The 144,179-nt window shown below is 46.6% G+C and overlaps 1 long non-coding RNA gene across 1 annotated transcript; it reads right to left on the bottom strand.

Moving 5' to 3' along the window:
- Nucleotides 1-84,196: 84,196 nt before the first annotated feature.
- On the bottom strand, nt 84,197-137,036 carry LOC138453722 (uncharacterized). Its single transcript, XR_011260506.1, has 3 exons — nt 136,876-137,036; nt 93,202-93,431; nt 84,197-87,155 (listed from the first exon to the last, which is right to left on the bottom strand). It is a non-coding gene; the product is annotated as an uncharacterized lncRNA (long non-coding RNA).
- Between the last annotated feature and the right edge of the window lie 7,143 nt (nt 137,037-144,179).

Raw genomic sequence — 144,179 nt, 5'->3', positions numbered from 1 at the left:
ACCACACGTATTCATGGAATCGAATAGGGCAAAGCCACGCACAGCGAAAGACACGCACAAGCCCAAACACGTCCGCCACACGAAGGCAGATGGTAGCGTCCCTGCGCATTACAAAAGTGGCAACATACAGCAATAGTGCCTGTGCGAGCGGGGCACGTGTATTTCGGGGTTGTGCGGGAAGTTACACACGCGATCGGGCCTGGGGGAGCGGGCTACGTGTATTTCAGGGGTTCGCGTGAAGTTTCTCACGTGATCGGGCCTGGGGGAGCGGGCTACGTGTATTTCAGGGGTTCGCGTGAAGTTTCTCACGCGATCGGGCCTGGGGGAGCGTGCTACGTGTATTTCAGGGGTTCGCGTGACGTTTCTCACGCGATCGGGCCTGGGGGAGCGTGCTACGTGTATTTCAGGGGTTCGCGTGAACTTTTTCATGCGATCGGGCCTGGGGGAGCGTGCTACGTGTATTTCAGGGGTTCGCGTGAAGTTTCTCACGCGATCGGGCCTGGGGGAGCGTGCTACGTGTATTTCAGGGGTTCGCGTGAAGTTTGTCACGCGATCGGGCCTGGGGGAGCGGGCTACGTGTATTTCAGGGGTTCACTTGAAGTTTCTCACGCGATCGGGCCTGGGGGAGCGGGGTACCACTCACCGTCTGCCTTGCGTGTAGAAGAACGCGTAGCCAACACCCGCTGTGAAGTAATAGCGTGTGAACCCCAACGGATGGAAAACACACGCACCGCACGAAAAGCACGTACAGAACATAAAGGCACGCGGGATCTCCAAGCCCTGCCAGGGCAACGCCCGTGCGCAAAACGTCACAGACGCGCTTACGCTGTAAGGGCCTTTGGTCCAATGAAATCGCGTACGCGTGCTGACGCGCTTATGCGCTAAGGGCCTTTCCTCGATTTTCACGCTGACATGCAGGATTTTCACGTGCCAAATCACTCCGTATCAAGCTGGCCACGCGAAAACACACGGAAGACCACACTCCTGCCCAGAAGGCCGAATTACTGCCCCCCAGTGCCCCGAGCAGCCTCCCACATGCCATCTGTTGCTGCCTGCCTGCCTGCCTGCTGCCACCATGCCCTGCCATTTGGTGCCTGCACATCAGCCATCTGCATGTGTCCAGTTGCTGTGTCCACCCCTGCTGGAACAGAAGACTCCCGACTCAGATAACATCGCTCCACAGCCCAGCCCCAGGACCCAGTTGCCCACCCACTCCTGCCCCTGGGGTTGCCATGTCGGGCACATCAACATCTGGCACCAGTGGCAACCCCCGGCCAGAGGGGCAGAGGGGCACCAGCTTCACTGCCACCGAAGTTGGTGTCCTGGTGGAGCAAGTCCTGGGGCAGTATGATGCCCTCTTCGGATCGTCCCGCGCCAACCGGGAAGGATGGGAGAGGATCTGGGCCGACTGTGTGGTTGCCATCAACGCGGAGGGGGTGGCAACCCGCACCATCCAGAAGGTCAAGAAGCGCTGGGAGGACTTGAGGTCCAGGACCCTCATGAAGGCCCGGCGCCTCGTGGAGGGGGGCCGGGGCCGCATGAGTTCCATCCAGTTGAGGGTCCTGGAACGCGCACACCCAGCGCTCCACGCCCAGGTCCTTGAGAGGGAGACCCGTCTGGAGCTGAGCGATAAGTGGCCAAGCATTGCTGTGTGAGACAGGGCATGTTGCAGTGTGCTGGTTGTCTGATACTTGCCTGCATGTGTGACATAGGCCATGTACGCATGTATGTGTGCAGGGACATCATGGGAATGCATGTGCGACCTGTAATGTGTGAACCGCACGGTTGTTGCATGTGTTTGAATGCGACATGGGGAGCCCTGTGGAGATTGCACACATGAGAGCATGGCAGTCTCTGTTCCTGGACATGGGTGGGGGCGAGGGATGGGTGCTGATGCCAGATACATATGTGGTATCCATGTCTGTGTGCCTGACCTGCGTGTCTGTGACTTGTGAGTGCCATGGATGCATGACACATGTCTGTGACAATGTACAGATTCACTGATGCAGCCTAGTCATCCTTGTATGCACTGTGATTGGGGTGTACAGGGCCAGATGGATGTGACTGAGGTGAAGTGTGTGCATGTGATAGGCATGACCCATGATGCATGTGAGTCCCATTACATTGTGTGATTCGAGAGTCCATTGGACATGCATTGAAATGTCCATGGCACGCACCATGACTGTCACTGTGTGTGTTTTGCCTGGACTGACACATGTGTTGTGGTGTGACATGATGGAAGTGTACTTTGACAGTGGCACTCATCTGCTATTGCTTCCTGTCTCGGGGACCATTGTACAGTACCCTGATGCTTGTGTTCTATGTCTCCCTCTATGCAGCGGCTAGTGAAGGAGAGGGCGGAGACGGCGCTGTGGAGCAAGGCGGCGGGGATGCCCCCACGGCTGCAGTGGAAGGGGTGGGTGAGCCCCCACAGGGGCCTGCTACGGTGGTAGACGGCGAGAAGCCATCCAGGTTGGTGGTTTCCACAGAGGAGGAGGAGGCCGCCACTGAGGCGCACATGGGGCCTGGTGGGGGCATCCCTACTGGTGCAAGCGGTGCAGTCCAGGGGCAGGGGCAGGAGGCAGCACAGGTCACCGTGGAGGGGCCTGTGCATGTCGCTGTCCCTGAACCTGTGGGTGCACCACCTTGCACCAGCAGGGATGCCCCGTCCCAGGCCCGTCCGCAGGTAGAGGGGATGTCCATGTCATCTGACTTCCCTCCACCTGCGGACGAGGGGACCCCTGGCCGTGTGGAGAAGGTCCTGATTGGGATCGCGATCCGCACGGCTGTGATTCGTGATGCCGTGCGTGCTTCCCAGGAGGAGCACGCACGTCATCACGAAGAGCACCGTGCCGACGTGGCCCAATTGGGATCGGCCATGTTCGGGGGTTTCCTGCATGTGTCGGCCAATCTGGCGGCCCTCTCCTCCTCTGTGGAGACTATACGCCAGTCGTTCTCCTTGCCGTCTTCCGGCCCAGATGCCACCAGGGCCCCCTGTGGACCTGCCCTGACCAATGCAGCCAGCTCGGTGGGGATCCCTGCCACAGTCGGGAGTCAGAGGTCCAGCAGGGGTGGACAACACAGCAACTGGACCCCAGCAGATGATGGATGTGACGGCATCATCGGGCAGGGCACGTGCACGACGGCGTCGGTGGTTTCCATCATCCTGGATGCCGTCGTGCTGGCAGAGGCAGTGGCGTCGGAGGCAGCAGCAGGCTCGACGTGGGAGGCATCATGGCTCGGGGCCATCAAGATCAGAGGGGCAGGCATCGGCCGGAGGGCAGGAGAACCCTGGGATGGTAGTGTCTTCCGTGTGGGAGCAGTTGGTCCAGCGGATAGGTGCGGAGCGGCAGTGGGCGGAAGAGGAGTGGCTCACCATGGTCAGGGCGGAGTTCTCCATGCGTCGGGCGTTGAGGCGGGCTGAGTGCCTCGAGGAAGCTCGCAGGGAGTTTGAGGTGAACATGGGGTTATCCCTGTGAGACCTCGGGGCCAGGACAGAGTCCCGCCTCCAGGACATCGACATGGAGTTCGATGATGCCCTGGCCGGCAACATCACAGAGTGAGCCGCAGGACTTGCCCGCTGCCATTGTATATAGTTTTTAGTTAGTTAGTGTTAGGTTTCCTTTATTTTTTGAGATTTTTTTGGACCGCTCGGACAATGGCCACTTTTCTGTATATAGCTTTTTTATAAGTTGTAGTAGGTTTCATTTATAGTGTTGGGCTCATGGACCCTGGAATATTCTTGTGTATAGTTGGATTTTTTAAAATACATTTTTTTGATTCATATTTGTGTTCACCATGAGGCAATGGTTTTTCCTTATTTTTTTTCACCATGATTTTCCTTTGGACAACATTAGTTTTTGGATTCCTTTGTTTTTTGGATTTTTACATTACTTATCGGACATGGACAATTTATTTTGTTATCCCCATTGTTGTATGTTTGATTAGTTTACTTCATTTTCTTCGAGAATACATGTTTTTATAACTTTCTTTTGTGGTATTTTCTCATTGGTTTCATGCATGTCATGATATGGGTTTTGACATTCACTTGCACCCATTGTGTATGTGTGTGTGACGGACATGTGTTCATTTACATACTTGCCATTGGGGTTGTATCTGCTATGTGGGTGGATGCAATCCTTGGCTGGGTGTTTGTGCTGGGTATGCTGCCCATTACTGCCATGATTGTGTATCGTCAGGACCTGGGGGCAGGGGGACATGGTTGGGGGCCTGCTGGCAGGTGCCCCACAGTGCTGGGGTGTGGGGGTGCAAGGGGACATGAGTGGGACATGAGTGGCGGCCTGCTGGCAGGTGCCCCACAGTGCTGGGGGTGGGGGTGCAAGGGGACATGAGTTGGTGATCATTGGTGCAAGGAGACATGTGCCTTTGCTGGGGGGCATGCCCATGTTGGGTGGGCTGCCTGCGGGACATGACCAGGGATGCAGGGTAGTCCCCTGTGGTGTGGGCTGCCTGCAGGGGCCGTGGAGGGTGTACAGGGAACACCTGGGAGGACCCACACTGGCAAATCACATGTAGGACTCCCCGGCACCCCTGAAATACATGTACCCTGCTGAAATCGCGTGTAAAACTTCATGCGCACCCCTGAAATACCCGTACGCAGCCCAATCGCGTGTAAAACTTTGCGCGCACCCCTTTAATACCCGCACGCAGCCCAATCGCGTGTAAAACTTCGCGCGCACCCCTAATACCCGCACACAGCCCAATCGCCTGTACAACTTTGCGCGCACCCCTAATACCCGCACGCAGCCCAATCGCGTGTGAAACTTTGCGCGCACCCCTAATACCCGCACGCAGCCCAATCGCGTGTGGAACTTCCCGCGCACCCCTGGAATACACGCGCCCAGGCCAATCGCGTGTGGAACTTCCCGCGCACCCCTGAAATACACGCGCCCAGGCCAATCGCGTGTGGAATTTCCCGCGCACCCCTGAAATACACGCGCCCAGGACAATCGCGTGTGAAACTTCTCACGCACCCCTGAAATACACGTAGCCCGCTCCCCCAGGCCCGATCGCATGAGAAACTTCACGCGAACCCCTGAAATACACGTAGCCCGCTCCCCCAGGCCCGATCGCGTGAAAAAGTTCACGCAAACCCCTGAAATACACGTAGCACGCTCCCCCAGGCCCGATCGCGTGAAAAGTTCACGCGAACCCCTGAAATACACGTAGCACGCACCCCCAGGCCCGATCGCGTGAGAAACTTCACGCGTGAAAAAGTTCACGCGAACCCCTGAAATACACGTAGCACGCTCCCCCAGGCCCGATTGCGTGAGAAACTTCACGCGAACCCCTGAAATACACGTAGCCCGCTTGCTGTGCTGGTACAGGGTTAGCGCAGCCCTTTGCGCTGGATTGGGGATTTTGATGGCTTTTCCCTGCGCGGACGGCGTTCTTGGGGGCGTAACTGGCGCTGCTGCAAGGTCGCTGCGCCACTGTGCGCCACGGCTGGTTTTGGTGGCTGGAATCCATGAATACGCTGTGCGCGGAAATGGGTTTTGGCGCAGGGATTCGCACGCGCACACTGTGCGCCAGCCGCGTGCGCCACATGTGCGCTGAATTCTATGAATTACCCCCTAAATTCCAAAGATGCCCCTTTGGTCTAATGTATTTTCATGGCTTTCTAAGTCCGGTCCTCGAGAGCTCCAACCACATCCATTTTTTACAGCTCACAACTTTATAGGCATATCTTTGCCAGTTGGGTTTACAGCAGTAACATGTATTTTGTGTGGACATCTTGAAAACATGGACTGGATTGTTGTACTCAAGGACTGGACTTGCAGTGCCCTGCATTTGAGATTGTGCTGTGAAAATGTTAAAAGTCCAAGCTCTAATCAAGCTCAATTACACTCCCAACCTTTTTACATTTCTAAAATGTCTATTTTTATAACGCCATAAACATGGCCATCAACGCACTGAAGTGTTTGCCACGATTCCACTCGGTGAATTGTTTCAAATAGTTAAAAACAATTAGCTTTTCTGAATGCTATAGAGCTATACAGTATTTGAATAACAGTTTTGTAATGTTAAATAAAAATGTTTTGTTACCTGCCGTTACTCCTCTTTGCTACAAACATGCAAAGTAAGACAGAAAGACTGTCTCGTGGCTTTCAAATCCATCGGCCCAATTCTCACCAAAAGGGCTTCTAAAATAGTCTTTCTTTTAGATACTCAATTTTTGGAAATCCGTGTCACCTTATACACAAAATTAACCTGCGCGTTTTCAAAGGGCTGTTCTGCAAAGCAAATGATGTGCTGAACAGCCCACTTGAATACATTTGTGTCATGGGCATGCTCCTCATACTAATGTATAACAGGCACCCAGCACCCACATGAATTCTTGCAATGCATTTCAGAGTGATGAGCGCTTAAAGGGACTATAATTGTGAAATGCTAAAAATAGGAATAAAATCTTCAATCCTGGTTTGAGGGATGGAACTGCAACTGGGGTACGAACATTTGATACTGCTTCTGTTCCACTTTAGAAAGAAATGCAGAAAAAGGTTAGAAAATACCCGGAATGCATCGAGCATGTCCCCATCCTTGTTCTAAACAGTCACAGGGGAATGTGTTTGTTTTCTGTGCATTTTGAAGCGCCTTCCATTTGTTAAAAGGTAAAATGTGGTTCACCACTTTCAGACTGAAGATTACAGCTTCTGGAACCACAGGTACTTGGGGCTCCATTTTCAATTTCTGATCCAACAGCACCCCTAAGTTCCACACCTGAGACTGCATCTGGCATGTGCCTAACCTCTTCGGTCAGGTCTCCATCGGTGATAACTCATCTTTATTTCCCACTATTAGAATCTGTGGGGTTTAAATTCAGCCCTAAGATAAAAAGGAAACAGTGTCTGGCTGACTGAGGCCTAAAAGTGCAGAACATTTAAGGCACACTGTTGGCTGGCAGACAAAAAAGGCAGCATTTCACTCGCAACTGCTAAATATCAAAATGTTGTTTTCAAAGAAAGAAAAACACAAACACTAAATGGGCCCTGTATTCGAGTGCCTAGGAAAAAGGCCTGAAACTACTTTCCATTATATTTTACTTATACCTAAAGTGTAACTTTCCAAAAACAGAAACCGTTTCCATGGAGAAGTCGATGCATTTTGCATTGGAAAAAAAAACATGAATATTTAGAAATGACACTCCATTGCCAGAGTAATGCAAATATATATGAAATTTCAGGTTGAACATTGATGACATGGTGCAGGAGGAAACTGCGTATGATATGAGGTCAAATATTAAAGCAGGCCTCGTGTAAAGGAATTTCAAATATCAAAAAAACTAGTTTGCTGTGCATGCAGAAAAGCTGTGCTTAGTCCAAATGACCTTTCCCCCATGAGATCCGAAGTCAAAGATCTGTTCATCTTCCCCCATCAGATGCGAGAGTCAAGCTCTGCCTCCCCCTTCTATCTGGAAATCTGTTTGAAGCTCACAGAGCCAGGAAAGGAATGGAGCTTGTCCTTGATCAAAGTGTTATGGTGGCGATTTGATCCACACTGTGAAAACAAAAGACCCAGCAAATGGGTGTGAACTCTCAAAAATAGACAGAGTTTAAATTCAGTTCATGGTCCCTCCATGGTCTGACTGACAGATTACATACAACAGAAGACCACCAATTGATGCCAGGAGGTGGAGATATCCCATCTGCATTAGGAGATAAGGAGAGCCATGGTCCGGCCATTAACTTTGAAATAATGCTAAGTGTTTTCTTTTTATTGCAGGCCAAACCAACAAAGAAATAGATGGCTGAATCTACATCTAAGTGGAGAAAATAAATGTGCTGTTCATGGAACTCAAAATGTCTATATAATTCGATATGCTTATAGGGTTATATGGGGAATCATACTTTGGCCATTATCTCGTGGACCGTGACACCTACCAAAATGGTTCAAATAGTTTAGAAACACTTGTGAAAAGGCCTATCCAATGATTAGAAGCTAAAATGTGATTCTATCATCCCAAGAAATGTCAGAGAGCTGAGAGTTGGGAAGGTGGTAGCTTATTCAATTAGATACATGTACCTACAATCTTGTGATGATAATTGTCATACTTGTTGAATGAATCATCAAAATCTGCCATTCGACCTTCAACCACATGTCAACATATGAGTGTGCTACATCCGGCATGATCAGACCAATTCATTAATGTATAGTTTGTGACTCTTATTTGTAAATTGGAAAATGTTGTCCTGCTGCAGATTTGTTAAGTTCATAAATGAAATGTTCAGAAATGCTAATGCAGATGGGTTAAATAATACCTCCCAGACATGAAGCCAGGAAACCTCAGGACCGATTGGGGGAAGAGGCAAATCTTTGTTTAAGGCAAAGGGCAAATAGATGTCCAATCCAAATCATGAGCCAATAAACTAGCACCTAATAACTTAGATATTTTGGGGTGTGATTAGGGGTTTAAAAAGTGATGCACAGTTGGAAAAAGGGGTCTCTTGCAATGGTCCCTCTAAGCAGTGCGTATGTGCCCTTGCCCAGCTTCCTTCTGGGTGCTGCTCAGAGGAGTATTAGCAGTGCACAGAGACAATTCCCACCCTTTGAAGAATTGATAAATAAAGCACAAACCACAGCATTTACCTGCCATTTGCTTTCTCTCTTAATGAAGCTAAATGATACTAACTAGTGTTGCTATTCTGGTCGAGTCTTTTTGCATTACCCCACTATGTGTGTAAGACTCCTAGCTGTTAGGCTGGTTTTGAATAAGTGTTGTCATATCTTTGTTCACAGGACAATGCAATTTGGATGGAGAGGCACAGGATTCTAAATGTTTTATTCTCTGTTGGAGTTATTCAGATGCTATTATCAATCTAACAAAAATTATGAGAGGCATGTTCTTCTGGCCCCTGAATTCCTTCATTAAAGGGGCACATGAGCTGACATATCTTCTGGCACATTCCTTTTATTGCCATTATTCCATCTGATAATAATGGAACCTGTCTGAAGTATATGCCAGACCCATCAATTATGATACACAATACTTTTTATTTTGTAATATAAAGGGGTATTTTTTCCAATGGCATGAAAACATTTCTGCATTTTCTCTGAGCAGTGTAGACAAATGATTAGCTACAACTAAACCTGTTGTTTATATTGAGGATACAATCCTTTTTTGTGCATACACATTTATTTCTGTACAGGAGTAATTTTGTTGGGTACTGTGGCAGATCTTGAAGTCTTGGACTGGTTAATGAGCTCTCTTTATAATCATATATAAAATATTTCATTGTTTAGCCTATGTTTTATGAAAATGTTTTGTATGATGTACCTTTTACTCTGATTTGTAAAGAATTGCAGTGAATGGGAAGGGGAAATTCCCTTCCAACCTCTATAGCTCACTAAATAGGCATGCTCAGAAAGTGGTTTACCTTGTTAGTCAGTTGCGCACATGGAAATTAATGGGCGCACAAACATCAACCATTTACCCACTTTGTGAAAAATAATTTGAAGGAACATTGGTCTCTTGCCAAAATGAGGATTGTCTGTCCCGAATGAAGAGCTGACTATAAAGGGGTCTGTCCAAAATGATGAGCTGTCTGATATGATCAGAGCTGTCTAAGCTGAATGGAGCTCTATAATATAATTGCAAGAAGGACAGAAGGAGGTGAATTAGACTAGGAGAAAGACTAAAATCTGGAGGGAACCTCAAAAGGCAAATAAGGGGATTGATTCTGGAGGCATACATGAATAAACCTAAGATGATTCAGGAGAGAAATGTTAAGTGTAACTTGTCCAACAGAACAAAGTATTGGTGGGGGTCTATTTGAATGAATGTCTTCCCCTAAATAGATATTCAGCAGGTGGGTATTCAGGAGTAGATCCCTAGATCTTTCGGATTAACTAATAATTCAAAGAATTCCCACATAGTCAAACAATGCGGTGTGAGCTTTGGGAAGTCGTTGATCACTCTGCCAGCGCTGATAAAGATATATGGGTCTCATTACAATTTTGGTGGTATCCGCCGCTAAATCCGGCGGTATAGCACCAAATGGTATTAAAGTTACTGGCACTTGGTCTGCCGGAATTACTGGCAGATTACAAGTGTCGGTAAGGTTAGTTACTCCCCATTCAGCCCTGTAGGAGTCCAAGAGGTGATTTGCCAGGATTACGGGTGCCGGTAATACCAGCAGTCTGTGCCGGCAAGGGGCTTGACGTACCTCCAGCTCGTAGATGCAGGTATATCTGGCCCCTTACCGGCAAACTACAGAGTTGGAATTACTGGCATTTTAACACCTCACCGGCCAACTCCTAATGATTCCCTATCATTTTAAGTAATTGGATAGCCCTACATTATTTTTGCCATCCGCAAACATTCCCTAAAATGGAGGGGCACATTTAAAAAAACGAAATTCTCAACGGTATAACATTCCCCAGACCAAGCATTAAAGCAGAAGGGTTCTGAATGATAAACAGAATCACTGGGTTTGTGCGGGGCAGAAAAGTGTCTTCCAGGTTAAACAAAGGGAAACGGCTGTTTGAAAAGGCACACCTTCTGCTGACAGTATGAAAGAGACTGCACATTGAATGGAGATTTTTCACTGAAGGGTGGTAAAGGAAAAAGGTTCATTACATTTTAAGAAAAATAATTTCGTCAGAAGTTGGTTGTGCTAGAACCTTGCTAGAAATAGAACACTCAAATGGATGTCAAAGTTGAATGGCACTGCGATTGAAAAGTGTTTTGCCAATTGAAAGTGCTACTTGTTAGTTAAAGTAAACCCCATGCAAAATACATAATGAAGCTAAATTGTCTGTCCTGTCCCGGGTGCTGCTTAATTCTGTACGTTAGGTGTATTGAGATTGACCCCATTATTTGAAGTCTTTATTCGACCTGTGTGTTGAGTATGGATATTTTGTGAATTTCTATTATTAAAAGTGAATAGTGTTTGTATTGAAGATTGTGCCACAGAGTAAGGTGGCGTGTCTAGAGATCATTCATGTGCGATACTGATTTGGTCTGCTAAATAATAAATATATATATTCTTTCTGCACACCAGCCTGATTCTTGGCTTATCTATTGCACCGGGGTGAGGGCTGATAGTGGTGTGAAATGAGTTAGAAGCAAGGCTAGTAAATAACCAGATCAATTTAGTTATTGGTGTGGTGCTGGCTTTCTGTTTTTAATATGTGACAATTTGCATTGTTACCACGCTATTCATTTCAGTGCAACATCAGATATTTACATGCCATATTTTGATGCGGTTGTTAAAAGCACTACTATTTGATGGACCCCTGAGTTACAGGGAGGTGTACAGGAGAACACAATGGTGTAGAGTTAATACAAAAATATTTTTGTATGATTTTATATTTTTTTATTTCAATGATTTATGGTTTATATACATCTTTATCATACATCCAAACAATTCCATGAAAGAAAAGATAAACAGAAAGAAGGTTTTTTTAGCCTAACTATTCAATTAATGCGATCAAAGCCCTCCTTTAAAAAACTAAGCAGGGTAATCCTTGCTGCAAAGTTCTTTCCTGTCAAAAGGAAAGCCCAAATTTCCATCACAATCACGCGTCTTACGGGCTTCAATAAACTTGATCATATGTCTAGTTTGTAGATCAGTCAGCCCCTGACAGAGGAGTGTAATATGCTTTAGTGACTCAGTCTTCTTTTTCTTGACAGAATCTACATGTCTCATCAGGGATTTTCCATACATTTTTAACAGTTGATTCGTGGCGTATAGGTCCAATCTGAAGCAAAGAAATTGCTCTCTATACCAGCCATTGGGGGCTTTGGCAAGGTATTTTGGAACAGTAAAGAGCTTTAGTTTCAGTCCTTAAGGTATACATGAGGCAATGTGGATTTCTTTCCTCTTTGATCTGGCATTGATTGCTGAAATCTAGCTGGAATAAAATGCAAGATTTTTGCTCCTGGGTAGAGAAAGTTTATAAGGTGGCAAAAAGTGGGGAAGGAGAAGTGGATGAACTGCCATGATCTAGTTAAAGTAATACTCCTAATTCTTCTAACTCGTTCCTAGTCTTGAGGCCCTCTACCATCCTGTTTGTGGCCTTAGGCATGTTGTCTCAGTGTCTGGACGTGCTAGGAAAATGGCAGGTACACCACCTAATTGGGCCTTGAATGAATGACCATTGTTTTGTCACGTTAGGAGGGACGACTGTGCTAAAATCACTTTTGACCATTTATTGAGATTTTCCTACTGTTCTACTTGAGTGTGCTTTCATTCAATAGCCATTTGGGGCGCTGTGTATTAATTTGTTGTGGGATTAATTGGCACAGAAGCTACCTGCACCTGATATTCAAGAATGTGTGTATTTTCCACTGCTTCCAATTGAAACTGATTAACCTTGCAATTGTATGGGGGGGCGCTGTTGCGCAACGTTATGTGGTAGACAGGCTCTCGCCTTACTCCACTCCAGAAGGCCCTTGACGGGGCCATAAGGTACCTTCAAACCTTGTTCCACTGCCCCAAATGGGGGAAAGGGTGCCAGAATACCGGGGGACCCAGCAAATCTCGCAGCGGATGCCAATGGCTGCTGTGGCACAGCACAGGCAGGAGATTTTCCGCACCAGCCACGAAAGCCAAGATGGTGGAATGAGACGCCATCTGAAGAGAAATGGTGGTGTGGGCAGCCACTAGGGCGTAAGCCCAGAGGAGGACTGTGACAATTCAGGGGGCCTGAGACTGAGGTGTGGAGCCCCCGAACAGACGGGCAGAGGCAAAGTGTCCTGCTGAGCTGGGCAGCGCGGCACAGACAGAAGGTAGGCCATTGCCGTGGCCTAACCGGGACAGGAGGGGGAGCCTGGCATACTGCGAGAACCCAGCTTGATGCAGGAGCGTGGCCCAGGGGCACCACAAGCCTCCAGCCTCCCGGCACACAGGACTCTGCCTGGAGAGGTAGGTGAAAACTGCAGAAAGCTACAAGAGTGGGAGAGGCAGGGGGAGCCCTGCCGAAGGCCTCACTTCTAAGGCTCCTGTCTGTGCCTATCTGGGCTGAGGAGGGCCTGGATGGGCCCCCACCATGTTGCACTCCCACAAACAATGCAGCAACCTCTTGCCGCATCATATGCCTGAACTTTGACCATGGCCTCTGTCTCTCTGCTAAAAAACGTACGCTGAACTCTCCGATTGCCTCCTCCTGCTATCCCTTGCACCGTATCTGTGCCATTCCTGACTTCTACTCCTTGAACCATCTCCTCATGACATTGCTCCCTGTGTGCCACTCAGTAAATACATCTCTCGTTGTGTTCTCAGCCCTACCTTTAGCATCCCTATGTACACTTGTCTTCACGTGTTGCATCTACTTGTGAAGCTTTGCATTGTACTCCTAATTTTTAAAATCAAACCTAGGTATGTGCTTTCAAATATTGCATCCACTTGTGCTGCGTTGCATTGTACTCCTATTGTAAGAAAACATGATTTTTGCACCCCACCTACTGCTGTACAATTTATGGTGCCCTCCTTCACTACTAGGCTGCCTGTGAGTTAGGGCCAGGTCTGTGCATTGCAGCCCCCCTTCAACCGTCCCATTTTGTATTGTTCTCTTCCATTCTTGCATCTATCCTCTGCCACTGATGGCATTCTCCATCTCCCCAATTTTCTCTAACTGCTACACTATCACATGTCCTTCTTCTCTCATATAATCTGGATGTAAAAAACACAAAAAAGACATCCTTGGTGAAAATCCTGGCCTCCCCATCGCAGACACCTATGTCAGAGTTTCCTCCAGAGAAATCTTCACTGACATCCTCTTCTCTGTCCCCTCTCCAGACCTTTGAACTTCTCATCTCATCTCTACTCTCTCCCCTTTCTCATCCTCTCCCATTGATGGTGGCACCAAGTAGGAAATCCTCTTGGCAGGCTTCTTCTCATCACGCTGCTGCATTAATGTCTACCGCACTGGAAACATTCTGGTTCAGGGTCCTCAGGCCAACCTCCTTCTCTTTAACCGGATCCTGCTGTCTCTCATTAACTTCCTTCCTTCTCTTGCCTCTCCCCCACCATTCTCTCTGTTTCTCCACTTCTGACTGAAGTACCACGCCCTCGTACTACACCTCAGAAAACCTTCAAAGGTGGAGATCGTCTCCACCTGGCGACCCTCAACACCTGCTCAGCCAACAAACACTCTGCTGACATCTTGAATGCACTGGCCTTGACATTCTCACACTCACTGAGACCTGGTTTAATGCCAGCTCAGTCACTGCCTTTGACTCCCTTCTACCTGAAGACTTTAAGATAATTTCCAAGCCTCAACCTCACTGTGCTGGCAGTGGGGTTGTCCTAATCTTCCCTGAGTGGGTTCCTTCTTTGATCTTACCCACCCAGCTCTACTCGTCCTTTCAGAGCCTGGTATGCAAATTGGTGATCTCTCCCTCCTCCACCTAACGATTGCTACCATTTACTGGCCTCCAGGCGCTGCCACCCTGTTCCTCTCTAAATTGGCTTATTTCTGTTCCTCCTTACTCTCAACCACCTCCAACCTGCTGCTCCTGGGTGACTTTAACATCCAATTGGACTACCCAGGCACAGCATCCACTCTCTTCATTGACTTCTGAACCTCTCTATCCCTCTCCATTCTCCCTTCTGGTCCAACCCACTCTGCTGGAAACACTCTGGACGCCTTCATCCACTCCGACCTCCCTCTCTCATCTCCCCTGGTCACCCCTCTCTCTTGGTCTGACAAAGCTCTTCTCTTCTCCCACCTGGGTACCTATGGCCTTGTGACCACTTCTTCAAAAGCCCTGCCAACCTCGTTCATGAACATCCGTCCGATGAAACAAGTATTTGCAGCTGCCTTCATCTCCACTTTTATCCCCCCTTGCCCTTCCAACTCAGATGTTACCACTGACTCTGCTCTCAGAAACTTCCACCTATCCATCACCAACACCCTTGACATTTTTGCTTCAGTCATGAGGATCCGCTTGAAACCCACCTGTGAGCGTAACTCCTGGTACGACTCCGAACTCGCAGACCTGAAACGAAAGTGCAGAGCTGCAGAACGGAAGTGGCAAACCCCAGGCTCAACCTCTGACAAACTGGCCTGCCGCCTGCTCCAAAGGCAATACAGACTCGCTGTCCATGCCAAGATAAGGGCCCACATATAGGGAAAGCTTATCTGGTGCAGCGAACAACACAGTTGAACTTTCTAAAATCTGCAGAGAACTTGCCAACCCTTCCACAGAATCCTCCTCCCCTATTCCTTCTCAGGCCCTCTGCAACGCACTCGCCACTCACTTCACCACCAAAACACAGGACATCATGAACAGCCTTGTCACACCCTGTCCCAACCCACCCCTAACCCCTTTGCTACCCTTGGACTCTCGCCCTCCTCCGTCCTCCTTCTCCTCCTTCGCCCTGTCTCTCCGGAAGAAGTCACCGGAGTTGTCCCCTCCATGAAGATTCTCTTCTAAACAGGTTTCCCCTTGCTCATCCAGAGCCATCAAGGACAGCATTCGCTCTCTTACCTCTGCACTCACTGATCTCTGTAACCACTCCTTTGCTACGGGTTCTTTTCCCTCCTCCCTCAAGCACTCCCTTGTGAGCCCCCTCCTTAAAAGACCATCAGCAGACCATTCCTGTCCAGCCAACTACCACCCCATCTCCATCACCCCCTTCCCTGGGGAAACTGCTGAAGAAGTTGGCCATGTCCCAACCCAACTCTCACACTGAACTTGTTGGCGGTCTCAACGACAATCAATCTGGATTCTGAGCATCCAGAGGCACAGAAACTGCTCTTCTGAACACATGTAAAGAACTGTTTGCATCCCTGGATTCCAGCTCCCCCAGAGATGTCATGTGTAAGTCGCCAGGGGTCGGAATTGCGACCCCTGAGCTCTCCCTTGCTACTCCTGCGGTCTCCCTTGAGAAAAAGAAAACACTTTTTTAATGTTTTTATTTAAATGGAAGGTCCTGGGCTGTGGCAAGCACCATGTGGCTCTTTGTTTCTGGAGTGGCTGGATTTCTTGTTCGAAAATAGAGAGTTCCACAAGTGTAACACTTTGAGCAGTGACCCTAAATAAGAAAGAATATGAATAACAAATAGTCTTTCTTGAATTCTTTACAATCATTGCTAGACTCATTAAATGTTTATTTTAGGCAAACTTCTGTGGGTGAGTCAGTGTTTTAGTCTGTTTTTAAACACCTCAAAATCACAATGCAGACAAAAACGAATTGTATTTTGCTTTTCACAAGTTGGAGTTATAGCATGTTTTTTTCTGCCGCTGTCTCTGTTGCGATCATCACAAGACATTCCATCTCGGTGTCCTCGCCCACTTGACAAAATTCTTGTGCCTAAAAGCTTGTGTACAGTGTAGAAATGTTTGACCATAGTTCATCAAGTGGCCCTTGATTTCATTGTGCCACAATTAATGCTTTATTGCAATGTGTCTACCTTTCCTAACTCCCTGGTATGCTGTTCAGGATGTTTGTTTGCATGGATGAGGTAACGAGTGCCCAGAGTACGGGATGCTGTGTGAGTGCTCTGCTTTCCCTGCGCTACTATAAATTCTTTAATACAAGGTTATGAACCCTCCTAATGGTATGTATTTTGCCAACCTCTGAAGCATGAAAAGTAGATCCACACAGGCTTGCCATGTGGTCAATTTTGCACCAGACCTGCAGATGAACTGGCCTGCTGTTAAATCTCGGTTACCAGTTTATTGGTATCCACTACAGAGTGTAATTTGCTTTCTGACTTGGAGAACATTCAGACATGTAATTGCTCATATAACTATAACGGGTAAGATAGCTATAGCTGGTAAGATAGCTCAGTGGGTTGAGTGCTCGTTGCTGCGATGTGTGTGTGATCTGCAGGTTGCAGGCTTGATTCTCAGCAAGGCCAACTCGACCTTTCATCATCCTGAGGTCTATAAATGAGTACCAACACAGGTTGGGGGATATTGTAGGTATATTTGTTCTATATAAAGCGCTTAAGCGTAAGTGCTATATAATAACACATTATTATCATTTGGCCTTGGACGTTTGCTTACATTTACAGTAATTTGGTAATGTGGCCTATACTCATTGATATTACCGATACATATGATGATTCATTCTTGTATGAAATGAAAATCACATTACAGTGATATCGTAACCATATTTATCGTAGTGTACTTAGGATAAATGCTACGCGATGCCACTTCCTGTTTTGTTAAGGGGTGAAAGGTTGTGTTCCATCGCTTCCGGTGATGTCACTTTGGGTGGGGTCAACTGACATCACTTCCTCTGATGTCATCAGAGTCAAGGGTCATGTGATGTCACTTCCTCTACCCCAGGCATTTTGGTGAAATGACATCCCTGAATCCTCATCCTTCTTGATCTCTACTCTGTATTTGGATGAGTCAACCACTCCAGCCTGAATTAAAGACTCCATGACACCCTTGGTATCTCGTAGTGGGCACTGGACTGGCGGACCTCCTTCCTAACTTACTGCTCCTCCCAAGTCATCCTGGGCACTTTCCCCTCTCCTACTTCCTTCTCTACCTGTTGTGTCCTTCAGGGCTCTATTTTCTCGCCTTCCCGTTTTAACATCTACCTTACTATGATGGCATGTCTCATCACCTCCTTCTCCCCCAACTTCCAGTGTTATGCTGACGACACACAACTCTTCTTCAAACTTCCTGCTGACCCCCCTGTACCTTCTATCATCTCTGACTGCCTTTCTGCCATCCAGTCCTGGTGCACTTCCAATGATCTCTGCCTCAATGCCAGCAAAACAGAGATCCTTCCTATTGGGACCCCTGCACCCGACTTCTTCCCCTCACTCTGGCCTTCTTCCATGGGCTCCCCCCTGCTCCCTCTTGGGAAGTCAGAAACCTCAGAGCCATCTTCAACTCTTCTCTCTCCTTCCTCCCTCACACTCAGGCCATTGCCAAGAAGTCCCACTTTTAGCTCTTCCTTCTCAAATGAATTCTACCTTTTCTTACCTTCCCCCCTCAGAGGCTCAATGTTACCCAGGCCCTGGTTCTCTTTAAAGGTGTCTATTGCAATTGCCTCCTCCTGAATCTACCTTCTTCCACCCTGCGACCCCTCCACCTAATCCAGAATATGGAATCAAACTTATCTTTGGCCTCAAGCCCAGAGACTGCATGTCTTCAGCCCTACAAAGTCTTCATTGGCTCACGGTTGCTTCACAGATTTATTTCAAATCCCTCTGTATCATCCAGAAGGCTGTCTGGGGCCGAGGACCACATTATCTGCAAATCTTTCTTACTAAACATTCCCCCTCCAGACCTCTGTGCTCCTCTGGCACCAACTCCTTATGTGTAAGCATTTAACTAAATAGAGGGCAAGCGGTCAATCGTTTTCCTCAGCTGGCTCCCTTCTTTGGATCAGCCTTCCCCTCGCTCTTCAGCTTGAGCAGGACTTTCTTAAATTCCAGAAGAGCCTCAAGACCTTCCTCTTTACCTCTTCCTTGCCTCCCTCTCTCCTCTGCTAATCTCGCAGTCACTTGATTGGTGTTCAGGGCCCTCATGCATCCTCGTGGCCCTGACTTCCCACACCGATTCACCCAGCTTCTGTCTATCCTCAGCAATTGCCTCAGCTCACCCTCCATCCTCAGAGGCTCAGACTTACCTTACATTGCACTTCACCTGAAATAACTGTTGCTCACCCATGAGCACCCCAGCACCTATCCCATTCCCTCTCCCTCTGCATTTGCACGTTCTGAACACTCACAAGGCATAGAGGGTTCATCTTTCCCTCCCCACTGCATGTATATTCATAATTTCTTCTGTATTGTAATTGTTTCTCATCCCTTGTCCCCTCCCTGTTGCCCTGTGTGCGCTTTGAAACAGTATTTACTTCCTGTATAAGTGTCTAACAAGTGAACAATAAATAAATAAAATAAAGAAATACAGCGCAATATTTGAAGTACGTGGAAGGTCTCCCCTGCGGTAAAGATTGGCACAGGTTTCATCCCTTGGCAGGGTGCAGTGGGGCCAAGCTGTCAAAGGAAGCACTTTTGGGCACATATATTGGCAGGCGGCTGGACCACACTTCCAAAACCCCCTCACCCCCCTGATTGGGGTGCCCCCGCAACTGGCATCCACCAGAGCTAACACCCAGCCCAAACACAGAGGAAGAGGAGGATTGTCCCCGCCTGATCAGCAGATCTCACCAGAGAGGGCACTAGCACACAGCATGAGGTGCCTGCAGGGAGCAGGGTAATACAGTGACTGGAGGCACGGACGGCCTACTCACACACAGCAGAGGAGGATCCAATGAACACCTGCACACCGGACAGGCAGACAGAGGCCACCACAATGAGGGTCAGTGATTGAGGCTCAAGAGACAATCCAGACGAACAAGCCAAGGGCACCGGAGGTGGTCACGGAGGCCCGGTTGGAAAGGAGGAGAAACTATGTAGACGCACGGTGCAGGGCTCAAGACAGGCACACCAGTGGTGCCTTCGGACAATAAGAGGCCAGCTTGGCAGTGGGTGCCCTAACCATGGCCAAAGAGAAGGCTAGGAAAGCAAAGCCTAGAAGTGAAGACACATTCACGGTTTCTCCCTTGGGGGCCGTGACAGATGGGGGGAAACAAAGCGACTGCTCAGGAAGAGCGGCAATCGATCCCGTCTGCCCAGGACAAATCTTATGGGAGATCCGTGAATCAAAAACAGCGCTGGAGCGGAAAATTGACAGGGAAGATGTGACCCTGCTGAGGCAAGACTTTTGTAATATATTAGTGCGAATGGGGTAATGGGGAAAGCAGAGGAAAGGATATCTGATATGGAGGATGCAATGGGCCCGTGCAAGAAAAATATTGCAAAGACATTGCAAAGCTCAAGAGCATCACAATGAGCCTGGAAGCAAGGGTTGAGGAGGCACAGGAGCGAACCTGCAGAAATAATATCTGCATTGTGGGCCTCTCCATGAAGAGTGAGGGTACCCTCGCTGGCTAAAGGAGTGCATGGAACCGCAGTTGCCTTTCACGTTTTTTCTCAGTGGAACGAGCCCACAGGATCCCTAGCATAGGCCCCTTCGGGGCCCAACCCAGGCAGGTAATTGCCAAGCTCCTCAATTATAGGGACCGGGACGCTATGCTGCAGGCGGTACCAAAGATGGGTCATTCAGAAAGCAAGGAAATCATTTGACGCAGTGAACAGATGGTTGCGATAAGCACAGTACAAGTATGCCATGCTTTCCCAGTGACCCTGAGGGTAGTGGGCCCCATGGGGGCGCTGTTCTTCATGGACCCGACGGTCTGGCTAGCTGGAGAGGGCCAACCCATCGAAGGGCATCGCCGCAAAGGAAAAGAGACTCCCATGGGATGAGACCGCCCCAGTCGGAAAAGATGGCAAACAAACAGGGGACATGAAGCAGTGGAGGGCCGCGCGATTTAGTCTCGGCAACGTTGACATATGTGTTGACTCCTGGAGGAGTGGAGCTGCATCTTGCGCCGTGGTCATAGACTCTGCTAGTGACTGGGAATTGTATTTGCGTGTTAAGTGGCTGGTTAACACATCATCCTGGTCATGAGCTAACTCACGAACCTTGGGTCCACCGGTTTCGAAGGCCCCTAGCAGATTCTATGACCACAAGGCGTCCCATACTTCAGGGGTATTGAAGTAACTTTTTTATTTAATCCACCGCATGTTATGTTGTGAGGGACGCTTCTTCCACATTGGTGAATAAAATTCAGAGTGAAATTCCTTTAAGAAGCATCCTCCACCACAACCATTTGAGAAACACCTATAAAGAGATAGTATCTAATGTGAATAATCTCTATCAAGACTGACACTGGAGTTTTATTTTATTTGTTGTTCATTGAGAGCACAGTTTTTAGACCAGGGAAAGATCTCTTGCTATCCCTATTAGACAGGCGGAACACCACTGTATCCCTAGGGAGAGCTCACTCATACAGGTTGTTGAGGGACAGTATTTGAGGTATTTTTTTATAACAACCTTTTGAGCCAATTCTAATTTCAGATTTGTACTCCGATATCCGTTCTTTTGTGCTATCACTTTCTGTATTTAATGGATGGAATGTAATAGTAGTATTGCACGCTACAAGAGTTGTCGCCCTAGGTGTTTTTGGAGGTAGTTGAGAGGCAGGTATTGGAGTTGGAACCCTCTGAGGAGAAAATTCAGGTAGCAATTGGGCAGCTGCAAACAGGGAAGACCCCAGCACCTAATGGTTTGCAAAGGTGCTGGCCAATCAGCTCCTAGGGGTCTTGGGCGGATTGATCTAAATAGATCAATGAGGCTTTCTGCCGGGAAGGTCTACATGTATGAACTTGCGCAGGGTGCAGAACACACTGGGCTTGGCGGCCAACCTGGAGGGGCCTCATGCACTGGCGGCTCTAGACTTCAATTCAGTCTGGTGGGGTTTTCTATGGGCAGTGCTGAACAAAAATGGGTTCTGGCCCTAATTTTCAGAGCTGGGTTACTTTGCTATGCGCGGGAACCACGGCGAGAGTCAGAGTGAATGCGCATTTTCCAGGGAATTTCCATTACAGAGGTGCACAAGAGAGGGGTGCCGCTCTCCCCACTACTGTTTGTTATGGTGGTGGAACCTCTTGCCACCAAGATTTGGGGAGACCCCAGGATCAAGTGGGCCATGGGGGGGGAGAACCAGGTATCCCTTTACGCAGATGACATACTAATATACCTGGGCAAACCCAGGTCTCCGGCCGTGTGGTGATGGAGTTGATCAGGGAATTCGGGGATCACAGCGGCCTGCGGGTTAACTGGGGGAAGTCGGAGTTGCTGCCGGTAAAGGGAGGGATGCCAGCCTACTATTGGGGTGCCCCCTGGTGGTGGCGCAGGGGATGATTAAATATTTGGGGATCACTATAGGCACGAATGACCAGTCTTTCCCCTGGAACAACCTAGACACGGTACTGTGAGGGCCAAGGTGGACGTCCAGCACTGGTACACCCTCCCGTTGTTGTTGCTGGGGTGCGCTAACATTTATAAGATGCTGACACTCACTGGGTTGCTCTATGTCCTCCAGAACACGCTGGTGAAGATCCCAGTTAGGATCTTCTGAATTATCAAGGGGTTACAGAGGGAAGCAATTGGGGCAAAAAGACTCTGAGAGTAGCGCTGTCTACGCTGGTTAGGCCGGTGTGGGAGGGGGGGGCTCGGTCTCTTGGACATTAGGAAATATTATTGGGCCTCACAGCTGGTGGGCATGAACGAATGGGTGTATGACAACCAAAGGGCCTCACACATCCAGCTAGAAAAATACATGATGTGGAGCTACCCACTGGTGCAATTGCTATATGGGCACCCGCGGAAGGATGCTTTGCCGCCTCTGGGCTGCCATATAATTGAGGCATGGTTGGCAAACCCTGGGTGGGATGGGATGGGATTGGGTGGGTGGTTACTTTGGAGGCATATATTTGGGGGAATAGAGACCTCTCTGAAGTGGGGAAGATAGGCTACAAAGTTGGATGGGCCACAGCGCGAGTACAACAAATTAAACACATCATAGAACACAAACGCCTGGCCCCCTTCTGTCACCTTCAGGCATCAAATGGGTTGGGCAAAAATGACTGCTTTACTTACATATGGCTGCAACATGACATGGGCCACAAGTGTAGGGATGAGTGGGACCTCCTTGATTGCTCACCGCTGGAGGCCAACTTGCTAGATGGGAGGCTATCAGGAAGGTGGTCCTAACGCTCTAACAGGTGATTAATAATTTATCTACTGCCCCCTAATCAAGCTGAAGGATCATTGGGAGGGAGACCAGGGGGACAACGAGGAGGAAGACTGGGTAGGGGTGCTGGGATCGACAAGGGAGGCCAAGGTTTCTAGCAAACTACATGTGCAGTGACCATGGGGATTTCCATATGGATAGAGGGAATGGACCACTCCTGTGATCTGGAACAGCAGGTGTACAGAGACATGGGCTGCCCCCAGAAGCATGAGCGTATTAGGGGAAAATGGCAGGAGATGAACTGTAGATGGGGGTAGGGGGGTGGGGCCGGTGCAATGGGGGTGGACTGTCGGGGTATCTCTGGAAGTTATTTTGTCCCTCTTTTGTTGGAAAACTCATTTAAAATGGTTTATGAAAAAACCTTGCCGTTGTATGCTCTGTAACGTTATCTAGTGTGGTTTCAGCTCCTGAAGCAAACCTCTCTTCGGCCACTGTCCTTGCTGTTGTGCTATTGTCTGTGCTTCATGAGACCTGGAAAACTGTGTGCTAAGAAATTTTATGTCAGGATGACGTATTTCAGAATGAAGGCCTTGCTAGTTTTGGTCAGAGTAATGGCTGCGCTTCAGTTTTCTCTCTGCTATTTTTTGTGTTCTTCATGTCTGGTGTATGTTCTTCATGTCTATTGCATGTCTACCGTACCTATGTGTTCTGAAACCTGCTACTTCTACAAGTGTACACTATCTCGTGCCCTACCTGTGTCGCACCACATCTCAACTCTTAATTGTGGCTATGTGATTCTCTTTGTTTCACTGACAGTTCACTGAACATTTCTTAGTTTGTATCTTCGTTGATAATTGGGAGCAGGTGGGGTTGGGGCCTGGCTTGGTGCAACTCTCATCTCCATTACCACACTATGGGCCTCATTACGACTCAGGCGGTAAGGGGTTTACGGCAGCGTAAACAGCGCCGACCCTTACCGCCTGATTCCGAGGTCCCTTAGCGCCATGGCGGATTTAACACCTGCTTTTAGCAGGTGTTAAAATCCATGGCGCTAAGGGACCATGTTATTAATTACGCCACCGTAATTTACGGTGGCGTAATTAACGCCTTCCCCACTCCCATTATGCCCTATGGGGCAAAAATGGGAATGGGGAAGGGTAAATGGGGTTTGGGGGCTTACCGCCCCGCCGACCTCGGAATGGGGCGGTAAGTCCGCCAACCACCATGGCGTAAACGTAGTTTACGCCATGGTGGTAAAGGTACGACCCAGGCGGTAACTTACCGCCTGGGTCGTAATGAGGCCCAATGTGTTGGTATTGTGAATTGTTGGGGGAAATATGCATAGCTTGTATTTTAATATTTAGTCCTGCTGGGACTAGTCCTGTGGGTTGGTGGATGTCATGTGTGGGGTACTGCATTACCCGAGCCTTGACAGGGCATGCATCGATCTGTGCTTGATCTGTGCTAGTGATGTACCATCTCTGACCCTCCCCATCACATAGAATGCCACTTGTGCTGCAAGACTGCATTCTGTGACATTTGTACTCACCTGTAGTCTATGTGCATTGGCATCTGTACCTCTCCGTGAACGCTGACAGGGTGAGTTTGCTGAGCATCATGAAGTCGTGGGTGGATCTAGGAAAGCGTGTGCAGCAATGTGTGATGGTCATGTGTGGGCCTAATGTACTCCTCCTGACTGGATTGGGTGCACCTGTGGCTTGATTTCTTTCACCTTTTAGATAAAGGTAACTGCACTGTATTTTGGCAGTATTTCAAGTTGTAATATGGCAGAAATACCGTTTAGAATCTCAGGTGCAGGCACTAATTCCTCCGGATGTTGGCAGTAATAACGCTAGTGGTTATTCCACTTGAGCTAATTTGCCGGGGAAATTAGTGCCAACTCCTAATTCGTAAAAAGTAATTCTGTTACAGCCACGTTCACCATATACCGTTAAACTCGTAATGAGGCCCATCAGGAGCATGCTGCATGGGATCAATAAATAAATAAACAAATGAAGAAAATAATAAACGAACAGTTTCCAACTCACCCATGCTTAATTTTCTTCTGAAGACATACAAAATCCAATGGGCCTCATTACATGGTAGCCGGTAAACCATGGCGCTATCAGCGCCATAGTTCATGCTGGTAATTTACCGGTACCGCCTTGGAGGAAAGGGGAATTACCGCCCTATTCCAAGGTTAGGAAGGCGGTAATTCCTCCTTCCTCCATTGCCCTTCCCCATTCCCATTTTTGCCCCATAGGGCAAAATGGGAATGGGGAAGGCGCTAATTACGGTACTGCAAATTGCGGTACTGTAATTAGCTCCCTGGTCCCTTTGCGGGTTGGATTTTTAACACCAGCAAAAAGCAGGCGTTAAATTCCCCAACCCGCAAAGGGACCTCGTAGTAAGGCGGTAAGGATTTACCGTAAACCCTTACCGCCTACCGTGTAATGAGGCCCAATGTCTGCTGAACCTTTATATATAGTTTTTGTGATAATAGCAGGCAAATGTTTTTTATTGTTAATGATAAAAGCCGCTTGGTTCAGCGCAAATGAATTTGATACAGAGGAGTGCTAAAACAGCACTCCAAAACTAAACACCAGCATTCGTTCTCTTTAATATCCAGACATTCCAAAAACCTTTCGGCCCAAATTTAAGCTCAATAAAATGGTGTTGGTGTACCTTAAAGTTATATAACTTATCTCTGGAAGCAGAGTATTTCTATTTCTATTTAATGTATTCAACACTCTATCGCCATTTCCAGCATTCTGGCACTTCTTAAGAAAAGGATAGGCAATTACTGATTGAGAAAAGTACCCAGGATAGAGGAAAAATCAAGAGTGATTGAATACCTAGGTTTTTATTTTCCTACTGAAAGAAAGAAGATCAGAAAGAGAACGTAAAGAGGTTGGCAGAGAATGCCACAGAGAACTGGATTGAACTGAGAAACATTGTCAGCCAATCCTAGAATAGCAGAAATACTGGACCACACGTAGGTTTGGGGCAGAGGAATGGAGAAGGTGACAATGGGATAAGCAATTTGGAGGCCAAAGAAGGGAACAATTTGAATTAAGAGTTTTGAAAATCTGACAAAGTGCCTTACATTTTATTCTCTTACACCCAGGAAATCAGCGTGGGGGTATATGTTCGAAATGTATTAGGCCCATTAGGAGTTGTATAACCTAAAGTCAAGCTATGGAGCTGTTGGAGGGGCTGTGCAAAACAGAGATGCAATTGTCAAGCCTACAGGATACAAGCTATTGACTGTAGTGACATGAGCAGGGAAGGTAAAGAAAGATGATGGCCTAATGAAAGGTATTAAACCTTTGGAGATCTTATATAGCGTGTCATGTAAAAGATCCAACGCGCTTCAAGCATCTCCAGCATCCGCACACAGGTTGGAGCATGGACATGATTGTCAAATGACCATTTATGCTCCCACAGGGAATACTGTTTTCTTTTGGCTTTTCTGCATGCTCACTGTATCTTGGAGCTGAGGTCTGCATGTCAGTAATATATAAAAATGTATATCAAAAACCTAAATAATAAAAGAAAAATAAGCTAACTGCAGCCAAATAAAGCTTGCTATTGAAACATTGAGTGTCCAGCATCTTCCCCAGGTAATGGCGGCTATAGGCAATGGCCATCATTAACCTTCACCACGGTGAGACATCTTCTTAAAATCATTGAATAATAGATCTGGAATAGCGGGATTAACCATGACCGGGCAAAGGCTAGGATGCTCTTTCTTGTGCCCAGACAAGATAAGATCAAGCAGCAAATCGAGTGATTGCTTATTGATGATGCTACTGTCCCACACCCAGCAAGGTCCAAATACTCAGAACATCATTTTGATGCTGAGCGAGAATCTGCGATAAGAGCGTCAGTATGACCACGTACACAGTGCAAGCTCTTTCAGAGGGACTCTTGATATTCACTGTATGGTGCTCTTTTAGGGACATCTACCCAGGTGTCTGAGTGGTTCCTTTGTCTGACACTGCACACTGGCATTGCGTTCATCTTCGCCTGCCAGCAAGATGGAGGTCAGTAATGGCGGCTAGCATGAACAACATGGCGGCCGTTTAACAGAGGATCTTTATGGCCTTTGTCTGCACTTTGCACATCAAAAATGTAATCCGTGTCCATAGGGATTCCTAAATATCTACTGGCATCAAAATAGTGGCGTGGGCTGACACATGTAGAAGGGGACGCCTGGGGGGGGGGGGTTACACTCCATCCAGAGAACCCAATGGAAAATGCACAGATGCATTGGAACCCACGAAACGCTTGTTTCTGCATGTTTTTTCACAGGTATGTGCCATTTTCCTAATTTATCAGTGAGGCGTTTGTCTGGGCACTGTCCATGGACTCACATGTATGTAACATCCTTAGTTCCCCCAACTACTACTTGAGTTGTTGTGACAGCACAAACCTTTTCTTTCTGAAAACATGTTGTCATGATTGTATGCAGTATGATATAGCCTTATAGAACGAGGCCGGGGTCATTATTGCGGGATAATGACCCTCCACCAAGGTCAATAAGACTATTAGCACACCATGGTAGTTGCAATACATGTTTTGGAGCGGTGGTGCTGAAGTAAAGAACGATAGTTTAATCATGAGAAAGTAAATCGACAAAGTTAGTTTGTAAATTAGTGTGGCTTTATTTTGTAGTATTTAAATAATAAACCTGTTTTTATACATTAAACATTTCATTTGCAAATGTGGTTAAACTGTTGCAGGTTTACCATGACTGAGCACGCATTAGGGGTAGTATAAAAAGTAAAACGTTTCTCTATAGAAAAGGGAAAGCATTTTCCCATGTTTCAGCTTTCTCGGTGGTCTGCTAAAGAGGTTCTCTTAGGGAGAAGGCGTGTTGGTTAAGCACGCCATGGCTAGAAACTGCATTATTGTTTCCCTGTCTGCTTTTGAAGTCAGAATGCAGCCAATACCAGTAGTTATTCACTCCATTCGGGACATTTTGATTGGCTGAAAGGATTTTCCATGTGCTATTACAGGCTAAAATCTGTTACCTCCAGGTCCCACTGGTTGGGACACCTCAAAGGCCCTGCAGAGTCTGCAAGTCATTATCATCTGTGCAGCAAGAGCTATTTATTACCAGTGCTCCTAGACATTAGCACAGAACACCTGTTTTGCCAAGAGTTCCTTGGCTTCCTATTAGGGCCAGAGCTACCTTTAAGACCCCTACAGCGCCTTGACTCTCAAACCCTTCGAACTCCCAGTGCCATTACATCTCCGGGAGATGCCTGATTGAGATGCTACATTTTGGGTTCTTCGGTCTTGTAAGAAAGAGCCTGGTGCCATTCCATGCTTGAAATTGGCCAAAACGCTAGGGAGCTCATTTCAAGTTCAGGGGTTCATGTGACTACATTTTGAAATGCTCCGCCAGAAGGAATATGCAAAAACACAAAGCTGTTTATGTTTAAATACACAATCAAAACTCAATTAATCATTCAAGATTTGTTTTGAATACATTCAGAAAATCATGATACAGAAATAACACATTATAGATAAATGGCCCCATTTACACAACATAAATCAGATTGAATAATCACATCCAAATAAAATCTTACTGATTACTATAATAATCACATCCAAATAAAATCTTACTGATTACTTTAATAATCACATCCAAATAAAATCTTACTGATTACTATAATAATCACATCCAAATAAAATCTTACTGATTACTTTAATAATTACATCCAAATAAAATCTTACTGATTACTATAATAATCACATCCAAATAAAATCTTACTGATTACTATAATAATCACATCCAAATAAAATCTTACTGATTACTATAATAATCACATCCAAATAAAATCTTACTGATTACTATAATAATCTTCTAGATTCTTATTGTCTAATTAATCATGAATCATATTTTTACCAATAGCTAACAGACATAAAATGAAAATTGTATATTAATTTTGAATTCATGATTAACAAAAGAATAACAGGTTTTATTGGAATCTAAGTGAATTAGTAGCAAGGTCATTCTTCTCTCTCATGCTCAATGCAGCTAGTAGAAAATGCTCCTCAAGACACAAGCACCGCTTTAGATCATGCGATAACATAACATCACATGAAGCAGCGTGACATTGATTGAAATGAAGCCCTCTTCAGGATGAGAGGATGCAACACTTCCTCACTTGTTTACACCACTCACAAATGAATAGGGTATGCATATTAGTCTCCAGTGATCATCCATCATAGTTACTCATTTGATCTTTGTTCCGATGCTAAGTAACCCAATTCTTAGCTAGAAGAAGCTGGTTAAACCATAGGAGAGTTATCAATGAAAAACAGTCAGAAGGCAATTATCGACAAGCAACAAGATATTCATGACAGGCAGATATACGTTTAGTCTTAGATTGTCCTCTCAGTGTCAGCTTCCTTTGTTGGCTGTTCAGAAAATCTCCCTTGATAATGTTTTTGGTAGAATTATTTAGAGAAATATATTTCCATAAAAATGTGAACGCCCCAAGTTATATTGTATTGATTTTGCAGTAGCAAACTTGTGACATTTAGTAACCTTGCCCATAGAAAAGATATCTGACAAGATTAATCTCTTGATGACAGCCTTATCGTTATGCCAAATTGCTTCCCAAAAGAGGGCTAGAGCTAGGTGCAGTTTTGGTTCCAAGGGAGATGTCTGTGTTTCACACTAGAACAATTCAGATGCAGTTGCAATGCTAACTTCCAACAGTGAGTTTCATGATCTTTGTTCAATTGTATCTATGCGAGGTAATACTGTGGGCAACCAAACAACGGAAGCTTAGTGTGTCATTCCACATGATTTTTCATCAAATAATTTTAGTACCAGAAAAACTCTTTCCCCTAGATGAAAACAAAATACCACTAAAGCCTGATGCATAAGAATAGTAACCAAATCTGCTAGCTGTTTCTACAGGGGCGTCAGGAAATACTTCACCCCAATTCAGAGAAAGTTGTTCACCTTAAATGTGAGGGAGCTATCCACATACAATCCTGGGATCTTTTCCACCCCACTCTAGAATACCATTACTTTATTTACTGTTCGTTTAATCAATACACAGTTTTCATGTTCATGTTCTGAGTGCAAGGCGGGTACCTAGCCATTACCACATCATCAAAATGAAATAAGGAATCAATGGACCTCCTCCTAGCTGACGGGACATCAGATGTTATGTTTGTTGAGCATCCCTCTAGGCCATTATATTATAAATGAAAGAGTAAGGGAACTAAAATGCTGACCTATCGGATTCCGTGGCTAATGAAGAACATGTCAGTGGTTTCTTCCTTACTCCCATAAATTATAAAGACCTTAGTTTCCATGCACAACTGGACTAAGATGCTGGGAAGCAGATCCTCTGCACCCAAATCATTTAAAGACATTGGCCCTCATTACGACCCTGGCGGAAAGGGTTTACGCCAGCGTAAATCATGGCGTACCCTTCCACCTTACTACGAGTTCCCGTAGCGCCATGGAGCTTTTTTCGCCTGCTTTTTCCGGGCGGAAAAATCCATGGCGCTACGGGACCTTGATGTTAATTACGCCACCGTAATTTACGGTGGCGTAATTAACGCCTTCCCCACTCCCATTATGCCCTATGGGGCAAAAATGGGAATGGGGAAGGGTAAAATGGGGATTGGGGACTTACCGCCCCGCCAAGGTCGGAATGGGGCGGTAAGTCCGCCAACCCCCATGGCGGAGTTGGCAGCTTTGCGTCATGGACCATGGTGCAAATTGCACCATGGTTCTCCGCCAGGGTCGGAATGAGGGCCATTCTCACAATAATGAGTCATCTATTTGACTAAAATCCATTGATTGAGCGGTGAAGCCTCCACATAAATTACCTTGCAATATTAACTTGTAATGCCACATAATGATCAGTGATACCTTCAGACACTATTCAGTTTGCCAAGTGCTAATGAAGTCCCAGTCGGTGACCTGAGAGAATATTGTTCTGTTAAACCCATTTCAGCAGCTTCTTGCAAATAAACTTTCCTAGTATTATCCTTCACATGCATGCAAAATGGAACTGATTGATCACACAGAAAATAATATCCTACTGAGCAACTCAGATCACAAAAGGTTTACTAACCTATTAACTGGCCCCAGAGATCCCCATGGAATGATTTGTAGAGATCCCCAGGAATCCCATCGGGACCAGGAGCCTTCATTGTACCCCATCCTCTATACGCTTCTTTGCAATAGCTATCATCAATTCTTCGCCAAAGTGGTCAAAGTAGTAAAATATTTTTTTTGTTTAAACAAATCTTTATTTGCACATTAGCAAACATGCACTTCAAAAGCTTCTTTGTATAGAAAAGTCATCAATAACAGTAGTAGGGGCGGGCAATGTTCTACTATGTCGACTATCCATTCAGTTACAATTTGGTTATCTTGCCCCTCTCCAGGAACAGATTTAAAAAAAACATCCAGGATACGGTTCCTCTCCTTGGGGATCATATATATTCTTAACCTGTGAAACCATTCACAGATGATATGGTGCTCATGGTTGCCCTACTGTTTGGGTTTCCACTACTATCACCGCCTACAAATTACCAGACCTCTCTAGATTTCTGGGGAGTGCTCTACAAGTGAATTTCATGCCAGGTTCTAAATGTTGCTTGTTGGTTAGCTGCACATATCTCAAAGTTATATTTCCTCATAGATGAATTATCATTACATGTGTAGCTTCCCCATATAGACGTACCCTCAGGAGTTCTAATTTGGCAATCCGACTGATTTCATCATTGTATAGCATCTTAAATCTATCTACAGAAACAGCCTTATCTGTCATGCTCAGATGATTACTAGTGCAATTTAGCAGATCACAAGCTTTAAGTTTACTAGCTGCGTCAATGTCCAGGGGTAAGCATGCTGTCAAAGGTACCATGTCCTAAACAGTTTCTGTGCAATCAGGCTCATATCTTAATATATAGTGCCTATTATCAGTTGTGACATTTACATTAGTTCAAATATCACTATTTGTAGGTGCAGACAACACTTTTAGTTTAAAGGAATGAGAGAAGTAATCACTTTCTGCACAAATCAGAATTTCAAAATCAACTATTTTCCACCAACCACAACTGGAAATGATCAAATAATCAGTACAGGCTGGCCCAATGGATTACGGACAAATGCTATTTGCACTAAGAGTCTGGAACTGTGTGCCCATCAAGCATAGACAAACCAGAACGATAGCATAGTGATATTATTTGCCTCCCTTGTTCCCTTTTAGATTTTAATGACAATAATGGCACCCCAAGTCCAAAGACCCCGTGACTCCAAATGTGAGACCAAAGTTCCTGTACTTATAAGTGCATTAAAGTTACCTGAGGGTTGTGGTTTGCGCTATATCAAACAAACAAACAAACAAACAAACAAACAAACAAACAAACAAACAAACAAACAAAGTCCTCACTAATAATGAGTCAAAAATCTGTAATGCTTCTCTGTGTTTCAGTTTCCAAGAGATGTTTGCATATGGCATCAAATTCATCCAGGCAAAACTGTTTTCTCACTCCATTTGTACAACTACTATATACATTAAATACAAATCTGAAACAGGGGGCATAACTAATTACTTGCATATTATAAGGGGTGAAGGATTCCAAACTAAAAGTAGCTGGAAGAGAGGTTGTTATAAAGCAAGCAACCCCCATACAGCACAACCTCTACAACATGCTACAGCTGGGCTGGATAAAGAGATAAAGCCAGGAATGAAAATGTGCATGTGTGCCCAAGGTTTCGCCAGGAATGAAAATGTGCATGTGTGCCCAAGGTTTCGCAGCAGCAGATTGTCATGCCATTCTGGGTCCAGCAGCCAAGCACTCACTCCTGCAACATTCCATGGCAGAATCAAACATCATTCATGAGATGATCCTTTGACCAGTTGACAGCCACATCATTTGCTAGCACATGATTAATAGCATTAACATTGCAGATAAAAGTCGAATCAAATTAAGGGGAGGCATAATTGAAATATCCCCCAGCTAAAAGTGGGCCAAGACAGAAACAGAATGCCAGTATAGGTGTCTTGAGAGGATAGCTCATGGGCAAGGTGCATACCTTGGACTCACAACGATTCAGACCATCACAGGTTCGACCCCGGGTCCGCCCTTAGAAACCTTATTAACCAATTACAATGAGATTCATTTTTTCAGAAAATGTTGTTTGTACCAATCCTGGTGTAGCTCCGGGCCTTTCATCTATGTGCTGGAGTATAGAGCGAAGGAGTTCTTTTAACTATAGCAGACATTTTAAAGAATCATTTTCTTTTCAAAAGAGTGAAGATTTCTCAATTGACTTGTTGGTCCTCTAGGGGAGCATGATCTAAATTAATTCCAAAGCAAGTCTATTGCTACATGGTCTTGTGAGAAGGTCGGTTTAGTGCAGTCCAATTTAGTAGAATCCAAAGCATGCAAATTATTTAATTTGTCACTGCGAATAATAGACAAGTCTTAACCACTATGTGCATGTGTTAATTAGTGCGTCCACGATTTCACTAAATGATTAGGGATGCATACACACAATATCCGGAGCACAAGATACAGCCTGATGGTCAAAACAACTTGCACGTGCCGTCGTACCACCTTGGTTGTAGAGACTATAATTACCCCTATTAGACATTTTTTCTATCCAAGACTGACAGTTAGAAGGGGTCTCTCGGCCAAATAATTGTAGGTAACATCAGAAATAAAGTGGATTTCTTCTTGCCCTTGCTTGCTGGCAGAAACCTCATCTTGCATTTGGTTTATTGTGAGTTGCACCTTAACAGGAAACAGTCTAGTTACAGGCTCATTAATTCCCATGGTCTGTACTACACCATTTCCTATTTGGCTTATCCAGAATGGGTAGAGTGTCAGCACCTCCTCACATATTATGATGGAGCCGTCGCCGGAAATAACTACATTTGATTGGTTGCAAACCGAGGACCACTATGCATCCTTCTTCTTTGCGTACGGAAGCAGTGCTGTATAAGAGAAATTTGTTTAGATTGAGGTGTTAAAAAGTCTTCAGACTTGGAGGAAATGTGTTGGGTGGGGACTTAGAAGTCTCTGGCTGTAGACACTCTACCTCTGTTTTCCATATTCTCTGGCCCTCAATCCCTACTGGACTTTCCTTTTCTCTCAGGGAGAAGTCACTTATTCACAACCTCCGATCCTGCCAATGTCTGCAGCAATCGCTCACTGTCCATTTTATTTTTACACGCATTGTCCATCTGGCTTCTCATGTCTAGGTCTTGCTTGAACGGATGAGCTGTTGTGTTTTGCTGGGCTCATGTAACATTGTTTATTGGCTAATGCCTTTGTGCTGAAACTGCCATGTCATTTGATGCATGCTTACTGCATTAGAATACGAGTGTGTAGGATTGTGTTCTGGTGATCCTGCTATGCAGTTGATTGGCGATTTGGCGCTGTCATATAACATCTTGAGTGTGTCCCTTTAATACGATTGCCTATAATATAAACCAGGGTTATCCAAATCCATGCCTCGATGCATGTCAGATTTTCATGATACCCCACATTAATATTCATAAGATAAATTTGCATACAATGATTCTAAATGTATGCAAATATTACCTCATGAATATTAATGTGGGATATCATGAAAACCCATCAGGTTTCCAGCCCTTCTGGAGTTGGACAACCCTGGTCTAAACCCTGTCGGTTTCCGTTTGGTGTACTGGGAGTGGTAGTTGTGCTACCAAGCTTTTTACTTCGTTTCAGACATTGGATAGATATGAGGCTAATGGAACAACTCTCTGCAGTTGCTTCTTGTCGTCATGTAGGAGGACAGGAAATGATAACATGTGGCCCGTATGCTAGTCTTTCATGTTGCTTCTGGCGGGTGGATGTTGGAAGTGCTGGGTATATATTGATGCCTTTTCAGAGCATGTGTTTATGCCCATAATGGTAGAGAGCTTGTTCTTGACAGATGGTGTATACCTCCCTGAGAACTGTCATTTGTGTGCTATGGATCTGGTTGTGTGCAGAGTGGAGCATGGAGTTGCCCTCGCATTAGTGACTTGGCGGTGCATGGTCCCGGCTGATTGGTTAATTTGTGACGCTCAGATAAATCTGCCAATATTGAGTTATGCACAACTTCGGAGATGAGGTGATGTGCTGGTTAAATTTGAAAGGTTGAAGCTGGCCAAGTGCTGTGTTACTCAGTGTTTCTAGCCTAGTGGGTGTGTTTTGATAGGCCAGGTTCTGGTGTCTTTGTAAGGATTCCACGGTGCTCTTTCTTAGGGTGTCTTCTAAGATACGTTTACTTGCAGTATGTAATACCTGTAGGGTGCTGCGTACACATTTTAAATGTTTATTATATTTTCCCTTTTTTTCTTTCCTGTTTCTTGCAGTGTTGCATTTCTTTTTGGTGGTTCATCCACGTGTGATTGCTAACAGGTTTTTCCTGTTTACCCGTTGCCTTATTTGGGCTGGGGTTCGTTCTCTTGATTTTTGTTCAGCTTGTCGTCTCGACACATTTCGTAAACATGTCATCTTTGAAAACAACGTCAATGGATCACTTAAATTTAATATCATGGAATGTTGATGGTATGAATAGCCCTGTAAAACGTGCCAACGTATTATCCTGTCTGGAATCTATGTCTTGTGATGTTGCAATGCTTCAAGAAATCCATCTCAATGACTCTGAAGCTGGTAAATGTAGGCAGAGATGGGTGGGACAGACTTATTATTCAACATTCACCTCAAGTAACATGGGAGTGTCCATATTGTTCAGGACAAATCCGAATTTAAAAGTCCTCTTCAGTAACTCAGATTCAAATGGTAGGATTGTCTCTGTAAAGGTTAAGATTTGAGACACTGTGATTTTACTGTGCTGTTTGTATGCCCCTAATTTCTGATAATCGATTTATTTTTATGAACTGGCTCAATATATCCAAGATATCCAGGTGGACTCTTTCATCCTGGGGAAGGGGGTGGAATTTAATCTTGTGATGGACACGATGCTTGACCGCTTCAATGGTGCCAAATTCAAAATGCCAATCAGGAATAAACAATCACTCGACAACTTGATTGATGAGGTTCACCTGCAAGGCATATGGCGCCTGGAGCACCCTACGGAAAGGGATTACAGCTTTCATTCTGCAAGCCATGATGTCTACTCACAAATTGATTTTTTTTTTTTTACATATGGGCTCGTGACTCCAGTTTGCTATGACTGGGACATTGGTCTATTGGGATTACAGTCCGCGCACCAGTGGCAATGTGCCCCTCATGGTTTGGGGGTGTTTGATCGTCTCATAATTGATTGCGGCAAACTGTCCAAAACAAAACTGCCTGCATGCAATCAATTATCAGAGGATCAAACCACAAACCAAATGTGTTCACCCCAATCCCCAGCCGCCTCGCCTACTTACCTGTTTTCCCCCTGCCAGGTCCCCTTCACCCCCTTCAGCGTCAGATCCGTCCCTCTAACGCGGGTCTAATCCGACGCTGCAGGGTCCCTTTTTCTTTATTTTATTTTCAGTCCCCTGCCACCTCTGCAACCCCCAAGGCTAATACATAAGATCATGGGGAGCGGTGGACACACCTGCAACCCCCACTCCACATGTCTGGTATGTATTAGCCTAATTGTTTGTTTTTGATCGATCAAATGGTACTGGCCGAATTTGGTAAAATGTACTATATATCAATTAAAAACAAACAAGAATGCTAATACCCTCTGCATTATACGCTGACTAAGACTTTCTTATGGCCTCTGTCTTGCAGAACGAGTAGGTAAAGGATGAGGTTCTGAATAAATTCCAGTCTTTCAGCACGATAAACAGAAATGATGAAGACTCAATGTTTTAGTCTGGAGGTCGTTGAAGTGCTATATGAGGGGGTTTCTAATGTCAAAGACTGGCCATTTCTGGAAGGAGAAAGAGAAGGAGACAGTCTCTTGAACAGACGTATACCGCTAGCAAGGACCAGGAGTTACGATCTGAGCTCAGGAAGAAGAAGCATGAAGTAAATATTATCATTGCTGACAGGGCGGATTATGCATTGTTCAGGTGTAAAATTAATTATTTTGAAAATGGTGAAAAAGTTGGGAGGCTGCTTGCACATAGGTTGAAAGTGGCAGCGAGTGAGCATCTTATTACGGCAGTGTGAGACTCCACTGATAACCTACTGCTAGCTCAAAAGCACATTGTTTGTTTGTTTGTTTGTTTTATTATTTATACTGCGCAATTATACCCAAGGGTATCAGGGCGCAGCATTTACAAGAATATGCGAAGCTTGGTTACAAAGTGTACAAAGTTCAAATAGCATAGGGGAATGTACAGAGCAATAGATGAGAGCACACAATATATACAGTATATACAAATTAAAAAGTGGCATACAAGGTTACAAAGTGTGCGGATCGCATGAAGGATGGCCTTAGCACTTATCTATCTTGGCTGTCCTTCAGTTTAAGCCATGAAATTACCTTAGAGCGGAAATTCAGGTAGGGCATGTCTTCTCTGAGGTTGGGGGGCAAAGAGTTCCATAGTTTGGCTGCCTTTACCGGGAAACTGTTACCTCCTATGGAGTCAAGTTTGTAGTTTGGGACAGAAAGGCAATCTTTGTAAGCAGTTCTGAGGGGTCTTGCGGAGGCTTGTCTATGGAATCTGTTAGTCAAGTAGATCGGGGCAGCGTTGTTAAGGGATTTGTAGGTAAGTGAAGCCGTTTTTAGGAGAATTTTATCTCTAGTAGAGAGCCAGTTGATCTGTTGTCTGAAACCTGATATGTGCTCTCTTCTGGGGATACCCAAGGCTGCTCTCAGGGCGTTATTCTGGAGGGTTTGTAGCTTGCTGGTAGTAGCCTTGCAAGATTCCCAGGTAGAGGGCGTTACAGTAGTCAAGGCGGGATAGAATGAGGGCTCTAGCGAGTGTAAGGCAGCTAGTGTCTGACAGAAATGGTTTAGCTGAGCGGATTAATTTGCATGTATATGCAGATGAGGATGCCAGTGAGCTCAGTTGTCTTTTGAAGGAGAGGTTAGAATCCAGGTAGAAGCCCAGTGTTTTGACCTCCTGTCCAACTTTGATGTTGTTCCCATCTATCATGAAAGAGTTGTAGGCCGGGCTGAGTTTCCTTAGACTATGCGTTGTTCCCAGGATGATAAGCTCGGTTTTCTCATCATTCAGGCATAGTCCATGAGTGGCCATCCATGCCTGGATGATGATGTACACCCTATTCAGCAAGGCCAAATCCTTTCCATAATCTCCAGAAAGCGGAAGGAGGATCTGAGTATCATCTGCATAGTTAGTGTAGGTGATACCGAGATGATCCAAATTATCGAAAAGGGGCTTGGTGAATATGTTGTACAATGTGGGGGAGACGCAGGAGCCCTGTGGTACACCACAGGTGATAGGTATAGGGTCTGCTGCAGCTGTAGGCGAAAATACCCTCATATTTCTTCCGTTAAGGAATGAGGTGATCCATGAGATGGCCTCGGGAGAGAAGTGTGCTGCTGTGTGGAGGTGTGAACATAGGACAGAGTGGTCGACCAAATCAAAAGCTGCAGAGAGGTCAAGGAGGAGGAGCAAAGCAACTTGTCCTTTGTCCCTAAGTGTATCAATCTGAGCTTTCAGGTCGATGAGAGCAGTCTCAGTCCCGTGTTGAGGGCGGAACCCAGATTGTCTAGATCCTAAGAGGTGGTGTTCTTCCAGGTGCTTCTGTGTTTGAACGTAAGCTACCTTATCTAGGATTTTTAGTAGGAAGGGAACAGTTGTTATGGGTCGGTAATTGGTGGGTATGGCTGGGTCCAGGGTAGGTTTTTTTAGTAAGGTCAGTACCCAAGATTGTTTTAGATTGCTGGGGATGGAGCCGGTGGAGAAAGAGGCATTGATCAATTTCGTGATGAAGGGTGAAAGATCGCGAGCAGCGTCTTTGATGAGCTGTGCTGGGAAAAGGTCTCCCTGGCAGTTAGATGGTTTCAGGGACAAGATGATTTTTTCCACATCGAGTGTATTGACTTTAATAAACTTGAAGCGCGTGGGGTCTGTGGTTGTGCACTTGTCCGGTTTTCTGGAAGGGGGCATGTCTTTTAAGGTCTCTTTTTTGCTGGAGATTTTGGTTTGAAGGGTCTTGATCTTATTGACCAAGGCATTCTGAATTTCTGAGCACCAGTTTTTATCTTTGGTGCAGGTATCAAGGGGTAGTATGGGAGTTTCAACTTCTTTGAGAATGGAAAAGAGTTCTTTCATGTTGGATTTGGCTGACGATATGCGAGAGTCATAGGACGTTCGTTTGGCCACATATATTTCTTTTTTGTAGAGTGCAGTTATTTTAGATAGATTAAGTTTGTTAGCAGCTGAGGGACATTTTTTCCAAGTAGCTTCGCAATTTCTCTTTTGTTGCCTCAGGTTTTTGAGCACTGGTGTGTACCATTTGTTAAGGTGTGATTTCTGTTTGCTCGGTTTGAGTTTGAGAGGGGCGATGAGGTCCAGTGCTGAGGCCATGGCTTTATTATATTCCTCAACTAGGATCTCTGGGTCCGCATTGTCCGAGAGTGTGTCAAGTTTAGGGAGTAGGTTCGGGATGAGTCTTTCTGCTGTAATGTTTTTCTTGTTTCTGGTGAGAATAGGTGGGGCTGTTGTGATAGGCGGAGGTGTAGGTCTGTCGGTGGTTAACCAGAACGAGACTAGGTGGTGGTCGGTCCAGATTAGAGGTGAGATATTGGTAATGTTTGCTACGCAGTTGTGATCAGCCACCCAATCAAGTATTCTTCCTTTTGAGTGAGTAGGGGCATTGCTTCTTTGTGCAAACCCTAGTTCAGCAAGGGTGGTGCCTATAGAGCTAGATATTGGGTCTGCTGGGTCATTGTAGCCTAGGTTAAAGTCCCCCAAGGTAAGGACTTGAGCTGAGGTTTTAAGGTTGCTAGTTAGGATAGCGTTAAGGTCTTCATCAAAGGTACCGATAGGTCCTGGTGGGCGGTAAATCAAGTGGATGGTGAGGGTTTGGGTATTAGTGAGAGGGACTTTGACTGATAAGTTTTCACAGGATTGGACATTGGAAGGTGTAGCGAGTCTCATGGGTAGGCTAAGTTTATGTATAATGGCGACACCCCCTCCTCTGGACTTGGGGCGATCTTGCTTCAGGATGGTGTACTTGTCTGGGACTGCTAGCATAATCATGGGGCCTGCTGCTGGGTGTAACCAGGTCTCGGTGATGGCGAGGAGGTCTAGGTCGTCTTTGAGGATCAGATCTGCTATTTCTGTAGCATGTGCTACTAAGGATCTAGCGTTGATTAGGGCTCCCTTGATTTTAGGGCTGGCTGTCTTTATGGTGGTAGTTGTGTTTTCAGTAGCGCTAGAATGGCGTTTATCTTGAGTTTGTCCAGGTGTACTCTGTCTAGGGTGGAAGAGTATGGGGCTAGAGGTGAGGTTGTGATGTGAGTTAGAGGTTTTAATGTTAGGGTTAAGTTGAGGTAGCTGTTTTAAGGATTTTTGTGGGGTATGCAGCGAGCGGGCCAATGGCTCGTAGATTTTGGCTAATCTAGCTCTGAGTCCTAGGTTCCTGTCTATGGTGGTGCGAGGGAGACTAGGTGGTAGCTGAGGGTTGGCTAGGTCTGTATAGGGTGGAATCTTGTCGGTGGGCATGGAAGAAATGGGCATATTGGGCATTTGAGGTGCCATTTTACAATAAGTGTGTAAAATAATGTTCAGGAAGATGAGGACAGAGGCGTGTAAACTTGTGATAGGTAGATGCATTCTGAATAGAATTGAGGTAATGTCTTGACTAAGTAGGCCCTAGTTGTCTGAGGACATCTAGAAGCGAATTTGAACAGTGTGGCTAAATAAGACTGGGTTTGCGAACAGGCAGCATGTCTAGATACAACTAAAATCAGGATCAAGCGGCATTTATATTCGAGATTGAGCAGTATAGCTAGGTATGACTAGAGTACAGGCAGCATGTCTAGATACATATGGATTTGAGCGTGTTAGAGGCTGGATAAGCAGTACAACAATAGGTGTAGATCTGGCAGGAGATCAAGGTGCAACTCTGAGAGAGAATTAATAGTAGGGAAGAGATAAGATTAACAGACGAGTCAGATCTAATACATGTCAAGCACGTGATATATAAGCTGTAGATAATGTACGTTAATTATAACATGAGTAGACAGAGTCTGAATAATTATTGACAAAGAAGTTCCCCAAGAGTGAGAGAGTAACCACCGATCAAGTTACCTTATGAGATGTAGTGCCTTGCACTAGTGTGTCCGCAAGTTAATATAGTGTTCAAAGAGTTTTTTGAACATCTGTATGAATCGGAATCAAGATGTGGGTCCAACAGAATTGCACCTTTTCTAACGTTTCTAAAAAACTCTTTGAACACATTAATATAGTGTTCAAAGAGTTTTTTGAACATCTGTATGAATCGGAATCAAGATGTGGGTCCAACAGAATTGCACCTTTTCTAAATTAAATCCAAGTTCCTCGGATGTTGGAAGATCTTGCCACTCTGTTAGAAGCCCCAATCTCAGTGGAAGACATCCATTCTGCAATCTCAAACCTAAGGGGCAACAAGACTCCTGGCATGGATGGACTCCTGGCTGAGTTCTATCGGATTCTGCCCGAATGTGCACTTCAACTGCTGTTTGATGTGTACTCTGCATCATTCGAGAGAGGGATATTACCAATCTCTATGAGACATACTCTGGTGACAGTCTTGTTAAGTCTCCGACCCGGTATACGAGTTACAGACCAATTAGCCTGATAAATACTGAATGTCAATAGTTGGCGAAAATATTGCTAAAAAGGTTGGAGACAGTTATTCCTTCACTGGTGCATGCAAATCAAGTTGGTTTTGTAACAGGAGGACCTGTGGCAGATAACATGCACAAATTACTTTTGACTATAGATGAAGGGAGTAAAATGGAGGAACCTGTGGCAGTGTTCTCTCTCGAGGCAGAGAAGGCTTTCGATAGTATTGAGTGGACTTACCTTTCGAGAGCCTGAAGGCGATGGGATTTGGACCGACTTTTCTGCGTTTAGTGGGCCTACTGTATGCAAGTCCCACTGCCAGTGTGCTTACTAATGGCCTTGTATCTGAGTCATTTCAAATGAAGAGGGGGACAAAACAAAGATGCCCGCTTTCCTCTTTGTTGTTTTTTCTAGCGATGGAACCTCTGGCTATAATGCTGCGGACTAATGGAAACATTTGTGAACATGAGAGAGGGGAGTATTCTGGCAAGGTCTCGCTTTATGTGTATGACCTATTGGTGGTTGTACGTGACCCTGATTCGAGTATGGCATACCTGATGGATGACATCTGGGTCTTCGCTTAAGTATTTGGGTATGAGATCAACTAGGGCAAGTCCAATGTGCTTTCAATCGCTGGGTCATGCATACGACACATGTTTGGAAACCTGGATTTTACGTGGGGTCCAGAGAGGCTGAAATACTTGGGAGTGTTGATTGGTCCTGAGGTGAAGTTGTTACCGAAGATCAATGTTGATTGCCTAATAACTAAACTCAGGACTGACATAGATTGGTGGTCGCTTCTGAAAATGTCTCTGTGGGGTAAGGTAAATTGCATCAAAATGAACATGGCTCCAAGGGTCAACTATGTCCGTTCAATGCTTCTGCTAAAAACACATAAATGGATATTCAAAAAACTTGATGCACTTAGACAGAAATGTATATGGGATGGAAAGCACCCTAGGCTGGCTCTGTGGACGATGCAACTACCATTGAAACAAAGTGGATTTAATTTGCCAAATTTCTTCGTGTATCATCTTGCTTTCACTGTGAGGCATTTATGCTGTATGGTGGAAGCTTCTCCAGACCAGTGGATTGAATTCAAATCCAACCATGTGTTTCAACTGGAACCCAGGGCCTTGTTGTCAACAACCTTAAAGGGCTCTAAGTCATTGAGTCCTCTTACTCTCTTCTGCCGTGAGTGCTTCTGCTCTTTATCAAGACATCAGAACAGCAACCCATTCATTTCTCCTGAAGTGATGCATCCATTTGGCTGAATCCATCGCTGACCATACAGAGAAAGGCCTTGTTTTGGCCATCCTGGTATTTGTGAGAAATCTGGTATATCCGAGACCTTTTTGAGGATGAATCTTGGATTCCTTTTGCGTGTTTGTGCAGAGATTTTAATTTGAAAGACTGCAGTTATGCCAAATATAGACAACTGTGGGAGCTTGTATCTGCTAAACTTGAGCTCGCACCTCAGATGACTGCACAGAGTGCTGCTTGGTCAGCGTTGGAACTTTGCGACCGGGTAGCCCATCCGGCAGCCACCTTATACAATGTCCTTCTATCCAATTGCCAAGGGGATTATGAACTTGCTAATGTCTGGGCTGGTGAACAGGGTGAGGTGATTAGCCCTGAATGTTGGCAGAGATGCTGTAACAATGTACGCTTGATAAGCATGGATTGGGGCCTGAGGGCCTCTCAAACTAAATTGCTTTTTATGGCATATTGGACACCAGAACGAATGTTTAAGAGGCACCGTTCAGAGAGTGACCAATACTGGAAATGTAATCAATCAAGGGTTAGTCTGAACCGCTTATTATGGTTTTGTAAGAGAACCTGGAACTTCTGGCAGAGGGTATGTGAAAGGATGGGCCTAGTGCTGGAGTGTTCTGTTCCTAGAAGGGCTTCCCTTTTGGTTCTTGGGGATGTCTCTCAACTAGCAGATCGTACTTAGAAGTAGCATGATAGCTAAAAAAAGAACCTTCAGCATCAATGATTGGGTGGAGGAATTGCTGACCTTGTCCACATACACGAGGGCCATTTTCAAATATGGAGGGGAGTCTGACAAATTCAATGATCTTTTGGGGTTGTTCCTGGATGCCTGTGGATGATGTGCTCATGGAAGATGTTCCTTGAGATGTTTAATGGAAATGTTTTTGGTTACATTGCTGAGAGGGAGAGAGGGATAGTTATCTGGCAGAAGGATTTATGAAGTCGGTGATGCGTGAGTCTGGGAACTAGTGTGTGTTATTCATCCTCTCTTCCAAGAGATTCCTACCATACTGTAAAAGAAGATGGGATTGCACGTGGCCTGCTGCTCTCAGCAAGTGGAACAGACTGAGTGCCTGATTTACAAAAGTGTTATACACTGGCGTAATTCCATGGCAAAACGCTTTGGAAATCAGGCCCTGTGAGTCCTAAAGCTGTTAGGATCAGGCATTACACTCTGTGCTGACCTCTATACTGATGGCCTTTTATAATGGCTCAATCCCATTGGAAAATGCTCTGTGAAGCAGGCCCAAGGCATTTTATTATTTCACTTAGTTCCACTAGCCTCCTTCTCCCACTCCCTCCTTTGCGACTTGAAGCAGGTTCTGTACCTCATATGAGGGCACAGTTTCAAATTACCAAGGCAATGCACACATTAAAATTAAAAAGTTTATTGCTGACGTAATCCACTTAGAGTGTCAACATTCAGAATGATGGGGCGTGGGCCACTTAATAAATGTGTTGATGGAATTGGAGACTTCATTTTAGCACATGTGAGCATCGTCGCAGTATCTGACCGCCTCATATTCAGTGTAAAAACTCTTTTTCCTTTCACTATGATTTTAAATTTGAATGCAAAATGCGGGACAGCAAACTCGTCTTTTAGTAAAAGTTAAAAAAAAAAATGATTTTGATTTTGCATTTTAGCATTATCAGGTTTTATTTCATATCATTTTTGATTATGTAATAATGTGTGTTTACTCACTACTGGTACGTTATCAACATAAACATTACCAGGCTAATCTTACAAACATGTACACTGGCATCCTTCCACAAAAAAGTCATAGAGGTATCGGAAGTGACATCACCCTCAGTTTCACACCCACCCTCTCCTAATGGCGTCACAGGATGTGACATCACATGACCTTTTACTGGGCCTAGTAAAAGATGGCGTCTATCGTGGTACAAGATGGAGTCTTAGGGCAAGTCTTTTGGTTGTGTTGTGTGTGCATGTGTCTATGTTACATCACGCTGCAGGGCACTTTTACATGGTATATTAGCTCGGGAATGATGAGGGGGTGGAAATGGACCACCCCCTTCCCAACACATCACACATTCTTTGGTGCTGATGAAAGTCTCCAGAAGTGACTTTAAATATAATAAATAACTATAGAGAAACAGTTCAAAATAATGCAGTGGAGTCCCAAGGTTGAGGCTGGGGCCACACATTCAACCCATGAAAACTGCACTCTTCACCTGATGTACACCACAATCACCTGCATTTCCTGAAAAAATACTAAATGTATTTATAAATCTATTCTGCACCCAAATGTATTAATGTACAACGTGTAAATGCATTTCCCAGCTGTACCTCCCCTGTAACTAAGCTCCCAACAAGTAACAGTGCCTCGATGCCCAAGGGCTGTCTGTGCGCTATACAAATGTAAAAAATAAATAAATAAACCCCTGCTGATGCCAGCATTCTGACATGCTGTACAACAGCATCTCCTCACCTTTGAAGTTTCACATGCACTGGCTTGCCCCATTACCCCTCCTCCTCTAACCTGACAAATCTGCATGTATAAAGCAACGTCCTCCTGTGCTACTATGCACACATTGGATAAAAGTGAATTTGTGTCACTCCCCAATGACATACCTATTCTTTCTAATGCGAATAACTACTTATAGACAGTGTTACTAGTGCACAATGGTGATAGCGCTGTCTGTTTTGTCCCCAATACAAGTTCCATTGTGACTCCCCATCAACTGGACCACCATTTACAATGAACAAACAAATGTAAAACGCTGTATAAAGGGACTTTTCTGACCAGGTCATGCCTTTTATGGATAAAGTACAGATCTTTAAATGATGCTGCTGCATCAATGGCATTGACTCATAGAATCCCTGCTCATCATTTCCTTCCTGGTCCCTTCAGAGCAACGGAAATTCACAACAGAGCCAGAATATGTGCTCCTGGGAGTGCTCGGGCCTCGAGAGATGTCCCATTTGAAACATTACAGTTTTGGGAGCATGGGAGTTGCTAGGGAAATCATATGGATTCCAGCAGTGATGCCGTGCTTACCCCTTTAAGGACATCCACGAACATGGAGGTTGGATTGCAACTAAAGGACAACTATACATTAGTGGCAATGGTAAGTGCAAGGCAAGGGTCACCTGTGCTGTGGGACATTGCCTTGTGCTTATGGGGGACTTTCAGCCCCTGCTCGCCACCATCACTGACAGAACTGTGATCAGGAGGAAGCCGGTGATAGACAGTGTACCATACACCGTTCTCTCAGAATATGACATTGGGGTTTCACAAATACTTGTTTAAGCCATCTTTTTGTTATCAGCAACACATTTAAATTGGACGCTCTTAATGAGTGCTGAACTGCAGCTGAAACAGCAGTGTATATTCACCGGAATTGACATTGTCTGCTGCAACTTGCTCTAATAAGTGTGAATGTTTGTAGGATAGGAACTGATGGACATCTTCTTAAAGGCACAAAATTGGGTAGCTAACTGCAGCTGTCAGGACTATTAAACGGAGTCACAAATTCTGCAATGAAGTCGCTGGTTAACCACACGCCATGCTGTGTTCTCGCATTCTCTGCAAACCTATCAAAAGTGCAAATTCCCTGACTGGGCAAGTGAACTGGTTCAAGGCAGGCCGGCCATTGTGCCAGAATATGAAGTAGTCTTTCTAATAACCTTCCGGAGCTGGACTTGGGCCCAGATCTCCTATATTCATTGGCCGTCCCGGGCCCCGAGGAGTGGGGGGACGGCGGCGGCTTCCTGGAGCCAGCAGACATAGCATCCATTTATCAGTCATGGAGTCTCCCAGATCTGCGGATCGGACATAAAGACCGGGAACTAATGGACAACCTGCAGAAGGAGGGAGGTGGCGGGGGGGGGGGGGAGCTGGGGAGGTCGCAGGTTGGGCTGCCTGTCTGTGGGTGCTGGGACACTCAAAGGACCCTCACCACACAGTGCAGGTAACCCCATTCCGTACTGTCATGCTCCTGCTGAAAGAGCCTACACTTTTGATTTGAACTGATGTTTTGACATTTATTGTGACATCTCAGGTGTACACAATACTATTTTTGAAGTTGTACTCATGCTGGACGCAACAAGAGCTTTAGAATAGAACATACAAATGACACAGGGTCCAGAATGTTCTCCTTGGTAATGTGCGCATTGTTCACTTGCGGGTACTTGGCAGTCCCGGAAGTGAGCAGAGGGGGGGTGGGTGTGCATTCGTGACACACAATTTAGCACATTAACATTCGGAATTAATTCGCGGGGACTTGTAAGAAGTGGTCAGTGTTTGTTCAGGGGTGGACTCGCCTATAGGGAACTCTGGAGATTTGTGTCATATGGGGCCACTTTGAAAAAATATTTCCAGGGCCTCTTTTGGTCCCCAGTAATTATTTCCAGGGCCTCTTTTAGTTCCCAGTAATTATTTCCAGGGCCTCTTTTGGTCCCCAGTAATTATTTCCAGGGCCTCTTTTAGTTCCCAGTAATTATTTCCAGGGCCTCTTTTAGTTCCCAGTAATTATTTCCAGGGCCTCTTTTAGTTCCCAGTAATTATTTCCAGGGCCTCTTTTGGTCCCCAGTAATTATTTCCAGGGCCTCTTTTAGTTCCCAGTAATTATTTCCAGGGCCTCTTTTGGTCCCCAGTAATTATTTCCAGGGCCTCTTTTGGTCCCCAGTAATTATTTCCAGGGCCTCTTTTAGTTCCCAGTCCACCCCTGTGTTTGTTGCTTATGGCCAAAGGGCCCACTTCTAGGGGTGGGCCAGACGGGCGGATGCTTGGAGCAGGAGGGGTGGGCGGGGAACACAGGAGGCAAGTGAGAATCAGCCCCAGTGTGCCATGCAGAAGTGCGCGGGCTGCATGCAGGGGAGTTAGAGTGCATTGTGCCAACTTTGGCATGGACCAAATCCTGATCCAAAGAAGCAGGGGTATTGATTTGCACATGGTTTCAATCCTGGGCATGTTTATTTCTAGGAAGACAGGCATGCTGGGAGCACAATGACGCACGCCTAAAATGTTCTTGAAAGACTTGTTTTCTGAAACTGCTAGTTTCATACAATCACAAAGACCTTATGCCCATAATAGCCTCACATGTGAGGTCTGTTCAGCCTTGTGGGCCCAGGTACTGCCAACACTTACCAAGTGAGGGCTCAACATTCTTCATACTGCCACCTTATTCCATCGTTAACCTAGTGGTCCAGACATAGCCATTTCAAGCAAGGTACAGGAATCGTACGAAAATGTCGCCCTCACAATTATGACGGCCGAAAATGCTGAGTCCCCCCTCCCTTATACCACATATATATATGTGGGGGGTATATAATATGATATTAATATGGGGGGGTAAGGGGGTCTCCCCCGCATATATCTGTGGTGTAAAGGGGTTTAAAAAAAAAAGTTGGCATTTTCGGCCGTCGCAATAATCACATAGATCCCAAGGTACATACACCGTTACGTGGCCTGGTGCTTTATAAAGGCAGGAGCAGCCTCAAGTGCCCGAGTAATAGCTGCTTATGGCTGGCAATGACTCCTTAGCTAAGTATAGCCATCTTGTGCACCATACATTACATATTTACAGGTTATGGGGCAGGGATCATATGCCACCTGCATCCTCAAATGCCCATATTCTCCTATGCCCCCCCAACAATGTCAGGTAGTGCCACCATGTGCAAACATATCCTCACCCCACCACATGCCAATCAGTGCTCTGACCTGTAACACTTCATCCAAATTGAGCATTCAGGCACTAATATAGATAAACAACCAAAGATGCACATTGGAATATATTATAATTTCATAAACAGTGCAGCCAATGTATTTTAATAATTGTTCAATTTCTTTAAACGCTCAAAAAACATGCACGCCACTGTACTAATTCTTGTCTGTTTATTGGTCAGCAGAGCAATCCTTCTTATGCTAACGTACGCATGTGTGGCTTTCTAGAATACATAAGGTCGTGCAAAACACTCACAAACGCAAGAAAGGGGATTCTAGATCGATTGAAATCTACAGATCCTTGTTATTTGGTAATGAAGACCTGGGCAGAGCCTAGAGGTGAACTCTTCTGGAGTGTGTAATGGGGTGGGCCTTCTGCTCCGGGCACTTCCACCAAGGCATGGGTAGCAGAGGAAGGGCAGGGGCTGCCAGGGGTCGCAGGTGCGACCCCTGGTGACTCCCAAGAGATGCCCGTGATCTAGGTCAGCAAGAGATGTAGCCTTCAGGGTTTACGCCCCCTCTGTAGCTATGCGCTTGCACCCATGCAGATTTATTCCGCAGTGGACATCTGAAGGCAACCGGATTTTCCATTCGAAAACCCAACACTACTCTGTTATCCCCATCAACTTTAAATATATAGGTCATTCCACTACCGGTCTGTAATGCCTGGTATGAATAGTAGATATTTCCGCCATTTTGTAAAGTGAGCGTTCGATTTCCGCTGCTGATATTAAGGCCACGTTTCCTTGCAGTTTAACGCAGAAGGCTTTATTAGCACTCTGAGTGCTACTGCTACTGCCACTTGTTACCACTACCGCCACACTCCGAAGGAGTCTGGATGTTTTCTTATAATGCACCGTTGTTTTTTCTTTAACGATCAGGAAGAAGGTGTATCACAAATATGGACAATGGCACTGCACAGTTATGCACATTGTTCCCAGTTCCTGCCTGCAATGACAGGCTATAAGGGAGGGCAAAGTGAGAGTCAAGGTGGCAAGCGCACCCTCTCTCAGTATAAAGTAGGCAACCCATCCTGCTCCGCTGCGTAACATAACAAGCGTCTCCTTGTGTGCCCTTAGCACATATGGGTATAGATTTTTTATTTTTTTTCTAGTGTCCCTATTTTCCCTTTGGACAAATATATGCATCTTAATTTACATATGGGAACACTGAAAGCCTGCTATTCTTGTCCCCATGTACGGGGGAAAGAAATGGTTTTGGTAGACCAGGAATCACCTATTATTCAATACCCACTAGGCGTGTGCACACCTGGAAGTGGTTTAACAAGTCTAGTTATCCAGGTGAAGCAGAGTTTCACTTCTGTAATAGCAGGAGAGCATGCCTGTTTGGATGTTCTCCCTACTCATCCCAGCTCATCTCCTACACCCACACCCTACTTCCCCACCACGTGCACAGTGCCCCACTGCTTTCCAGCTAGGTTTATGCTTTATAAATCCCATGCGTAAATAGAAGACAGAACAAAACGTGCAATCTGCTCAGCGTTGCAACTTAAACGAACAATTGGATGCCGGTGGAATGCAAATACAGGCTTTTTGTTTGTTGACTGAAGAATGATGGCACTTGACCAAAAACTGTGCACACGTACACCGGTCAACTAAATAGACCGCCTTTCAAATACTTCATGCTGACTCCTCTCCGGCCTTCCTTTCTGCAGTGCGCGTGTACACTGGAAATGGCAAGTGTGATGGGAACATCTAGATATTTAAAAAACATGGGACCACATCACAACTTTTGCCCTTCACATAGATGACAAAATGTAAAGAATCCACAGGTCACCTTATTCACAAGGGTCAGTAGTGCATTTGGAGAGCGGTGGGTGGGATGCTGTCATGATTCCCTGCAGCACCGGGTTGATAGGAGACAGTTACGCGGTCTGGCATCGGAGAGTAGCCGTCTAGTCTTTTGACAGGCAGTGACTACATGCCCCCATCATGACGTATATCAGACAGGCTCGAGCAACGGCAACTCACATCGCAACGCCTCTGGGCCATGCCAAATATGCTCTGTTCCCGGCCCTGTCTGTGAGTACTCTGCTCTTTCTTCTGTTCCTTAAAATCCTATGGCCTTTTATTGCCAACACTTGACAGCTGTGTGGTCTAACCTTTCTCTGGGGAGGGAAAGGGTTCGGCTATGCACGCCAACCATCATGAAAAGCACCAATGTAAGTTGCATGCATATGGGTCCAGCAGTTATGTTCCTGTCCTCTGACTCTTTCTTGCAATCCTGCTGTCTTTACTACTCCCTCTGGGCCTCTTTGTTCCAGAACCAAGGATTTCCGGTGAACTGCACCCCCTGTAACCCCCAGACGTGGCTTCATCTCTTTTTCTGGACTCCTCGTCTCAGTACTCAGTTCTTCTGATCCTCCCAGGTCTGGCATCTCATGAGTTCCTTTTCTCCGGCCCCCGGGAGCCTCCTGTTACTAGACATTGGGGGGTTTCTTCCCCAGTTGGTATCCCCAACTGGACTGAACCTTGTGGGGGGCCTACCTGACGGTCTGTGACATTGGGTAGCAGGCTGATTGATTGATTGATTGATTGATATTTTATTTCTATCGCGCTCATACACAAGTGTTTCAAAGCGTGACAAGGCAAGGGAGGGGAACAGGGGAGAACAAAACAGCGATCTTACTAGGTCCAGTGACATTGAGAACGCACAAGTGCATGGGAGAGGGGGGAGGGGAAAAGTGCATGGAAGGGGGAGAGGTGGAAAGTGCGAAGCAGAGGAGAAACAGATAAATAACAAAAAATAAATAATAAAGGCAACAAACAGTGGTAATGCAGCCAGCAATTTGCAAGTGCTGGGTTTAAGGCAGCAGACAGGGTAGGTCTTATAAGTGCAGGAAGAAAAAGGGGTGTCTGTATCTGTACCCATACATGTGGCCCAGAGGCAGTGCGGGGGGTGGCAGGATGAGCAGGTACCTGGGCCCAAAGGACAGAGGGTGGCCAGGTGCATGGTGCCAAGAGAGAACAGATCAGCAGGGGAGAGGGGGAGCGAAGGCAGAAGAAAAGAGGAAGGTGTTGAGGTGCTTCCGGAACCGGAGATGGTTCTCCTCAAGTTTTAGAGTGGCAGGGAGGCTGTTCCAGAGGGAGGCCCCAGCCGAAGACAGAGATCTACCCCCAGCGTGTTTTCTAGAAACACGACGGACCCTGAGGGAGTTGGAGGTAGAGGAGCAAAGAGCTCGAGAGGGGAGGTATTTGCGGAGGGATAGCTGAAGGTATTTTGGACCCAGGCCCCAGAAAGCCTTGTGGACAATGCAGAGGGTTTTGAATTGAATCCTTGCATCCACTGGGAGCCAGTGGAGAGATTTCAGAGCTGGAGCGATACGATCCCAGGGCTTGAGGCCAAGGACAAGTCTCGCAGTCCTGTTCTGGATTAGTTGCAGAGGGCGGAGAGTAGAGGCAGGTAGATTTAGAAAGAGGCTGTTACAATAGTCCAAGCGAGAGAGAGACAGATCTTGGGATACCATGAGCTTCTGAGGGAAGGAGAGGAAAGGCAGAGTACCTCTGAGGAGGTGCAGTCGGAAATTTGACTTTTTAGAGACCTCAGATATGTGGGCGGAGAAGGAAAGGGAGGAGTCAAAGATGACCCTGAGGTTCTTAGCCTCGCAGGTGGGGGTAGGAGGAGGGCCAAGGGAGGCCGGCCAGAGAGTGAGGGGAAAGGATGGTGAAAGGAGATAGTGCCTGCACATATAAGTTGCCTCCTATATGTACAGGCACTATCTCCTCGAGTGCAGACGTTGCACCAAACAACCTATAAGAGCACAAACTACTCGCACTACTAACCGTGGTGGCGGTTACTGTGACATTTTGTGACACACACCCTTTATTTCAGACATGAAGCCAATGCAGAATTTGGTGGATTCAGTGAAAATACTGACCGCCGAAGCGCATGAACTCTGCCTAGAAAGTTATACACTGTGGCAAGTCGTAGCAGCTCAAGAATGCCTTCCTACAGATCTAGCTGGAAATGGGCAGTGCAGGACAAAAATATGATGGTTCCCCAAAAAACCTTAAGGAATTCCTCGACCACTGTGTGATACAGTTCAGCCACACCAATTCCTGTCAGATCGAGCCACGGTGGACTACATGGTGACAAGCATAGTCAGAAATGCTTTGGCTTGGGTGACACCCCTGGTCACCTCCAATATCGGTATACTAAATCACTATGCTACTTCTTTGACATTCGGGGACTATGTTGAGTGTCCAGAGACTGTTTTTACAGCACAAAAACAACTATTAGACTTTTCACAATGTAATTTGGATACCTTGAGCTACGTGACCAAATGTAAACAACTTGTGGATGAGATAGGATAGCCTAATGAGACCGGGTTCAACCTCTATCGCGGGGGACTAGCAGAGGAAATGACAGATGAGCTGGCAAGAGCTGCAAGACCCGCCTCCTTCATGAATCTGATAACCCTGGTCCTCCAGTTGGATTACCGTCTCCAAGAGCATAAGCAGGAAAAGCCGATCAGTCAAAACATGCTTCGATCCACAACTAGCACAAGCAGAAGGGATTGGAGCTATCCCAGAACCTATCCAGATAGATACTGCTCATGGGCCCTTAACGGAAGAAGAGAAGCAACACAGAAGGAACTTAGGGCTATGCATGTACTAGGGTGCCGAGTGACACCTAGTTAGGGAATGTCCCATAGCCGCAGGACGGTGCCCGGCTAAAAACAGATCCCATTCCAGAATGGGGCCCAGGCATGAGAGTTGAAAGAAGGTTCCGACAAAATTGAACAAGAAGCAGCTCTCATGTCAGACAACAAACTGCTGATTCTCCAAGCAGGCTACACTTCACAGAAGGAACTACCGAAGATTCACCCACATAACTGGACTGTGGAGCAGCAGAGCTCTTCATAGATCATGAATGGGCACAACTACAGGGACTAGCTATCCGGTCCACAACTAATGTATAGGCTATAGAGGGAGTGGACGGGCAACCACTAAACTCTGGTCTGGTACAAGAAGAAACCCCATGCAGTTTCACCATGTACTTTTACTGTAAAGCCCCTGTAGCCTACTGTAAATGTGTGCAATCTATGCACACATACCCTGTACTTACTCTTGTATCTGCCTGTATTATTGTATACCTGTAAATTGCATCCTGCACACAGGGAGGCTCTGGCCACCTGCACTATTTGCACTATTTGCTCAGCATGTACTTTAAGAAATGCACCCAGATGCCTTTGGGCCAGGTGCGCAACAAAAATAAAATGAATACAAATACAAATACATGCCTAACACTTCAAATAGGACACAACCTGGAACATCTACAATTCAACCTCATCAGAACAGTGCACTATTCAGTGAAACAGGGAATACCTTGGATCAGGACACACAGTCCATTTATAAACTGTGAAGCTGGGACCGTCTCCTTCAGCTCTGCATACTGTAAAAGACATCTGCTTCAAAACCAGAGTACATTGGTGTGAAAAGAGGAAAGTAATATGAGGCTGGGAAACCCAAAGGAAACACACCAAACACCGGAACATACAAAGTACTTTATTTTAAGGTCAAGCAATGACAAAGTCAATGACAGGTCAGATAGCTATCGGCCCTCAGTACAACACAACGAACTTCAACGGGGTTCGATGTATTCAGTGAGAGACTGTGCATTGGGACATTCAGGCTGTTATACATTTCTCCAGCCTGTTGTCCAACCCCTTCGCGGGTTAACCATTCCATGAATGTATTACTGGTCTAGGGTCTCTGGCAGGTCAATTCTAATGTATTCATTAGTATGTGCATAGATCAGTTCCGTTGATACAGGTAATCCATTTACATGCAGGTCAACAGAAAGACAAGGTCTCAGTTCACGACCCTAACAAGTGGCTTGCAGGCAAGTTATACATTAGCTATACGGAGGTCATGTCGACCAGATTCTGTTCGGAATGGCATCGTCCACCATTTTGATGTACAGGGTGACTTTTACACACAAGAGAACCTAAAATGGCGGTTTGATTCAAGATGGCGGCTTACATCGATTTCTAAGGTCAAGACTTGCCGTAGAGAGTTACTCGCGTACACTACCTGGAACATCTACAATTCGACCTCATCAGAACAGTGCACTATTCAGTGAAACAGGGAATACCTTGGATCAGGACACACAGTCCATTTATAAACTGTGAAGCTGGGACCGTCTCCTTCAGCTCTGCATACTGTAAAAGACATCTGCTTCAAAACCAGAGTAGATTGGGATTGTCAACACTGGAAATAAACTGGGGTTTTTGAAACTGGGACTGTACAGGAAATATGTAGTTGCAAACTAGAAGTACACTAGAATCCTGAAAACTGGACTTATGATTGGTTGTGAAAATGAGCGCATACTGAGAATGTCAAACTAGCAATGCACTAGGTTTATAAAAGCTGGAATTATTATTATTATGAAGTATTTTTTGTAATGTGCAACCTGCCCAGAGGCCTCAGTGCACACGAGTAAGAGAAAAGACCAAAAGGAAAAAGAGAGACAAAGTTGGGGACGAGTGATAGGATTAAAAGGATAGTGCGCTCAAAAATGTGATTGTCTTAAAAGATGGGCAATAATCAAAAACATATATTAAACATCTTTTTAAAGAACGTTCCTATGTAATATTTTGAGCACATAAGGCTCAAACCCAATAATTTCAAGCACTAGGAGGCATCCATTTTGTGAAATGGATGAGCCTCTTGTGCTTGTGTTAATTTCTGCCCTCGCAGCACTAATGAAACAAAAGCCACCTGCTGGTAGTTCTTAATACAGCGACTTTTGCTTCATTATTGCCAGAGAGCAGAGAATCTTTCTTTAAAAAGATGTTTAATATATGTTTTTGATTATTGCCCATCTTTTAAGACAGTAACAATTTTGAGCGCACTATCCCTTTAAAGACAGAAATCACGATCACAAATACAGAGCATCAAGGATATCTAGTCATCAGAATTAAAAAGAAAGGTCTTGACGGGTTTTTTTAAAACCAAGGAGAGAGGGATTATTTCTCAATTACAGTGGGACAGAATTCCAAAGACCAGGGGCACAGACATCAAAACTTCTGCCACCAAAGTGCTTAAGTTTGTGTCTAGGAATATGTAGAAGGTCAAGATCGCTAGAGTGTAACAAGCTTGTGGCAGTGGCCTTCTTCAGCCTCTTTGCTAAGTAAGATGGAGCTTTTCCTGCCAAACATGTGCATGTTAGTGTAAAGATTTTGTAGTTGATGTGGTGCTTCACTGGTAAACAAGGGAGAAACCTCCAGTCCTGAGTGACATGAGCAGTTCTTGTCAAACAGACCGCTCTAACGGCACTATTTTATGCCACCTGTAAGGTTTTCAGGTAGTTTCTGGATGTTCCTACAAGCAGACAGTTGCAGTAATCTATTCTTGAATTGAAGAGAGCCGTGGCCAACATGGCAACATTTTTATGAGACAAGTAGGGTTTAATCTGTCTAATAAGCTTTGACGTGTAAGCGCAGACGGCTTTAGTCTGTATAACATGTTTATTCATGTTCAAATTATGATCCAGATATACCTTCAAGCGTTTTCACCCATGGGCTCACAGGAATAGCACAACCCGCTACTGTGAATTGACCCTATCTAGTCTCTGGCTTACTCAACCGTTGACTTGAACCCACCAACAAGAATTCTGTCTTGCTGTTGTTTAGGGCCAAGAAGTTAGCATCCATCCATTCCTGGATGATGTTGTATATCTGGTTGATCAACTGGGAATCCCTCTCGTAAACACCTGACAGCTCGAAGACCACCTGAGCGTTGTCCGCGTAGTTGATATATACAATGCCCGTGGCATCCAGGAGGTCGAAGAGCGGCAGGGTATAAAGATTAAAGAATGTTGGGAAGAGACAGGCACCCTGCGGTACTCCACAGGTCAGCAACTCTGGGGGTGACTGAAATCCCTCAACAGCCACACATGCCATCCTTTGGCCAAGAAAAGATGCCATCTATTGTAATGTGAATTGTGAGCAATTAGCAATTTTTCCCAGCCTCTCGAGTAGCAGAGTGTGATCAATAAGATCAAAAACGGCCGAGAGGTCAAGACTCATCAGCAGAGCCACCTTCCCGGAATCCACAATACTAGCCAAATTTCTTTTCAGGTCAAGCATGGCAGTTTCAGTACCATACATAGCACGGAAACCAGACTCTTAATCACCTAGTAAGTCATGCTTGACCATTTGGTTCTGAAACTGCAGATAGGCTGCCTTGTCCAAAATCTTTAATAGGAAATGGACGTTGGTAATGGGATGATAATTTACCATCTATCAAGGATCCAGGGTTTCCTTCTTTAGAAGAGGAGTAATCCACACTTCCTTAAGAGTCGGTGGTATAATACATAATGCAAAAGAGGAGTTAACAATATAAGTGATGTGAGGGAGAGTGGGAGCAATGGCCTCCTGAATCATACTGGCTGGACAATTGTCCCCAATAAAGGTAGAAGGTTTCAGACTATTTACATTGTCTAGGACCTCCACCTCAGTAATTTGACTAAGGCAGAACTCAGGAGGAAAATTTAAGTTTTTAGTGGGGAGTTCCACTGTGCTCATCTTATTGCAGTGAACGAGAGTTGAGGCAACTTGATGTGCCTCAATAGTGGCTTGGTTGGCATTCATTTTTGTGGCAAAACCCTGTTGAATTTTAGTACACCATGCATCACTCATGACAATGGTGGGAGAGTTACTTGTTTTACCCACCATTTCCCCAACAATAGTGAATAGTTAGCAGAATTAATCCGATTTTCAAAGTGATATTTTTTTGCTGTAATGATCGCATTTTTATATATCGCTGTCACACCAAGATATTGAGTGGGATTCTCCTGAGAGAGAGCTTTTTGCCATGTCCTTTCCCAAAGTCTTTTCATCCTTCTGTCGTGGAGTATGTCCTCGGAGAACCACGCTTTGCCAAAAGTTTCTTTTTTTATGGTAATGGGTGCCAGAATGTTTATAACAATGGAAGTTATCTTGGCAAATTGTTCTACGAGCACCTGCGGATCATTAGATGGAGCAAGACCTTCAAAAAGAGGTATAGCCAATTCCCCAAATGTTTCGGAAGTAACCCTGCGGGTATTCCTCACTTTAGATTCTATACTTGTATGGTTATTAGTTTTTTCCAATTTAGTGAGAAGAAAAGTGAGAAGGTGATCAAATGATGACCTCACCAAGAGCACGACGTAATCGTCATGAGAGTGGAAATTAGTTTATGGGTAAGCACCCAATCTAAGATATGTCCCTCTTTTTGCGTCACATTCTTAACTAGCTGGGAAATCCCCAGTGCCTGAAGTGTGGTAAGCAGTGAGTCTGCCTCTGGGTCATCCTTGTAGATTGCCCAGAGGTTGAGGTCGCCCAGGATAAATGCGATCTGAGTAGTCTTGAGAACAACTCCTAGTAATGTAACATGTTGTTCTTCAAAAAGCTCAGTATGTGAAGGTGTCTGATACAGAACAAAAAGGCTAATAGTGGTGTGTTAATGTATGCCCAGTTTGAGTAAGGTATATTCACACAACTGTCCAGATTGGATAATATACAGGAATTAGTGTACTTGGAGTATACTGGTATTCCCATACTGGTAATATAAAGGGACTGTGCAAGTTTAGATTACACCGGGGTTGACAAACTGTAAGTATACTGGATTAGTCACACTGGAAATATACTGCGATTATAAAACTGGGACTGAAAGAATGTGTATATAGGGGGTGTGTAAACCCTTGAATATAATGGGATTGTTCAAAATGGAACAGACAGGGGTTTTCACATTGGAAGCATAACAGGGCTGTCAAACATGGAATATTCTGGGATGGTCGAACTGGGAATATGCCATGATTGCAAAAACCTTAAACATTAATCTTGGAGTATACTGGGATTGCCATTCCAAGAACATGTTGAAAGTGTGGTAACTGAACACATACAGTAATTGCGCAAACTGGCAATATTATGGAGTATACAAACATGATGCCACAGTAAAATGGCAGAATGCCAGAATTATGGAAACTAGAGATTATAGGCCTGATTCATAGAAGTGTTTTACAGTGGCGCAATCCCACTGAAAAATGCTCTGTGAATCAGGGCTATATATATTGGAAGAATATTTCTATTGTGAATTCTGGTATTGTAACGCTCACCTGATTCCCGTAGAGGCGCCGGTCTTGACTGGGCGTATACCATATCTTCAAAGGTGATGTGTAACACACGGCTGGCTCTTTGGGCTGGACCTCTGTGCACTGTATGTCTGACTCGAAGGGTAAGATGTCTGCAGATAGAAAATATGGGATTAAAGAACTGGGTTATTGAATGTCTCTCTCTTCTTCCCTTTCTCTTCTCCTGTAGAACCCCAAAGGTTAACGCTCTCACCTTAGGTAAGTGAACGCTGTGCTCTCCATCTGCCTCGGGGCAGGGTGCTGTAACCAGTTTCTTCACTGGATAAGGGGAGCAGGCCTCTTGACTTCAGAGGACTGCTGTCCGTCGTTTACTGCACGAACGGTAAGTTTCGAGTAATTCTAATGTCTTTAAAGTCTTTAGTAATGATGTCTCTTGTTTTGCAGGGTTCCGGCGATGGCGGATGACGGGCTGAAGTGAGTTGAAGATGGAGCCCGTGTGATGAATAGAAGCGCCTGGAAGCACGTAAGTAAGCGCTTGTTGCCTGCTTCACGATGCGCTCTAACTGTCTTTTTATTTTGCAGGTACAAGTTCGGAGCGGCTGCAGGGTGCCGGAATACCCACTGGGTTAGATGTGGAAAGGAGTAATGGCACGTGAGTATTAAAGTTCCCCAATGTCTTTAAACGCACCTTTTGTCTTTCAGATGCGGGATGCAGCGCCGAAGGCCTCCGGAGCGTGCGAAGAGTTGGTAAGCTTTTGTCTTTCAGATGCCGGAATGCAGTGTGAAGACCTCCGGAGCGCACGAAGAGTAGGTAAGCCTTTGTCTTTCAGATGCCGGAATGCAGCGCGAGGCGTTGGTGACAGCCGATGGACCAGGTAAGTGAAGAGCTGTCACTGAAGACCGTAATGCTAACCTGTTCTTTCTTGTCTTTATAGGTGTTGCTGAAGACTGGATTCAGGATGGTAAGCCTTTTTCCTTAGGCCCAGGATCAGATGCAGAAGACACGATGAGCGTTCTGCTGCAGAGGATGCAGAATAACGCAAAGCAAGATTCATCCATCGGGTGTGGTTTAAATAGCCTCCTGTAGTGCTTAGGTGTCTCCTTCCACAGCCACGCCTAGGTAAGAAAAGAGTTCCTGCTTTCCAGAAGAGTTCCAGTGTTCTGAATCTAGGGAGTGGCTCCTGCCCCACCCAACAGGAAAAGTAGTTCCAAACAGAAGAGGATCAGAGGCTCAACTGGCAGGCAAGTAAGCAGCATGGTCTGCTGCAGGTAAGTCCACCCAAGCATTATGAGCCCGGTGCTTCCAGTGCTGGGACTGGGCATATTTATGAGCCTGGTGCCACTGGCGCCAGGACTGGGTCCAAAAGGTCCCAATTGGGACTGGTTGGCACTCGGAACCTGGGTTATGGATCTGCTTCCAAGGGAGTTGGGAAAACCCTGACCTTTTGGAAGCAGAGATCATGACAGTACCCCCCCTCAAGGCCCCTCCCAAACCGGGCTTCTCCAGGGGTTTTGGCTTGTCAGGAAATGTTCGGTGAAATCTTTTGATTAGGCGAGGAGCGTGGACATATTCAGCAGGTTCCCAGGATCTCTCTTGGGGGCCGTAGCCTTTCCAGTCAATTAGGTAAAATAGTTTAGATTTGGAGATCTTGGAGTCCAGAATGCTTTTGACTTCAAACTCGAGTTCTCCATCAACTAGGATAGGTTTTGGAGATTTAGTTAGTCGGGTTTGAGGTTGCACGGGTTTTAATAGAGATACGTGGAAGACCGGATGTATCTTCATGTGCGGGGGCAAGTCCAACTTGACAGCTACTGGGTTTACTATGGTAGTGATGGAATAGGGACCAAGGTATCTTGGGTTGAATGTGCGTGGCCCTTTTAGAGGTAGATATTTGGTGGATAACCAGACTTGATCCCCTACTTGATATTGAGGGGCTTCCTTCCGATGTTGATCTGCTCCTTTCTTGTATTGTTCTTTAGCCCTTTGAAGGTGAGAAACAGCTTCCTTCAAAGGCTTGGGTGATTGTAGAATGCAGGTAGTCTACTGCTGGTGTTTCAAGATCTTGGAGGGGATCCAACTCCGAGGTTCGAGGGTGACTGCCGTACAAAAGAAAAAACGGGGTTTTCCCAGTTCCCGAATGGACAGAGTTATTGTAGGCATATTCGGCTATCCAAAGGATGTCTTTCCAAGTTTTTTCAGTTTGTTGCAGCATGCAGCGTAAATACTGTTCCAGAGTTTGATTGGTCCTCTCGGTTTGTCCGTCGGTCTGAGGGTGGTGACTGGTCGATAGTCTCACATCAATTTGAGCCGACCGACAGCAACTTCGCCAAAAATGAGAAATAAATTGACTACCTCGATCCGAAATTAGAACCGAAGGAAAACCGTGCAGTCGGACGATGTTTTCGAGAAATTCTCGGGCCAGAGTTGCTGCTGTTGGCAAGCCTTTGAGCGGAATGAAATGGGCCATCTTGGAGAATAAGTCTACGATTACTAGAATCGTATTGTATCCGGAGCATGGAGGTAGATCGGTGATGAAGTCCATAGAAAGCGTATGCAAGGGCGAGGTGGGATGTCAATAGGGCGTAAGAGGCCTGCTGGTCTTTCCTTTTGACTCTTGTTTTGGGCGCATACTCCACAGGACATTATAAAGTCTCTGATAATTTTTTTCCAAGACGGTCACCAGAAGTAGCGCTTGATCTTTTCTGAGGTCTTGGCCATACCGGGATGTCCTTCCATTAAAGAATCGTGATAACAAGAGATTACTTTTTTCTGTAAATCTGTGCTGGGTAGGTATAATCGTTCTTGGAAATACAATAAGTTGTCCTTTACTGCAAAGTCCTTTCCCTGCAGATGCCAATTCTGTATGTCTGCTGGAGTTACAAGTTGCCTGGCTTTATCCTTAACTTCCTCTATGGATTCTGTGGCGATTACACCCAGAATTCTTTGTTCGGGAATGATTGGTACAGGTTTAGGGTTGATCAAGTGTTCTTCCACTCCCCTCCGAGAAAGGGCATCAGCTTTACCGTTCTTTGCACCAGGTCGATAGGTAATTATGAAGTCAAACTCGGCAAAGAATAATGCCCAACGGAGTTGTCTAGAGGATTGGGCTTTTGCGGTTTTCAAATATTGCAGGTTTCGGTGATCCGTAATCACAGTAACGGTGTGTCGGGCCCCCAGCAGATAATGCCGCCAAGCCTTAAAGGCAGACTTGATAGCCAGAAGTTCCTTGTCAGTAATCGTGTAATTGATTTCAGGAGGCGAGAATTTGCGGGACCAAAATGCCACGGGATGCAACTGATTGGTTACCGGGTCCTTTTGTGATAGAACTGCCCCCATGGCAAGGCTTGAAGCATCAGTTTCCACGATGTAGGGGAGTTCGGGGCGAGGGTGTTTTAAGATTGGTGCAGAGATAAATTTAGTCTTCAAATCCTGGAAAGCTTGTTCCGCCTCGGTAGACCATTCAAAACGTTTCTTTTTCTTTAACAACGCAGTGATGGGCTGGACTATTCGAGAGAATTCGGGGATAAACCTGCGGTAAAAGTTAGCGAAGCCTAACATGCTTTGCACACCTTTTACGGAGGATGGTGATGGCCATTTGAGAACTGCATCGACCTTCTTTGAATCCATACGCACTCCGCCAGGTGATAATATGAATCCCAAGAATTCAACTTCAGTCACGTTGAAAACACATTTTTCCAACTTACTGAAAAGTTTGTGTTGACGCAATCTTTCGAGGACCATTTTCACGTGTTTCCGATGTTCAGATTCCGATGAAGAATAAACGAGGATGTCGTCAATGTAAACAACAACACACACATCTATGAGCTCTCTGAGGACATCGTTCATAAAATATTGAAAGGCGGCCGGGGCATTGCAAAGTCCGAAGGGCATGACCTGATATTCAAATAGCCCATACTTGGTGCGGAAGGCCGTCTTCCATTCATCGCCCTCTTTTACTCGTACCAAGTGGTAAGCTCCTCTAAGATCCAGCTTTGTATATATGCATGCTTTTCTGACTTGGTCCAGGAGTTCAGGGATCAAAGGTAACGGATATCTATTCTTAACGGTGATCTGGTTCAGGGAGCGATAATCTATACAAGTTCTAAGGTCTCCTTCCTTTTTTGGAACGAAGAACAAAGCTGAAGAAGCAGGGGACTTGGAAGGACGAATAAACCCATTTGCCAGGTATTGATCCAGGTATTGTCGAAGGTGAAGGTTCTCAGGCTCGGTGAGGGCATAAATTCTACTACAAGGAGGAGTAGATCCAGGTATCAGGTCTATCTGGCAGTCATAAGACCTATGAGGAGGTAGAGAGTTAGCCTGATCCTTCCAGAAAACATCTTGGTATTCTAGGTATTCGGGAGGTAACTGGGGAGTCTCTGAAGAAATTGCTGCCAGTGCAACACCAGGTGGAGGGTGACAAGTAGAGACACATTCTGGAAACTGGACCGTTCTTGCTCGCCAATCGATCAGAGGATTGTGTTTCTCTAACCAAGGTATTCCTAGAATAATCTGAAACTGAGGGGCCTTGATCACATCGAACACTATCTTCTCATGGTGTCCATCTTGACTTACTAGCGTCACCTCTTGAGTGGTATGCGTTACTGGCCCGGAGGCTATCTCCGTACCATCCACCGTAGTAATGACGTCCTTTACAGCCTTGGGACAAAGAGTTAGATTCATCCTCAAAACCATTTCATGATCCACATAATTGCCGATGGCACCGCTGTCGACGTAAGCTTCAATTGCATGTAATCGATCCGGATTATCAGGGCTAATGAGGACCATAGGTATCACGAAATGCGAGGTCACGGAACTGGTTTTCACGCTCGGCAAGAGGACCTCTATTCTTGTCGGGCGAGGTCGTTTCCCTGCTCAGAGTTTGTAACTTTGGTAACTGCAGCTCCTACTGCCTTCTTGGCAGGTTTCACCGGACAGTCTCGAAGAAAGTGCCCTGAGTTTCCGCAATAGAGGCATAATTGCAACTGTTTTCTCCTTTCCCGCTCCTTTTGTGTTAGAGGACCTTTCAGACCCCCTATTTGCATGGGTTCCCCGGAGTCTACTCCTTTGGAAGGAGTTGGCGGTTTGGAAAATACTCGAGCATCAAACTTGGAACGATCGGCCTTCCTGTTCTGCAGTCTGTGATCTATTTGAACGACTAAGTCTATATAGTCCGAACAATCTTGTGGGGGATTCACTACTTGGACTAACACATCTTTGAGCTCTCCACGTAGACCTCTATAAAACAGCGTAATCCTTTTGTCCACAGGCCATTGAGTTTCCACTATCAGTCTGTTGAAAGACGCAATATAAGCCAAAAGGTCTTGATTACCTTGTCGCAACGAAAGAAGCTCATTGTCCAAGGCCTGCCCCTGTGAATGTCTTGCGAACAGTTTTTCCATACTGAGCTGAAAAGCTTGAAAATCATGGAGGACCGGATCATCTTGATTTACTAGAGGGATCGACCAGTCTGCCGCATTGCCACTAAGGTACGAAAGCACGAAAGCTACTTTAGCTTGATCAGTTGGAAAGGCTGCTGGCCGGCATAAGAAATGCAACCGGCACTGATTGATAAATACTGCAAACCTCTTTGGGTCACCAGAAAATCGTTCGGGCGGAGCCAGAGGTACATTCCCAGGTAGGTTGATCTGCACTGGATTCATGGAGGATGTAGAAGGAAGATTTCCCCCAGATGTGGGTAACGGGGTCTGTCCGGCTTGTGACTGTAGCAATTGTCTAGCGAGATCATCTGTTCGCTCCTTGGAAATAATCAGTTCCCTTCTTAGAGCGTTCGTTTCCTGACGGGCTGCATGCACTTCTGCCCTTAGTTCCCCAAGTAACTGGGCTAGCTGGTCGGTATCTGAGGTTTCCATAGCGCCTGGACGGGAGTTTTGTGGTAGGCTTTGCGTTCTGTAACGCTCACCTGATTCCCTTAGAGGCGCCGGTCTTGACTTGGCGTATACCGTATCTTCAAAGGTGATGTGTAACACACGGCTGGCTCTTTGGGCTGGACCTCTGTGCACTGTATGTCTGACTCGAAAATGTCTGCAGATAGAAAATATGGGATTAAGGAACTGGGTTATTGAATGTCTCTCTCTTCTTCCCTTTCTCTTCTCCTGTAGAACCCCAAAGGTTAACGCTCTCACCTTAGGTAAGTGAACGCTGTGCTCTCCATCTGCCTCGGGGCAGGGTGCTGTAACCAGTTTCTTCACTGGATAAGGGGAGCAGGCCTCTTGACTTCAGAGGACTGCTGTCCGTCGTTTACTGCACGAACGGTAAGTTTCGAGTAATTCTAATGTCTTTAAAGTCTTTAGTAATGATGTCTCTTGTTTTGCAGGGTTCCGGCGATGGCGGATGACGGGCTGAAGTGAGTTGAAGATGGAGCCCGTGTGATGAATAGAAGCGCCTGGAAGCACGTAAGTAAGCGCTTGTTGCCTGCTTCACGATGCGCTCTAACTGTCTTTTTATTTTGCAGGTACAAGTTCGGAGCGGCTGCAGGGTGCCGGAATACCCACTGGGTTAGATGTGGAAAGGAGTAATGGCACGTGAGTATTAAAGTTCCCCAATGTCTTTAAATGCACCTTGTTTTGTCTTTCAGATGCGGGATGCAGCGCCGAAGGCCTCCGGAGCGTGCAAAGAGTTGGTAAGCTTTTGTCTTTCAGATGCCGGAATGCAGTGTGAAGACCTCCGGAGCGCACGAAGAGTAGGTAAGCCTTTGTCTTTCAGATGCCGGAATGCAGCGCGAGGCGTTGGTGACAGCCGATGGACCAGGTAAGTGAAGAGCTGTCACTGAAGACCGTAATGCTAACCTGTTCTTTCTTGTCTTTATAGGTGTTGCTGAAGACTGGATTCAGGATGGTAAGCCTTTTTCCTTAGGCCCAGGATCAGATGCAGAAGACACGATGAGCATTCTGCTGCAGAGGATGCAGAATAACGCAAAGCAAGATTCATCCATCGGGTGTGGTTTAAATAGCCTCCTGTAGTGCTTAGGTGTCTCCTTCCACAGCCACGCCTAGGTAAGAAAAGAGTTCCTGCTTTCCAGAAGAGTTCCAGTGTTCTGAATCTAGGGAGTGGCTCCTGCCCCACCCAACAGGAAAAGTAGTTCCAAACAGAAGAGGATCAGAGGCTCAACTGGCAGGCAAGTAAGCAGCATGGTCTGCTGCAGGTAAGTCCACCCAAGCATTATGAGCCCGGTGCTTCCAGTCCTGGGACTGGGCATATTTATGAGCCTGGTGCCACTGGCGCCAGGACTGGGTCCAAAAGGTCCCAATTGGGACTGGTTGGCACTCGGAACCTGGGTTATGGATCTGCTTCCAAGGGAGTTGGGAAAACCCTGACCTTTTGGAAGCAGAGATCATGACAGGTATAAAGTACAAAATGTAAAAATGCTGGGATTGTCAAATTGGTCATATTTAAGGATTCATATGTCAAATGATGAGTATACCGATTTTGCCAAACTAGTTCCTGAGATTGTCAAACCTGGAATATTTTAGAGGTGGATATGCTGTGAATATGCTAAAATAGTAAAATGATAAGTACACTGAAGTGTGTAAACTGGACATGACAAACTGGACATATTCCGAACTGGTAGTACACTAGGGTTGTCAAACTGGGAAAATACCTGGGCTGTGGAAAGTGGTCTCCGAAGCAGCAACATACCCAGGTTGTTCTACGGGAGCACACGGCGGGTGTTAAAATGAGAATAAATTTTGCTAACCTCGGAATATAATGGTATATGCACAGTGGCAATATACTTTGAACCGTGCTCACATTAGAGTATGCTGAGGCTGTCACACTGGGAGGATGCTGGGTTTGTGAATCAGGCAACATATTTGGAATTTCAAAGTGGTAATTGGCAATACGGACTGGATGAGCTGAAAATATATCATGATGGTCAAACTGGTACAAAGTTCACATTGTGCAAAATGAGAATGTGAAAAACAGGCTAAATCACAGGGATGTTCTGGAATGGAACTTTTCAAGAAATATGACCTGAGTATAAAGGAGTCATGTGATAGCACATGGGAAATGCTGCAAACCTATGCAGTAGTCAGCTGGGAGTATTCCTGAACTGTGTAAATTGAGTATATACTGGTATTGTGACAGTGAGGGTATTCCTGGATTGTGTATACTGGATAATGTGCACAATGGAAAAATTCGAGGATTTCCCCACTGCTAATTGTAAAACTGGGATTATACTAGCATGGTGGATACTGACAATGTTCTGAGTTTATCACATTGAGTACTTTTGGGCTTGCAAACTGTCATTATACTGGGATGCCCAACGTTGGATTATAAAGGAATTGTCACTCTAAGAGCATAATGAGATTGTCAAAGTGAGAATATATTCGGGTCTCATTTTCCATGAGCTGTACTGAAAGGAAAGTGCGTAAAAGGCTTGCGCAAGCTTTTCACGCATTTTATTTACAGTATGACGAATTGTTATTCATTTGTATGGCGGAGAGGAGGGGCGGAAGGCAAGTTGCATTTCCACCACTTCCCTTCCTCTCTGCCAATAAAATGCTCCAGAATATGTGCCGGCGTGCATGCATTGGAGCCTGCCGGCTTAATGCGCCAGCATAAAGCATGCAAATTCCATAAGGATCCATTGTACACAGGGCCTACCATGCTCACATGACAGGCAGCGTGTACAATTAAACAAGCATTGGCAGGTAGTGTTTACAGTTACAATTAAATGGTGCCTACCATGCATTTACTTATTTTCACGCTGCTGTGCAAATGACCAAGATTTAGCGACGGGGAGCCGCCTACGTGTCGTCTACACGTACTGTCTTTCCGTCGCCAAATTACTCTTTAGAGCAAAATGAGCTCCATTGTAGTTGGACAAGGTAGGACTATATCAGGATTGTCAAACCTGGAGTTTAAGTCAAGGTAGGAGTTTAAAAGGGGTTTTCAACTAGGAATATGCTGAGATCTTCAACATGGATGTATGCTGGAGTTGCATAAACTGGAACACACTGCAAGGGTGAAAGTACAAATATACTGGGATTGTGCAAACTGGGTTTTTCAAACTATGAAAATTGAGTGTATGGTAGGATTGTAAAATTGTGAATAAGTATTATTATCATTGTATTTACAGATGTATACAACAATACAGATACATAACAGAGCGCTTTACAGAGGTATTCAACATTACAGATGCATAATGAAGCGCTTTCCAGAGGTAACAACAGAACAGATATACAGCAGGGATGGGATACAGAAGGGCACGCAGAAGGGGTGCAGCTGTACCAGTTGGCGGGATTAGAGGGGCAGGCAGAATCTAGCCAGTCAGGTGGTGCGAGAGGCGATGTGATGGCCTAGCTGTTGGGGTGAAGAGATTCTGTGAAGAGGTGGGTCTTGAGTTCTTTGCTGAATTGAAGGAATGTGGGGTGAGTCTGATGCTGACGGAGAGGAGCTTCCATTGCCTTGTTTTCTGGTCTTTTCATTTTTGCAATGATGGATTTCAAGTCTGCACATGTTCTGGCTTCTCGTGGTGCTCTGTCTGCCAGAGATGCTGAGTTTCTTTGCAAGGTAGCTGGATGACTTGATGGCGACTGCCTCATAGATGATGCAGCAAGACTTGAAGGTGATTTGTGCATGCAGTGGGAGCCAGTAAAGGTCGATGATGGCCGGGGTGATGTTGTCCTATCTGCGTAGACCCTTGATGAGGCGTGCAGCCACCTGTAGGACACATCTGAGGGGCACACGGGATGCCTTCGAGGAGTGCCCCCTTCCAGGTCAGATAGGACCAGTGTTTGAATGGTGAATCTAAAGTGGTCCATAGGGAGGAAGGGCTTGACTTGAAGGTGATTTGTCTGTGCAGTGGGAGCCAGTGAAGGTTGACGATGGCTGGGGTGATGTGGTCCTATCTGCGTAGAGCCTTGATGAGGCGTGTGGTTGCCTGTAGGACACTTCTCAGGGGCAAATGGGAGGCCTTGGAGGAGTGTGCTGGTCCAGGTCAGATAGGACCAGTGTGTGGGGGGGAAATTCTGCCGGGGTCGGCCGGGCCGTCCGCAGACCTCTGGGCAGGGAGGCCCCAACTCCTCCCGTATATCCCAGATGAGATAGAGTATGAGACACACGCAAGAAGCAAGGTGACTCTGCTGTTTATTAGACAAAATGGCAGGGATGGGTCAAGGAGCGTACGCGTCCGTCCTGACACACACACAATCGTAGGGCTCGCAGGCCCTTTTTACCTTGGTATGATGCGCTACTTGCGTCACATTGGAAAGTTAGCAAAAAACCTATTGCCACTCTTAATTGGTTACTCGAGTGGTAGGGTTAGTATAGCACACGTATAGAGAACAATGTTAGTGGTCGAGGGTTAGTCAGGTGATATATCTGGGTTGTCCCTACGATTAGATACATGAGAATTGTTACATGAAGACCCCTGATGATTGGTTAAAGTTAATGGCGTCAGTGATAGGAGCCCCATGTTCTGATTGGTGCGCCCGCGAGCTTCCCAGCCTGGGACCATCGCTGTTCCCAGCTCTCGGTGTACCTGTCATTTGCAACAATGTTTCACTATGGGTACGTGCAGACAATGTGAGGACTTATTCATAGCTGGAAGGCCGACTACTCCCACTGTCGCAGATGTCCATTGAGCCTTTTAATTGTATCTGCTTATGTCTTGTAACGAGAGATCCAGACGCTTTCTTTCTCCTGGGCTTGGCATCCTGTCAGGTTCGGCTTGGTCACGTGAGGTGGGACCGTGTTTGAGGCATAATTCTGCACAATTAATATTGTTTTTCCACTGTGTGCCTGGTTTAATTTGCAGGTGTGACTTTAACGTTGGTGTGCGGCGTGCGAGGTTGCAACATCGTGCCCTTGATGATTTGCTCTCGGAATGTGGGTTTGCAACATTGCGACCTTGGCTGGTTGCTTCGCCGGGCTCATTCTGCAGGATCAGCAATCTGACTCTTGTTCTTTTAACGTCCATGGAAGCTCTTGCTTGCGGCCTACTTAGGCCTGGTGTATAAGTGGATCCGTCTGGTGCACAGGCGCTTTAGGTTACAGTACCATATAGTTTTATGACCAGTATCGTGTCTTCATTATATTTCTCATTGTGGCAACTGGTTTTAGGAGAAGCGTGAGCAAGCTTTTTTAGATGAGTTCATGACGCGTCTTGCGTTTCTGCATTTTGAAAGCCTATGTAAAGATGCACGTCCGTGAGTATGTCTGTCGCCTACGTCATAGCACTGAGTATATTCTTCGTGTAGATTGGTGCGGGAGTGTCCAGTGTGTATATTTGTACAGGTGTGCTGACCGTTGGCTAGGTCGTCATGGCATCTCTAACGACGTGTAGGTTTTAGTCTAGTTGGTCCGTGCCGCAGGTGTCGGCATGGCTAGTGCGGGCTGCTGGGCAGGCAGATGGACACATCCGTATGTTCCTGTACCAGGGTATTTGGTCGTCTGGTAGATGGGCAAACTCTTCTCGTGGCGGGTGTCTGGGTCGTGACCCTTTAGGCCAAGCGCGAGAGGTGAAGGACGGGAGCCTGGTCTTCCATTCTCCCACTTCAGTCCCCCCTCTGGTCGACTTGTCGACCACAAACATATCCTTTTCGTTGTCTCCTCTTACTCTCCATATCTTAGTTATTCCTCCTAAATGTCCATAGTGGTTCACATGATCTTCAAATGACCAATACATATATTCACAGGTTCCTCCAGGAGTACAGTATACCCATTTCCCTATGTAGCTCCTGGGGTTTCTTGGGTTCTCGATCTTCACCGATGGTGGGTCCAGATGGTTGGTGATGATCTGGTTGCGGAACTTCTCCCTCTCTTGTATTATTACGCCTGTGTGTTGGCCGTCATCTGCTGGCATCAAGGGGTGCATACCGACCATTTCAAGCAACTCGTCAGTGGTGCGTGCCTTCCGGGCCTTCCAAAATCTTATTATGATCAGTGTAGCTCCAGCCAAAATAGTACAACCAACTATAATTTTCAGTCCATCTGACAGCCAAGATGGCATCCATGACCATAATAGTGAAAACCAGCTCTTATCCTTGTTTACACCGTTACTTTCATCCATCATTTTGGAGTGCATCTGGGCCAATTGTGAAACTGCTTCTGTCAGTGTACCATTGTCAGCATCGTTGGCAGGAATGAACGTGCAGCATGATTGTCCTATCTTTGCACAAACTCCTCCTTCCATGGCTGTGAGAAGGTCCAATACATATCTGTTCTGGAGTGCTACCATCCTTATAGCTCGCAGCTCCTCTTTTATTGCGTTGAATCCATTTACTGTAGAATTGATGGTCATCATTAGTTCCCATCTAGTTATCTGGAGCCATTTTGCGTTTGCGTAGGCCTGCAGTCCCGGATGTATGATTGAGGAGAAAAACATTGCTGCTCTGCTGAATAGTCTGTGTTCTGGCGGGATTGAAGTGAGTGCCGTTTCCGACCTTCCCCACAGGTAATTTCCTGTCAGAGGTTCTCCTTGTCTTTTCCTTCTGTTTAGGACGGTATCATTGCTGTTGGTCCTATTCCCTTGCTCCTCCTGAGGTGGTGCAGATCTCTTCCTTCTTTTGTCCCCTTCATCCATTTTGGGAAAGTTTGCCACATTCACATGCTTCCTTGGTACCACTAGTGATGGTACATTGACGTGCACCATTGTGCACACACCATTCCACAGGGGAGGCAGTGTATGGTATGCCTTTTCTCCACAAGCCCAATAATGGTCCATTATTACTGCTGTTCCTGCTCCCCCCTCAGGTAACTCCATCACGCTTGCACAGTTGGTGTTATATCCTACGTCCACCTCTCCTTTATGCTGGTAGCATACCTTGGGCGCAGTCAGTGGCAGTATTGTTATTGGGTCTTCATCCGTCTCCACCCACGTGAGCATGGGTACGTACTTGATCCACGTCGTCCAACATCTGTGGTTGTGTGCCTCGATAGTTGAGATAGTTACTTTTGTTACCATGTTGCTGCCAATCACTCCTATCTCCCAATTGTTGTCCAGGTACACCTTCCCTGTTATCGTCACCAGTGGCCTTTCCCAACATCCTGGTTTACCAGGAACTTCAGTGGCGTACCAATCACATGGTAGATACTGCAGTGTTACTTTCTTTGTTTCCCCTTTTGCAGGACCACTTGTTATGTATTTGAATGCTTCAGCATGTAAACTGCTCTTGTGGTAACTCAAATAGGTCTTGAGGAAGTTGTTTTCATATGGGTATGAGTCTCGTGTTTTCCATACCATATGCACCACTGTCCCTTGGAATCTTCCTTTCGTTTGGAACAGTGCCAAGTATATTATGCATCGTGCTGTCTTTTCATCTATTTCTGTGGCAACAAATGTTCGAGAAGCGCTCATGGCGTATGGTATTAATGAGCAAACGTAGCAGCTGTCCTCTGTTGTCTGCTTACCAATGCGGGTCATGTGTTGGTACCATATGTTGTTTGAGACGTGTGCTGAATCTTGTATATAATTATCAATACCTTTATTATCTGAGTATGTGCTGCGTTTAACTCTATTTTGCTTGTGTGCAATTTTACTAGTATCACCTGACGTAACACCTGTTGCAGCAGGGGATGGGGGTGTATTAGGTTTGGGTGCAGCAATAAGATCAATAGCATAGCTGTACTGCCATACAGAGGCAGCCAAGAACCCGGTGATCATCAAAATCCCTATTAGTTTTATTACATATGCTAATTTCACCGGCATTTTGCTCTTACCTTGCTGCAGTCCTGGCAGCGTATTCTTGCGACGTTAAAGTTGCCCGCCTGAAAATTCTCAAAATGCTGGTTATTAAATGTTAGTTATTGTTTTTCTTTAAGCTCTCCCTATCAAATAGTCATTCAGTGCCCAGGCGAAGAGCTGTTCCCACGCTATTCTAAGTGATCTATCTCTTAGGACAGGCAAGTATGGGTGGAGGTGGGGCATTGAATATTCTATGGCCAAGAGGAATGCTGTGTAGTAGACATGTACCCTTCTCCTTTTCAGGTACGTTGGCCTTTTTATTTCATATACAAATTGGTGTGACAATTCTTCCGGGTAGTTATCGTCTGGGAGTACCATCTACTCCTGGGCAGTGAATTTGTTAGTTATCTATTTTCTTAACAATACAATAATACGCAGTTCCTGCATGTGCGAGAGAAGAGAAAAGAGAGCATTCACGTGTCTACATGTGTACTTGTGCAGGCAATGTCCTTCAGTTTGGTTATTACTATATTGGGGGTAGGGGTCAATGGGCAGGGGGTTTGGGCTCAGCTGGCGGAAGTATTTTTACTCTTTGAGCGTGTGACCATGGGGTGGGCAGTATGGGGATCACCCCTTTCTTCGTCAGTTATTGTCTCCGGGGAATCTGGGGAGTGACAGGGTATGGGAACAATTGGGTCGTTGGCTGTGGTAGAACTCTCTTCCTCCGTTGGTGATGTTGTTGTTGTTCTCCCAATGGACCTGTCGGTGGCGCTGGGGCGGGTCTGCAGTTTGTAGATCTTTACATCATGTAGGTGGTTCCAGGCACGCTTGTCCTGTAGCTTTACTGCTCTTGTTGATACTTCCTCTACCAGATGGGGGCCAGTAAATCGTTCATTAATCCATTTCCTGTTGAAATTGCGAAGTAGCACGTGGTCACCTTTAGCAAGTTTACACAGGTTTTCCTTTTCCAATTCTTTATCCGCGTCTTCTTGTTGATTGCTGTTAGACCCGCCCCATGTGCGCTCGAGCTGTTGAGACACAAACACTACACTAGTAATCAAAGAAGACACATATTGGTACATTTCATCACCTAGAACACTCGCTGTATTTTCATGGTCGGTAAATGCTCTTGATGTTGGCGTTAGGGGAAGGCGCATTTGACGTCCGGTAACCACCTCGTGTGGGGTGAGGTGGTGGTCGGACCCTGGTCTATTCCTTAGTTCAAATAGGGCTAATGGTAGGCAATATAACCAGCTTTTCTTTGTTGTTTGTTGTATCTTTGCAATTGCCTCCTTTAATAGGCCATTCAGGCGTTCACATACACCGTTGGCCTGTGGGTGGTAGGCACATGCTAATTTATGTTTTATGTTCAGCAAGGATGTGATATGCTGGAACATTTCGTTTGCGAAATGTGGGCCATTGTCTGACCTTAACACCTCTCACACTCCCCACCTGGGGAAGACCTCCCTCACTAGGAATTTAGCTGCTCTAAATGCATCTGGGTGTGAACAAGGCCCTGCTTCAATCCACCTAGAGAATGGGCATACTACTACAATCATATACCTATTACCTTGACATATGTTGATCATATCAACATAGTCAATATGGAGATGCCGAAAAGGTCCCTCTGGCCGGGGTATAGTACCTCTTATTACTTTTAGGGTATGGCCGGCCGTAAACTGTTGACATGTGAGACAATTGCTGATAAAATTCGACACATGAGAATTTAACTCGGGGCAGAACCAATCTTCTCTAAATCGTGCTGCAATTACTTCCTTGCCTGTGTGGGCTGGGTGATGTAGTTGGCTCAGGGCGGTGTTCAAAAGTGCCAATGGTATTACAACCTTTCCAGTGCCACCCTGGCGCCATAGTGCGTCGGTTGGTGACATGATGCATCCTCTTTTTACCCATATTTCTTTTTCGGCCATTGGTGCAGCCGCTTGTAGCTCCATAATCTGCGTGGCTGGGAGATGGGTGTACCCTTCTCTTATCAACATCTCCTTAGCCATTCCCCTCCCTCACCCTCTCTGTGATTCTGGGGGGTCACATATCTCACCAAAGTATGCAGCATATTTCGCATGTGCGTCTGCTGCTGCATTCCCCTTTGAGACGTGGTCTTCACCATTGGTGTGTGCGGTGCATTTTACTAGGGCTAATTCTTGGGGGTCATTTATTACTTCAATTAGTTCAGCCAATAAGACGGCATGTTGCACTGGAGTGCCATCAGCTCTCCTAAACCCTCTTCTTCTCCATTTCGACAGCCCTGAGTGGACAGTGGATGTAACATATGCACTGTCGGAGTATATGGTTACTCGTTTGTCAAAGCTTTCCTTCAATGCCAATATTAGTGCAACCAGTTCCGCGGCTTCAGCGGAGTAATGCTGTGGTAATTGTACACATTTCATAGCCACACACACCGGTACCTCCATCATTTTTACCACTGCTGCCCCAGTCCTCCTTATCCCATCTCTTTAATCAATAGTTGATGACCCATCAACAAACAAAAGCTCACCTCCCTCTAGTGCGTTTTCTTCAACCTTTCTAGTACATGAGTACATTTCAGTTATTTGCGTACAGTCATGGGCATAATCTCCCTCCTCAATTACTTCTGCTAGGAACCTTGCAGGGTTAACCGTGCTACATCTAACAATTGCTAGTTCAGCTCTAGACAGAATGATCTCATAACCTGATGCCCTCTGCGTGGTTAGGGTGGACTTAGGTTTATTCAATATTGCAAATAGTGCATGTTCCACAAACAGTGTAGTTGGGCACCCCATGGTTATTGCTGATGCTTTTTCCACTGCAAAAGCAGCTGCAGCGAGACCTTGTTCGCAAGGGAAGTGACCTAACATCACAGGATCCAAGTGACCGCTGTAAAATGCTACTGGTTTGTAGCCCATGCTTGTTTTTTGGGCCAACACTGCTTTCATTACTGCTGAGTCGCAATGTGAAAATATAAAAAATTGTCGCTCATAGTCTGGGGATGCCAGTACTGGAGCAGTTGATATCGCATCTTTCAATTCATCAAAGGCCTCTTTCATTTCCATAGTCCACCCCAACTTTTTCTCCCCTTTATTAGCTTCCCTTAAAGCCTCAACCAGGGGTCCTATGTACGAGCTGTAATCAAATACCCATGCTCTACAGTAGTTGCACAGCCCCAGGAATTGCTGCAGTTCCCTCACAGTTTGTGGCATTGGAGTGCTTGAAATGGCCTATGCTCTTTGTGGTGCAATCTTTCTTCCATGTTGGGATATAAGTTGACCAATGTAAAGTACCTGTTCTTGACAGTATTGTATCTTTTCCATGTCTACCATGTACCCTTTTTCAGCCAATATTGTCAACATCTTTAAGGAGTCCTCTCTGCATTTACTTTCGTTTGTACTGCAAATTATTATGTCATCCACATACTGCAACACTGTGCTTTCCACTTCAATGTTACCCAAATCCATCTGTATTACTCTATTGAAAATTGAGGGTGATTCGCAATACCCCTGTGGCAATCTGGTATGTTTCCACTTTGTATTTCGGTAAGTGAAGCTTGTCAGATCTTGTGAGTCTGGGTGCAATGGTATTGAGAAAAAAGCATTTTTAAGGTCGATCACTGTAAATCGTGATGCTTCTGCTGGAATGCCACACAATATTGTGGCCGGGTTTGCTGTTACGGGATATTCTGCTTCTACTATGTTGTTCAAGGGCCTGAGATCCTGTATGAAGCGCCAAGACCCCCCTTTAGCCTTGCGCACTGGGTACACAGCCGTGTTGCATGGTGATTCTGAGGGGACCAATATGCCATTGTTTATAAGGGTCGTTATGGTTTCATATATGCCCTCATCTGCCTCTTTTGACAGTGGGTACTGTTTCACTCTGGGGAGTATTGTACCTTTTTTCAATTTTATCCTTACTCCCCCTATGCTTTTTATGCACCCCACGTCATAAGGGCTAGTAGTCCACAATGATTTGGGTACCTTTGACATATCCTCCTTAAAGAAGGGGACTGGGGTGCATGCGGGTGCCTCAAGTGCCATCGCAATTTTCTGTGCTACTTGTTTGTGAGCCACTCTTAGCCATATTTCTACACTCATCATGAACACCATTTCACCTTCCTCCTTTTCGTCTGAGAACAGCTCCTCATCTGACACCTGGGTTAGCCTACATCCTTCTGCTAGTGCTATCACTGCCCTCCATGCTCTTCCTTCTTTGTCTTGGGCGTGCACAGCAATATAATCAGCTGTTGCAATAATGCTCTCAATGTCCATTAGAACCACCTTTCCTTCTGGTTCATTAACAGGTGTTTCTGGTCGGAACAGATAGGCTGCTGGACTCCTCCATATTTTCCCTTCTATCCCTGGCATCCATGCAAATGCCATATCTGTTCCATACTGGAATAGCTCGCCATCTACTGGCTCCGCCCTAATCGCTGTCTGTCCGCAGTATGCTTGCATAATCTGTCGTGCTGTGAGCATGTTAATCCCTGGAGTAGAGCAAATTATGCCGTCCTCTGTAAAGGAGATCGTCATATTCAACCTGTTCATTATGTCTCTCCCCAGTATATTTACTGGTGAGGCACTATAATATAAAAGTGGAACTGACAGATCATAATCTCCAATAGATAAGGGAATGTTATCAGTAAAGGGAACCAACCCTCTAGCCCCAGAGAATCCTTGGGTGTTCATGGCTTCGCCTGACATCTTAAATTTACCTTCCCTTATGCAAGACCGGGTCGCCCCGGTGTCAACAAGGAATGATAAATTTTTGTCACCTATCGTTACCTCTATGCGTGGCTCCTCCGCACTATTAGGTGTTACTGACAGGATGGGACACACCAAGGCCGTCTGTGGGCTGTCCTATTGAGGGTACAATGATTGGCCATTTCCTGTGTAAGGGTTGTGTCCCAAGACCGTCACCCTACTCAATTGTGTTTGTTGTGTTTGGGGTTGTTGTGTTATCGCTACCTGTTGTTGTGGCAGTGAATATGTCTGCGGCTGTTGTTGTGTTATTTGTTGTTGTTGTTCACTTCCCTGTTGCAACGTCTGCTGTTGTTGTATGCCCTGCTGTTCTTGTGAGGGCCTTGGTTGTCCCTGTTCACTCCATGATGTTGTTCCTGGCCTAACTCTACACGTGCGTGACATGTGTCCTAATAATCCACAACTCCAACACACTGGTGGTTCCCTACTATGCCATGGGAAGCTCCCTGTGTTGTCCTGGTATACTGGTTGCCCTGTGGGGTAGGAATTTCTAAGTCCTCCCACCTGCTGTTGGGTGTTATATCCGTATCCTCTCCCTCTCATAAATCCTCCTCTCCCCCTGTTATAATTATAATACCCAGCTCCTTGCATTGGGTACCCTCCTCCCATGTTGGTTGTGTATGATTGCAGTGGCGGCGCCTGTTGTGTTATAGTCTGTGAAGGTGGTATTTGGGCGGGATCTTGTGCAGCCACTACTTGTGTGGGGCTTTGGGCCATTGTTGTGGGCGTAGTTATTAGTGCCCCTTCCATTGTGTATTTAGTAAGTTTTTTCTGTACTAGTTTAGCCTCTTCTGTTTTCCTGTCCTCTTCCTTTTGTTTCATTTTTCCTTGCCATGTCCTGCAGTGATGTACTATAGTCAGTTGTATTTCTGGCCATGGTTTTGCTTCCATTCCCACTACTTTCTTTAGTTGTTTCTGAACTCCTTCTGGGAGCCCTTGTACTAGTATATGATAGAATATTGCTGGTGTTTTATCCCATTGCTCTCTAGTTTCCATGTGCCACTTCTCTTGGATCTCCTGGATATAATCAACAGGATCCTCATTCTCACGCATCTTACGGGAAGTAATTGCTCCTATGTCTGATGTGTCTGGGTACTGTACCCTCAGTGCCTGCCATAGTGCATGTCTGCAGTTTGCGAATGGTGCCCCATCATGCGATGTGTTTGTTATTGTTACCCCATGAAATCCCGCTCTCTTCCAAATGTCATCCGCTTTATCCCCTAATATTGATATTAAAAGGCCCTTTACATCTCCTACTGCCAGTTTCTGTCCTGCGGTGTGTTTTTCCATTTCATATATCCACTTACCCGCACCTCCACTTAATGATGGAAGCCTGCATTTTATATTTTCTTTATCTGTATGCTTCCAAGGGACATACTGTGGTCTAACCCCTCCTCTCTCCAAAAGTGGCATTAAGTTGTGTCTCGTTTCACCCTTTATGTTCCATAATATCGAGTCCTCACACCCTTCCTCCTCTTCCCTTTCTTCTACATCTTCAATTTCATCCTTATTACCCCTGCTCGTAACTCTTTCTTCTCCATCTTTTCCCCTCGTTCCATCATTTCCTGTATTTAATGTGGGCATGTGTATTCGTCTGTCCTGCCTGCGACTAGGGAGGTCTCTAAGCCGACATGCATAGGGTGTCAGTTCGTCTGTGAAGGGGGCGAGTTTTATTTTGCGCAACGAGCGTGAGGTGGTTGAGCATGTAGGGTGCGATGGGGGAGGGCGTGATGGGGATGGGGATGGTGTGGCTTCATGTGTTTGTCTTTCCGCTAGTCCTTGCTCTCCCTCCTCACTTCTCTCCAGCTCATCCTTTCTCCTACTGATCCATGGCGAGTCTATGTTGGTTCGGGTGAGGTATAGTTTATCTAAGCTTTCCCTTTCACTTTTTCTTCCTTCCCTCTCCACTCCTTCTTCTTCCTCACTACAAAAGTCAGTCATAAACGGCACCCCCCACTCAGTCTTTTTCCCTTTTATTGTTACTGTTTGTAAGTCTATTAGGTCCAATTCTCCTTTTTCTCCTTTACCAACTGCTCCCCCTTGTGCTGATGTTGTCGCTACTTCTGTGCTTCTGTATACATCCCCCCATCTTTCACTCTCCCTACTCCTATCTTCTCTTTCTCCTACACTTCTCTCCTCCATCTCCCTACTATTTTCCTCCCTTTTCCTTTTTAATTCCTCCATCACTTCACTGCTCATCTGTTCCAATATTCTTTCATCCTCTTTCTTCCTTTCTCATTTCACCCTTTCTCTTTCTACTATACTCTCTATTACCTTCCCTTCTTCATATTTCTTAGTTGTTTCTGATAGTAACCTCATCTTCCACATTGCCATTTCTTTTTCTTTTTCTTCTTCTTCCCTCTTCTTCTCTCGCAGCACTACTCTTGATACCCTTTCTGCTGCCTCTTTTACCCTTTCAGCTTCTCTCCTTTGCTCCTCATTCCGTTCCCTTATTTTTTCCAATTCGTTCTTACCTTCTTTCCTTTCCCTCGCTCTCTCTCTCTCCTCCCTCTCGAGCTGTTTGATCAATTCATTCTGCTCATCCCTTAGCTTTGCTAGTCGTTCCTCCAAAATCTCTTCCTTTTGCCGTAATAGCTCTTCCCCCCTCATTTCACTCTCCCTGGCACTATCCTCGTCTGTTTTCTTTACTACCTCCTTCTCTTCTCCAGTTAGCGAACCTCGTAATTTTAATAGTATCTGTGCAGCTACCCACTCATCATTTCCTATCTCCACAGTCTGCTCTTCTCCAGTCCTCCCCTCCCCCACTGGCATCTTCCTATGAGCCACATATGGTGGAGGGCTGTATGCCGGGTTCGAGTATCCCTCAGCCGCCCTTAACTGTCCTCTTTCTATTTCACCTAATTCTCTTAAAGGGTACAGCCCCCCTCCCTCTGTTTTCACTTCCTGTGTTATGGGTATCTCGTTGCTCGGTTCCTTTTTTATGTCATCTAATTTATTATTCTTTTCTCCTCCTTCTCCCCCGTTCCCTGTGTTCTTTCTTCTTTCACTCCCCTTTTTCCCATCCTCTCCTTCCTCCTTAATCTCCTTTTCTTCCTGTTTTTCCCCCATAGTGAACATTCCATTTGGTCCTGGTCGGGACCCCTGGAACATCCTCCATAAGTTAAACACCTCCACATGGTTTGCCAACTTCTTCCCCTTGTATGTATTGTGCAGATGGTTTAGCAGTGAATGTTGGGCATATGGATCGAAGCTACCATTAGGCGGCCACGGTGTTAGCATTTTGTTATCCGTCCCCTGGGTCCATTCTATGCTGTACTTGATTAGTTTCTCCCTATGGGGTGGCAGAGTTGTGCATATGTGTTGTAGTGGGGTAGTGAGGGTGTTCCCCCACCCTCCCGACCCTGTCCCGTATGACATAGTAGCGCTCCACTTGTTACCCTTCCCCTATCTGGTAGCAGTTTGTATCACTAGCAGTTTACAATATACAACCTTATATTGTTTACCTGGCCCCGTAAGTTTGGGGACTTACGACAATCCGCTAATGAATAGTTATAAAAAATATGGTATTTTACGTTTGTATATTTCCTTCTGTCTTTCTTTCTTTATACAACACCCTTACGGCCCCCTGCGGCCGAGGCGCACGTAGCCCCCTGCGGCTGCGTACCCCTTATGACGCTCTTATACAGTTGTCCTATTTTTACGTGCTCCTCCCCCTTTTACACTTGCCGTGGCCGGCGTTCTCCGTACGCAGCCACACCCCCCTTTCTCCTTTCCCCGATCAACTCATTTACCGTTTATCTCCGTTTCCACTCCCTTACTATATTTCTCTTCCCCCCCCCACTTCTAGAATTAATATGTCTTGTGCTCGCGATATCCTATGAAAGCCTTACTGGTGACGTCACCGATCTCTTCGAGCTACTGGTAAGCTCTTCGTATATTCTTTAAGTTCAAAATACACTTGCAATCTACCCCCGTTAACCCTACAGCTGTCTTCCTGTCACTCCTGGAACAAGGTAATCAAATCAATAATATAATCGGACTGCGCACACTGCGTCGCCTCGCGTGTGATACGCCGCTCAACAGGAGGGCTTAACCAGCCAATTATCTTCCGTATTGGGCAACTAGCTAGCTACCGCCTACAGGGAAACGTCATCTACCTATCGAGTTTCTTGCTCGAACAATAGGGATCCTCATCTACTCATTGATCAATAAATGCCAAATCGTAGGAAACCACACACACCCACCCTTACACGTAGTCGCGACCTAGGCCAATCAGTGTCTACGAGCGGCCGCACGTGATGTTTTCGTGCTCCGCCCCCCTCTTTCGCGTGACGTAGCCGACTGCTCTCGCACTCGTTTCACTACCATTCATTCCATTGCCAACACTAGATTGTTAAACCTTCGCCGCACACCTGTGCAACACCTCCCTCCTCCCTTATTTAATTCCTCCCCCCTCCCTCACAATTTCGCATTGCTTGTTGTGCGTGTCATGCTCACCAAGTTCTCTTGATGCGGGGCCGCTCGACTGCGTGCACCCCTCCAAGCGGCTCGTCACCTCCCCTCGTCTGGACCATGTCTGGACACTCGCCAACTGTGGGCGGGATACTTCTCAACCGGCTCCCGAGGGCCTATATCCGGATTGCGCTGTCCGGTCTTCTCGCAGCTCCGCGATGGTCCTGTAGTCCTCAGAAGGGGGCAACGGCAGAGGGGGCCGCGCCGCCGGGCCTCCTCACAGCGGGAGTGCCTGGAAAAAGTAAAAATAAAAAAGGCGGATCTTAAACAGATCTCAGCAGTGCCTCCAACTTGTCGGGGGGAAATTCTGCCGGGGTCGGCCGGGCCGTCCGCAGACCTCCGGGCAGGGAGGCCCCAACTCCTCCCGTATATCCCAGATGAGATAGAGTATGAGACACACGCAAGAAGCAAGGTGACTCTGCTGTTTATTAGACAAAACGGCAGGGATGGGTCAAGGAGCGTACGCGTCCGTCCTGACACACACACACAATCGTAGGGCTTGCAGGCCCTTTTTACCTTGGTATGACGCGCTACTTGCGTCACATTGGAAAGTTAGCAAAAAACCTATCGCCACTCTTAATTGGTTACTCGAGTGGTAGGGTTAGTATAGCACACGTATAGAGAACAATGTTAGTGGTTGAGGGTTAGTCAGGTGATATATCTGGGTTGTCCCTACGATTAGATACATGAGAATTGTTACATGAAGACCCCTGATGATTGGTTAAAGTTAATGGCGTCAGTGATAGGAGCCCCATGTTCTGATTGGTGCGCCCGCGAGCTTCCCAGCCTGGGACCATCGCTGTTCCCAGCTCTCGGTGTACCTGTCATTTGCAACAATGTTTCACTATGGGTACGTGCAGACAATGTGAGGACTTATTCATAGCTGGAAGGCCGACTACTCCCACTGTCGCAGATGTCCATTGAGCCTTTTAATTGTATCTGCTTATGTCTTGTAACGAGAGATCCAGACGCTTTCTTTCTCCTGGGCTTGGCATCCTGTCAGGTTCGGCTTGGTCGCGTGAGGTGGGACCGTGTTTGAGGCATAATTCTGCACAATTAATATTGTATTTCCACTGTGTGCCTGGTTTAATTTGCAGGTGTGACTTTAACGTTGGTGGTTGGTGTGCGGCGTGCGAGGTTGCAACATCGTGCCCTTGATGATTTGCTCTCGGAATGTGGGTTTGCAACATTGCGACCTTGGCTGGTTGCTTCGCCGGGCTCATTCTGCAGGATCAGCAATCTGACTCTTGTTCTTTTAACGTCCATGGAAGCTCTTGCTTGCGGCCTACTTAGGCCTGGTGTATGAGTGGATCCGTCTGGTGCACAGGCGCTTTAGGTTACAGTACCATATAGTTTTATGACCAGTATCGTGTCTTCATTATATTTCTCATTGTGGCAACTGCTTTTAGGAGAAGCGTGAGCAAGCTTTTTTAGATGAGTTCATGACGCGTCTTGCGTTTCTGCATTTTGAAAGCCTATGTAGAAAATAATAAAGATGCACGTCCGTGAGTATGTCTGTCGCCTACGTCATAGCACTGAGTATATTCTTCGTGTAGATTGGTGCGGGAGTGTCCAGTGTGTATATTTGTACAGGTGTGCTGACCGTTGGCTAGGTCGTCATGGCATCTCTAACGACGTGTAGGTTTTAGTCTAGTTGGTCCGTGCCGCAGGTGTCGGCATGGCTAGTGCGGGCTGCTGGGCAGGCAGATGGACACATCCGTATGTTCCTGTACCAGGGTATTTGGTCATCTGGTAGATGGGCAAACTCTTCTCGTGGCGGTTGTCTGGGTCATGACCCTTTAGGCCAAGCGCGAGAGGTGAAGGACGGGAGCCTGGTCTTCCATTCTCCCACTTCAAGTGCTTGAATGGTGGATCTAAAGGGGTCCAAGGGAGGAAGGGCTTGACTTTACACAGGAGAGAGAGAGCTGATACCAAGTTTTCTTAGCTATGTGTGTCTTGGAGGAAAGGTGTTTGTCGATGTGGAACCCAAGGAATAGGCGGAGGTATAGCAATTATTGCAAAATCCACCCTAAACATCAGAGAAGTAACCAGCACAACCCTACCTTCTACCGAACTTCTATCCGTCAAACTCCCATTATCTGACACACAAACCATACTGCTCCATATTATATACAGACCCCCAGGAGCCCCCTCCACCTTTGAAGAGGATATCTCTCTCCTACTCACCACCAATTTGAAACCAAAATCCCAAATCATCATTCTGGGAGATTTCAACTTGGGATTCAATGACCCCAATGATAACCAAGCCACTTCCCTTAATGACACGATTACTCATCTAGGTTTCACCCAACACATTAATCAACCTACACATACTAAAGGAAGATCCCTGGATTGGCTTGCAGATGCCAATTGCAACCTCTCACTGACTGACATCACTCCCTGTGCTTGGACTGACCATCATCTCATTACCTTCTCTTTACCTAGATCCTTACCATCTACCACACGACCCACAAAGTTACCTCAAATAATTTCCAGAAACAACCGTAACATCACTATAGAGAACCTCAAACCTTTTCTCGCGCCTATCAGTAAAGCTAATGTACCCACGCAAAAAAACAACCCAGCAGCCATAGTAGACCTATATAACAATACTTTAGAACTAGCCCTCAACCAGATAGCTCCTCTCAAACAACAAAAAGCCAAACCTATTGCCCACTCCAACAAATGGTTCTCAGCAGAATTAAAAGCTCTCCGTAATATTAAAAGAACTGCAGAAACTAGCTGGAGAAAATCCCCTTCTCTCTCCACTAAAGACAAATTTGCTTCAGCTGCCTCCACCTACAAATCCGCCATCTTAAATGCTAAGAAAGAGACCTACAACTTGAGAATACAAAATGCCAAATCTGGCACTAAAGAACCCTTCGCTATACTGTGGAAACATAGAAATTGACATGAGGCCGGGAAGCCCAAAAGGAAACACACCAACACAGGTTACAAAGGACATACAAAGCGCTTTATTTCAAAGTTACAAAGTTACCAAAGTCAATTGACATGCGAATAGCTATTCGGCTCTCTGACTAACACACGAACCTTCAACGTTAGGTTCGCACTGAAAGTGGGAGAGACCGACCATCGGGATGCTTGGGTTTTTATACATTTAGTACTGCATTGGCCAGCCCTCTTACAAGTTAACCATTTCTGGAACCATGGCTAGGGTTCGTAGCCAGGTCGAACACACAATTTCCATACATTAGATCAGTTCCGCTGATACGGTTACATATTTACACATAGGTTAAACAGAGGACAGGGTCTTAGTTCATGACCCTAACAAGTAGCCTACAGACATATTATTCATTCACGTGTGCGGAGGTCACCATGGCCGAAGTCTTACTCGAAATGTCATTCGGCCTCCATTTTGTGATTCAGGGTGACTTCCACACTGCAAGAGTACCTAAAATGGCGGCTAGATTCAAGATGGCGGCTTACACGATACATTAAGGTCAAGACCTTGCCGCGGAACCTATGTACATAGTATCCTTTAGACAGCTTGGCGTAGGCCAACATACATTTAAACGATGCGATTGGGGTCATAATATTATATCGATTTCCACAGACCCTCCTTTTGGCCTATGCCAAGTGCTAAAACATTATTTCCTAATACTTTTGAAAATACTTGAAGGCATCAGCATCCATAGGTTCCGCGTCATTGTCTGAAATGTCAATAGCCATAAAGTTGTTCATAAGAACTTCTTGCAACATGAATTCTTTAGATGCTGTCTTCGGGGTATATATTCTACGCCCTATTGCGCTCATAACTTGGGCACAACATCCCCCTATCATTCCGCATATACTCGGGAGGCATTGAAAACAGCAGCAAAGGAATAACAGAGTCCCTAAAATACCTAAAATAACAGAAAGCACCTTCCACCCCCAAGATCGTAGAGAATCCCAAAACCAAGTACTAAGGCTCCAATCTCCTACGGGGATATGGACTTCAGAACTAAGAGTGTGTAAATTCTGAATTGCTTTGAATATTGTTGCTGAAGAATCTGGTACAAAAACACAGCAAGCGGACCCCACTAATTTACATACTCCACCTCGTTCAGCTAAAATGACATCTAATGCCATTCGATTTTGAAGTGCTACCAATCTTATCGCCTTTTGCTCTAAGGTCATATTGTAAAGTATGTCCGTGGTCCGGTTGATTGTTTTCTCCAACACCCTCGCTAATCCCCTGATGTTTTCTGAATTTGCTATTTGTCCCCAGAAGGGAACTACTGATTTGGCTATATCCCCGAACACTTGTCCAGGGGTATCTCCATCTTTATCCCGTCGCGGGCGAGCCTTAGATACCTCTAAGGTACTGGCTATAAATACACCTGGTAACAATATCCCTAAATAACAAGTCCCCTGCCAATCCTTGGGCAACCAGGGAAAAGCTAAACTACCACACACAAAATAAACCGGTCCCCCTACATACAAAGGCCTATTTTCCCCAGTCAAATTTACAATATTTATACAAGGCTCGAAATCTCCCATTGGCCTAATGCCGTTTCTTTGTACACAGAAAGGGACAGAATCAGGACTGTGATTTACAGAAGAAGGAGGCATGGCATCCTTATTGCCTATCGGAGCCATCTTGAAAGAAACTAGATTTTGAAAAGGAAAAGAAAGTTTATCAGACGGCCTAATAGAAGCAATATTAGGTCTACTCCTATTTGCGAAAAGCGAGCATCCCAGGGAGTCAATTCACGTTTTTCAAATTCATTCAAATTAGTCCCATCGAAGTTCCCTGAGATGCTATCATTCCATCGGCCAAAAAAGAGTGCTCTAAGAGAGGCATAGCAAGAGGTTGTTAGAGGTAAGGGATGTATATACCATCCCAGTCCCTTGTTCCCATGTTGTGGTAAGTGAGTGCAGACCCAACAATTACTCCTATTAAAAATTGCATGCGTAGCATTCATCACTATCATCAAAGTGTTATTATAATATTTCTGTCTATGCCGAGAGTCCCTAGGGGACAGAGTGTAAAGGTGTACAGAGGGAGTCAAAACAGTTGGTACAATTTTGGTCGGTAACAGAGGCTTCAAGGGATAAATTTCTTCAAAGTACCAAAGTCCCACGGCAGCAGTTGCAAAACTAACAATAATCAAAACGAGAACACAACAGTACGTTTTCGGGGCCCAGGCACATTGTCCATTGTTCGAATTGGTCACCTCCTTATCTAATAGTTCAATACGAGGAGCAGCGGTGAAGGCGGCAGGCATCATAGTTATCCCGATCGACGGCCCCAATGTTCGTTGCTGGCGGCACTTCGGCCGCGCCTCTTCTTAGTCCTTCCCAACCCTAGCCAACAGAACCCTCCTTTTCTGTGTTCCAAAAAAGGGAAAGACAATAGTATTTCAATCACTCCTTTTTCTCCCAGATGCACGATACTCGTGCGGCGAGTCTATTTTCGTGGTCGAAGGTTGTACCTGATGGTACCCAAGTTTGTTGAATCCAAAAGCAAAGTATCGTCGCTCCCTGAGGGGAGCGTCGTATCAGTAGCGACGGAAGTCGCAGAGCTCGAAACAAGGTTTTCCAGAAGTGATTGATCAAGGGAGTGCGGAGACAAAATGGACGGCGCCCCGAGCTCCTCAGGCTCAGAGAACTTCTCTGACGCACTCACAACGCTGCCTGCTACTCCGAGATCAGAGAGTGTAGCACCAGCGAGGGGTTCTGTTTCTTCTGTAACGTGTGGCGTCGGGTGAGGGATCTTCTTGATATGTGTTGCATGTATCCAGTTCTTCTTTCCTTCCACCCGCACTGCCGTCCTGGTGACCAATAAAACCTGGTAGGGTCCCCGCCAGCGAGGCGCGAGACAGGAAGACCTTTCGTAGGCCTTCACCAGGACCCAGCTGCCGGGCAATATATCGTGTCCTGGGCCCGTAAACCGAACAGGTAAGGCGGCATTCACCTGGTGGTAAATGAAATACAGATTTTTAGTCAATTGATTACAATAATCTATGAGCAATACATTCTCCACATCCCTTAGGGCTTTAGGTTTAGGGAGACCCCAAATATTAGCAGGCCTTCCCATTACTACCTCGAATGGAGAGAGCCCAGTTCTAGTCTGGGGTGTGGTGCGCATAGCTAACAATACAATAGGTAAAGCATCTGGCCATTTTAATTTAGTGTCGGCACATGTTTTTGCAAGTTTGTTTTTCAAAATACCATTGTGTCTTTCTACCAACCCCGCACTTTGAGGGTGCCTAGCTGAATGAAAACGTTTCTCTATCCCTAAGGCAACACATATTTGCAACATTACGGCTGCGATGAAGTGGGGGCCGTTGTCCGACCAAATTATCCTCGGGAGCCCAAATCGAGGAAAATAGTCTTTTACCAAGATCTTTGCGGTGGTCATGGCGGTAGCATCTTTGACGGGGAAAGCCTCGACCCATTTGCTAAAAGCACAAATGATAACAAGAACATATTTCAAGTTATTACATCGCTCCATTTCAATAAAATCAAGGTGAATGGTTTCAAAGGGGACAGAGGGGGGCCCGAAACTTCCCCTTGGAGTCACTGTCCCTTTACCCACATTGTGCTGCAGGCAAATCATACAGTTCTGAATGTATTTTTTTGCAGTTTCCAAAATTTTATCATTCACCCAAACCTGCTGTAATATCTTCGCAATTTGCTGGGCACACACATGTGTTGGACCGTGTGCCATCGTGACCATTGCTAATACATAAGAATCAGGAAGCAACCATTTCCCGTCAGATGCATCCACCCAACACCCTTCGTCATCCAATTTCCCCATGCCTTCAGCCCATTTCCTAGATTCTTCAACAGAGGCATCAGTCTGAATATCTCGCACAGACCCAATGCCTTCATCTATTATACAACCATCTCTCACTTCCCTCGAGGTGTACATGTCTATGCTAAGGTCTGTAGCTGTTTGTCTAGCTATCAAATCTGCAAAAGCATTTCCTCTTCCCACATTGTCTATGACCTTGCGATGTGCTGCACATTTCATGATTGCTAATTGTTCAGGGAGTGAGAGCGCAAAAAGTAGTTGTACTATTAAGGGACCATGCTGAATCTTGGTCCCGTGTGAGGTCAGAAACCCTCTTTCCGACCACAGTTTTCCGAAATTGTGAGCCACCCCAAAGGCGTACTGACTATCCGTATAAATGTTAACTCTATGCCCTTGGGAGAGCTCACAAGCGCGGGTCAACGCTATAATCTCTGCGGCCTGCGCGGAGTTATGCGGAATCCTTTTAGTTTCTACGATCTTGTTCAAGGTAGTAACTGCATAAGCAGCTGTAGACGTGCCATTCGGAAGTTTAAAACAGGAGCCATCACAAAACAGCTCCCCTTCCGCATTCTCCAAAGGAGTATCTGAGAGGTCTATTCTGCCCTTTGTTTCTTGTTCGGTGGCATACAGGCAGTCATGTGATCCGTCATCGCCGCAAGCAGTAGTTTGCGGGAGAGGCAAAAGTTCAGCCGGATTGAGAACACAACACCTTTTAATTTGGATATGAGGAGCAAATGGAATTAATTCGTACCTGGTCAACCGGGCAGAAGTAAGGTGTTGTGTTTGAGTTTTATTCAATAGAATATCGACAGAGTGAGGTACCATCAAAATTAAATCGTGGCCTAGGACCATCCCCTCACTCTGTTTTACAGATGCAGCGGCAGCAGCAACAGCGCGCAGACATCGCGGCAAAGCGCATGCAACAGGATCGAGGGCGGAGGAATAATAGCCGCACGGCCTATTCTTCCCTCCATGTTCCTGTGTTAACACAGACAAAGCACATCCATTACATTCATGCACAAACAACACAAAGGCCTTATCGTAATTTGGTGTACCCAGAACCGGTGCTGAACACAGCGCGGCTTTGAGAAGCTCAAATGATCGTTGATGTTCCGATTCCCATGGCAATGGCAGAGAAATGCCCTTCTTCGTCAAAGCCAACATCGGTTTTACCACTAGGGCAAAGTTCGGGATCCACAGTCTACAGTAGGACGCCATCCCTATCAGGGCTCTGACTTCCTTCTGTGTTTTTGGGACAGACATGCCAGAAATGTGTTTTATTCGTTCAGGTGTCAATCTTCTCCCCTCCTTTGACAGGAGGTAGCCTAGATAGGCAACCTCCTGACAACAATATTGAAATTTCTTAAGTGAAGCTTTGTGACCATTTTCAGCTAAATGAACAAGCAACAATATAGTGCCTTCTTTACAAGCTTTCTCAGAGTCTGCAGCCAGGAGCAAATCGTCTACATATTGTAGCAGCGTGCAAGTAGATGGTAATTCAAGGGTGTCGAGCTGCTCTTTTAAGGCTCTACTATAGATACTAGGACTTTCAGTATACCCTTGAGGTGCCCTTGTGAATGTAAACGAGCGTCCCCCCAAGGTGAACGCAAACAAATACCTGCTCTCCTCATGTATCGGAATACTAAAGAAGGCGTTTTTTAAATCTACAACACTAAAGTGTGTAGCCGTAGCAGGGATCATTGTTAAGATCGTTGTTACATCAGGCACGATTGGAAATTGTGGGGCTACCACCCGGTTAATAGCACGAAGATCTATTATAAACCGGTACGGAATTGCATTGTCGCCTTTCTTATATACTGGCAAGATCGGGCTATTACATAGGCTACCTGTAATCTCTTCGATCACTCCACGATGTACAAAATCGGAGACAATGCATTTCAGAGCGCGCTCTCCTTCAATTGAAATTTTATATTGCGGAATGCGCGGTAGCTTAACCCCATGTTTCAATATTATCTTAACAGGATCGATGTGCAATATCCCGACATCATTATCGTCTATTGCCCACAAACATTCTGGGACAATGTCAAATTCGAGAGGTAGAGGTCGGGTCAAGTATTGGGAGTAAAAGGGTTGCTGTGGTGAAACTGTTAATCTTATTCCGTCAGGGGAACAATGAATCACTGCATTCAGTTTCTTCAACAAATTCAACCCCAGCAAATTTTCTCCACAGTTTGAAGTAAGAAGAAAAGGGCACTGGTCTGTAAAAGGACCCAAAGAAACGGATACCGGCGCAGAAAGCGGACAAACAGTTGGTATGCCAGAGAACCCTATAGAGACGTTTGTTTGTCCTGACAGTGGGATGTTTGGAACCCTCGAATGGTCGATGGAGCACTTTTGTGCTCCAGTGTCGATCAAGAACTGATGTTTCCTATTCCCCACCAATAATTCAACATAGGGGCCCTTCTGTATAACGGGAATAGGTAAAGGTTCCAAACGCTGCTTCGGGCAATCCTAGTAAGGCAGAACTTCATCAAAGGGAAGTTCCTCAGAAAGATAGGCGGCGGAAGGGTGATCAAATATATTTCTCGAGTCCATACTCGGAGTCTGATTTTCCCGTGAAAAAGGTTGCTGGGGATCTTGTAGAAGCTGACCCCTATCAGGGCCCCCTGCTCCGGGGCGGCCCCTTGGTCGCCTACCCATACCTCCAAATGTGCCTCCTGACCTCTGACGAAGGGCAGGGCACTGTGCTCGCCAGTGACCTTCCTGGCGGCAATAAGCACACTGATTAATATTTATAGAATTTGGAGGAGTATTTCCTCTTGGAATATACTGACCTCTAGTCTGCGTCATACCTCCTCTGGGGTTTCTGACAATTTGCTGCAACAATACCTTAGTCTTTAGGTCACCCCTTCTTTTTTCGATTTTCTCTTTTTCATTATTAACCCGATTCTCATAATACTGAGCCATATGCAAAACCTCTGACTGAGATTTTGCCTGCCAAGCGCTCTCTGAGGACATAATTTGTGACTGGATGTCGGGCAACAATCCACGCACAAATTTGTCCACAAACAACCTCTTCCCCGAATCTGTACCTAAATCCTGTCCACTGAAGTCGGAGAACACCTGTTCGAATCTATTAAAGAATTCAGTAGTACCTTCAGTTTTCCCTTGGACGCAGGCCGTAAGCTTGTCCCAAATAATCCTTTTTTCTGGGATTATAGTTTTTAATTTGGCAACTATTCTATCAGGTAAAGTGAGTATTACCTGGGGTGGTTTCTCACCAGCTGGTCGTTCCCCATCTATTCTAGTTAAGTTTACCCATGTATCCCCTAACCCCGGCACATCATCTATTGTTCGTACCTGTTTCCATACATCAACAGGTAAAAGCACTGGAAACAATAAATCCATGTCACTTAAGGTGAACACAGAAGACTGCAAAACGGATTCTATTTCTTTGTAAAACCCTGTCGGGTTCTTCCTGATATCAGGGACTGATTGTCTAATCGTGTTCACTTCCTGTCGAGAGAACGGGACGTGAACAAACTGTGATACGTAATGTGCAGGGATATCCACCGCGGCAGCACCAGTCGCCGCGTTGGCGGGGATTTCTAATTTTGGGACAAGGGTCGGAGGGACCTCTCTCATAGGCAACTGAGATATAGGGACCTCCGACCGCTTACTGAGCAATAAGGCCAAATCGAGCGCTAAAGCAGCTGTAGAAGTGTCGGGCGAAAAAGCTCTTTTACAAATACCCAATAACTCTATGGGGCAACCAACCTTCTTCCTTATACATTCCTCCTGTAAGTGCTGTACCATCACTTGGATTACCTTCCTTTGCATCTCTACCGTGTATTGACTATATGTGTCATACACCTCATCTGGCGGTATCGATGAATCCGAGATCCATCGAATCGCGTCTTTGGTACAAATTCGTACTTCCTCAGGTGCTGAACTTCGGCACGAAAGGAACCGTTTCTGTGCATACATCCTGTCGTCCTCATCATCCTCGTTTTGTAACCTTTCAAAATCCCTCCTAAACTCAAACAATCTGTCAACATGTCCATATACTTTCTGCTCTGTATCCCTCGAAAGTGCCAAGGCATTCAGATCTCTCACCCCTTGTGGGAGATCCGAAGTCTGCAATCTACCCCACATTACACCTAAATGAATCCCCAGTCCTTCAATAAAAACGTTTTTCTCGGGAAAATCGTGCAAATTAGATAATGTTGAAAGTACATCAGTTTGATCACCTTTTTCCATGCAATGTTTAGCCCAAGCAAATAGTTCCTGTTTCCTGCCCGCAGGAACAGTACTACGAGTCACAATTTTCGACCCTGCACCGGGATCTGATTTAGTGAACACGGGACTCCCCAGAATCGGAGGTGTAGGTGAACCTAACAAGGGTGCAGGGGAAAGAGGTAATGTAATAGACGAAATAGACAGAGGAGCGACAACCAAAGAACTAGGGGCAGTAGGCTGCGCAGGAGGAGTAGGAATAACGATAGGAGCAATAGCAGGAACGGGCAAGGTGCCCACAACGGGAGCATACGGAGGTGGCGCTGAAGAATCAGGCCTCCGTTCGTTTAATATTTTCTCAATAAACTCCTCGGAAACATGGAAATCTTTAGAGGGGTAAATTTTCTGGACCCCGAGCGAGAAAGCTCTATCCATCTTCTGAGTTTCATCTAATCGTTTTTCCTTGTCATACAACAATGCCTTTTCGGCATTCGTTTTATGACGTCGTGCATGTTTATCCCTACTTTTAAGCTGCTGTAATGCTTCCTTTTTCCAATTTTGTAACACATCAAAGGCTGCTGGCCTAGCCTTCTTTTTAAGCAAGATCGACTCTAAGTATTCAATACGGGGGATCTCAAAGCTACCATTGATTGGCCACTGAAATTCGGAGGCATTTCTGGTCTGTCTGTGCCAAATGTCATTAAATACAATACTACCAATGCCATACTTACAGTACATAGTACACGCCGGCGACCCCTCCTGTGGTGCCGGACGGCTAAATTCCAAAGATTGTCGATCGCTGCGGAACAGAACCCTAAAGCAGCTAGACAATTTCCCAGGCATTTCTCAAAAAATTGGTGTTACCTGGTCCAATAATTGTGTCTGCAGATACAATACGCCAAATTCAAATTGTCAGGGTTAAATTAAGAGCCGGGTCACGACTGCACCTGACCAAACCTAAGGAGGACCGTACGGTTTACAAAGGACTTCAACTAACAAATTTTACCTGCGTTCGGTGGTTTCGGCAAATCTGCCCGCCTCGGAATTGGACCCTCGTCAAGATGCCGTGTCAGACCGCACGACTATCGCCCAAGGATCGGATCGTGCAGCGCTGCCGAGGTATCGTGTCTCGATCGGTCGGGCCCGCAGAATCACACCGTCCGATCACGATTCGATAGTCTGCGTCAACCTTCAATGATCCGGCATCAATCTTGAGGGTCCCTATTCGGGCGCCAACTGTGGAAACATAGAAATTGACATGAGGCCGGGAAGCCCAAAAGGAAACACACCAACACAGGTTACAAAGGACATACAAAGCGCTTTATTTCAAAGTTACAAAGTTACCAAAGTCAATTGACATGCGAATAGCTATTCGGCTCTCTGACTAACACACGAACCTTCAACGTTAGGTTCGCACTGAAAGTGGGAGAGACCGACCATCGGGATGCTTGGGTTTTTATACATTTAGTACTGCATTGGCCAGCCCTCTTACAAGTTAACCATTTCTGGAACCATGGCTAGGGTTCGTAGCCAGGTCGAACACACAATTTCCATACATTAGATCAGTTCCGCTGATACGGTTACATATTTACACATAGGTTAAACAGAGGACAGGGTCTTAGTTCATGACCCTAACAAGTAGCCTACAGACATATTATTCATTCACGTGTGCGGAGGTCACCATGGCCGAAGTCTTACTCGAAATGTCATTCGGCCTCCATTTTGTGATTCAGGGTGACTTCCACACTGCAAGAGTACCTAAAATGGCGGCTAGATTCAAGATGGCGGCTTACACGATACATTAAGGTCAAGACCTTGCCGCAGAACCTATGTACATAGTATCCTTTAGACAGCTTGGCTTAGGCCAACATACATTTAAACGATGCGATTGGGGTCATAATATTATATCGATTTCCACAATACTAAGAGAACTTGAATCACCACTGCCCCCTACAGAGGACTGCATCAAAGACAAGGCCTGGTGTAACAATATCCAGCTCGCCCTTGCTAACAAAATTGCCCTCCTACAAACCAAGATAGAAGCAAAAAAAGCTAGCATTGCCTTCAAGCAGAACCCCAGCAGCAAAACAAACTACACTACCCCTATCTGCCCATCTTTCCACTTCTCACCAGTCACAGAAGAGGAAGTAATCAAGATAATCGCCAGCCTCAAACCATCCAACTGCAAAGGTGACATTTGCCCAGCATCCGTCATCAAAGATGGTGCTAATGAATTAGCCCCTCTCATCACCTCTCTGATCAACTCCTCCTTCAAAAACTCAGTGGTCCCCAAAAACCTTAAAGAAGCGTGGGTCCTACCCCTGCTAAAAAAACCTAACCTAGATCCCAAAATCCCCACTAATTACAGGCCCATCACCACAGTCCCATTTCTTCTCAAAATCTTGGACAGGGTAGCCTATCTCCAAATACAACAACATTTGGAAGAAAATAACCTCCTAGGCTTGCGACAATCCGGCTTCAGACCAAGGCACGGGACTGAAACTGCCCTCTTGGATCTAAAAATCCAAATGGATGACGCCAAAGACAAGGGCAAACTGGCCATCTTGCTCTTGTTGGATCTCTCTGCTGCCTTTGATCTGGTTGACCACCAGATCCTCATTTAACACCTCTCATCGGCTGCTGCATTCTCTCAGAATGCCACCAAGTGGATCCAGTCATTCCTGTCTGACAGGACGACCAGAGTCTTCGCCCCCACAGCGGCTGCGGACCCTATCCCAATCACATGTGGAGTGCCGCAAGGCTCCTGCATTTCTCCCACACTTTACAACATCTTCACGAAGCTCCTATTTGACCAACTTGACGATCTGGGTGTCAGCTACACTAATTATGCAGATGACACCCAAGTCCTCATCACGCTCACTGGCAGCTATGAAGAAGATGCTGCAAAGCTTAATGATATCTATTTAGAAATCCAAGCCTGGATGGCCACACACAGTCTTTGCCTTAACGACGATAAGACAGAATTGCTTATCGTAGGCTCCCAGGCTCGCCTCAACAAACTGGACCAAAGGTACCAATCCTTTACCATTGATGGCAACATCATAAAAGTCTCCAAAGAGGTTAAAACATTAGGTGTATACTTCGATTCTACCATTAAAGAAACAAATAAACTCTACCATCTCAGCTACCTCATACACCAATAAATTGATCAATGCCTGTAGGCCTTTCCTCTCCACCTCTAGCTGCCTCACCCTATCTAGAGCGCTGATATTGTCTAAATTAGACTATTGCAACACACTCTACTTAGGCACTACCACCAAAAATTTGAACAAACTCCAGATCCTGCACTAAATAATGCACTAAAATGTGCCCTCAACCTCCCGCGCAAGGCGCACATATCCACGGTTAGAAAAGAAGTCCACTGGCTCCCGATCCGTGACAGAATTAACTAAGAACACTGGTCATCACCCACAAGTGCCTATCACATACTGCCCCACGATACATTTCTGACAAATTCGCTAGACACTGCCCCACTAGACCCACCAGAACACCTTACCTACACCAACTAACGATCCCTAATTATAACCTAAAAACAGCAGGGGGCTCCAGTTTTCCAGTGCTTGAAGCACAATGTTGGAACACCCTCCCCACTAAAATTAGATCTGAAGCCGCACTCTGGCCATTCAGAGCCATGGTAAAATCATGGCTACTAGCCTAAACAGCCAGACTCTCACCGACATGACTAGCTAGCCGCCGCTCTCTACCTGTAGTAATGTTCACTCCACCTACAGCCTACTCAGGACCAACCTGTAACCCGGTCCACTTTAGCCACTGTAACTTTTTTTCTTTTTTGCATATTCTCTGTACATACTTTTCTTGGTATATTCTACTCTTGTATGTAACATCCAGAGCCTGGACTAATGTACGTTCTGTCTTTTGCACTATGATGCTCGTGTAACGATATGTAACTCTGCTGTACACATGATTATGCGCCCAGTTACCTGAGGGTTCGGATGCGCTTTATAAATAAACAAACCAAACCAAACCAACCAAACCAAAGGGACTTGGTGCAGGAGGTGAGCTCAGGTGTGAATCAGAGTTAATGGTTGTTAACGATGTCTGGATGTTGGGGTGTTCGGTGTTGTTAGTGAGGAATAGGAATTCGGTCTTGGAGTGGCTGAGCTTCAAGTATGCACTGGGCATCCAAGTCTGGATCAGCGAGAGGCAGGTTTTAAGTCTATGGATGTCCTTGATGGAGTCGATCTTGAGGTACAGCTGTGTGTTGTTGGCGTATTGGTGGATTTGGATGTTGTGTGTGGCTAGGAGGGCTCCCAGCAGCTCCATGAATAGACTGAAGATCTCTGGGGAGAGGATGGAACCGTGCAGGACTACACAGGTGATGGGCAGCATTGGCAATCGAGAGGAGACCATCTGAACAAACTGCTGGCGGTTGGCAAGGTAGGACTTGAACCGCATAGGACAAGGTTGCTGATCCCCATGCACCAATGTAGAGTGTATGTAAGTGCCTGATGGTCTACTGTTTGGAAAGCGGCCAAGGGGATGAGTAGAACCAGGAGGCAGGGGTGGCCGTCATCAAGAATGTTTAGGGCATCGTCAACAACCTGTATGGTTGCAGTCTCCATGCTGCATGTGGGTCTGAACCCGGATTGGTAGGTTTGGAGGACATTGTGATGTAGCACAACACCAAGGTAAAGGTGAGTGAGCAATCTTGATAGAGCTCAACAAATACGGTCCACAGCCTCCCTCTTCCTTGAACAGCTTCCAGCTGACATAACTTCTTAATATAACATTCCATAAAATCATGGGGTTCTTTGATGTCACCAGCTGATGTAGAATTCCATTAATAACAATAATACAACTATGGGCATTGTGAGACATTTAACTATATACACTATATAACAGATTGTTGGTGTTGATGTGTTGCTGTAGTTGTGTGGCTACTGCTTTCTCAATGATCTTACTCAGGAAGGGAAGATGGGTGATGGGGCGATAGTTACCTGAGTTAGGGAGCGGAGGGTCTTGAGGATGGATGCCGTCTCTATGCAATGTGGCTTTGTGAGCGGCCAGGGTTTCTACCAAGGCCTCTGTCGAGAGAGGTGGGTTTGTGGATGCAGAGCTGGTGTCCATGTTCTGGTGAATCTTGATGATTTTGCCGATGAAGAAGGTGTTGATGGCAGTGGGTTTTTCTATTGATGTGTGGGATGGCAGGGGCAGGTAGCGGGTTGATGCAGTGCTTGACCGCTTTGAAGAGGGCTCTGCTTTTGTTTTCGGCTTCTGCTATGGTGTTCTGATAGTAAGAGGCCTTAGCTGTGTTCATGAGTTGCCGGCAGGTTGCTCTGAGTTCCTTGAGGAGCGTCAGGTCCGATGCGGTCCTGGAACAGCGGCAGGCTTTGTCTTGTTTCCTGATTACTCTTTTGCTGAGGTTGAGTTCTTGCGTGTACCAGGGTGCTGGTGGTTTTGGTTTGAATGTGCATTGTTTCGGAGGTGGTTGTCGGTCGATGGAGGCTGAAAGGGTGGTGTTGATGCCTCCAGTAGAGAATCACAATTCGGTTGGAGGTGTTTGGTTAATGTAAGGTGGAGGTTGGCAAGATCTTCCGCGAGGGCTTCCACCGGGAAGTTCTTGAAGGACCTGAAGGTTTGTCTCATGTGTTTATGCTGAGAGTTCTTAACTGGGGTGGTGTTCAAGATGTTTAAAGGCAGGGGGGCGGTGCTGTTACTGACAAGTTTGGCCCGCGGCCGAGAGGCATCTCGCCATTTGCACCCATGTAGTTATCTACATGGGTGCTAATAGTGTCTTTTTAAAAATGATGTAAAAAAGAAATGCACCTTTGCAACGCAGTGTTGTCCCATGAAGTCTGTTTTCATCGTTGATGAATGACATCATCGACATTGAAAACGGACTTCAGGGACAGCACTGTGCGGAGCCGGGCCTCACAGCAAAGGCAATTTTCTTTTTCCTTTAAAAAAAAAAAGTCACCATTCGCACCCTTTTATGGTACTACATGAGTGCTAAGTGATGTGGGGGAAGGGAGAGCGGAGCAGGAAAGTGGGCGCTGGCTACCCAGGCTGCTTAGTACGCAGGCTTTTACCATAAAATACATCATGATTAGCCAACACCTTCCAGGAGCTAATGGAGTTTTCAAGCTGCCATATTCTGTAATTGCCATACATTTGCATAATGGATTTTATTTTGGGCAGGTTTGCATTCCTGATTGTAGCATAGGTAAAAAACAGACTTGTGCTGGTCTTAGTACTGGCACAGCAAAATAAAGATGTGATGGCTGGAAGGTTTAGAAGTAATCTTAAACCTCTGTAAATTGCTCTGGGCAACCCCCCAGACCATCGTTTTTTGCCTGCCAAGCCAATACAGAAAGGGGGAAGACCATATGCAAATCAGGCTTGGTCCCACCCCCAAAGTGGAAGTCCCGCCCAAACTGTTAGGTCACATCCCTTCTGCACGAGACCACAAGCATACCCAGACATGTTTCGGCCTCATTGGGCATCGTCAGTGAGGAGTAGCTTGGGTCTCTAGGCCTAGCAGGCATGGGCCCCACATCTGGGCTTACCCGTCCCACTCGGGTGACAAAGCAAAACAAAGATGGGATGGCTGGAAGTTTTAGAATTAATTTGAAACCTCTGGCATGACATACGTATTTGCATTAGTGGTAGGACTGAGGCAACGACTAGACTTGCAATGATGTTAGTTCCAGGGCTGTCACAAGGAGGGTTCAGGGGGTGCAAACTGCCCGGGCCTCGTGCTTGCGGGGGCCTCACGGTCACCTCCCCTAAGGAGAAGGCAGCACCGTCTCCCGTGTCCTTAATTCACACGAGGGACTGGGCTGTCTGCTCTCTGCCCCTGCAATGATTTTGCTGTTTGTTGCAAAGCCATTTGGCTCAGCAACAAACAGCAAAATAATAGGAGACAGCAGGGCTCAGAAGTGAGCTCTGCTGCCTCCCGTTATTCAGCTGACAGCGTGGACATGCTGAATGACAAGAGAGGACTCCTCACCTGTCAGTCAGTCAGTGTGTTCACGTTGCTCAGCGTGAACACGCTGACTGATGGGAGAGGAGTTCTCTCCTGTCAGGCAGCATGTGTACATGTCGACTGCATGGATGCTTTTGAAGGGTGCATGGAGGTGAGGTTAAGTGTTTTTTTTATTTTAAATTAAATGTGTATGTATGTGTATTTAAATGAAATGAGTATGTATATGTGTATGTGTGAATGCATGCATGCATGTTGGTGTTTGGAGTTGTGTAACTGGTGGATGAATGCATGGGTGAAAGTGTTTAATGTGAATATGTGTTCAGCCCCACCCCTAAAATTAGCCGCCCTGGGGGCCACTTCATTAAGGGGTGGGTTCCTGGCATCAGATGTGCACCTAGGCTAAAATGTCGGGGGAGGGCGACTAACACTTCAAATGTTGGGAGAGTCGCTAACATAAGAGGCTGTGAGGGAGGGGCAAACTTCTTTGTGTGGGGTCATCCAATATCTTTTCACATTCGAATGATGAGACTATTCTGGTGAAACTTCAATGTTACAAGCAGCTACCTTTCGCCTTCATTTCTGAACCATCACATTTAAGGACTGCTGTGAGAATGAGATATCTCATCTCACCACTTTCCTTCTAATCACTCTCCTAGCATGCAAGTGCTAACCCCACATCACAATTTCAATTACCTAAAAATGTATGCATATGAATGCAGGTGCTAACAGTAAAATGTTTTATGTTAGTAATTGCAGGGCCTTTGTTAACAGCGAAGCCAAGGCACCATTTAACGTTTGTGTCCTGTTCGGTCTGACCACGGCTCTGTCGGTCAACCCGGCGGGGGCTGGATGACAATTTTGAGAGCGGATAGTGAGCCGGGCCAATAAACCCATCGCACTTTCGGTCTCCCCCCTGAGGGATGGCACCTGGGCCTTTCACCTTTTACAGTTGAAATGGGCCCCCAAGTAGCTGCCCCCATGTTGGCAGTTTTATGACACAGAAACCTACTGATAATCTGCAGCTTTGAACCTCCTTGCTGCATTATTTTGACTTCATTATTGATTTAAGCACTCCACAAGTGCCTTGGACCATTGTTCCAATCAGACGGGGTGCCCCAAACATCAAAAAGATCCAATTCAGAGGCTGATTACTTTCATAGTGCTATGCTAATCTCGGGAGAGGTGGGCCATCTAAAAGCTAAGACCAGAAGTTAAGACTTTGGCTTTCTCAAAGTGAGTCTGTTGATATCGCATGGATAGGCTTTTGTGCTCTGCATGTTTGATGCTGATGGTGCTCCTTAACGAGTGCTACGGGCTGGCGGCGACACATCGAAAGAGGCCTTCTGCCTCAAAGTGACCAGGGGCTGGCGCTGCCTATGGAGCCAGGCCGAGTCAACAAAGCCGCCCAACATTCCAGCAAGGGGTTAGATCCCGATCTGCTCAATGGTGTTGCGCCACTTCATGGCATTCTTTTTGTTTGGGTTATTAGGTGTGCCACCAATAACCCAAAACTATTGCTTTAACGAACAGACAGTGGTGGAAATAGATTTTTTTTCTGGGGCATCCCTACTACTGCAGTGAAGCGGCCCAGCGACAGGAGGATTAGGAGGGTGTAGGGTAGGTATTTTAGTCACTCCATGAACACTTGCCTCTTCCACTCAGAGGATTTATCGTCAGCAAAGTTCAAAATCTGCACCTCTTCTAAACCTAAAAAATGCACATCAATATTTCCAGTACAGTGCAACATTGACAAGGGATTTCACAGGGCTCCCGCTCAGACCCTCAAGTGCTCTTGTGGGGAAGTGTCTCACTTTGGAACCTAGCGGCCACTGTTTAAAGCATGAACACACCTGAGCATTCTAAAATAAACATTTGGGCACAGATTTCCCAGATTGTGCAGCTGTATTTCCAATCTGGTAATTATTTGCCAGAACCTGGGTCTGGGAAGATCCGTCCCAATGATAGCATTGAGTACAGATAGGAAGAAATGCAATATGAGGAGGGACTTGCAGATGTTGTTTAGTTATTTGCCCACCCATTGACTTCTCATGGCCATGCTAATCCCTATGGCAATTCTCACCCAGTTCATGCCCTCCCCACCCAAAACACCTCCTCACTGGAACTCTTTGAGCTAGCTTTAAACACGCCTTGCCATCAAACGTTGCCCTCAATGTGCCTGCCAGTGTTTTCTCAAAGTAATCTTCTGAGAGTTCATGACTTCATTGGAGTTGTAAACACAGAACTGGTATAATAAAAATGTCTTAATCAGGTCTGCCTTTGGCCACTCGATTTAAAAACACCCTGCGTGTATTTCACTGAAGTCCTGTTAAAAACAAGCATTGGCAAAGGCAGCAGTTTTGGCTTGAGTATAAGTATTAGGCATTTGCCAGGCACTGCTATTAAATGCTCAGGTACTCCAACCATTTTGCATCGGCACTTTTAATGGCCAGCTAATACCAATACAGTAGTGCCTTTCCCATGCTTACACAAATGCCCAAACTGTTAGCATTGCCAATGCTCCTTTTGCTTTTCCCTTGATGCACAGGACTATGCATCAAGGTTAAAGCAAACATACTACTTGGTTAAATTGGCCCACATTGAATGCAGGCCAATCTAGCCAGTAATAACACTTATGGTACACAATCAGCCTGGATATACTTTCTGTGGCATGGAGTTTTTACTGGCTGGGAGTCCGTACATGGTAACAATGGCATATATTGATGCAGCCTGCATGGACATACATGAGAACAACCAGTATGAATATATTTCTATACTAGCATATCTTGCGTGGAAAGGCAGGTATTGAAAAATTTTCCTGTGCACGGTTTGTGATTTGCAACTATTGGGATTTTCCATGTGCTTCTAAACAAAACCAATTGCAAACTGTATGGGTTTCTACCCAATTTTTCAAAGAAAGTGCTGTAAAATACATAATTTTATACATAATTTTAACCCAATGTTTCAAACATTTTCTTGGCCGGTGAGAACCCCCCTCAAGCAACTCTTGTTTGGTTGGGCTCCCTCAATGTGCTCTGTTGATCCTGCCTAATTGGCACAAACATTTAAGCCTCTTAAGTTCAGAAATGTACCAGCCTCCACTGTACATCATTTGTCACTGTGTACGATGTGTGTTTTAATGCGCACACAGGAGCAGGGTTCTCCTTAATGATATGATATGGCATTTATAACATGCCTGTACACAAGTGTTTCTAGGTGCGACAAGGCAAGGAGGGGGAAACAAAAGAGTAGGACAAAACACAGATTTTACTAGGCCTTGTGTCATTCAGATCGTGCAAGAGCAGAGAAGGGGGAGATGGAGAAGTGCCGAGGGTGGGGTAGGATGCAGAAGTGCAGGAACAAAGGAGAAACAAGAGTGCAGCCAACGGGTGGCAAGTGTGGGTACTCATAAGTACAGCCAACGGGTGGAAGAGAGGGCACTGTAGGGTTACAGATACAGACCACAAGTGCAGGGGAGCCAAACGGCAGTGCAGGATTGCAACAGGACAGGCAGGGACCTAAGCCCGAATTCAGAGCTTGACCAGGTGACCAGTGCAAAGAGACAGGTCTTGAGTGGCTTCCGGAACCGGAGATGGTCCTGCTCAAGTTTCAGAGAGGCAGGGAGGCTATTTTCAGAGGGAGGCCACAGCCGAAGAAAGAGATCTGCCCTCAACTGTTTGCTTGGATAAGTGACTGACCTCAGAGAGTTGGAGGTGGCGGGGTGGAGAGCTCATGCCATCCTATATATATTTATGCATATGATACAAAAGTTAGTCCGGCATAAACCTTTCTTCAGTAGAGAAATCTAACTTTGCTGTAGTTGACTTGGAGTTATAGTAATAAACCATATTTGGCATCCTGCACACAAACTCAAAGGGAGATTTCTCGAGTCTCCTGTTTGCGGAGGTGCCGCCGCTGGCTGAGTGCAAAACATTGTAAGGGGGCCTCACCAAATGTTTTGCCCCGGGCCTCACCACATCTTCTGACAGCCCTGGCTGGTTCAAGTGCTTACACAAACGCACACGTTGTCAGTGCACTAGGGCAAAGGCCATCAATATTTGAACACTGTTCCCGGGCATCTCACAAAAGTTAGCAGGCGCTTCTCTCCAGAGAGAACATGGCACGATAACCTGTTCTAAGATGAAAGTTTGCAGCACACACTTTTTGCTCCCTGTACCTTTCACAGATGGGAAATAACCATTTGCATATCAGTCTTTGTCCCGCCCACATGGGCAGTCCAGCAACGAAATGCTATGGCAATTCCTTTTTGAACAAGAGTACCGACAGCAACCCCATACACGTGTTTCAGCCTGGTTGTACCTCATCAGTGAGGTGATGCTGTGCCTCTCTGAGCACAGTGAGCAGGGAGACCACGTCTGGTTGCCCCCAGGTAACTTAGGGTGACCAACCCCAAGTTCCTACAAATATTTCACAAAAGGTAGCAGGCGCTTCTCTCCAGAGAGAACATGGCACGATAACCTGTTCTAAGATGAGAGTTTGCAGCACACGCTTTTTGCTCCCTGTACCTTTCACAGATGGGAAATAACCATTTGCATATCAGTCTTTGTCCCGCCCACATGGGCAGTCCAGCACCGAAATGCTATCGCAATTTCTTTCTGAACAAGAGTATCGATAGCAACCCCAAACACGTGTTTCAGCCTTGTTGGGCCTCATCAGTGAGGTGAAGCTGTGCCTCTCTGAGCACAGTGAGCAGGGAGACCACGTCTGGTTGCCCCCAGGTAACTTAGGGTGACCAACCCCAAGTTCCTACAAATATTTCACAAAAGGTAGCAGGCGCTCCTCTCCAGAGAGAACATGGCATGATAACCTGTTCTAAGATGAGAGTTTGCAGCACACGCTTTTTGCTCACTGTACCTTTCACAGATGGGAAATATCCATTTGCATATCAGTCTTTGTCCCGCCCACATGGGCAGTCCAGCACCGAAATGCTATGGCAATATCTTTCTGAACAAGAGTACCGACAGCAACCCCACACACGTGTTTCAGCCTTGTTGGGCCTCATCAGTGAGGTGAAGCTGTGCCTCTCTGATCACAGTGAGCAGGGAGACCATGTCTGGTTGCCCCCAGGTAACTTAGGGTGACCAACCCCAAGTTCCTACAAATATTTCACAAAAGGTAGCAGGCGCTCCTCTCCAGAGAGAACATGGCATGATAACCTGTTCTAAGATGAGAGTTTGCAGCACACGCGCTTTGCTCACTGTACCTTTCACAGATGGGAAATATCCATTTGCATATCAGTCTTTGTCCCGCCCACATGGGCAGTCCAGCACCGAAATGCTATGGCAATTCCTTTCTGAACAAGAGTACCGACAGCAACCCCATACACATGTTTCAGCCTTGTTGGGCCTCATCAGTGAGGTGAAGCTGCGCCTCTCTGAGCACAGTGATCAGGGAGACCACGTCTGGTTGCCCCCAGGTAACTTAGGGTGACCAACCCCAAGTTCCTACAAATATTTCACAAAAGGTAGCAGGCGCTCCTCTCCAGAAAGAACATGGCATGATAACCTGTTCTAAGATGAGAGTTTGCAGCACACGTTTTTTGCTCACTGTACCTTTCACACATCAACTAGCAATCTAGGTGCAATGCCCCAATTTGAGCCGTCTCACTCTGGCATGAAAGCAGGCATTCTGTGGGCTACACAATGACCAGATGTGTGCTCTTGATGGCGCCACCGATAAGGGTAGTGCATGTGTGTTGATTGTGCTTCCTCTCATGCACCCCCAAACATTGCACGAGTGCAATTGAATTATGTCACTAAACCCTGACCCGTGCAGATCCAGTCATTGCTCAATGTGAGTGGACACATATTTTGTGTCGAAAGGTAGATCTCAGGCCGAAGTGATGTCAGTTACATCCCCGGGACCTTCCTCCCTGCCTCTGCATTATGGTAAGCTGCGCAGACCAGGCATACTAGTCGGCCATATTCCAGCCAGCCAAGTGGCCAATGACAGACACTGTCTTGAGGGCTGAGTCTGTACTTTACTCTTGACCACAGGCTATATGGTTGCTGCCTCTTCGGCTGCAGCACAGGGATCCTGGCCTCCCCCTTTCCTAGCAACAGTAGGAAGGGGGTAATCACGGCCAGTTACTTGTGTTTTAACTGAACACATGGGGAAATGGCTAGGATGTTTTATTGCAGTGTAATGGATACATGGCAATTCTGTGATAAATGCTGATGCATGTCAAATAGTGATGATCTGCTAGGTGGGTGTGCTGGAAACTGGTCATGATGTGCCAGATGGGTAAAACTCAAAATAACAAGGATTTGCCAAGGGTGCGAATAGTTATTGGATCAGTTCACATGTAAACTGGCAATAATGTGCTAACTAGGCACAATGTGAACTGGTAGTGAAGCTCCATAGCTATCTCCCAAGGTAGATTCATAAAAATAGACATCGTATTTGCTGACCTTGAGTGGCCTTGGTCTTTGACTTTCGGTGATTAAAACCCCTTTAAAAGCTTTCCAGCGATAGTTTGGCCATGGGTAGCATGTGGCGAGGGGGGCAATGGGAGCCGGGAGGTGTGTTCCAAGGAGGAAGCTGGGTTAAAGCTGTGGCAGCCGTGGTGAAATTGAAAGGTGTTCAGGTGAGGTGAGAGAGAGCTATGGTGGCTCAGGTGGAAGGCAGACAGTGGAGTGGAGTGCTCAGGGGACTGTGGCAGTGCTCTGAGAGAGTGAAGGTATGGTATTGTGTTCAGGAGAGAGTGGTACCAGTTGAGTGCAATGTGGTGGCATATGAAAGAAAGGTGAGAAAGTGAGAGCAGGACAAGTGTAGGGGGATTTAGAGAGGTTGTGAGTGTGAGAGTAAGGGATGGAGGGTGCGTAACAGGAGAGAGTGAAATGTGGATGTTGGGATCGTAGCGGGGAGGGTGGAGAGAAGACGGAGGTAGGTGGTAGGGAGAGACAGGTGGAGGACGTGTGTAAGATGAGGAGGTAGAGGAGTAGACATGGTTTTTTGAGGGAGAGAGGTGAGTGCATTTAGTGGGAGGATGGCAGAAGAGACGGAGAGGAAGGAAAGAGGGGGACCGGGAAGATCGCAGAAGGAGGAGAGTGGAGGCAGAGATAGAGAGAGAAAAAAACTGAGAAAGTGTGCGGTAGAGAAAGTAGGAAAGGTAAAGACTGGAAGTGAAAATCCCGGTGACGTCGGGTAGTCCACAGACAAGCGGTATCCCTTTAAAAAGTCAGGGAAAGAGGTACATGGAACTGGCCACGACCGTTAGGCTTCACCTTCAAGATTAGAAAGACTTCGATGGTCAGAGTTATCTTGGTTTAGAGTATGTCGGGAGATTCTGAGAGGGGGGCTTGGGGATGCTTGGGCTATGGTGGAAAGAGAGCCATGGAGGGGGGGGGGCTTTAATTTCAACCACCCGATTCTTCCCAGACCAGTTTTATGGATTTCTGTAGTCCTCAGGGGCAGTAGCCAGTGCAAAGTCACCAGCGCCTGGGAGACAAGGTCAAAAGGTAGAGGCACTATGTTTGAGAGCCTTTTTGCACTAGGCTGGTGGTCTGGGCTGAGGGTTCTGCTTAGGGGGTATTGCAGTAGTTGAATCAGGGTGCTGGCACATGAAGCACCCGGGTGGGTCTGCACGGCAGCGCCTGAGGAAGGGGACCAGCTGATGGAAGACACTTTGGGAAACCATGTTGACTTGGGGTCTGAAGTCAGGATTGGTGCAGATCACCAGTTCTGTACGTGGTGGCCTGGTTCAAGGAGGAAGCTCCCAATCGACAACCCAATGTGCTGCTTTGTTAAAAATGCATCAAGCCACGTGCAATTTACAGCCGAAACATACAATTTCTGCATTAATTTGCACTTAACACACTGTTCATTGAGCTTCCTCTCCCTGACGTATTTGCATAGCTTAGAATTCCAGCGGAGGGCACGTGCAGGTGATGGCGGCGCACGCACTTGTTGGCTTGTGTCGTGCACACAGGCTACACTTGGCCTCTGTATTCGAGCTCGTTCGCCAGTGACAAAAACCACAGCACGTCAGCCAGGGGTAAAGCGAGGATACACATCGACAGCAGCTGGAGCAGACATGGCAAGTGAGGAACGCGGGCCTAGGGGGCAACATTTCTGTGCGGAAATAGCTGACAACAGTAAGCAGAGAGCGCCAAAATCAGGCGGGGCAAGCCTTCACATGTCCAGATGCGGAGGATTTAAAATACATGAGCCGTGAAGGCCCGAATGGCAGACAGTCTGCACATAATAGCACAGAAAGGTTTTTCTGGTTAAAAAGCGCCAGAAATGGCATGTCAGAGAGGTGGTGAGTTTTTTTTAGGATACCTCATATTTTGTTTGCTACCTGTCAGATCGCGTGAGTCCCTTTCACAGGCAGGTACAGTATGATAGTACAGCATTGCACAGGTGAACCCCCTCATTCGCAAAGTCCTCAAGGCAAAGCACAACTAATAGCTGACAGTACATTTGCTGCATGGAAATGAAGCTGTGATGTGCCCAGAGCGTTTAGTGTGCCAGGACTGGTCGGGCGAACCCCACAAGTCTTCAAAAGGTGGGGCTCTGTCGGTGCTCCCCAGTCCCACTGACGCCACAATCAAACATCCCCGATATCCGAAAGAGATAGCTGTGACTGACAGAAGTGCCAGGCACAGAGTTGCACAAACTGCAACTACCTCTGAAGACCCTAAAGGCGCAAGAGGAAGTTGCAGTTTGGCTGTGGCTGGCACTTCTGTCAGTCCCAGCTTTAGGTATTGCAGAAACTGAAACTTCTTCTCGCGATCCCTCGCGAGGGGTCACGAGGAGTTTGTAGCCATTTGGTCTGCTCTTACCTGCTGCTGCACCAATCTCTGAAGTGACTGTATTCTACGATGAACACCGAGACGAGAGGATCCCCGATATCTCTCTCTCTCTCTCTGTCCCCCTCACCCCCTCTCCCTTCTGCTATCTTTACTTTCTCTCTTTCTCTCGCTATCTTTTCTCCCTGTCGCGTTGATACTTATTTTACGCATATTTTGGAACCATTTCCCAATGAACATGGAAGCCGCTTTCCAAGATGGCGAGACATGCATGGGAGACAGACAAAAAAAGAGAACTAAATGCAAGGCAACGGGGTTGCAACTGGCCTGTTAGTTGAGAGGCAGTCAAAGGGGTCAAGTTACAGAGAGCAGTGAGAGCTCCAAGGATCAGAGAGTGCAGCAGTAACGGAAAGGGCAGAGAGCTCTGCTAAGGCACAGACGTTGAGAGAAACATCGAATGCAGAAAAGACAGCAGCCTGTATGTGGCAAACGGGGAGAACAGGAAGGTTGAGTTCGGAATGAATAGCATTCAGGCCACTCGAAGGACGAGTCCCGGTGTAAGGGCATACTGGCATTCAGGCCACTCGAAGGACGAGTCCCGGTGTAAGGGCATACTGGCCTTCAGGCCACTCGAAAGACGAGTCCCGGTGTAAGGGCATACTGGCCTTCAGGGGAATCGAGAGAATTCCTGGCAGGTCGGAAATGCTGCAAGCGCTGGGATAGAGTCAGTCACTGACCTTTTCTCCATTCAACTCAGGTGATTCGAGACAAGATAGTAACTCTGGAAAAGATGGTGGGGCTCAGGTGGATTCAGTCGTGTGCTGAGCGCGCATACACACAACCGGAGAATCCCAGGCAAGCAAGTGCTTCCTACATGCTGCTAGGGCAGGGTCGCTAGCACGACATTGGGAGAATCCCTGTCAGGTGTGTGTACTAGAAGGGCCACAGGACTTTTGCCGGTCACCAAACATTTGACTCTGTAAACGGCTAAAATATGCTGGACACTTTTGGGGAAGTTTGTCCAGCTCTACTGTGAACGGGAAGTAGAGATCAAGGAATGTACCCAGCAGACTGTGTTGTGATTTGCACTTAATTGTGTAGGGTAGACCACTCCTGTCCTTCTTTAGGCCACTCCCACATATTCTTACCCCATGCCTGTCACACAAAACCACACCCCCAAATTAGAGCCCCCCCCCCTCAATTTCTTACCCCACTTAAAGCACTGGATGTGCCCCTGTTCACAAGCTGCTGCAAGAGGCTTCTGGCGAAGAAGAGTTGGTCCTTTTATTACGGGTGCAGGGAGGCGCGGGGACACAGGAAGTGGTGATGCTGGGTTGGTGGTAAAATCGGGGACGGTGGACGGTGTCAGGGCCTTTGCATGGTTTCAAATGAAACGGGCCTCGAACCTAAGGGGGCCCCCCAACAGGTGTCCCTACATTGTCAGTCAGCAGCCTAATAACACAGAAGTATATTCCTTTATAAATGACTTACGCCCCGGAGCTTACAGTGCACGCTTTGCGGCACTCGCCTTACAAGTTGCGTTTGCTGGAGCCTCTCCGGCCGTCACTTCCACTGGGGAAAACGCAAGTGTTATCACCTCGTTGCCTTCCAACAGTGGTTCCTCCACGTCAGCCACTTGCTTAGAAAGAAGGATTCATAACCTGATTCATATCTATTCAGCGGCCATTCGTCTACTGATAACTGGTGGCTATTAACCTTATCTGTATCTCCATTATAATGTATTCCCCCACGGGTGCCTCAGACTGCTTTCCACTCTAAGCAGGGGCGTGGGCAACCATCATGTTGAAATGGGTCCCATCGTCAGCCAGGCCTCGGCTAAATAATCCGGGAATAAAAGATTATTTTGATTTTTATATTTAGTACAGCGCCTTAATACAGCGCCCCTTTGTAAACTGAATTCCTTCCAGCTGCTTTCCTTGAACGCTTGATGAGAAGGAGCACCACCCCAGCCCTAGACTGCGTTACCAAGAGCCGGATAAGGTGTGGGAATAAGAATAGTTGCAAATGAGTGCTGCATATGTACGCAGTACAGAATATCGAAAGTTCCACGGCAATCGCCCAACCGCCAATAATTTAAAATGATCAATGATGTTGATTATTTCCTGTTTTATTTCTTGTTATGTGCAAGGTTTGATTGAAACAGGTGCACAATAAAAAAGAAAAAAAGAAGCCCTGAATACTATATAGGAGAATCCGTCTATTGAATTAGTGTCAGTTCCGCCTTGACAGATTGTCAACCTAGGGCAACCGAGAGAGAAGTGGGCCAAGGTTTGAAGTGAGGGCTTGTCACAATGGCCCGATGGCGCGTATAAGAGGTTCCTTTCCACCGACAGTCCACCGTAGCTGGGGGAAGAGCCCATAGCCAGATCTTCACACACAGATGTAAGAGAGCATGCATATGCATGGCATCGCAACATGGTTCTGGGCCAGGGTTACCTTTAAATTAAAGATAACGGGGGCAGATCTTGGTGTTCCTCAGGGTAGATCTGATTCTCGCAAGCACCCAATGCCAACGCTCCTGTTTGACTAGGCCAATTGGGGAATTTGTCACGCTCCAGAGTTGTCCAAATCCAAGCCTCGAAACCTGAGGATTTTTCCAGATATCCTGCATTAATATTCATGAGAAAAAAATCTGCATATATTTGGAATCATTGTATGCACACTTATTTCATGAATATTAATGAGGGGTATCCTGAAAATACAACATGTTTCCGGCCCTCGAGACCTGGAGTTGGACAACTCTGAGCTAGACGATCACTCCAGGCCTCGGTGAAGACAATGTTATAATTAGCAATATGACCAAAGGAGGGGACCATTACAGGTCAGGTAATGCCCCCAGGGCCATAGTTAGAAGCCAGAGCAAAGCACAGTCTTTAATGAAGCCCAAGGCGCATCACCCAACCAGCAATGGCCCCACTCTGAGGGTCATATTGCTACTAGTAGCCTGGCATGTCGTACAAGGGTACTAATTGCAATTTTTCTTAAGTCAGGAAATGGCGCTGTGCCCGTTTCTTGACTCGAGAAAAAAAAACCAAAACAAATGGCCGCCAGGCAACAGGGAGAAGGGACTAGTCAAAGGGACTAGTCTCTTCTCCCTTTCCATGGTGGCCTTTAAAATCAAAGTTCAAAAAAGTAAACAAAAAAAATGGCCACCATAGAAGGGGTAAAGGGACCACACGTAGTCCGTTCTCCCTTTCCATGGTGGCCACTCGCGGAACGAACCACGGGACACGGCGGTGCACCAAGCCTTGTTGGGCGGGTAAGGCCCGGGCGAGGGTCAATGAGTTAGCTCTTTACAAGCTCATTGACCCTCGCCAGGAAATAATGCCAGTGCATCCATAGAAACTACAGCTGGTGGAGTGGGACAGTTGTAGAGATAACACCCTGTGCAGGTGAGCTGTGTAAAGAGCTGCAGTCTCATTCAGAAAGCTACAGAGTTAAAAGAGATAACATACTGGACATCATTCCAACCCGGCTCTACCTAAGTGGGAAAGAATAAGGAACCCTTCTGTAGTGTCAAATGTTATTGAATTAACATATTTCCTATCACTGCCTATCCTTGGAATTTGTACACCTCCACATTCCTGCCCCCATGACAGCAGAAGCACAAGCTTTAGCATGGTATGCTTGAGGAGGAAAATTCCCACCAAACCATTGGTTCACTTTATTTACCCCCAAAACCTGCCAATCTCAAAGACTGAAGGTCTTTCTTCACTTGAGTCGCTCAGAAGCCCTTATCTTAAAAGGGAACCCCCAATAATCTTAAATTCTCAACAGTAAACACGTGTGTCTCAGTTACACAAAGGTTTGATTTGGCCCTTAATGGTCTCCTTTACCACAGGACCAAAACCTGCATTTTGGGGGTATTGACGACAAAGCAATGTTTCCAGCAATACCTTGAGTGATGCTAGGCCGATCTTTGTGTGCGGGAAGAACAGAATGTGTCACCAGCGAGCTCTCATCAGTGAACAGTATAGCGTTGTCTCTACGCCCCACCGTGGCTAACTCAGCGAACACGGCAGGAAGCTGTTCTCTTGATGTTGTTTACCAACAGACTAAATGGAAATGGGGCATGAAACAACTGTTGTCCAGCACTGCTGACCACTCCAATGCCAATACAAATTCCCCATACTGACCAAAGCACACCTTATCCGCTGCTTTGAGGGTGGAGCTTCCTCAAAGTTGCTATAGGAATGTGACTAAAACAAGTCAAATGGAACAACTTCCACCGTTCGGGTTGCTCAACTGAATCCAATGCCATTCGTAAATCTGTGAATGCCAGGGAAATCTTTGCCTTTTTTAGCGAGTCTTATTTGGCAATGGAAAGGGATAACCCTACATTTTGCTTTACAGTATCTTCTAATTTCCAAAAGATGGCTTTAGCTGAGGAATACTGTGTTCCTCCTCTTGCAGGGATTGTACTTGCCCTAAAAGCATTTGACCAAACATGTAATTGACGCACCCGGTTTTGACATGGGTCTGTCAGTAGCTGGTAAACTCCTGACACATTTCCAGGAGATACAGAATGTAAGAGCCTCAGGAACATGTGGTAGGGATTCCTCATGGTGATATAAGAGACTTAAGTACCCGTTCAAGAGTAGGAACCCAAGCTTCAAATCCGACAAGAAGGGCCTCTGAGGAAACAAATCAGGCCTCAGGAATGTATAGAATTTCTGCTCCAAAAGGGAGATCAATAGCTCAATCAAAGTAAAGGTTGATCGGGTTAACTGTCTTCAGATATGGAAGTCCTACTCAAGGATGGTGGTTGCTCTTCAGATTTGTCAGGACTTCATTTGTACACCTGTTTGTATCGTGCCCCCTGATTGTGCGTTTGTGTCAGATTCAAAGGGTGACATATAAGTCCTTATGCTCAAGACACCATGCTCCAAAATGGCTTAGTATCCCAAGATCCCTACTTGTAGTTCGCGCTGTGATCTTTGCCACAATCACTACTTGTAGATGGCTGAGAGCCCGCCTGTTTCTTTGCCATACCATTTTTTCCTTAGATACCAAAGAACGATAGCCTTCAAACAGGACTACCCCAGGATGCTTCTGGAATCCCTGTAGATAAGCTCCTCCCAGGACGTTTTGGGATGGATTTATGATCACTACATTCTGAGCCCAACCACAGATATCCCAATTGAGCTCTTTACTCCATTAGGATGCTAGCTTGCCCAAGTCTCAGGGACCTGTCAGTCTGGAATGCAGAATGCCTAGCTGGTCGTCAAAGGTCAATCAAATGTCCACAGGCGGGCTGGCCTCATCCAACATGATTTCAACTCAAGGTTAAGTGTTTTTAATCATAAGGGGGAAGCATAGATTCAAGGTCCAGAGAGCCCAACTTGCACGCCTTAATATGTGTGTACCCCTGCAAGGTAATACCAACATGTATAGCTTCCGTTACAGTGGACTTTAGGCCAACTAAGACCATTTTCTGGAGTTCCAGGACAATGGGGTGCGACCACTCATGACCTGTGCATCATTTCGAAGTCAGACGTGCAGTGCCAACATTCCATCTCAATAAGGAGATCATTTGTGTTGCTCTTTTGAAGACCTGCCCTTAAAGAATGCTTTGTAGGAGATTGACATAATGCTCTCCCATTACTCTCACATAAGTTAGTCCACCCAAATCACTCTGCACACGCTTTGGAGCAGCCATAGTTCACGGATGGAATGCCCTGTGCCTTGACATCCTCACCCACACTTGGCGATGGGTAAAAGAGAGGCATTAGGGTTGCCCATACTAACAGATCCAGGAATGTTACCAGGTTCTGTCATAGCCTTGGTGCAGGAGCATGGGGGACCAATATCTCTGCATACCACAGGACCTGCCATTTCCCTTACTGCCTGTGTAATAGCACCAAGTGGCCACATGTGGCACAGGTGCGCATTAGAAATACAGTCACATAACAGACATGACATACAATACAGAAAACAACATGCCCTCAGGGCCCAGCAGCTTCAGTTAGAGCATTAGGGGTGCACTCGTAGATGCCCTTGTCTCCATAACATCAATCACACATTGTAAAACGATGTGACCCCAATTTTTGGAGGTAAACAGGCCGTGTTTTACTACAGAAAACATTATTCCACACAATCATTCTGATGGGTACCCACCAGTGTTTGACATCGTGCATCATCAGGGTCAGCATGACCTTGACCCTAGCAGCCCTGCTGATCTGCCAGCTGCCTGATTGGCCAACTGGCTGTCTGAGCTGTCCCAGGGTTAATCGCAAAAAATCCAATGACCAGCCGGATTGCCTAAACACCCAAACCTGGGCTAAAAATCCACCCAATGGGCAACCTGAGGGGCCACCCCTGACGTCCTCATCTGCTTGGCCTATTGAATGCAGGTGGACCCCTCGACCCAAAACCCGGGTAGCAAACTCATAGTTCCTATTAGTTCAACATTTTGGTCATGGTCCGAACCGTATATATAATCCGGTGTGTAGGTCCCCGTCAACAGCGCCACAGTACTGATTGGGCTACTGTTTGACAGCCTTCCCCCCAAATGCTAGGGTATAGGCCCTCGTAAATATTCCAGGGTTAATAGCAAAATCCAAACATCAAAGTCCAGGCAGACAGTCAAAATCCTGACCAAAATCCTGACCAAAATCCAAGCCTGGGCTACACTTCACCACATGGGCAACCTGCAGGGCCACCATCCCTGCCAGCTTGGCCTGTTGGACGCGAGTGTAACCCTGAACCCACAACCTGGGTAGCCAAATTATCAATGCCCAGTTGGACAGTCCAAAGCCCAAGCTTTGGCTTTATTTCAACCCAATGGGCAACCAGAGGGGACCACTGTCCCTGCCAGATTGGCCTATTGGACGAGAGTGAACCCCTCAACCCACAACCCGGGTAGCAAAATCATCACAAACCAGAAACCATCTGCCACAGCTCTTAGAAATCAATGTGCAGTCACAAGCCACATAGCGTGCCCTTTTACAGGTAGGAAACATTAAAGGCATAAGAACAAATGCCAACAAATTAGGCCCACCCGAGCCAGCAGGATTTATACGTACTACAAAAACAGGTGGAGTTCGAAAATGCATAAAACACTGAATTTCAGCCTGGTGTAAAAGCAGAACTTCCGATCAATGAGACTGTGAAATTATACTCTAGATATGTGCTCTTTTCACTTCTGCCCAAATTGCCTTAACCTCAAGGTCACCATATAACCCCCACACAGGGTAGGAATGCGTCAGGATACCACTCCACAGCTGGCAAACTGGAGTTGCACTTTATGCTCAGCCTACGCATGCCACTCCGATACTATTACAAGAGGCCCAAATAAATTCCATCCCATTGACTGCAACTTGACAACACTTGCATGAGTAGTCACCCGTGTACCCCCACCTAAAATCAATTCCTTGATTACTGTACCAGTCCCCTTAGAGGGTCGGATGCGTCAGGGTTCCATTTCGCAGTAGACATACTCACAAAACTTGAGTCGCACCGTATGTTCCACCTTCGCCAGACAAACTGAGAATACAACAGGTTGCGCAAATCACTCCATTGCAACCGCTGGGCAACACATGCATGGGTCCTAATAACTATGCCCTGTTGCAACACCCACCTAAAATCGGATTATCTCAGAAATCCACTCAAGAACACTATCCCTAGTGCCTTACTTTTACCTCTGCCTTTTTAGCTACGAATTTGCTGCCGTATTTAACCTCAGAACACTGTTCCTGGATTGGTACCGGGATCCGAAACAAAGATGCTTGGTGGTAACTTGCTTCCAAGACAAGCAGCTTGCCCAACTTGGCTCTGCGCGCCATCTCTGAGACATTTGCTGGCATGACATTTCAAAGACATAAACGATTCATTCCCAAGTTCCTCATGATCTTCTCCCCAATTGCCCAATAGGCTCAGGGTTGCACACGGATGGCCCCACAATGCCCAGGATAAGAACTTAGTCACAGCTCTGACAAATGGGTATAACCATTGTGTCTGCAAAGCACCATGCTGTTTTGTTATCATGGTACAGAAAGTTAAAGAAAACTTTATAAGCTCAAATCTTCAGCCGTATTAAAGACAGAATAGTCATTACATTCCAAAACGTACTCTATGGATAATCCAAGAACAAACCAACTAGGACTGCTCTAAACTCTTCACCACAAGACAGTAAGTAACATTCTTAATAAACACGGATCTCCCACTCAAGTCCTTGATCACCCATATACCACAATAAGAAGAGCGTACGAGCTTGGTTATCGTAGCCAAGGCAAGCCTGTTTAGCTTGAAAGCCACAGCAACCTGATACCCAGGGGATGCTTCACTCTTGGCCAACCAATAATAATTCCAATAGCTGTCCGATGGTGCTGCCTTTCAAATGATCAAGCAGACCAGATGTAGGTTTGAATTGGCCACAGCTAAAATTCCCAAACAAGGGATTTCCCAACCCCTTCAAAGGAAGAAATCTTGAAATGTACAACCATCCACAACTGAAGATCTCTGAGATAGCTCGCTATCGAACCCAAAACTGTAGCCCACAACCGCTGGCAACAATAAATACAGGAACGTATTTATCTTAGACACCGACCATCACTACACCCAAAACTGCAAAGAGTCATGAACCGGCATCTGCTAGCTAGTGATCCGTCTGCTGCAGTAAGCCATACCTCTTATGTGTACATTTGTTTACCAACAAAGACAGAGTGCTTCATTCTGCAGTGCTATCAAATGGGACGTGGTCCAACAATCTTCTGGTTATGAGCCCAGCTGCTGGAGATCACTGCATCAGTCCAGTAGTGAAGGCATGCTTGGCTGCGTAGACAACGCCCCATACCCAGAAGAGAACTGCAATGCGATGGTAGCCTTCCGTGGATCCAGCGATTGGGCAAATCCATTTCCCCTCTGTTTAGACCCGATAGTAAAACCCTTCCAGCTTACAATAGTTGCACCTTATTATTGTTTAATACTCCATCAAAGTGCACTCAACATTACTGAGCCCGGGGAAACTACATGGGGACATCGCCCATCATAACCTTCCAAGGTCTAATTATGTAAATGCATCTGAGCTGCTAGTACTACAAAAGCCACATGTAGCATTGTCACACCTTGAAGGAGAAAACGTTTAAAGCGGCGGACTAGAGTCCCATTATTCACGGCCAATACAGACTTTATTCCTCGAGCTGAACAGTTGGGAAAATGCAGGCAACCCCTTTTCAGAGAATAGGTAGCAGCCCCATTAGCGGAATGACTGCACAGGAACACAGCACTAAAGCATAATGAAAGTAACTGTTCATAAAACCGCAAGTCACTGTCTTATATCTAGCCCACTGGAATTGCCTAGAAAATTGTAGGGCCAGAAAATTAAATAAATAGTGAATTTGTTTTGGCAAAGTAACTTACGAGCAAACCCTGCATAGATGCACTGTCCCGCACAGTGTGCAACATCCTTGTGCGGGCTGTAAAGACATGTTTTAAAACGATGCCTTAACTCATCACCGGCCCAGACGATCTTTTACTTTTCACTCCTGTAGTGCAGTGCCGTGCCACAAGCAGGCCAGTGACACATCAAACTGTGCTATCTGGGCTAGCCGCCCCATGAGTTTTGCTTAACACACTTAAATGGACCTCCAATATATACTGTTTAACGTGCAACTGGGATCTGAACCCCGGTGGCCAGCGTCACAGGTTGGGCCCTTCGACACTGCTCCATATCACCTGGGGAAATACATGCTGCACGCACTGAACGTGAGCTCTGCCGAGACCAGCAATCAACCCTGGCTGTGCGGTTAGAAGTCGGAAAATCATCAATCTTAACCCCAAGACCACTCGGATGGCAAATTGCTGAGTCACTAATCTTAAATGGCGACGCTTTCTAAAACCAAACGTGGGAGCCTCCCACATCGATGGCACCATTACAAAACCAAGGGGTACCTCACTCCCTCTGTTGGCAATTAACAACGCCACCTTTCCTTTCTTCAGGTGTGCATGTTTAAACAACCTTACCATGTTTTTTCATGCTATAGAAACATGATTCCAAAATATTCCCCATTCTTATGAGTTATGGTGAACGCAATACGCACTTGTAATGTCTCTTATACCATCGCGACCACAGGGAGCCATTTCTTTGCCCCTGTGACATCGCTGCATCCATCTGGAAGTACCAATAACTGGCAGTCGCTTTTTTCTGTGATCAGACAGGAAGGTTCCGCGCACCTTGAAAAATTTGCCATTTTAAAATGTGCCCCCTTGAGCCACGGAGACTGCCAGAGTGCAAGCGATGCCGCGCGGACATCAGGCCCGGCCTTAGGGAAGGCGAGCCGGGCAACCGCCCAGGGCGCCACGCCCCCCAGGGTGACATTAGCCCCCGCTACGCAGCTCTGGGGACTCTTTCAAGGGCCCCACTGAGCTGGCGTAGCAGGAGAAGGCGGGCTGTTGCTAATAAATGCGCCCGCTGTGGCGGGCGCCTTCAATGACAATAGGGTGCTCAGTACCCCATTGTCACCAAATGCGGCCCTCCGCCGCGGGCGCCGTCAACAACAAAAGGCGCCATTAGCCCCGCACCACGCCCGCTCGGGGGAGTCTGTCAAGGGCTCCCCGAGCTGGCATAGTGGCAGAAGGCGTGGCAAGTGACTCACTGTTACCAAATGCACCCGTCGCGGTGGATCGCATTCAACAACAACAGGTCGCTGATGCACCCTAGTCATATCATTACCTGGCACCGCCCCCTGTTGACCAGGGGCGCGCGAGGGAAGGAGGGGCGCCAATTCGCCCATGGCGCTGCTGCCCCTAAGGCCGGCCCTGGCGGACATGCTAACAATCCCACCCCAGAGATAATATAGAGGCTCACCTGAACAAAGTACAGGTCCCAGTTGTATTAAAATGACATTATCAGGTACCTCTGTTTAAGTGACACTACGGGTTAGCATATCTGTGTTTCGTGATACACGCTCCCCGTTAATCCGGTGACGTTCCTCCCCCAGTTTATAAATACTAGCTTCTATAAGCAAGGAGCATATGGTACAAAGGAACTACTAGTTCATGAAAGGCACAAAAAGCAAAAGCAAATTGCAAGGGCGGATTAGAGTCGAAGTTTATAAATATGCCATGGTAGCATATACAAGGCTCACAACATAGACATTAAAATCCTTGCTACCAAGGAGATAACAACAATGTGTAAATATTTACAACTCCTAATACGCCAAACTGGTCACGGTGCAGGAGGATTGATAAAAACCCATGATGGGTGCTCACGCCACAATTATTCATGACGCATCTAACTTCATTCTGACCCAAATGTAAGCACAGTTGACACGTGCTGATAATATGGCTCGCATCACTGCGCCGCAGAACCGGCCCGTGCTCATGTACCGACCTGCCAAATGCAGCCCCCACCCACTATGCCCCTCCGTCGGCCTCACGGAAGCGATGGCTCGCTACCACATGGATTCTAGCAGGGCGGCACTACATGGATTACCCTTTTAGAGTGGCTTCTAGGCGGGCAACTCAGCTTGCATCAGTGCTGAGAGGCAGGGTCGCCGAGTACGCGGGTACTCCGGGGCCCGTGCACCCAATGAGGTCGGGGCTGCCCCCCCATCCCCCCGGACCATAGAGAAGAGACGCAGTATGGATGGCCCTTTGTTCCATCCATGCTGTGTCTCTCTCTGGCCCGAGTAAAAGCCAGGTAAAAAATGATTTTTAGAAATTGAGGGACAGGTGCAAAGCAAGAGGCTCTTGTTTGCATCTGTCCCTCAATGTCTAAAAATCGTTTGGGTTGGGTATACTTCTACTTCTGTGCACCCGGGTGCACAGATGTAGCGGTACATCCAACCCAAAACGATTTTTAGAAATGGAGGCACAGATGGAAAAGAAAGAGGCTCTTGCTTTGCATCTGTCCCTAAAAATTGTGATGAAATAAAAATGTCTTAACCAAGCCTGCCTTCGATTGGTATGTCGTTTTATCTGCTTCTTGCACTGAATTCCGCTTAAACGCAAACATTTGTACTGCCTCCTAGGAACAGATAGCATGCATATGTTTGGTGAATAGAGTTTCATTTTAGGATGCAAAAGAGCTAATGAGGGCACATGTGATGACACAAAAGAGGAGGACATTTTTTAAAAATCTTATGATTCAAATGAGGGGAATGTGGCAGTGCAAAAGGAAGTGAGTATTGGGTTGCACATGTGGGCATAGTAAATAACACAAAAACTGAGCATGTTCTACTGAAAATATTGGGCATAGAGGTCAAATCCTGGGCATATGGTATGCAAGTGAGGGATATGGTGTGCAATAGAGGGGTATTCGGATGTACACGATAGAGGAGGGGTCAGTAATGGTGAAAAATAGTATTATATTTGCAAAACCCCTTTCATTTAGGCTTTTGGGAATGGCCGTCTTACTAGTTGTGATACATTTATTATTGAACAAGGTGTATTCTGTTTTATCAAGCGTGGAATACGATGTCCGATTATTGATACACTTTTATGATCCCAAATATATAGAGTGCAATTGTAGCCGGGTTTATGCATAAGTAGTAAACATGTGTGGGCTGACTGCAGGAGAAGCCAACCTTGGCAAAGCCAACCATTTTTTTCTTTTGTGTAGGCACTTGAGAGGCATTTGCCAGGCCCTCGGGTACTTGCTCTATTTACCAGCTGTCTCCAAATTATGACCAAGTAGCAGAGTTCCATCATTGGCTGTGTTGTCAGGAAATGCTCAGGTACTGCATTATTGCATATTGCAGGCATTTCTATTCTATTCCATTACATCTCACTGACAGTCCAGCTACCATTATCATCACTCTATGATACTATGAAGCCGTCCCATGCCGCCCGCTCCTTGTGTTGTGGAGGGGACCCTCCCTACACTGCACCAGGACCTCCATCATGAAGTGGGTTGTGGGACCCGACCCCTTGAGGTACCCTCACACATGCAGCAGGATCCTGACAGGGGACTTCAGTACAGGCCATACCAGTTTTGCGAGACACCTTAAGAAATGGGTGTTTCCCGAGTGAACAACCCTCTTAATAGCTTTATGAGAGTCGACAGATGCCCACGCTGCCCTTAGAAATAGTACTTTTAGAGTAGGGTACACAGTTTTAAATCTCCATCTGTGTGACTGTAGTGGACAGCACTAGGTGACCTCCTTGCGTATCCGAGCACCGTATACACATTAGATCAACCAAGAAGCACCCTTTAACTATGAGTTTATTTGGTCCTCAAAATTCGCACTTCCCACTAGCTATTATCGAATCGTAATTTGCTAGTGCTGAGTAAGAAATGGTGTGTGGGTATGTGTGGGGCCGAGTGGCTTTTTATGCCTGGCTAGTAACTTGCAACTTGAAGTTCTTTCCCCTGGTTTATTAATACAATAATCTTCATCCAGGGTGAGGGAAAGCCATTTTTTTACTCTGTGCAAAAATGCAGATGGTAAATATACATTAGTTTTCAGGTCCACTCCTTCCCATAGAAAAACCTATCTGTAGGTGGTGCATTGTTCCATTTAGCTATCTTGCTTATTTTCCTTTGGGACCAATATCCTTACCTAACTTCATTAGAGAGCTTTGAGATGATATTGTACTGTATTTTGCTTTATAAAGCCTGAAACCAAGGCTCGAAGACATTGGGGCGCTGAGGAGCAGGACTGCCGAAGACCCCTAACCGAGAGATTTAAACATTAAGGAATGTCTTTAAGGTCTTAAGAAAATGGAGGTGGTCAGCCAGCTCTCGAAGTTGAGGTGGGAGAGCATACCACATCTTCACAGTCAAAACAGGATGGCATGGTTGGTCGTATTGAAAGCCGTGGAGAGGTCAAGTAAAATAAAAAGGCTGAGCTCACTGCGGTACTGGAGCATGGCCATGACATCAAGAACAGAAATCATCCCAGATTCCATTCATCTAAGAAGTCTAAAGCCTGCCTAGAGAGTTTGACTTCAGGTAACATGAACGTTGCGGGGTAACAATGGATTCCATAAGCTTAATCAAGTATTAAACAAGCACTCAGTTAGAAATAGGGTACTATTTCATAGAAATCGGCTAATTTTTTGGAGTTCCAAAAGCATTACACTTACATGCAGTGTACCCCAACTGGCAATGCCAGAGCTGTATGTCGAGGGATGTTGAAACTTCTTTACTTGTTTTCCCTTGAATTGGGAACTTCTTTTTAGTGTTGGTGATGGTACTCCACCTTGCAGCTGTACCTTCAATTTAGAAAATATCTCCTTCTCCCATCCTAGTGTGTTGCTCTGCCTTTTGAGGGCTACTACAACCTGGATGATTATAGAGGGGTGGTGTAGGGGCTGTGATGGCTTACTGGAATGCAACTGGAAGCCTTAAACCTCCTTCTTACTTTTTAGGATATGCAGTACATGCTAGCCAATGTTTCCACCCACCCCCCCTTGCATCAAATTGGCAACTGCGGTCATAACTGCCGGTGATGTCACTTCCTATATTTGGGCACCTCCCGGGAAATTGATAAGTCGGCTCCTCTGGTGAGAGGCCAGGCCTCAAGAACGCATCTGATATGATAAGTCATTTACAACATACCTGTTTAAAAAGCATTTTTAGACAAATGGCATCAGTTTGCCCTGCCGTCCAGCTATAAAAGCTGTCAATTAATTGCGTGTGCCACAGGGTCTGCCGAGGAGCAGGTGATGTAGGCCCCCAATCCATATAACAGGCAAAACACGCAGAAACTACCGACTGGGCTGCATTACAAAAACCGTAGCGGAAAATGTCCCCTCGCAGGACCCCCACCGGCTATAAATATATGAATATACATATTTCCCCTGCCACTCCACTTACATCTGAGCGGAGGCTAGAACTCAGTGCTTTGCAATGGCTAGGCAATAGCTAAACTCTCCCTGCCATCACCCGCCCACGTGTATTGGTCTGGAATAAAAGAAAACAGTGAAAACTGTGATGTGTGACCCTCCCTTGTGTATTACCCTTTTTAAGGGGATGTGTCCCTCCCATGTTTTGCCCTTTTAAGATGTCCCAAGCTAATAAAGGGAGCCTCTGCTGGCACATGTAGCAGAACTGTTGCAGACTCCAACTATGGAACTCCTGTTGTCTCCATCTCTCATTGTGGGCCTGCAGGCCTACACCGTGTGACCACGGCCCTGCAGGTCCCTGCTGCTCTGGGCCCCCCAGACCAGCCTGGTGCCCTGGGTCCAGCCAGGCACCCACCATCCAGGATGTTACCGGCATCTACGGTGGTCCGGCACCTAGGCTGTGCCCCACAGCCTCACAGGGCCCTGCTCTGCACCTACCTCTAGGTCCGGGTGACCGCTGCACAACAGCATGGTGCTGGGCCCACCAGCACCAGTGAGGACAACCGCGTGACTGCAGCCGGCCCCACAATAATGGTGACGAGGGAGTGGAACCCCCGCGATGTCCCCTGCTCCATCCCTGTCCCACATTTTCATTTTTGTTTTCTATGTGTGAAAACTGAGGAGGGTGAAAGGAGGAGGAGCATCAGTCCATCGCTGTGGTGAAGTGCGGGGATGCCATTGCATGCTAAGCTCCAGCCGCGACCCTCATTCATGACGGGGCTCGTGCGGCCAGGATCAGAGCGTGCCTGCACCCCCTGTGACATCCCTAACCCCCCTCGCCCCCCCCCCCCGCGGCATCCACCGCTGTGAGAAGAGAAGAAATGGAGAGACTGGAGCTGACGACGTAAAACCTCCACAAAATGGAGGAGGCAGCAGGGTAACCCCTGCGGGGTCATGCCGCCGGGAGCGGGGATCCTCACCCGGAAGGGTAAAGGGCAAGGGGGCGGAACGGCGCCAAGAAACTCAAGAGCCCGGAAAGCCCGCGAAGGGTAAACAAAAGGAATGGGGCGGGGCCTGCAGGATAAAAGCAGGCGGGATCGGGGACCAGGCATCTCGCTCCTGCACTGGGACCCGGTCGCCGCCACCTAACAAGGAAGAGGAATTTCGTTGCCAGCACAGCAGAAGGAAGGCGGTCCAGAGGCCAGGCCGGGAAACGCCACAAGGAAGCAGCGTCTGGAACAGGCAGCCGGTGGAGGACCGCCGGTGTACGCAGAGGGGTTGCCCAGCGGATCCGAGGTCGCGGCGTGGCAGGAGGAAGAAGCGGAGGACTGCCAACCGGAGCACCCACTTCGCAGTAAGAAGAAGGACCAGCGAACGCGGAAGGCAGTCGGCGGAGGAGACCGGGAAGCGTCGCGCAGCTGGGGAACGCAGCCGGCAGGTGGAGAGAGGCAGCACAGCTGAGCGGAGCAGCGGCGAAAGAAGGCGGGTCCAGCCCAGGACCAGGGACGAAGCTCCAAAGGCAGTGCAGGGCTACGGGTGAGCCCGCCTGGCGGAAGCCAGATTCGAGGAGCGGAGGCCGGGCGGAAGCGCAAGGCGAGGGGGACACTAGTCGGAAGAGCATCCGACTTGCGCCCGGCCTGTCGCTCACCCGCGAGGGGAAGGCATACCGGAAGCGGATCCGAGGATCGGAGCCGAGTGCCGGTCCCTCGGGTCGAATCCCCCCCCCACCCGGACACGAGCATAAAACGTCCAGCGGAGGGGCCAACATCAGGGGCACGCAGACGCCCAACGCCCGCCCCCCCAAAGCACACGACAGGCCGCAAGGAGCCAGCCACGAGGGACACCTGAGCACGGAGCTCGGGCAAGAGCAACAAGCAGCCCAGAGGGAGCAGGAAGCAGGTGGCCGGACAAGTTGGGAGATCACCAAATGGATCTAGCAGCATTCATGGAACTGGCCAGGGTGGCAGCAGCAACCCATGGCGCAGACTGGATGTCCAAGATGGTGGCACAGCCTAGCCAGGAGAGGCACAGCCAAGGAGTTGATAGCTCCCCTCTGATGTTTCAGGACAGTGGCAGTGAGGCCACCGTGATCGAGGTCGAGATCCACAGCCAAGGGGATGAAGAGGAAGAGAGGGAGAAGGAGACCCAGGGGAATAAAAGAAAAAAGACAATGACGGCCAAGGCGAAAGCGAGCAAGGAGCAAGCCAGCAGCATCAAGAGGCCACGGCAGAAGGGGAGGGCGCAGGAGGATGCGGCCTTAACGGCTCCTACACCTGCTGAGGCTCCAGGGAATCAAGTGAGCCCACCCAACGCGCCTGTGACCAGAACGGTGGATGTCGTGGGTGGAGGAACAACATCCCTGGAGACAGTTAAAGGTATGGTGTTAGAATGCATGCAAGCATGGGGGAAAATGGGGCAAATACCGAATGTTTTGCCCAGTAATGGTATGGTGGCAGGGGGAGTATCTCAAGGAAGTATGGCCACGCATCTAGGGGCGTCACAAGGACTGGGAGGGCTCTGGTGCAATGGTAGCACTCAAGGCTGGGCACAGACAGGTGGGCTAAGTCATTTACCCCAGAAGAAGGGGATACCGCCCGGGGGTTTCTTGTCTGTCGGGCTGCCTAGCGTGGGCCCACCTATGGGAGGCGGGCAGCAGGTGCAATTGACGGGGCTCCCGTGGGGTCAAGAATGGTCAGGCCAGGGGCCAGGGGCGCCAGCAAGCCTGGGAGGGGCATTGCAATTGGCTGCGGGGTCCCCGGCAGGGGCACAGGGGATGCAAAAGGAGGCAGGGCCATGTGCGGTCTTGACAGAGGGGCTGAACGCAGCGCAGCCAGTAACAGCAGGCCCAAGCAGCAGTGAAACAGGGGGATTGTGGGGACAGGCAACCCAGTATGGGAGGCCAATGCCAGGGTTCGCACCTATGCGGGCTACGGTGAATTCGCTAGTGTGGCACATCCCATGGGCGGTCAAGGAAAGGTTATGGAGGAAGGAATTCATTGACATTTTTGACTTGTTGGGGATCATCCCCATGGGTGGAGGACTAAAGGAACTGTCTGAAAAGGAAAAAGAGAAAAGGGACAGGGAGGCTACCAGGGTAGAGCGTTCGATTAACAACTGGCTGAAAGCATATAGGATGTACATGTCAGTGATGTTGGAGAGGTACCCACAGGATAACCCCCCTCGCCCCCCCCCCCCGCGGCATCCACCGCTGTGAGAAGAGAAGAAATGGAGAGACTGGAGCCTCAAGCATAAGAAGAGTTGTGTTGCCCCCCCACCCCCACACCCTTCAGGAGAAAAATAACAGAAAGGGGCAGCATTATGGAGGAGGAGCCCTGCCAGTGGATTCTCCCTGGCCGCAGCCCTCTGCGAGGAGAATGCTCGTGCAGCCAGGGAGGGAGCCAGCCTGCAAAGAGAGGAGTTTTACACCCCAACGGTGAGCTGAAGCCGCCGGGGCAAAGAAGACGGAAAGCGGCATCGCCGCCAAGATCAGGAGGTGAGTGTCCCCGCAAGTAACAGCAACTTCCTGAGTTGTACCATGCCGCTGCCAGAGCCTTGCTGAGATCCCCGGCCCAGGGGTGAAGAGGAAGAAGTGCTCTGGTCGGTGGCAGGGAAAGTGAAGCGCCTGTGCAAGTTCCAGGGCTGCTGGCGGTGATTACTAATGTGCTCCGGGAGGAGCAACATTCTAAAAAAAGTAAAGCGCTCCATGCCAGCGCTCCCCGCAAGTCCCCAGGAATGGCAGCATAAGCCGCGGTCCCGTGGCGGTGAATGGTGATGTGCTCCAAGTCGATGCAGAATGTTATCCTAATGCTCCATGCAGGCACTCTTGCTATGTACCCGGGCCAGAAGGCGGTGATTGTTTTTTTTTGCTGTGCCCCATGTCAGTGCACATGTAAAAGGAGAAACATGGCCCTCTGAATATCCTGGGTTGCACAGCGGGACATTTAAAGGGAGCTGAATGAGGAGGGTGGCACCAACATCCTGCCGCCAGCGTCACCCTGCTACCAGCATCACCCTACTACTGGTGTGCGCGTTCCTGCCTGAGGGTGAGGGTCATGCAGCAAGTGGCCACAGGGTCCTTTTACTGGTGTCACCCTGCCTGTCCTGCAAGTGGCCCCAACAGGCTGCCACTAAAGTCGCCCTGCCTATCCTGCAAGTGGCCCCAACACGCTGTCACTAAAGTCACCCTACCTGCCCTACAAGTGGCCTCCCCACTGTACCACCCCGACACACCGGCCCATGGGGTGTGATTCCTAATACCCTGCCACTAGCATCACCTTGCCCCAGTGTCACCCTACCAATGATGTGCGTGCTCCTGCATGGGGGAGAGAACTTTATGGCAAGTGGCTTCATTGCCCTGCGACTGGTTTCGCCCTCCCGGCACTGCAGGTGGCCCCCACATCATGCTACTGGCGTGCGACCTGGCGGGCCCGCCATCCATGGGCCAGGACTCATGTGCCTCATCTTTAGCAGGTATTCCTGCCGGGAGGAGAAGAAGTGGCGCAGTCTAGACACCCTATCCCCGGTGTCTGGCCAAACAACACAGTCAGCCCTGTAACCCGCCGCCAAGAAGCAGTGCAACGGGCAAGGTAAGGGTTGCAGTTTCCCACTAGTGCATGTCTTCCCTCCTGTGCCCCTATAGCAGGACTTTCTGCTGGGGGTGCATGGCGGACAAGGAAGAGGAGTAACATGCAGCCATGCCATGCCCTGTCAACATCATGAGGCGCAGCATGGACACCTTCTCACCCACGTCTTGCTGCCTGTCCCAACATCCAGGGACTGTGAACCTGACCGTGGCGCATCCTGGACGCCCTGCTACCTGCTTGCCGCTGCCTGCCCCAACATCAAGGGACTAAGCCGATGTGGCTCCTGGTATCCGTCAGGTGCGACTTTGCTGGCCTTGAACTGTACCATCTACGGACCTGGACCCCGGGGAGGTGACTCCTGAACGGACACTGATGGAAAGTGAACTTGTCTCCTGCAGTCCTGCAATTGCCTAAAGAGGGCTCATTAAACATGTGTTTTGATGCTGTGAGCCTGCATATTAGCTACATGCTTAAAGTGGTCTCAGTAAAGAACAGTGATGTGAAGCTGTGATGCCACAGTTAGTAGGTGTGCTCCATATGGTGCCAGTAGCTAACAATGGCGTAATTCAGTGGTTGCAGTTCTGCACCCAGGTTAATAAAGGGTTTGTAAAATGTGGTAGAACTGCCACCATTCCACCGATGGTTCACCAACCACAACTGTCCCCTGCTGAGTATGTTTAGAGTGCGTTAGTATTGGTTATGTCTGTAACTATCTGAGTAGCAATGTGTGTGGTAATGGAATATCCTACTATCTGTCTATCTCATAATTCCCAAGTGATAAGTATTATCGTTCTGTAGCGGAGGTCGGGGGGAATCATGTATGTCTCAGAAATGTTTGTTTTGTTCGTTATGAAAAAGCAGGAGTGTGATGTGTGTCCCTCCCATATGTATTGCCCTTTTAAGATGGGTCATGACTGTGTAATGGCCCAAGCTAATAAAAGGACCCCTTCGGGCAGGTGCAGCAGAACGGCTGCAGACTCCAACTATGGAACTCCCGCTGTCTCCGTCTCACATTGTGGGCCTGCAAGCCTACACCGTGTGATCACGGTCCTGAGGACCTGGCCTGCAGGCCCCATGCCATGTGACCACAGCCCAGCTGGTCCCTGCTGGTCTGGACCCCCCAGACCAGCCTGCTGCGCTGGGTCCAGCCCAGACACCCACCATCCAGGATGTTACTGGCATCCACAGTACTCCGGCACCTAGGCTGTGCCCCACAGTGTCACAGGGCCATGCCCTGCACTTACCTATAAGTCTAGGTGACTTCGGCACACCAGCATGGTGCTGGGCCCCCCAGCACCAGTGAGGCCGGCTGCGTGATTGCTGCCGGCCCCACAATAAAAACGATGAGCCCAAAATCAATGGACCGCCAAAGAAATGTGTCCCCACGCTGAAAATGATTTTTTCCGGCGCACTACCAGTACAAAATAAAATTACATTATTCCTGACTCTGTCCCGCCCTTTCACTGCTCTAAGGGACCGTTGCAGCCTTTTCTTTCCTGTGCGCCTTGTCCTACAATAACAGTGGATGAAGTGCTCACCTTTACAAAATTATGGATGCCCCCCCCCCGGGACCGCCGCTAAACTTGACCGGGCGATACCACCTGGGTGCATAGAGTCCACAACCAACTTGAGATACCCCTTCATAACCAACATGAGATACCCCTTCATAACAAACATGAGATACCCATTCAGACACAGTCCCTACACAAGGGACTGTGTGGGAACACTCTTACTCTCGAAATCGCTGTAACCCGCTTCAGTCCACCTTCAACGTACCCTCTCGCTTCGTGCCGAACTAGTTGCCAACCCACGCTGAACGAAGTCACCAACGACAAAATTATTTACTCCCCAACCATGACCGGCGGCAGGAAACAAAGACCTAATTTTCTCTGGAATGGCATGGGCCGGCGGCGGGAAAGAAAGAGGAGAATGCCTGACTCTGCCTTGGTTATATACCATGACCCTGGACTGGATGCAGGTAAGCTGCCCCCACCTGCCATTGCCATGCCCCACCCCCTTTTCTTTCCCAGAAGCCTCCAGTGAACCAAGGCCCCCGCCATGGCCCACGAGGCAGCCCCTAATAGAGCCGCTCCTGCAGGGCAATGGCGGCTCCTCCAGTTTCATTGTTCATTTAAATTTCGTGAGACCTTTTGTCCAAGCGCCATTATTAGATGATGCATTAATCTGCCTGAAGGAAACTGGGCGTCTCCTCAATAGCCAAGTAGCCATACTCCCTGACAGTGGTTCCCCAGGCCCAGGATACTTCTGCCTGAAGGAAACTGGGCGTCTCCTAAATAGCCAAGTAGCCATACTCCCTGACAGTGGTTCCCCAGGCCCAGGATACTTCTGCCTGAAGGAAACTGGGCGTCTCCTCAATAGCCAAGTAGCCATACTCCCTGACGGTGGTTCCCCAGGCCCAGGATACTTCTGCCTGAAGGAAACTGGGCGTCTCCTCAATAGCCAAGTAGCCATACTCCCTGACGGTGGTTCCCCAGGCCCAGGATACTTCTGCCTGAAGGAAACTGGGCGTCTCCTCAATAGCCAAGTAGCCATACTCCCCGACGGTGGTTCCCCAGGCCCAGGATACTTCTGCCTGAAGGAAACTGGCCGTCTCCTCAATAGCCAAGTAGCCATACTCCCCGACGGTGGTTCCCCAGGCCCAGGATACTTCTGCCTGAAGGAAACTGGGCGTCTCCTCAATAGCCAAGTAGCCATACTCCCCGACGGTGGTTCCCCAGGCCCAGGATACTTCTGCCTGAAGGAAACTGGGCGTCTCCTCAATAGCCAAGTAGCCATACTCCCCGACGGTGGTTCCCCAGGCCCAGGATACTTCTGCCTGAAGGAAACAGGGCGTCTCCTCAATAGCCAAGTAGCCATACTCCCCGACGGTGGTTCCCCAGGCCCAGGATACTTCTGCCTGAAGGAAACTGGCCGTCTCCTCAATAGCCAAGTAGCCATACTCCCCGACGGTGGTTCCCCAGGCCCAGGATACTTCTGCCTGAAGGAAACTGGCCGTCTCCTCAATAGCCAAGTAGCCATACTCCCCGACGGTGGTTCCCCAGGCCCAGGATACTTCTGAGTGAAGGAAACTGGGCGTCTCCTCAATAGCCAAGTAGCCATACTCCCCGACGGTGGTTCCCCAGGCCCAGGATACTTCTGCCTGAAGGAAACTGGGCGTCTCCTCAATAGCCAAGTAGCCATACTCCCCGACGGTGGTTCCCCAGGCCCAGGATACTTCTGCCTGAAGGAAACTGGGCGTCTCCTCAATAGCCAAGTAGCCATACTCCCCGACGGTGGTTCCCCAGGCCCAGGATACTTCTGCCTGAAGGAAACTGGGCGTCTCCTCAATAGCCAAGTAGCCATACTCCCCGACGGTGGTTCCCCAGGCCCAGGATACTTCTGCCTGAAGGAAACTGGGCGTCTCCTCAATAGCCAAGTAGCCATACTCCCCGACGGTGGTTCCCCAGGCCCAGGATACTTCTGCCTGAAGGAAACTGGCCGTCTCCTCAATAGCCAAGTAGCCATACTCCCCGACGGTGGTTCCCCAGGCCCAGGATACTTCTGCCTGAAGGAAACAGGGCGTCTCCTCAATAGCCAAGTAGCCATACTCCCCGACGGTGGTTCCCCAGGCCCAGGATACTTCTGCCTGAAGGAAACTGGCCGTCTCCTCAATAGCCAAGTAGCCATACTCCCCGACGGTGGTTCCCCAGGCCCAGGATACTTCTGAGTGAAGGAAAAGAGCTGAAATAACCCGATTATCCATTCTGCCCAGACATGGACCACCTGCAGAACTCATCATGCCAATGAAGTCGACTCATATTTGAACTTGAAGAAGACAGGTATTGTGCCACCGTTTGTAGCTCTTGAAAGGCAATGGAAGAGAGGCAGCAGTATTCGCTGCTTGAGTGCACAGTAGCATAGAGTCCAGGCTGCTTTCCTGCCTGGCAGTGACTGGACTCAAGCGGCATCACCCAGTGCGATAAGAGCTGGGCGACTGCCAAAGAGCACGGACTGAGTCTGTCTGCCAGTTTTTAATAAGAAAGCATGTGGGCGTTGCCAAAATCACTTCTTGATAGGAAGGTTGCGTATACTTACTCGTTCCACTTCCCCATAACATTTCATGCACGTTAACTACGGGATACTCAGGGGCACTTCAGTCTATTGCACACCCAAGCAATTTTAATTTTAAACATTTCAGTGAATTTAGGCATATTAGTGCTTTGCGTTCTTTCCCTTAAGTGGGTATTAGCACAAACAACCTGTTTTTGTTTACACTAAGACACAAAGGAGCTCATGTTGCATTGTGGCATAACGTGAACTTCCATTCACACCACGCTACACAGTATCAATCATCTCTATGGACGAGAGGTGCGTTTGCGCATTTGTGTTTCCACCGCCACCCTTCCTCTCCGCCATACACATGCTCCAGCATTTGCACCGCCATGGATTTTCATGCCGGCGATAAATGCAGGCGATCCCTATAGGGTCCATCTGCTTTATGCACCAGCATCCCATAGGGATGAATTGTACACGCTGCCTGCCATGCAAAATAACAATGAAACGCTGCCCAACATGCTTGCATGCCAGTCAACGTTTATTTGTAATTGTGAACACTGCTTACTATGCGTGCATGGTAAGAAGTGTTCACAATAAAAATTAAAGCCTGCTTGACATGTGAGCATGTCAGACATCGTTTCGTTGTAATTGTGAATGCAAGCATGGCAAGCGTCGCTCGCAAGTAAAACTAAAAGCTGCATGCAATTCAAGCATACCAGGCAGTGTTTGCTCAATTTCCACGGCACAGTGCAAAAGTGCAGCTGAAAAGGCAGCATACATAAATAAGTGTATGCTCAATTTTGCCCTGCACATTTGCACTCCGCCATGCAAATGACAAAAATGTGACAGTGGGTAGCCATTTACATTGCAGTGCTAACGTAACGGCTCCCCACTCTCATATTAGGATTAGGAGCAAAATGAACTCTAAATTCACAAGAGCAAAGAAATATCGTCATCTAAAACGTTGCTGTGCAAGAATAAATAAGAGCTTATTTTGGGTTGTAGAATAACGTGAATGGAAGTCGTAAACCCCTGAGTAAGGGTTTAATGCCTTACATTCACACCATGCCACATTTTCATGCGTTTGCATGGCGGAGAGGAGGTGTGTAACACGACTTGCATTTCCGCTGCCTCCCTTCCTCTCCGCCATACAAACGTTCAGGAATTTAAACTGGCATGGATTTTCAAGCCGGCGCAAATGCTGGAGATCCCTATGGGGTCTGCCATCTGTTTGTACCAACATAAAGCATGCAGACCCATAGGGATCCATTGTAAATGCTTCCTGCCATGCTTGCACTGCTTTCCATGCATGCATAGTAAGCATTGGTCACAATGAAAATGAAGTGTTGCCCGATATGCGAGCAAATCCGTCAGCATTTCATTCTAATTGTGAGCGATGTCTACCATCTGAGCACAGCAAGCAGCGCTCACAATAAAAAGTAAATGCTGCCTGACATGCTCGCATGCCAGGCAGCATTTACTCACTTTGAACGGCAGTGTGCAAAAGTGCAAGGCAAAAGGTGCCATACCCATGTGTATGCCACCTTTTGCCCTGCACTTTTGCACTACACTGTGCAAATGACAAACATTTGGCAGCAAGGAGCTGCCTACATGTATGTCAACACATAATGGCTACTGGCCCCCAATTTACTCATTTAATAAAAATTAGCTCCTAAATGGGTCATTTTGTATTGTATTTTAATTACATGCAGGAGACCACCAACATTTGCACTTACATACTGTTGTGTCCCCTGCATGCAGTTTGAAACACTCTCAAATTGGAGAGTAGTTGTGTAGTGTAAATAATGGCCAAATAGCCTTCACTCTTCACTTTTTCTCTCCACTTTGAGAGAAATAAAACACTGCCTGCAAATTAGGCTTTGCATTTTGTAATATGGCTTGGTGTTCCGCCTGAGTCCTAATGTTATATAATCATTCATTCACAGATAACTGTGGCTCGTTGAATCTTGTTGATAAGAGACAGGAAGTGTTTGATTGTAAATAATATCTATTGGCTTTTAGCCTGATGAATAACAACCATCGTGTGAGCCAACTAAGAGATAACGCAACCACGCCGCAACTTTAGAATTTAGAGACTAGTTTCCCTTTGTGAGCAAGCAATTAACCATCGGACATAGTGAGGGTTAACAGGTTGTTATCCACCCATGACACCCCAAGTCTAGCCCAGGTTCTTCAAATAGAGGCCCCCTTGCTAAAATAAAGGGACGTGGGACCAGTTTCAATGCGTGTAACAGACATGTTCTTTTCTGTTCTAGTTCCTGTTAAGTAAATCAGTGCAAATTGTATGCACCAGCACAGTTCTATTCATTAGTGTGAGCTTTAGTAAATGACTACTTTAGAACATATGGCACACTTACACCAATGTTCGTTTTGTTTCAGGGGAAGATACGGTTTCCCGATCAAGTGAGGACATCAATATAGGAAGAATATCGACGAATGCATTGTCACTAACAATAAGTACAATTTATGCACTCTCAAACCAATGCGGCTTTGACATACACAACTGTACTCCTTTTGTGTACTAATAAGACAGTTAGCCCCTGAGGAATTTCCTATAGTAGTATTTAAATTTTATGTTGAGGAAAGAAACATGTTGGGATCGATGAGTATATTTCAATAAGAATGTGTGAGTGAGCAAGAGTTGAAATCGAATGCCTGATGTGCGTTGTAGCTTGAAAAAAAATCTTTTGCACAGCACTTGACACTTTAGCAATATTAGTGTTTCAAAAACAACCCTTTTCGTATACAACTGTCTTAATGTATTGTGAATTTTGCATCAATCAAAAGTTGTTTTAACCCATGTGAATAAAAAATCTTTTTCTGATCAAATTTCAGATGTTTGATGAGTTGATTGAAAAGCTCATAGACAGTGAACGCCTAATAAGAGCGCAATCTCCTCTGGATAGGGCCCAGCACCCCCTTGAAACAATACTCTACCTACAAGCATTTGTGTTGTTATTTAAAGGTTTTTAAACCTATTTTGAGGGACTGCTTATAGATGTAGGTTTACCTCCCTCACGCCTCCCACAGTATTAGATAGGTACGCCTGCATGAAAATCTCATGCAGGCGTAAAACGGTGTGCGCTTCCGAGACGGAGCAGGAAAGCTTACTCCACTATGCTGCTCTGCTGCACTGTTGAAGGGCGCTAAAATGAGATGAAGAGCAAAAGGAAAGCGTAAAGGTGCTTTTACACTTTCATGTTGCTCTCCACTCAATTGAAAATGACCCCCATAGATGTAACTCCCAAATTGTCTCAGTTGTTGTAGCATGTCCAGCATGGGTGAATTACAAGAAGTGCAAAGGAAGCCAGCAGACACATCATTGTGTGTGGGAAGGTGGAAGGGGGTGGGTCTGCAAGGAGTGGATCATGATAATGAGGCTGTGTTCAGCAAGTCCAGCGACTATGAGCTGCGTATGCAGAAGCAGCACTTGCCAGTACTTTGGCAATCACAACAGTACCCCCATTCTCTCATCTACACCTTGCCAAAATGGCCTGACTTCCCCGGCCCTCAGAACTCCCCAGAATGAATGCAGACTTGTTTCAGCATGCATGTATTTACTAGTCATCAACATGAGCAATATCATTTTGAATCAATATCTGCAAATAAACAACATGGACATAAAACGTGTTCTGTCCATGCATGCCAATAAACCTGGGCAGAGTAGCCGTAGAGCCAGGGGGAATGAAAAAGGGCTCATCAGTTGACATTATGAAATTACCCAAAACGGCGCTGTAATACTGTCTGCAGGCATACTGTTTGCATATGGCCACGGAAGGAGGGTTTGAAAATGCTACCGTCAGCTCATGAGATGTTTAGAAGCACAAGTCCCAACAGCCCTCCTCATGGAAAGTGTGCGGCTCGGAGGCTGAACGTGGCCATTCGTCACCGTTACTAAAGAGAATGGGCTCCAGTACAAGTTTGGAAGTAGCCATGCCGTTTTTAGCGGCACGCTACCCCAAAACTCGGGTCCGGGTCCCAAAAAATGGGAATTACCGGGCCATTCCGACCTTTGCGGGCCCGGTAATTCCCATTCGCGGGACCCGGACCAGGTACATCCGCTTTTGAGCACGCATAGGGCTCAATGGGAATGGGGAGGATGCTCACAATGGGCACGTTAATGACAGGACTGTAGCATCCAGTTCTGCTAGCGGGTCCCCCTCTGCACGTCTGGTCTGACCAGGCTTACAGGGCGGCCCCGCGGGGAGAACTCGTAATGAGGCGGTGAGGCAACAACGGCGCGGTTGCACTACCAGTGCCATTGTTGCCTTAGCGCCAGGGTCATAATGAGGCCCTATGTGCGCCGGGAAACCCCCTCACCTCTGATATTGCTAGACGGTAGAGAGAAAGCCCGTACACCTACAGTACCACTTCCTGCACAGTACACACTGGCCCGTCATGGCCCCAGAACAAGCCAAAGCATGTGCCGCCAGAGTCATCAGAACCAACACGCCTCACCTTGGTAGATGGCTGAATAACAGGTTTTGTTAGTGCCATCGGCAGGCATTGTAATTCTGCAACATAAACAGGGCATATCTGCAGAACATGATGTGAGAAAAAAGTCTGCATAGTGTTATGCCTTAGGCAGCACTGTGCAAATCTAACAAATAAGTCTCATACAAGACGGATTTGCTGAACGGCTGGGGAGGTCATTCCATAGACGGTGAAACAGAAAATTAGAAATAGAAAAGTCCAATTAATGCTATTTACTAAACAGATGACTGCTCATTACTATGAATTATAATTGATAGGGTTTTTATAACACATACTGGATCACATTGTGTATAGGCTCTATATAAATAAAGTAGCATATCATATCAGAGGCAGGAACAGCATGACTAGAGTGATACAGTATTAGCAGGGGTGGACTGGCCTGTAGGGAACTCTGGAGATTTCCCTGTAGGCCTCTGCACCCTGGCACACTTTTGTGGAGTATTTCCACATGTTCCCGTAGGAAAGGTGTGGGGCTTGCTAAAAATGTGTAATATGGGGCCACTTTGAACATTATTTCCAGGGTCTCTTTTGGTTCCCAGTCCACCGATATAGCTTTATAGACCTAAAGCGAGGGCCGTACTGGGCGTTATGGGCCCTGAAGACTGAGTCAATGTCACGAGCGAAGCAGGGACCTTTAACGAGGTATGAGGGACCATAATGCCTGGTACGGTACTCGCTGCAGGTCCATGAAGCTATTAGAACACCCTCAATGTTCAATTAAAGTAGAATAAATGAGACATGTTTAATTAAAGTAGAAATCATTGAAAATGCTGCTGCCATTGCTTTTGGTTCTGCTTTTTTGTATAGGGTGATGGAAGGTGATGGGGTGGGAGGAGTCTGCCATTAAGGAGGAATCAGGTGCGTGTATGCCTGCCCAGTCTCCTAATTAAGTACATTTCAGGTGTTTCTTTTTTATACACTCCAAAACCTTTACCTTTCAATCAATGCACATTTACATCTAGTAGCAAACCATCTCCGCGGTGTCTTTCCACACACACTAACTTAACATGCCAATAAAGAAAGCACCATCAACTTACCTTTACATCTTCTTCCATTTCATTTGCCATTCCCATAGAACTCTGCACCGAGGATGTCAGGTCAAGGTTCCTCTTAACATGATTGCGTTGAAAAATGAAAGCGCACACGTTCTATACTAGGCAAACATTCTACTTAAACAGGAATAAACACGTTTGCAAGGAAACTGTTTCTTCCTGTTTAATTTGAGTGGGCGGGGCTGCATGGCTCACGTTGGTTTCCTACATGTGATATAGAACAGAACGTTAACTCTTTACGTTCCGCAATGACATGGAAAGCACCTTTTCACACTTCAATGGTCCGAAGCTGGGCGCGAACACAGGTAAGCAACTCGACTTTCCATTGCGGGCTGTAATCAATCTGCGGGCTATACCGGTTCGTATAGCCCGCAGATTGACCAATCACAACCCTGAAAACACCACTAAGGTGTTCTAATGAGTATTAGTGAACCCTTAAGAATAGCAGAGTCAGTTGGTATGCTGACAACTAGTAAACAACACGACTACTTGTTCTTTCAATGGGCACATCACTCCCATGCAACACACCAATGTACGGCTCCTGTAAAGGCTCCCCCTCGTGGTAAAGGGCAGTATAACATGGCTGATACTGTTATCAACCGGGGTGTGAAGGCTGCCCACAGAATTCATGTGTTTCCTGACTTGCTGCGATAGTACAATATGCTATGCGTAAGCAGCCATTACTGTAGCTCAAGTGTGCCCTGAATACGAAGACAGTGGGCCCAATTCACAAAGCTTTTGCACTGAAGCAAATCAGGAGATGCCCAGAGAATTTCAACCGTGGCCCTGCTACCTTATACCTGCAACAGATGCCCCTCACATATCGGCAGCACTGTTACAATCTAGCGATACACACAGTGGTCGAAGTGAGCGGGAACGATCGGGAGCGGAGTTCCACTACTTTTTTTTTTTTACTGTTAACAGGTCCATTACTTTTTACAATCATTTTCACCTTTCCGGAACTGTTCTTTGTTAAGTTAACTCACATTTCTCCACTTTACCACCCAATAGCAGTTACAGCTAAACTGAAATCTGTTTCAACTCAATTGGCTGTCAAGCAGCATGGCTGCACCCCTTGAACAATGTCTTGCTTGTTTTGGTGCACTTCTACTACTGGCCACACCATATGCTATGTTTTGTTAAAAGTCTCTAGTACTATGCCAAATCACCACTGCTCTGGTGTCAAAGCCAAGGGCCTGGCTTGTCTGCAATGAGTACTGTGCTCTCGCCAGGGTAAAAATGACCGCAGCTTTGGCATGAAACAGAAAGGGGGTACGATAAGGGAATGGTAAATAGCGTGAAAGTGATAAACAGTAGATTGGGATGCAGAGGGGAATGATGGAAGTATTCTCTGGGTGTATATGTGTCCACTGGGAGGAAGGCAGTCGTTTATGCATAAGGTCTAATCCATAGGTGCTGGAATTGGTCTGAAATCCATGTTTATCTGTATTATCTCATTGTATTTTATTCGTTTTGGTTATTAGGCGGTGTTAACGTGATATCTATAAGCCCAAACTATTGCATTGGCGTACAGCTAGGTGGGAGATGACACGAGGGGGTACACGCAAGGTGTGGCACTCGATTTATTTGTCAAGCATTGTGCACTATTAGGTCACACTAAGCCTGCGTCACTCACATCTTCACGGCACAGCTATTGGAGATGTATATTCTCGCATGTAAGCAGAGCACAAACTCCACGGAGAATTACCAAAGGTAATTTACATGAAACCAGAATAAAGCTTCATGCAATACTTAGTACACAGCCAATTTATTTGGCATTCCATGTATGTTATCAACCGTTTTTTTTCAATCATTCTTTCATTTTCATTTTCTTTCTTTCTTTATTATCTTTTCCGGTATTTACAACTAAAAATTACGTTTACAATGGGTATGTACACAAATGTTTACCTGTACTTTTACCTTAACCTTTACTCCATCATACAACGGCTTGATGTATTCATGCGTATCTGTGAACCTTTAAAACGTATATGCATTCTGTAGCCATTTGATGCATGTCATTCCTGATACGTTCTTCTACATGTGATGTATGTTACTCCTGGTACTTTCACCTGTGTACATACTTTGAATATGTAAGTGTGGTTAACGCCCTGATGAAGGAGTTTCACTCCGAAATGCATTGGCATTAAACTAACTACACACCTGCCATACCAGTTTGCTTCTTGTTTCTGCGCCTAATATTCTGCCGACCACAAACCCTTGATTTATCATATTTAAAGCACAGCTAAAGAATAACTTAAAGTATTGCGAATTTCTTGAAGAATTATTCTGGAATTCAACAAACCTTAACAAAACCACCAAAGCTCAATGTGAGCCCCATTGAGAGCGCCAGACGTGGCTGGATAATCTTATCCAACTTCATTTTGTACATTGTGTGGACACAGGGTCCGGGTGTCAGAGGACCCTATAACAGTCCGGTAGCTCCAGACGTTCAACTACTTACGAATCAATTGGGTAATCCTATGTGTAACTTAAGGTGGTGCCTATGTTTAACTTAAGGTGGTGCCCACCACTCTCTCTCCTTATGATCATTATTTTAAACCCATTGACTGACAATGGCCATGTTAATCGTTATGGCAATTTTCACCTGCGACCTGCCCCTCCCTGTTCAAAAACACATCCTCCTGGGATCTCGCGAGCTAGCTCTATCAAGCAGTCACACAATACTTTGGCCTGCCAGTGTTATTTCTAAGCAGTCTGCTGAGAGTTAATGGCTCAATTTCAGCTGTAAATATGCTACAGGTGTAATACAAATGTCTTACCGAGTCGTGCCTCCGGCCACTTGATTTATATATGTTCATTTCATTAAAGGTCTGTTACGAATAAGCATTGTATAGCTATTAGACAGGCTTTTGCCAAGCACATCAAATCTGTTTCCAGCTGTTGCTGGTAGTACCATTATGGAAGTGCCTGGCATTTGCCTATCCCGTGTCTACACAAAGATAAAAACTGTTGGCTTTGCAAATGCTTGTAACTATTGTGCTGTGGTCCCCTTAGCTCTATGGGGATACATTATGGGCTCAAGAAGTGCTCAAACCACCTAGTAAAGATGCTCCCTTGATAAATGCGGACTCATTGACAAAACTGCAGTTATAACTTCCCTAAAACGTGTTATTGTGATGAATAGCGTAAGAAGGAGTCTGGTTGGAAAACGTGAGGACAGAAAATGACAGTAGTCGCCTGGCCGTGACATTCCACGGGCTGGTGTAATTCTGGTTCCCATGACAAGGCCTATGATCAAATGGTGCGGCGACTTGACATCAGATCGCATCATGTGATTCCGGTTCTTGAGTGGTAATAATGCATTTAGCTCAGCTGCAACTTGCTCGCCTTGGAAATAAGACGACGCGCGATCCCCGGGTCCGCTCTTAGAAACCTCTGGGTATTAAGCGCATTATAAATACGCAACTAAGAGACATATTCCTGTAACAGTGCCTCAGTGCCATTGGACTGTATGAGTGCTTTAAAAAAAAGAAACTGTAAAATTGGTAGATGCACAGACAAATTTGAGAGCAATGGAAAAGGGACTTTATCTTCTTTATTGCATGCTTTCTAGAACAAGGCTCTGGGTGTCACCAGGGTGGATTGGCCCATAGGGAACTCTGCAGATTTACCGGTAGTCCTCTGCACCCTTGGCCTCTTCTGTGTGACAACTTATTTTATTTTCAAATGTTCTCATTGGAAAAGGGTTGCGCTGGCTGAGAATGTGTAACATGGGGCCACTTTGAACATTATTTCCAGGACCTCTTGTGGTTCCCTGAAAAATTAAATAGTCAACGCAGCAGCACTTTGACTTTTTTGTGTGGGCAGGGTGGAGAGATAGATGCGTAGATTAGTTCCTAAGCCAATCAAAGAGAAACTGCCAATGGCGTTAATGAACATTTACAATGTATCTGTGGCGCAGTCGTCCTGGGTTTTTACTACATTAAGGTGTATTCTCGTTTGGGTCACAGAGTTTGTGTAGCTTTGCGATTTGGGTAAGGGCCAATCGACTTAATTCTAGGCGATCATGGTGAGCATTGATTGTCCTCTAAGTGAGAGGGTAACAAGCCAATCAGTTTAGTAGCAATGTGTGGCGTGAGCGGCAGTGGTGCATGTGGCGTCATGTGATATTGTGATAAAGACGCGGTTGTGGGAGTAATTATAGTGGACCCGCCAGGTCGTTGTTGCTTTTCCAGAGGGGGGAAATTGAGCGATATTTCTAGTCGGAGTGGGCAGGGCCTCAGATTCAGGTACCGTGTAGAGGTGTGTCTTATTATTTTGTCTTTGATGGAAGCAGGCCCATCCTCGCGAACTGCCATACAAGTGATGCAAAGAACGCTTATATGTGATTTTGCGTGCAACCGGAAGCCAGCGCAAGGAAGTGAGTGATGGGAGATGTGACCTCTGCCGCCTGATCTCAATAGCACTCTTGCAGCTGCATTTCACACTCTATGCAGATGTACTCATAGGTGAGTCGGGGGCACCCAGGTACAGGCTATCTGTGTAGTCCAACCAGGTTCGAATCATTGAGGTGACGGTTGTGTATTTGTAAGGAAAATTGTGTTACGCATTTTGATGTGCAGGAAGGATTGTCTGACGACAGGTGTGAATTGTGTTTCTATTGGTAGGTTAGTATCCATGATAATTCCAAAATGTTTAACTTAGGATGAGTCGTGCAGCTCCCTGGGAGCTTGGATAGGTGTGTGGAGGGATCGGTTGCCTGTGAGGAGTATCTCATTTATTCTCACAATTTAGTAGTAGGTGCTTTTCTGCCATCTCCTGTTCGATGTTCTTTGAACTTTTTGAAATATTTGTGTGGGGCATCCTTAGGATTCACTGCGTATTATCCGCATAATTGTGACATGTTAGATAGGGACTGCAAGTAGGCTGCGAGGGGAGAGAGATAGTGGCATTAAAAGAAAGAGTGAGAAGGAGGAACCACAGGGAACACGAAACTGGCATTGCATCGCCACTGATAGATGAGGTTGCATGTGCACTTGTTGAGTGGGGTTCTTGAGGTTCGATTCAGTGGGGCGCCCTCACCCCAGAGCAACGCAACCCACAATTCAAATTAAATGAACCCCAGCAACAGAACCAAACTTTCACAAACATAATATGGAATACGGATGGGAGGATAGCTCTGTGGCAACGCGTGAGTCCTGGAAGCAAGACCACGCCGAGCAAACACAGGTTTAAATCCCAGACCCGTGCTTGGAGGAAAAAAAATGAAGTGCGTTATAAATAACACTGCCCTTCCACAACGAAGCTAGCGCCTAGATACCTATGGGTTATGTGCGCTGCAAAAATACAAATTCAATACTGGTTCTATGTGTTGTCGTAGCCAACTATTTAAAAGCATTTGTTTCTGTACTTTTGGTCGACATGACCTCGACCAGTTTTGTTTTTTAATGATGATGTCCCAGCATGATTTCCCCCAGCTAATACATAACCCTCTCACTCCCCCATCCCACACACCCCTATTCAGTTAGTTGCGTTTACTGGTTTATTTCTAATACATGACTATCAAGACTCAATACATGAAAATACAGTAACAATATTTATAACCTACAGCAAACAAATCTTTTTAAATAGAGACAATTTATTTTTTCTTAATTTGAAAAACATTTATTTATTTATTTTATTTAGTTTTGATAGCACTGTGGGATGTATTAACCCACTTATGCTCTTCCCTGCGGCATCCCTGTGTCCTGGTGGTACCAGAATCTTCAAAATGGCTGCAAAACCCTATGCGCGCCAAAACCTATGGAAATTGCGCTCTACAAAGCACAAAAAGATGGCTGCCAAATTTACAATGCATGTTGTCAGGGATGGAACAGAGATCTCACTCCTGAAACATGTCACTGGGCTGCCCAACCAATAAAAATGGATCCTGCATGAAAAGCAGTGCTTTACTGAAAGAAATCCGGAATCTTGTTTTTAAATCTTTTCTTGGTTGCTGAAAATACAGAATGCCGGTCCAAAACACCATCAAACATCCAATATTCTTGCTGGGTGTCACAATTCACTGAGTTCTGGAAATCCTTGTGAAATTGCAGTATCCCGAAAAGCTGACATTTTTCATGAAAACATCCACAGCCAGAGTGCCTGCCTGTGGGATCTGTCAAAATCTTGGCACAGTACCCTCAACCGCCTGAATTACTGTTTTCAAAAGCCTGCATTAAAACTGTAAACTTGTACCATTGAAATCTAATGTCTGAAACCTAAGTGACTTGTTATCAAGAGTAACCTAGGTTGTAACTATTTAAATCCCATGGTTTAGAAGCTGCAATAAGTGTTCTAGCTGCTTGTTTGAAAATTGCAAGTTTATTTTAAACAAAGAAAAACGTAACACAATTACATTGAATTTAAGCCTGACTCAAAGCCAAACCAGTATAACAACCTCCACAAAGAGGCCAGGCCTCTCTCGCCACAAGGAACTCACACCCATGTGATGATTAAGGGGTGGGAGGCGAACTTGGAAGAAGACAATGGACTTCCTCCAACTCAAGGAAATGCTAATGAGGAAGGATCGTAAATGGCCTCTGCCTGAAGGAAGTGGGCGGAGATCGCTCCAGAGCTGCAAGAAGACGAAGCAGGCAGGGACAGACAACCATTTGCTGTTTAACAAAGGCAAAAGAACATTTTAAAAAAAGACTGATAAATTACTGTGTATAATTGTGAAAAATATGTCAACAACAGATTTGTGAATGTGATTTTTGGCTGCGCAGTTTAAGAGACACCAGAACTCTGTGCTATGTTCTGGGAAGTAGTAGTGGAAATTATGGTGGCAGCAAATGTATTTATGTCAAAAGCATGAAACTTCACATGCTTATGCACTGATACAAGGCGCACATTTGTGGAAATTTGCTCCAAAATTGGAGCATGTGTTCTGGTCAAAAAGGGTGGAATTCTGTCATAAGCAGACCCAAGATCCTACAGTGACGGGGCTTGGAAGAGTATCTGCTCAACAAAATATGTGTTCTAGATATGTTATTGGATAAAGACTGCACACCTGTAAATATGTATTATACCAAAAGTAGATTTTATGTTCAAAAGGCAAGGGGAGGATTCTCTGACTCCTAAAACCCACATCATCATGGTGACACCCTGTTTTCTCCTCCAATCAAGGGAGAGAGGAGACTTTAGCCAATAGCCTAACTAGGGAGCGCACTTAGGATAAGACAGCATACACACCCCTTTACCATATGCATATATAGAGAAAGCTGAGGAGTTAGAAAAGACACACACAGATTCACCCACTAACCGATTGCTGGCGGAGCACCCTGCGA

This window comes from Ambystoma mexicanum, chromosome 4p, assembly GCF_040938575.1.
Source record: "Ambystoma mexicanum isolate Mex_15411 chromosome 4p, UKY_AmexF1_1, whole genome shotgun sequence".
Taxonomy (NCBI): domain Eukaryota; kingdom Metazoa; phylum Chordata; class Amphibia; order Caudata; family Ambystomatidae; genus Ambystoma; species Ambystoma mexicanum.
The sequence above is the reverse complement of the archived record's forward strand: the minus strand, read 5'-3'. Positions and strand labels throughout refer to the sequence as shown.